Source organism: Temnothorax americanus, unplaced genomic scaffold (assembly GCF_048541705.1).
Source record: "Temnothorax americanus isolate GAGA-0224 unplaced genomic scaffold, ASM4854170v1 Scaffold81, whole genome shotgun sequence".
Taxonomy (NCBI): domain Eukaryota; kingdom Metazoa; phylum Arthropoda; class Insecta; order Hymenoptera; family Formicidae; genus Temnothorax; species Temnothorax americanus.
In genome coordinates, this window is record NW_027509804.1 from 63951 (window position 1) to 208129 (window position 144179).

Here is a 144179-nt window from a genome sequence, read left to right on the forward strand (position 1 = left end):
TTTATGAGGAAGTTTAATTCAATAAGTACATTTGATTATACTGAGCACAAAATAATAAAATTATAAATAATATGTTCTTAAACATATATATATATATATATATATATATATATATATATATATATCTGGAGATTTCGTATCCCTACATTGTGTTACCACCGCTGCCGGTGACAACATGTCAGTTGTCACTTTCTGCCAAGCGTAGAGAACCTTCTTTTCCGGCAGCGGTGGTAACACAATGTAGGGATACGAAATCTCCAGATAAGCACGAAGCAATTCAATTCAGTATATCGCCGGCACGATTACGGTGTTACTGCTGTTTCGCATACGCGCGTATGCGCGCGTTGTCGCACCTTATTACCTCGGGACAGCGTGCGGCTCGTGCAAACGTTATTAACGCGCGGCCGCAATCGCGCGGCAGAAACGCCTCGTGTGAACAGGCTCCTTGATCTCAGTATCAGCTCCCTGCCGTCAATATAAAAATAAAAAATAATATAATAGGTTATTAACTTGTATGTATAAACACTCACGTAAACGTAGTAAACAGTAAATAGCCCAGCAAACGAAAAAAGATTGAAAAGAATTAAAACGGGATTGCCAGGAATTTAATTAAGGACTTTCCGAATTCCATTGTGTCTAAAAAAGGGACTGAAATAGTTTCAATATCATGAAATTCCTTATTTTGGAAAAAAAAAATTGTTTTTTTTTTAATCCCATCCAATTCCGACACAAAAATATTATACCATTGAATGCCAGGTTAGGGATTAAAAAGTTTCGTCATGAATTCCATTGAATACCATTGATTCCGTTAACGAAATGAATACCTCTGAATGCCAGGTTAGGGATTGAAAAGTTTCGTGATGAATTCCATTGAATACCATTGATTTTGTTAACGAAATGAATACCATTGAATGCCAAACTAGGAATTAAAAATTTATCGAATTCCATTAAATTCCGTCTATTCTGACAATAAAATTAATACCATTGAATGCCAGGATAGGGATTGAAAAGTGTCCGTGTTGAACTCCATTGAATTCTATTATTCCGACAATAAAATAAATACCATTGAATCCCAAATTTGGAAATCAATATGTATATATCGAATTCCATTGAATTCCGGCGATATTTACAACAGAACAAATTCCAATTTATTCCAAATTAAGATTGAAAAACGAGTACAATACGTTAAATTCCTAGTTTTATCTCATCGTTATTTGAGAGTCTATAATATATATTGAATATGTCATTCTCTATCACTTACAAAATTGAAAGTCATTTTTATGAATTAATTGTAATTTTAAAAGTTCCGTATTAGTTTAATTTTTGGTAACTTTGGTATAAACAGACTAATGTAAAACATTAAATTTTTTAAATATTCAACAGTCGGTATTGTTACATTAAAATAAAACGTTTTATTTACAAAAATTATATTAGACAATTTTTATTGCAAATATATATACAATTAAGTTGACAATAAAATAAATTATATTATTTTTCGTTTTTCAGCGTACAGTGTGAGCTCAATGAGGAGAATTGTATTCTAATCTACCCTCCAAAAAAGAATTCTTTTTGCATCTAAAAAAGATTTCAGAATTAGTCAATTAGTCTTTTATATATATATATATATATATATAATTCTTTTTCGAATCTCTGTGCTATCTGGGCTGAGTAACAAGCACACTGAGAGAAAAAAATTTTTAAACGAAGTAAATACATTTACTTAAAATTATTGTTTTTGATTGAAGTAAATATTTATTTTATTTAAATAAAAATATCTAATTCCAAGTAAATATGTGTATTGTATTAAATAAATTATTTATGTCATTACATTTTCTACATTTAGGTAAAGATTTCATGAAATACAGAATATTATTTATTAAACAAAGTAAACTGTTATTTCAAGATGAGAAATCTAACTTTCTTCACTTTAAAAATTACATCTTAGAAAATGTTTTCTAGAATTAAAATGACAATTTTTTTAGTTGAAATTTATATGCTCTTTGACACTTAATATCTTGTTATAAGTAAACATTTATTCTTTAACAAGAAAATAATTTTTTTCTATGTAGTAACATTTAAAAAAAAAGTGTAATATTTAAAATCTATACGCCAAGAAAATAAATATTTAAATCCAATGAAATAATTTCTTAAGAGCCATGTAATAAATCATTTTTTTGAATAAAGTATGACTTTTGTGGGTTATAACGTTTCCTTTTCTTAATGACAAAATTTTACTTTCTTGAAGAAAATTACTTCTTAGATGGCTTCTATCAAGGAAATATTCTTTTAAACCAATGTGGCGGTACGCGCCACTAGTGATACACGCCCGCGCGGAAAATGGGTAGTTCGCATCAACGCCGCTTGGCGTCGCATCGCCCGCACATTCTCTCAAGTTCAAAATTCCGCACCGACCGGTATATAGGGAGACTCCCTACGGGACCGAATAAGATATTTTTGGATATTTTCAGGCGCTAGTCGCCTAGGGCAAGAGTTCCCAAGCTCTAAGCCCACACGGCGCCAGTCGTCTGATTACAAAAATAAACGTTTATCTAAAAGCATTGATCCTTTCCTATTTTCATAAAATTGTGTGTGTGTGGTCATTACGGAAGGAATTTAAAGCAATTTCTTAAACCATCTAATGCCATGCAATTCCATAACCTTTACGGATTTCATAGGATTGGATGGAATTGAAAAAATTTTTTTTGGATTCCATGGGATTGGACCATCTTATTTCGAATCCCATCTAATTTCATCTAATTCCGCCAAAAAAGGGATTCAAAGGTATTAAAAAATTTTAATATTTTTTAATCCTTTTTTGTTTGCTGGGAGGTTATTATAACCTGTATGTATAAACACTCACGTAAAAACGTAGTAATAAACAGTAAATAAAATAAGTATAATAGTAATTAATCGTCGCGTCGCGTAAAGAGTCACGGTCGGTCTCGCTCCGCGCGTACTTCGTACTTACCGTGTCTCTCGAGTCTCGAGTGCTCTCGAGAGTCTCGAGATAGGTTAACTGATGAATAGGAACTGATGGAGGATTCAAACTGCGTCCGATGTTCGACGTACGACGATCCGACATCCAATAGAAAATTTTTGTCTCTAATAATAAATTCTGTTATTGGATGTCGGATCGTCGTACGTCGAACATCGGACGTGATCGGACGCAATGTGAATCCTCCATGACTGACAGCGCGCTAAACGAACGCACTGTCTACACTGCACTGCACTGCGATACTAACGCCGCTAACCGCCAGTGTCGAAAAAGTGAAAGTAACGTTTCTGATTATGACGTCATCATATAAGATATCGGCGTTAGGGGGAGGAGGAGGAAGTATCTTAATAAAAAATTTTCACCTTTGGACTTTGCGTCGCAATATCTCCGCTCGTAGGGCACGTAGCGTAATATTATAAGAGAAACTCTCCCTTAATTGGACCCCAAGCTATCGATCAAGCCTACTTAGAACTTGATCCGTTCACTCGTTATCGAGATCTCAATATCTCGGGTACTCGCAACCCGTCGCGTCGCGTAAAAGAGTCACGGTCGGTCTTGCTCCGCGTGTACTTGGCGCGAGACACTACCGTGTCTCTTGATATACGTAAGCATTCTACCAACCTTATTGATGAAATAATTATTTAACATAAAATTAGTATCTCCAGTCGATTGAGAAGATTTAACCACATAATTATTCGAGTAATAATCTTTAGACAATTCCTACAATATAAAATTTTTAGATAATAAAATTTAAGTTGGTGCCTTTTAGCTATAGAATAAGGTAAATTGATTCTGTTGGCAGACGAATAGGCTATTTGTTTTCCTTCTCTATGCTTCTATTCTAATACATGATAATGGCTCAAGAGGATCTATATATTTCAGGAATCTGGATAATGGATATTTAGATGCATCTCAGGTGTTTCGCGGCGCGCGGCCGTCGCGCGGATCGCGCCTAATATTATAGCGCTAACATTGCGCGTTATAAAACAATATTGAGATTAAATCAATAATTCCTATTCTCTTCTCTCGAATGAAATAAGGTTGACTTAATAATCTTGAGACAAGAATAACATATATAAATTTAAGCTTATATATGTTATTCTTATCTCAAGATTATTAAGTCAATCTTATTTCATTCGAAAGAAGAAAATAGGAATTATTGATTTAATCTCAATATTGTTTTATTTTTATACTACTTCAGATTGTGATGAGATTAAACATGTCAAGAATACTTTTTGTCTCGTTATTAGAAATCTTTTCTGAGGGTGTATAGTCGCGTAGCGCGACCAAGTTTTCAATATTCATCAAATTCGCCGGTTTGGTAGTTTAAGAGTATACGCTGCTGTGTGTGACGTGTGTAAAGTTAGCCCCACACTTTTCAAATTCTGTATTTTTGTAAATTGTGCTGTATTGTGCTGCGGTTCAAAAGATATAGTCTGAAAATTGTACACTGAAAGAAAGTCTTGTAATACTTAACAAATGTGCATTTTGTTGTGTGTTTCAGCGCAATATTTGGTAAGTAGTAACAAACATGGTAATTGTGATCACAACCGGTTGATAATTATAAAACAGTTAGCAAAATCTATTTTTAAACAGTTGAAACAATTAAATGGTGTAAGTAATGCTAGAATATTTTGGTAATAATTAAACAAACAAATAATTTGATAATTATACCATACCATAGCATTTGGTAACTATAACTAAAAGCAATATTTGGTAAGATTTATTATACAATGTGGTAAATATTATACTAAACAATGGTTTTATGCAATTTTTTTTGTGAAATGTTCCACATAAATTGATAATAATCATCAAGCCTTGCTATGATTATTTGTTGATACTTATCAAATTATTTGATTATATTTACCTAACATTAAGTTGAGACTATATTTCACTAAAGCATTTAGTAACTGTGATCCAAGCTAGATGGTTATCGAATTTTTTTAAGTGTAATTCCTAAAAACTGCTTTCTTTAGATGATTGTGCTGCGAAAACTAGCGATTTGAGGACATTTTGTCATTAGTAAAAGTTATTGCACTCGCCTAGCATAATTTTAAAAAATTTAAAACTCTGCAGTTTTTTCTCACCCTCATCCCTTCTGGCCAATTTTTTTCAACCTCTGCAATTTTCGCTTCCTCACATCCCCAGCTGTTTTTCTGTTGTACTTGTTTAGCACAACTTAGCACTGCTTGCAAAAGTTCGAGAAATGCGTTGTAAAAATAGTTATTTGTTATTTTGTATTTGAAATTTAACATTTTTTAGTTACTACATAAAAGGAGACATCGATTTTCTTTTATTTTAATGGCACAACATAGTACCTGCCTATAAAAAAAAAAATTAGGTTTGTTTCGGCAAAAATGCGAGACTAGTATAATTTTGTTTTTATTTTATTTTGTCTTAATTCTTATTGAAGTTATCGATATTTGTGTTAAACGTTTGCGGCACAAATTAACACAAACATAGCATGAATTCAGAAAGAAACACAATACGGTACAACAAGTAGTTAGAATAATTAATGATATAAGACTTAATTATAATAAGGGAAATGTTACAGTTATGATGCTTTTGGATATTGAAAAAGCGTTCGACAAAGTGTGGTGGGATGGTCTAATATATAAAAGATAAAAAATAAATATCCTATTTATATTATCAAACTAATATACTCGTATTTAAGAAACAGAAAGCTGCAAGTAAGAATAAGTAATACTCTCTCCACAGAAAGAGATGTTAGAGCAGGTGTACCACAAGGGTCGGTACTTGGTCCACCTATGTTTACGATATATTTAAATGATATAGATAGATTTGAGAAAACCAATTTAGCGATGTTTGCGGATGATACGGCCTCGTACGCACACTCCTTTAGCGCTATAGTTGCGGCCAAACAGATACAGATACACATAGACATGTTACAGAAATATTATGATAAATGGAAAATAACACTAAACGCAGCGAAAACAGAAGTAATAGTCTTTACGAGAAAAATCAAGGATTCACGTATAATACAACCAATAAAGTATACAACCAGGCAATAAATTATAAAAGTATTGTAAAATACTTAGGAGTAAATTTAGATCATAAGTTGACATATAAAAGACATATTGATATAGTTTTAAGAAAAACATACTTTGTAATGCGACAACTTTATCCATTGTTAGTAAGAGGCTCTGCAGTTAGCAAGCATAACAAGGCGTTAATATATAAGATGATATTAAGACCGATAGTCACATATGCGGCGGCAGCATGGTGCGGAACATCTAAAACGAATTTGTTACCTATTACAAAGATTCCAAAATAAGTGCCTAAGAATGATTCTAAATAAAGGTAGATATTGTAAATTAGTAGATCTACATAAAAGATTATATTTATAGTATTGCGGAAAGATTCTACAATAAAAAATTAGAACATAATAAACTAACCAAAGATATAACTCAGATTAGAGCTGATAACATGCCAAAACACTTTAAATATGAAGTGCCTTACCAAAAATTAGACATATATAAAAAAGCAATATAGATTAAGTAAGTAACTTAAGATCTTGAATCAAAAGTGTTGCAAATTTTGTATTGCACTTAATGTTCATCTGATAAGTAAGTTTTTTAATGTGTTTTTCATACAAAATATATTACAAAAGATAGGTATATAATGCAATGAGAATAAAGTATAAAGTACCGGAGATGGACATAAGATAAACTTGTACTTAATTGGAAAAGTAGGTTAAGCTAAATAGGCAGGAACTAATATAGATATATAGCTATATATATATATAGATATATATATATATATATAGATATATATATATATATATATATATTATATATATTATATATATTATTATATATATCTATATATCTCTTACATATATATATATATATATATATATATATATGAGTTAATAAATTATCCTCGAAAAAAAAACTGTTGCGACCCCGGACATCTTAGGTTCAAATCCCGTCGATGCGTTCTCAAAAATTGTAAAACTGCGTAATTTTAATTAATAAAATAGAATATATGCGGAACCGCATCACGAATACAAATTAAACTATAAAAATATTAGAAAAAATAAAAACCATTTAAAAATTAAAAAGAAAACATTGTTTTTTTTATTTTTTTTTATACAAGAATAGAATAAGATTTCTTTCAGATTCGTCTATTCTTGAATCAAGAATATTATAGGATTGTCACAAATATCTACATCTTTCTGAGAAAGTTAAGAGGGATAGTATCAAGATTATTTTATTCTAGACTTAAGAAATTTTCTAGTTAAGACTAAAATATTATTGTTTCAATACTAAATATAATTGGCCCTATTTCAATGCTATTTTATGATAGATTCAAGAGTAATAGCATTGTATGTAGAAATCTTTTCTGAGGGTATACCTCTCTTCCGTTTTGCATCGCAAGTTATAGTATAAATTAAAACTTTACGAACGCTCCCAAGGATACGTTGCGACACACTTGAAGCACTTAAGCACTTAGGTGTCTCGCGATCGTCGTTTGACCGTTACTTACAACAAAGTAGGCGAAACTCGAAGCTCGCATTGTTACCCGCAGAGGCATGGCACGAGTTCCGAGCATCGCTAGATGAAAGACGACGCTGTTAGGCTATTCCGGACAGAAGTCCGACTCGTTGAAACATAATTTCTTTTTTATTAGATACAGCGTGTCGTTCCCGAGGTGGATGAAAGCGTGGAAATAAAGCCAAAATTCTTTTGATATCGGGGGAAGCATCGCGGGGCCGGGAGATAGATGCGGGACAAAAGGGGTACATTTCCTCGGTGAAATGCCGTCTCACCCTTGGACTAAACTGGCGAGCAGTATTAGCCGGCGGCATCTTGATATCATCCGGCGAACTTGCCAACTCCTTTATACAGACATTTATTTCCTGGCGTATCTGTTACAGCCAAGTGGCGGTCTCGCAGATTGCGCTACTTCGCTCTGTGCCGACCCATTCTATCCTCCCTCCCCCCTCCCTCTCTCCTTTGCCCATTTTCGAAGGACTTGGAGACATCGAGGACAACATAATCATAAGTCATTCGTTATGGTCGCGAAATAGCAATTACCCCGCTCGTACGAAGACAATACGTGCCATGCTCGGAATTGGGTGTGCGAGCTTATATTTGAATCGTACTTTGCGAGAGTGTCGTTAACTGCATAATATATACGTCTCTCGACTTTTAACGGAGAATGGAATTGTTAAATAATAACTTTTATTACGACACTTTTGCGACATTGAGGACGTCTGCATTAGTACTTGATGAAACGCGACGTCGCATACATTGGTGGGCTATTTGTAACCGCAGTCATATCTCGACCCAGATATCCGATTCGTGTCTCGCGCTCGAAACGTTTTCAGCGATAGACGGGAGAGAGCTAACCGTATATCGTCCTAAAGTGGCCTCTAGCTCCTCTGGCGACCTCTCCGGCTTTATGCCAGCGAGAACAGCCAACTATACGCCACGCAAGAAAACACAAACTTTATACGTTACGGTAAAACTGCTGCATCGAAGGGGGGAACAAAAGACCCGCGCGGAGAGACATTACGGAAGAGGAAAATACGTGGCGCGGCTAGCTGCTGCAAGGGGCTCGTAAAGAGGGAACGTGGAGCGCCGGTATAACGTCGGGGACAACGTTTATACCGCCTTTCTCGCCCACTTTTTTCCCTCAAATTGTTTCGCCGCGGCTTAATCTCTGTGTTACCGCGCCAGCCAAGCATTTTCGCGAAAATAAGATACGCAGGATCGTAAAGCTTCGCGCGTATGTAAACGTACGCGGAGGGAGCGCGACCGCTCCTTGATAAAGAGGAAAAGCGCTCAGGTAGGTATTAAGTATTAAGCCGACGACCCCAGTTTTTCGTCTCGGACCTGTATTTTTTTTCGTTCCATTCTAATCGGCGAGCGCGGGGACAAACGCGGCGGAAGTTGAGTTGCCTGTCAGCGTGTCGCCGCGATTCCCGGCCACCTGTCCCCGATGAACTTCCCTTCGGCACATCCTGTACACGTGTAGAATGGTATCCTGTTGCCCTGCTGCGGGTAACAGAGTATTTGTTAATGTGTGTGTGTATGTGTGTGTGTGTGTGTGCCCGTGCGCGCGCGATCAGCGTGCGGCCTCCGTGTAAACATGTCAACTTGTCGCGCCGCAGTGACTCCACACCGCGGACAGGGACAGTCCGGGGCCGCTCGGTCACTGTTGCATGTCACGACACTGTTGCTATTTAGCCTTCCATCACTCCTGTCTTTTATGCCACTCACGTGACACGTGCATTACCGACTCTTGTGGAAGCCGCTTTCCGCGCCACTGACAGGCATGTTTTATACCGTATATACGCCCGTCGTGACCTGGGCAAATTGGATTTTTCTATCGCGGCCGAAGCGAACGATTTTAAGCGAAACGATTCAAGCGTCGCGTCACTGGTGGCAGTGGTGGCTGCAAAACGTTTAATAACGTTATATCTGTGAATGCTTGTCTTTCGCTAATCGTTATTTCGCTTCGAAATAAGTAACTGATACAGTCCATATTATTAGACACACCTTAATTTTAGTAGAATTCAGGTTGGAAGAAAAAAAAACTAATAATTTTATATTTACATGACTGAAAAAACACTTTTGATAGTAATAATCATGCGTATTTATTTATTTTTGTCAAATATTTAGGTAGTCAAACAATATAGGGGAGACCGAGGCCATCTGTCTACGGGGGCTATGTGTCCACAGTACTGCTATCTCAAGTTTTAAGAGACAGATGTCTTTATCATTGTAACAAGTAGTTAAAAAATGTCCTACGTAAGATATTTAAATGTTGTTTGTTTTTTTGCGACGCCTCTCGCAGACGCTATACACGTTAAAAGAAAAGCGAAAACAATTATTCACATTTTTCGAGCGACGGTCGAAAAATTTGCTGCGCGACAGTAGTTTAACTCAAATTAAAGTAAGCAATTCATAATATTATCAATTAATATATAGTTATCAGGTGTGAGAAGCGTTAAATCTTAATTTCGCATAATCTAAAATTGGCAACATGTTAAAGACTGAAAACGTGGTCGGGGCTATCTGTCCTAGTTTTGATGGGGCATGCAATGTGTCTACACTTCAATGTGACGAATTGTTCTTTTATAAATAGATAATGGTGCGTAACTACAAAAGAAAGACTTTCCTTAAGACGGATAAGGCAGACATATCTAATAAAATTATATTTAGAGCGATTAAAAGAATAAAAATTAAGCGAGAATATTTTCGTAAAAACAGCGTTAGACTTTGGAATAAATGTTCGGGCTTTCACTCACTACTGTAAAAAAGTGACCTACGAGCAACTACTTGACCCCGCGATTCAAAAATCGTCACCAAATTTTTATTTAAAAAATACACGTCAAGTTAAATATATGAGTTTGTCTTAAATTATTGAGTATTTTCTATTTCAAACGCTGCCGAGGATAAAGTAAAGGCCCCAAATAAAAAAAATGATTAAAGAATTGAGGGAAACTCATCACATATTGATTTTGCAACGGACTCAAAATCAGTTTGATGCCACCGTATCGTCTATAAAGAAAAGTCAGCTCTACGCAGGAAACTTGTGAAAAAATCTACACAAAGTGTGTGTGTGTGTGTGTGTGTGTGTGTGTGTGTGTGTGTGTGTGTGTGTGCCTACTACTTCTCTGACTCCAACGACTAGGCAGTTTTTTCAATATTATATATTAATAATAAATAATATTATAAATAAGTATAGAAATTAATATAAATAATGTTTTTTATTATGTGGACAGATAGCCCCGCATATATAGGGCTAGCTGTCTACGCTTGACTTATTCACTTAAAAAATTCGCCTCTTTAAAATGTTAAAAAATCAACGATTCTAATTATGTTTTTTTTTTATAACAAGGTTGAAAGGTTATAATAAAATTTTAGCTAAATATTTTTATTAGTTTTTTTTAGTAAACTTGAAAAAATCGTAAAGTGAACACATAGTTCCGGGTCTCCCCTATATACGTATATTTAGTCTCAAGCTGCTTTCGACGGTTATTAAAGTTTTGATTTGCCTTGGCATATTATCAATGAGTGTCTCCTGCATCTGTGATGATGATTCCAGACATAAATAATTTTACCAATCAGCTGAGTTTTTGTGGTAATCACGTCTTTTGCCACTTCTCTCTTCACCCGTTCCCACACATTTCCAAGTGAAATACGTCAAACAAATTACTATCTTCTACAGCATAATAGTTTTTTAACATAATTCGATGAATTACAACAATAATAGATAACGGTCAGAAAGCTGGTGATGGAAAGTCAATGAATTATAAAAAATTAAGATGCGTCTAATAATATGACCTAGGACTGAATATTATAAACAATAAAAAATCTTACTCCTCTTATAATGTGCATTCTGTTAAAGTAAATTCATCGATTATCAATCTAGAACTTGTCTATTCTTTCACGAGTGCCATGATTGAATTTTTACGAGCGTGTTTCATTAATATTCCGTCTTGAGACGACCCATGATTCACATAATCTACCTTTTGTGTTAGCTCAAAGAAAAGTTTTCGAGGACACTTACAGCATAAATAATGATATCTCTCCCGGTCCGTATTCCAACCGCCGCTCCCCAACCAAAAAATAAGCAACGCCTCCCTATCACCGAAAGTGACTGACAAGCACTCCGTCAGCATCATATTTCCTAAACATAACGAGATTAGGTCGCATTGTGACGGCACTCGAAGCTAATTTACATTCTAATCCGTACACCATTTCCGCCCTATCGTCGAGTCTCACCGTCCGTATTCATCACCGGCACCGGTGGCATTTTCATTCCCGTATAACAAAACGTATGCATCTCTGGGATATTTTTCAATAGTGATGTCCGAGGAAACGATTTTCAGGAGTATTTACATAAACTGATATTATCTCACTCGAATGTGACAGACTATGTGGAAGATACAATTTAAATGATAAAGAGTACGAGATTCGGGACGAGATCGGCTACTCGAACGATTGCCAAGAAATGTAAATGTATGCTGAAAATTTATGTGCGCCATTGTGCATGACGCTTGTGCAACCCGGTAATGCGGCTCTTTCGCCAGAATGTCTGCACGTTGACACGGACATCGCGCGAAAGAAGAGAGAGAGAGAGAGAGAGAGAGAGAGAGAGAGAGAGAGAGAGAGAGAGAGAGAGAGAGAGAGAGAGAGAGAGAGAGAGGGAGGGAGAGAGGGAGGGATTGATTGATTGATTGATTGAGCTTTATTAGCCTTCTCGGCTATTTTTTTACATAAAATATCGTTAAATTATTCCTCTACATGAGGTACAATATATTCTCTTAACCTACGTTTGAAAGGTGCAATTCTTTCGCATTGCTTAATTTTTATCGGCAGGGCGTTATACATGTTCAAACCTTCATAAAATATACTTTTCTGTGCGCTTCTCGTCCTGCGATATTAAATTCTAATATTCTCAGTCTGCCTCGTTTGCCGTCCACTCACATCTCCTACTATTTCTATCCTATTACTTAAATGTTTTGGCATTATGCCTCTTACTATCTTAAAAATAAAAATACATACATTGTACATTAGCCTCTGTCTTACATTCATAAACTTAAGGGTTTGCAGCATCAATTCTACCTTTGTATATCGCGAACATTGCAGTATGACTCTCATGGCACGGTTTTGTGCCACTTGCAGTCGATTCAGTTGCGTCTCACCCATGCCTATTAACATCGTTGCGCAATATTCAAAGTGAGGCGCTATGATAGACTTATACACAGTACATCTAGTGTACGCCGATATATCATTTCCTATTCTATTCAGAAAACTCACTTTTTTCCCTATTTTCTTTAACATATAATCACAGTGATTCTCCCAACGGAGTTTACTATCGATCATTACACCCAGATGTTTCGCTATCTCGAGGGAGAGGGAGAGAGAGAGAGAGAGAGAGAGAGAGAGAGAGAGAGAGAGAGAGAGAGAGAGAGAGAGAGAGAGAGAATGGGCTATCAAATGAAAGACCGCGTCAGATGGAATTAGATACGGTTCGGCGGATTAACCGTTTGGCTCGACGCGCCGTTAGAGGATAACAATTTAGAGTAAGCAGAAGTGGATTGACGGTGGCAGCGTTTGCGAAATGTTCGCGCCAGCCGTCATCCCGTATCATATAATCTTGGTAATTATCTCGCTAAAGTTACTCGCGTCATTCAAATGATAAATTCAACTCGCCTCCACGTGTCTGACGATGCGTCTACTTCTTGTAATTGATGAATCACAATAAATGTATAACGTTCCTATGAATAAAGATCATACCAATATTTATCTAAGCTTACACTTATTATATTATTATTATTATTTGCCAAATATTTTTTAAAAGACGTTATGCTGTATTACATATATTTTATATGTACGATTATTTATTTACAGCGAAAATGAGCAAAGTAAATGTGATTCACGGTAATCGTTCTATTTTATGAATCTCTACATCATTTCTTCCCTCTCCTTTTACTTCTATGACTTTTGATGGGTCGTGTAGTTAATAACTTTGTATTTGAGCGCACTACCACATGGCTACGGCCATAGTGGAATCACGCAGTTGGCCCTCATCGTACGCGAATATACGAGGCAGGCAGGGGACATACGAATATCAATGTAAAGCGAGGCGAATCCGGGGCTAGGAGCAATCTCGGCAGTGGATCGACCAGCGGATGACAGGTATCGACCTGGATCAACATCATTTTCCTGTGAAGTGCCACCAGCTCTATCCTGTTCCCCTTCTTCTATCGTTTCTGTCTCGTTCACTCTCGCGCATCTCTACCTAGTCTATAACCCGTGGGCCGTGTGCGTGTAAGCTTACACGACAGGAGAAAGAGAGAGAGAGAGAGAGAGAGAGAGAGAGAGAGAGAGAGAAGAAGAAGAAGAGGCTGATGAGAGGGACGAAAGGCAGGGGAAGGGAGGGAGAGAATTATTAGCTGGCTACTCTACTCCACTACCTACCGTGTTTCTTGATTACTATCGGCGCAGCTGCGCCCACAATTTGTGTTTCCCGTCAACCGTGCGTAAGAGAGCCGTCCGTCAACGTCGTGCCCATAACGATGCCATAGTCTGATGCTGAGACGCCACTGATAACCCGATACAGACACGTATAAGGCGCTCCTCTCCCAATGTATTCTTTTGTCTACCGATACCTATATCGCGCGAGACGCAGATTGCCAGGGTTTTAATAGTCCGTTCGTGTAAACACTATAAACGGAGGTGGAGACGTCTACGACGATCAGCGAACAGGCGTTAACAGCCGTACACATTGTACATGTACATTATATAATTCTCTCAATTGAACGCAATTAACGCAAGCATTGCGTATCGAATGGCAATTATCGAGCAGATTCGTAGACGTTTCACGCGCGTAGGTAGCAATGTAACGACAATTCAAGTTACATGATTTCTTTCCCCTATCGCTCGTAAACCCATGCAAATTATAGACAAGGCGATAGTTATGCAACAGCCGGTATATAATATACAACGGTGAGCTATTCGAAGCGAGGCATAATGCTGTTTTAGCCGCTGCTGCTGCAGAATGCGGAGTACCGGAGTCGATGACATAGTCACATCTGTCTTGCGTCTCGCGCAGCCTTTAGGCGTGGCAAATTGTACACTGACATGTAATAGCGCGATTAAGTTGAATTAGGGTTTTTTTTCCTTTTCAATCGGCAGGCGTTATTTACGAGCCGATTGAGCATAAATGCAAGCTAACTGTTATGACACGGCGATAATTCGTTTTGAAATACTTACACGTGGCATATGCAATGCATGCGACAAATAAATAAATAATACGTTGAATGGAAGATCACGAATGCCATTTGCGATGATTACCGAAGCAAAAATGCAGAAACGTTATATATTTTAAACTGACAATGAATTTAAAGATTTACTAGCGACTTTAAAGCCGTCTTATTAACGTGGCGTATCTTTCCTTCGTTGCCCATTTTTTAACAGTTTATGTTTTTTCGGAACTCTCTCTCCGGATTTTAACATCGTACTTTTCGCGGTCTCTCTCCCCCTACTTTTTCCTCTCCAGTTTAATCATAATTTTTGAGGCTATCTGGGCGGGACTGCGAACGTGGTAGAAATGGACCGGGGCATTTCGTTTTGCGGCGGGAGAAAAAGAAGGGAGAGATGGTTTGAAATTTACCGCCGGCGGACAGAGGAGTGGCTGGCATGGCGAGCTGTCAGCTGTTTTCCGAATTCTGTCAATTCTTGTCAGTTGCATCGACCAGTTTAGCATAAAAATGCTGTTACGGTAGATGGTCGGCTTTCGAAGGCCCCGGCCGACACGGTACAAACGTATCGTATATCAAAGCAGGCGGCCATGGACGGGGGAAAATAAGAAAGTTTTTGTTCTCTTTATGGAGTCCACGGTCGCCGTGGGCGGTGTCTGATATACGATCGTTGTTCAGCATTTTGTTGACGAAAAACGCTACTGTATCGGCATGCATTTTATCTCGCGAACGCGACGCGTCTTTGATAATATTTTTAACGCGGTACATATATTATGTACAAGTGATGGAATCCCGGTTCCTTTATAAAAAAAAAAAAAAATCTCGAGAGGAACCTGTATCGCATCCATTACGAAATTCGCAACGCCTCGAGCATGTCCGAACGATTGTAATAACATGCTGCAGGTGAGCGTTAGATTTAATCGAACGCATACATGAATTCCTCTCTATTTCAGTTCTCTCAAACGCTACATAACGCAAAACATGGCCCGCACTCCCGTATAATTCCCAGATTGAATTTCAAGTATGTACTTGATATATACCTGATATATGTATATTGTATATATATATGTAAATAAAATTATCGCTGATTTATCGATCAGATGTCTCATCGGTCAGGTGTTAAACAAGCTGCCATATAAAATTCGAAGCGGAATTCATTAAGCCCGTCCCCGAAACCAATATCCACGTACAACCGGGAGTGGCGCAAATTTCAGGGTACGCCGGTTTGGGCCTATTCCCCGGATGCCTATTTAACTACTGTAGTTAACGTAATATGACATCCGCCGCGGCAAGCGATTACGGTGGAACACGCGATGCAAATTTACGGTATTATCGTAATAAACAGGTTATAAAGGTTGATAGCTTCCTCGTGTATTGAAATTACACCACTGCCGTGCGCGGCTTTTACACGTTCGTGTCTCAGCACGGCGAGTGTACGTGCGCGTGCATTTCATGCATTTCGTGTACGTACGTGTACGTTCTCTCCGCGTGTACGCACACGCGCACGCACGCACGCACGCGCGCGCACACAGACGTACGTCTGTGGACGTATACAAACCGGGTACGTTATTAAGAATGTTAACGTATGCTCGTGACGGGCTGTCAGGAACCCCCTTATCCGGCTGTGCTCGCCTCGGCTGGCAGATATAAATATGCAATAGCGCTTGTCATGCGCAGCGCCTAATAATTGAATGTATAATAAAGAAGGCGTCGCTCGGTGTCATGCTGACAGACAGACTACAGAGAGACTACGAGCGAGAGGAGCGCGCAGACAAACGTCGACTGTCAATTTCATTTGCTTCTTCTACCGGAGCCGCCTGTCTGCTTATCTCCGGACGTCTTTCGCGATTGCTCCCGATCGCTGAAGGACTCGTGAAATCGACGCTTCCTGTTATTTACGAAGCGCGCATTAATTAGAAAATTTTATTTTGATATCCCAACTTTGTGTAATCATACATAAAAGCGACATCGCGATGTTCATTATTTCTTTCACTCTCTCTATTTTTTTTCGTGAGCATTAGCATATTTTATATCCGTCGATATGCTAATGTGATAAATATTAATCGAAACAGGAATAAGATTTAATATTTTACGCTCCAAGTTGCGTTCTCTCAGCAGATACAGTGCGTTTCAAATTCTTTTCTCTCCCCAGTCTCGCCCGAGTCTTAATCCCCGGCGTTGCCAATCTGAGGGAGCCGTAATGCGGCGATGATAAAAATATCGTTCATACGCCATCGTGTAGAACGGTAGCCTATCGCATGCCAAAAGAAGAGGGCTGTAAACGGCCGATTCGATATCCATTTGAGACTGAGAGTGCCCTCCACTTCCGTGACAGCTAGGCAAACACCGAACTGACATTTAGAATAGCTTTTATTTATTCTAGCTTGTTTATTTAGGCTGCCGGGATCGCGTTACCTGAGAGGCTTTGAGTGGCAGCGGGGGGAAGGCTACCGTGTCAGCACCGGACCCATTGTCACGCATCAACCCATCGCGGCCAGAACGCAAGCGCGTGACGCGGGCGTAACTGTGCACCTTCGTATAAATAAATAAATGAATAAATAAATAAATAAATAAATAAATAAATAAATAAATAAATAAATAATATATGCGTAAGTATTTAAGTGCGCAAGGATTACTGGCTCCATATTAAAAATAATTTTTTTGATGTAATTTTCCGTTGCTACGCTGCCTCGAGGAGGAACCGTGGCCTCGGCTCCGTTAAAAAGCGAACACGTGTAGCAGTGTATTTTACAATGCGTTGTTAAGGCCATTAATTTTCTAGCGTGCCTCGCTTTTCCGCGGGAGGCGTAAGGAGAATGTTTCTAGATCACCCGGTGTACTGATGGAATACGGACTGGAGGCGTAATGTATTATACCGGGCCGGGCATCAGGTATATTACAGAGACCCGCAGTTATGCGCGACGGGATATGATTGATGACAAGTCGTTGCCTGTTATGAATATAATATCGATCAATCACGCTATTTACTGGACGAATGCATAGGCCCACTCTATCATCCTCCCCATATAGCTGCCTACCTACCTACCTACCTACCTATCTATATCTCTTCCGACGCGACCTGCTTCCATCTAAGCTCGGAGCCATTTTTCATTACTCACGGTAACGAGTGGTACGAATTGTGTACGATTTCTTTTTTTTACTCCTCGCCGGCTTATTGATTTTGTAATGATACGCGGATCTATCTTTATCCGCGCGCCGTCCCGAGTCCCGATGTTGCTCGCTATCAAGATTGTCCTAAATTATGAATAACAGATACGTTCCGTGATGCGCGACGACGCGACGCGGCGAAAACGCTTCTTTTCTCCTCGCTCTCTTTCGACTTGACCGATCCTATACGTAACCGGGTGTTATCGCATTATTAATTCCAGCATATTCGTGGCGCTCGTTTAACGAGCTCTTGTATCAAAACGGAAGTTGATTAAAAGTGATTTATGATTGCGGAACTTACGTTTTTATGGAAGGTAACAGAAAGGTTGAACGGAAACCGTCGGGTTTTTATAGCAAAAAAACGATTACCATTCACGCAAGTCTTACATTTCAGCGCGCATTAATTATAGCTTCAAGTGCAGAAATTAACAAAGTGGCATATTAAGCGACATGATGTATGACAAGCGGCGTGCTGGAAACCATTTTTCACTTCTCACGCGAACGGATGGCTTTTATTGGGGAGGAGGAGGAGGGGGGGGAGGGTTCTTTCGTGGACAAGAAAAACGATCACTGCCATGATATTACCGTGAGCAAATGTTGCTTCTTACAACACGCGATCGTCAATTTTACTTCCGCTGGAAACGTACGTTATTTCGTATATCTCTCACGTCCAACTCCTCACGGTTACGTACGGTCTCTGGCACTCGCTTAATAAGGGAATCCTGGAGTTATGGCAATTACCGACATTTACAGGTTCCAATTTCCTTCGAATTGGTTTTGCAGAATTGAATAGTTATTTGTGCAACAAGTGCCGTAAGGCGAGTGCGGTCACCGCACCAGGGAATTTTCATCTTTACGCACGACTTGCACACCCTATTTTATGTTGCAAGTGCGTGGAAAGTGGTTTATCACGCACGCGTAGCGTGCGCAATAGAGCACTTTCCATGCACGTGTTACATAAAACTCATTTACATGTTTGAAGTACGTACAGAAATAATGTGCGGGATGGTATTAAGATTGAAAACAAGAAGTATAAAATTATATTTGTGACACTACTTGGTGTTGTACCTTTTGTATCTAGAGCTATCCAGTTCATGGAAACGTTCGCTTTAATATACATAATCTATGTGACAATACAGACAAAAATGGATAGCTCTAGGTACAAAAGGTGCAACACCAAGTAGTATCAAATGCAATTTTTTTCAATTTGTTTAAGTTCTTAGTTTTAAATTTGTCATCCCGCATATTATTTCTATACGTACTTTAAGCATGTAAGCGGGTATTCAATTCTGTAAAGTCAATTCAAAGGAAATTAGAACCTGTAAATGTCAGTATATGCCGTTACTCCAGGATCCCTTTAATGAAACATCGAAAAACACAGAAAAGTTGGGGATGAGAGAAAGAGACGTTCAAATTAACAATAAGGTCTCGTTACTTTTCGCGCGGGCGCGCGTGACATCGCGCGCTCGGCGAGTATATTTTCATAAGTCGCGAGGTATCACGTCGTAAGACTCGTAAGCGAGTCGTCGACGAGATGTAGAAAGCGAAATTTATATTTCCCCCCTCGGGCACGGATAGCCCTGGAGCGCGTCGCGTCGTCAAGGCGGGGAAAGTCGGAAGATAGGCGATGTTCAATAACAGGCGAAGCCTCGTTAAACTCTTGATAATAGGGTGATTATTTCTTGTTTCACGAGTCTTTCTAGCGATTCCCTCGGTCTCGCTTCGAGTGCCTCTCAGCCGTTCTTTGTAGAGCGCGACGCGTACGGGTGTACGAGTACGGGTACGGGAAAAGGAGGCAACGCTCTCGCAGAAGGAGGCGTGGCTCGGTGCCGTGCTAACGACTTTCGCAAAATCGTTCCCTCCTGTACTCAGCGCCATCTTGAAGATCCGACGTGACGTTAAACGAACTATGCCGGAGTAAGGAAGTTCGGAACGAGGCGGTAACGACGAGGCACGCGGTAGAAGTCATTTATCACTGGCCGTGCTTAAAGCTACGTACCTGTCGACAACAATTGAATTTCAGAATTTCCCGATCTCGCAGCCATGTAAACAAAAGCGTTCCCTCCATTACGGTTCACGATTGCGCCCCGCTGCGCGCTGGTCCTCTCGAAAACTGTTGACCGTCGCTTACGTGGCTCATTATGTGGAGAAAAAAAAAGAGAAAAGTTATACAGTTTTTAAGACACTTTGTGAGGCTGACGTTAAGCGTAAAGACTTTTTGCGTTTCGATTAGTTTCGCTGCGTCAGTTACACGAATGACACATAATGTCTTCCCATTAGTTGTCAAGGATATTTTGATGGAATGCAGGGACAAAGTGAGAAAAAGAGGAAAGAAGAAAAGATAAATTGTGTCTCCTCCACCAATAAATCACGATTTCAATTTCACGGTAACTGTAGTTCAAATTAGCATTGGCGAGGATAATCTGTAAAATATTTATCTTTTTTTCCTGCCCCTTCCCCTCCCGTGCGTCACCGTGGCACGGATTTACCGAGGACGCGCCAAAAGGTACCTAATGCTCGGATGTTATCTGACGATCGTTTGATCTGACGACCGTGCGTTGTCTCGTTCCACGGAGGCCGACGCGGGTATCCCGGCCGACTATCGGAAGCTTATATACATTCTTTTTTCGGCCAACAAAAGGTCGTTAAAAATCCGTTAGATGCGGCTGTCAGATAGGCGCGGCACTAGTGCGGTTACGAGAAGAGCTCTCAAGTTGAGCTCTTTGTGCGTGATTTGAATGCAATCCGAGGGATGGTGGATAGGGTACCGGCGGGTAGGCAGGCAGGCGCAGCGTCGCGGGAGTGTAGGGACGAGGTGCGGATTGAAGGGAGAGTGAGAGAGAGAGAGAGAGAGAGAGAGAGAGAGAGAGAGAGAGAGAGAGAGAGAGAGAGAGAGAGAGAGAGAGAGAGCCAACGTGGCAGGGGTTTGGCGGCGCTAATCTCCGATCAGTGTCGAGAGCGTAACGCGATCCGACGCGACGTGACGTGATCCAGACTCGATAGCCAGGCGAATACGAGCCCCGGCTGCACACACAGCACGGCCCTGCCTCGCCGCGCGCGCACGGGTGTCGAGAAGGGCGAAAGCCGCCGAGGCTTTACAAAGCGAATAGTGCGCCAAGTTCGACATGGATGGGTTCACGTGACGTATCTTGCCAAATTGGACTACTTATCGCCCGGTATCGTGTTATACATGCTGGTAAGATTAATATACGTCTCGATGGGGTTGGCGAGAGGCAGGCGAATTTCGACCGTCGACGTGTTCGTCGATGATATTGACTCCCCAACCCAACATGTCCACGTTATTAACAATGACTTTTCTCTCTCTCTCTCTCTCTCTCTCTCTCTCTCTCTCTCTCTGCTCTTCCTTCATATGCGCGCGCGCGTTTCTGTTGTTTTCTATAGACCTTAATCTAGGACTTGTAAGAATTTACTTGTAAATAATTAAAAAGAAAAAAAATTGCCAGACTATTATAATAACGAAATGTTACATATGGTAATATACAGTTGCGTGCGATATTTTTTAATTCTCGGATCGGAGAAGCGTATATACGCATCGGTCGGATTAAAAGTAGCTAATCACGCTCGTCGGGCCGTATTTTGGAAATGCGCATGTTGTGCAGCGCGAGCGTGAAGAGTCGCGCCACCCTTGCGTGCAGCCAAGCGCTTGTAATACAAACTCCGATGTAGTATGTAGTACCCACACGATGCTGTCACAAGTGCTCACACGTCATTGTGACATTGTGAGCGCCCACGGGAGTGTGAGGAACCAGTTGTCGAGAGCAACAGCTGCTCGACCCGTAACCCACATACATCACCACACGTCATTGTTCGCAGCGTGCATTATTCGAAACAGGTATGGGGACGCACCTTGGCGTTACGTCACTAAGGGGACACTAGAGTTAATGGATGTACATACGTCACCGTGGGGCTAAGGAATGACCGATGGGGGTTGCGCAATCGCATGTGAAACTGGGAGTTTATTGTGACGATTTTTATGTACATATTATTATCGAGGCGACGAACAAATGTCGTCGGAGCAATTTGTTGAACATTAAAAAAAAGAGATCATATGATTGACGTTTTCCGAAGCGTCTAAATTCTCGAAATTGCGATATTTACTTCCGGTTTCTATTTGCCGCATGTTCACGTTGGTGCAAGATGTGTGTAAGAATGACGTAATAAATACATCACGATATACATCTATCGCATTCTATTTATTACGATGATTTATATCCTCTGCAAACGCTACGCGAGCCAAATTTCACGTTCGTTTCTCTCTCGCCGAGGCTTTTCGGTAGCGACCGGCGAGAAACGTCAGGTAGATTTGTAGGTGGAAACAAGGCCGTCTGTCACGTGGCGCGGCTTTGACGGGCTGTCGCCGAGGCGAGAGATAAAATGCGTTTCCATTTCCTCGCGCGCGCGCGCGCGAAGCAGCGGTGTGTGCCCCTCGTGCAATTTCAATATGAAACTGTGAATAATGCATGCCGGGGGATTCCGAGCCGCCGACATCGTCACGCAGCTCACATCCTCTCGCGATGTAAAACTGAGATAGATGGAACGCGGTAAGTTTGAATAATGAGCGCCCGTAACGATGATACGACGGCTACTCCCGCGAGCGTCACCTCCCCGGTAGCGGCACCCGGAGAGTCCCGCAGTCCTCCGCGCCTGGAAAATCCAACGCGGAGTCGTACAAGTCAGTCTAGTCGACTCATTAGCCAGTCCACTGAAGGCCATTTATCATTCAGAACCCAGCCGGAGTATAGTTCTGCCGCGATACATTGTACCTACCACTTGATTCCTCCGCATGCGAAATTTATGTCCCCCATAGTATTCCTTTTCTCGAGAACGCTCGGAACATCTTTTCGCTCGAGGCTCGAGGTGCATTTCGCGAAATGCATTTTTCTACCGGTTTTACATATCGAGTTGCGTACTCGCATCTCGGATCGACAAGTGTTTTGCTTTGTCTACTTTTGCCGCTTGTGAAACAAGATTGTTATTACGTTACTTACGAAGTTTAACGATAGATACAAGAATTAATATTAGAGGAAGTTTGGGTATTTTGAGACAAGGTGAACCATCACGATATCTAGATTATTAAGTTACAATTTAGTGGAATTACTAGCTGCTGGCTAACTTAACTAACGTACAAAGCGGTAGCGTAGCACAACGTGTCATAAAGGTAATCATTGAAATTAAAGATTTGGTATGTATCGCTTAACTGCGATACTAAGATTAGTATATAAACTTTTATTGGTAATTATGCAGTATAGGGGAAACACCTCCGATGACCTTGACCTTGACATATGTTGTCAAGGTCACCCTCCTGAGTGACCTTCAGGAGGTTTTAGCCGTCGCTCGTTTTTTATTAAAAAGTTATAAACAAAAAAAGTTTCGAAAATATAGCATTTATTTTAAGTACTGAGAGGCATAAACGACTAATATTACGTTTTTCTTTAAAGCAGAGAATAATTTATTTCGCGAGAAAGTCGCTGCTTTACCAAAACACAACATTTAAAGCAGTAAATTGTTGATAAATTGAAATTTTTTTGTTAAAGCAGAGAATACATTATTTTGCGAAAAAATCGCTGCTTTACCAAAACACAACATTTAAAGCAGTAAATCGTACCTATGTAGGTTAGTGACGCGCTTTAAAAGTATTTAAGTGTTTAAAGCGCGTCAACTAACCTATATATGCACCTATATATGCTATACTTTCCAAACTTTTTTTGTTAATAACTTTTTAACGAATAGCGAGCGACGGCTAAAACTTTCTGAAGGTCACTTCGTGGTCATGACCTTGACAACATATATCAAGGTCATTGAAATCGGTGAGGTCGCCAAACTTTTTTTTGTTAATAACTTTTTAATAAAAAACGAGCGACGGCTAAAACCTTCTGAACGTCACTCAGGATGGTGACCTTGACAACATATGTCAAGGTCAAGGTCATCGGAAGTGCTTCCCCTATACTGCATAATTACCCTTTTATTTTGCAGTCAATCTTCACATATTCTTACGTCACTTTTTGTTACATGTAAAACATGTAAGATAGAACTTTAGTGTAATCTATTTAGTAAGTGTCATATATGGTATACATTTCTATTGTGTACGAAAGGTAAAAATAGCGATATTAAATAATTTTGAGATAGTTTGTAGGGGAGACCTGGGCTAGAAGTCACACGGGTAAGTTGTCACAAAGGTTATATCTCACTTAATAGATTGAGTTGAATATTCTTCTTTATAGTGTAGGTTGCTCCTATCGTGTTAGTCGGGTGTATGAAATAGCACGTTTCAAAAACATCGCATGTAATATTTACGAGCACTTTTTAAAAATTGGAGGAGGTCGTGAGTAAATTTTTCTTGCTTCTATTTTTATTGTTTCGTTGGTTTTTGGAATTACTAGTCGTTATTTCTTTTTAGTCATAAGATCTATTATAATTTTAGATAATTTTTCCTGTATTTTTATAGTTAACCGTCATTGCAACATAGTTTATAAATATAATCTTCTTTGTTCAAAATGACCATTCAAGGTAAGTCTCAAATGAGATGGAATTCAAAGTTTATGAGAATTATTATTCTTTTATTTACTCAAAGTTTATGAGAATTATTATTCTTTCATTTACTCTAAGTTTATGAGAATTATAATATATTACGAAGTTTATGAAAATTATTAATTTTTCGTTTAATTCATGCTGCAATATATTATTAAGTTATATTTATCAAAAACTGGGGCACTAACTTTAATAAAATATTAAAACAGGAACTATTTGTCGTATGTTTCCTCTACATGAAAGATACATGACAATATCAATCCAGAGTCATGTGACAACCAATCCTGCGTATAGGGTAAGTTGTCACATTTGCGCGATTTTGCTTAGAATTAAATAACTTTTTTGTGTATAAATATATTTACAAGTCTAATATTTTTTTTCTTACAGCTAAAGGATGTAGCTACATTACAAAGTAGTCTACGATATTATAAAATATTGTTAACCTTTTTTTAAATCAGTATTTGAAAAGTGTGACAATTAGCCCCGGTCTCCCCTACTTTTTTTCTTTCAGGAGTAATAATATTATCATGGGTATACATTGTAAGTATATATCATTATGAGTAAAAATTTTAAAAATGTTATATATTTATATGACATTGTTACAAAGAGTACAAAAATTATAATTTGTAATAAATTAGAATATAATAAATATACACATATATATATATATAATATAATAATTATTACAAACTATTTTTTTTTTCATTATTAATATGTCTTAAAATACGAGAAAAATTATTTTTTTTCGGTCTAAATTACTCTATTAACCACCAATTATATTATTAAATCTACCTTAGAAAAATTTGTTATACCTAACATTTAACTCACTACAAATAAACGAATTTTGTTAAGAACATGTTGTAACAAACAATTTGGCATTACAACTCAACGAAAACAAAGTTCAGTTATCTTTAATAGTTTTTAAGTTATCTTAAAAAAGGCTTAGGGTACTCCAAATTACCCAAACTTCGTCTACTTACACAAAAAAAATACCAACGTCCGTATATAGATGCGTACAGATTATTTCGAGTAATTCTACAGATTGGATGAGTCATCCAATTACTGTTTTATTCGTTTAACACAGCACATCGATATTACAAGACTTGGGTAACCTCACATCGCGTCTCGGCTTACTCGACAGAGGATCTTCCCACGAATCTTCGCAAAACAAGAGGCCGGATTAACATTATCTCACCTCCGATCCATCTTGATCTTTACGACTATTTCTTCGCCGCGAACATAAGAAACAACAATCATCACTATAAATATACGACCGACGTTCATATGTCAGAAATCCGATTAGAAATCTCACGTAAAGTGTGAACCAATCCGTTTCAGCGGATTCAAGATCGTGGATAAAACGGAGAAATTTCATTAGCGGAGTGTTTGAACGTTTCAAACCTTCATCCCCGGGGTCTGAAAAGTGAATATTCGCAGAATTGTTTCGCGGCTAACGTTGGCCGGACCGGCCAGTCGAACGGCACGGCAGATATTAGGAGGACACTCAACGCGGCGGGAGGAAACAAGCACAATGGGTTCGCGCCTTCCTAATCCCGTGGAATCTCTCGGCCATATGTAAGGATTACGTTAGTCCGACTCAACATGGTCGCGTTGTCGCGCTAAAGCCGCGGACCTACCATTAGCCACTGGCGTTCGCTGGGGTAGCCAGGTCCGCAAGCTTAGAGACGCTATCAGCGATGGCTTAGTTGGCCTTCTTTCTATCTCATCCCGTGATCCGACTAGGTGGTACTTGGTCCTGGTTACAACACGTTCGCCACGATGCTCGGTAGGTGTAACGAGCCGATAGTTATCTTCATCGTGGAGCTGAAGGCGATAGCGCGGCTCCGAATGGGGGATAGGTAGGTGGGAATACTGGCAATAGGTAGAAGGAATAGTACCTGCCAAGGTAAGGACGGTACTTGGCTAGAGGTTTACGGCTGATGCCGGACGCTGCAGGCTCTCGACAGGGTTCATTACGATCACCCATCCTATAATTTGCCGTAACATTCACGCGAGTGAAACAGTCGTGTTACAATTTAATTTCTTAATGCCTTGAGAGATTCAGATGTTAATTGGAGGCGAACTAATATTTTAGAACTATGCGAGGATCGGATTGTTGCTCCGAAACAGCCGTTGAACAGCAATCATTTTTGTTCGCGAACGGATAAAGATCACCTTCGATTTATGTGTCATTAAAAACGCAGATTGTTGGTCTCGAAGCGTACGGCTAAATTAGCCGTGATTATAAAAAGCGCGTTTCGTCCGCGCAAATGACGGGCGGTACGGCTGGAAAATACGGCGCCGCCGAGTGAAAATCCGATTTGCGTTCGGATGATCGACAGCAAAAAGTCATCTTGAAAGCACAACCTGTCACTGGCGCTCCACCGCCTGGTTTCCCCCGTTTCCTATTCACGCTTACCGCGGCGTCCGAAACGTTGAAAGACAGACAGGCCTGGCAGGAGCGCGGTGCGCCGAGTGGATCCGCGTTGTCAGAAAGCGAAGCGCCGTGCACACGTTAATTTGATTTTCCTCGGCGCATTTTGGTAACGGGCGTCCCTCGCACACGTTCCCTCGCTACCTCGAGGTCGCGATGTCGAGCGCGTTACGTGTCTGCGGAAGACGGGACCGGGCAATTTATCAATCCGGGAGCGCGCGAGAACGACTCCTGGCCGGGCGGGTAATTTAACAAGATTGATGCGAAGCCGACATGCCACAGTTTCGCAGCTCGCCGTGAAGGGGGTCGAAGTCAGCGCGCCGTTGGTCGGTGTTAGTCGGGGCCGTGTCGGGGTGACGTCGGTGCCGTCGGGAGCGGGCGGTGGTAAGGGTGGCAAGCCAGACGTGTGAGCGACTGGTTATTAGGAGGCCTCATCACGCAGCCCAGCGCAGAATCACGCGGGCATTAAAACAACGCCACACCGCGACTGATGGCGGTTGCTAACACCGTTGCGGCTGCCAGTTTCGTCAGCGCGTAACGTGCTTCTTGACAAATGTCGGTATATCGTTATGAACTTCGCGAGCGAAGGGCAAATGAAGTCGGACGTTTCTCTTTTTTTTTCTTTTTCGCTTTCGACGAATGGTTTATATAGACGAACCTGCCGCTCTATATTTATCTGCGTTGATTAACTCCACGATAATCCATCACTTTACATTTTGAAATGTGAAGGCTGTCGGCGTTTGCACAAAAATGCACGTGAAATGCACGACACTAATACGCACGAATATTCGAAGAACATTCCAAGTATGGCACAAGAATACCAAGTTCCCTGGCGAAAATTTTTAGTGAGAGAATGTATTTTTGTTTATAAAAAGTTTTATCAATGGTTACACTATTTATGAAGACTTTTATTGATGTTTACACTGTTTAGAAGCAAGTTACAAACACTTGGTTAACTCTTTGCTGACAAAACATTTTATAAATACTTAGAAAACTATAATGGAAACGTTTGAGACTATGTTATTAAACGCCACTTAAACATTTCATCCCTGGCAAAAATAATTAGTGAGAAATTGTGTTTATATTTGTTTATGAAGAGTTTTATCAACGGTTACACATTATTTATTTATGAAGAGTTTTATTGATGTTTACACTGTTTCGAAGCACGTTGCAAACCCTCTGCTAACAAACATTTTATAAATACTTAGAAAACTATAATAGAAACGTTTGAGACTATGTTATTAAACGCCATTTAAACACTTCATAAAAAACGCTTCGTTTCTAAATCATAGATGGAATTCAGTTTCTCTTATTTAAAATACGACGAACGATGGTATAAGAACGATAGATAAATCACGGAACTGCAGAAGGTGTATTAGTTGTATCGTGGAGTCCACTTTCATAGTAAGGTGTGGTACACTTTTGGATTGATATAACGTTAACGTAACCTTATTTTATCTTTATTTTTGAAGACTGATAATAATTATATAAATAAACATAAAATGTATCTCTGGCGAAAATAATAAATATGTTTATTGAAAGTTTACAAGAAGTTTGAATGTGTTTTAAGCAGCAGTTCACAGCGCTGCTTAAAACACCTCGTGAACATTTGCAACACTCGGAAAACACCACACAACACTTTTTAAACGCCTATTAAACATAGCCGTAAACATCTCATAAACAATTTAATAAATGTTTTAAAGGTCAAATGAAACATCTACTCAACACTTAAGCAAACTTCTTATAAAATTTTAATAAACATATTATTTTCGCCCAGGGTTACCCACATTATATAATTATAACTATCAATATTTATTACCTACATTTTGTTTATCTATATTTATATTTTAATGTTAATAATAACACAAATTTACTTTTTCTCTCTTTCTCATTTTATAATATACTTATAACATATTTATCGCATATGCATATATGCTAGGATACTTATTAAGAGGTTTCTCGTTACGCGATACACAGTTTTCTTTAAGATTATCAAAACTGTCTACGTGCTATTTTTAAAAGCTTCGATACTATCATTTACTGTTGTATTAAAACTTCCATATGGAATTACACGACCGGCCACACACACACACACACACACACACATAAGTCTACGCACGTATATGGCGTACATCAATATATTATGGCAAGAGTTCGTAAATATCGAGGGAGCGAACACAAACGGCGTGAAAATGAAGGAGGGTGGGCTCGCTCGTTAATCATTTCCTTTATGTTTCAGGGCGAGACTTACGAAGATATGCCGAACAAAAACCTCTTGCATGTAAAACATGCCCAAAAGCTTTTATGGGCGCGTATCAAAAACGTTAACGAACTTGCCGCGGTATCCCTAACAATGTGATGATGATATAATCTTTTGAGAAATATTGACATAGAGACGCTTTCTCTATACAATTTCGGATTTCTGTCGCGCTTCATCACCATGTCAGTTATTCATATCGCAATTACGGGAAATCCCTTTCGACCGCGAGACCGCGATGCTCGACCGCAATATGTTCGATCTGACTTATCGCGAGCAATAATAAAGTTCCCAAATACACTGACGGTGTACTTAGGCGATGAAGACCGAGCGTGACCGTTCTCTATCCCACTAATTTACGCAGCCTCGCCGCAGAATTTTCGTGCTCGGGTAATGGCGGGTAACCACGATCCTTCGTCTAGGCGACGTTCGCGCAATTATTCACCCACGCACGGGGGATGATCCGGCGAACCGTCAAGGGCAGTAGCCGGTGCGCAAAAGGGAAGCAATATTAATTGGCTCGTTTATTGCGACGTGGGTGGCCGCGGGCGCTGGTTTCTACGTCAACTTTCAGTCGGGGAGTTAGGTGGCTCGCGTTGTAAGGGTTGCCGGGGTAATCTGGCGCACGACGTGCCGCAGTAAATCACCGCTGCTGGCCTTCCGCTCCGCGCCACTCAACTACCCTTTTTACCTTTGCCTCTTGCTTCCTCCGTTCTTCCTCGCGAGAGCAACCCTGTTTTTCTTCTCGGTCGCTATTCCAATTGCGACCGCGTTGCGTTCATCGTTTTCGAAGGTAAATTCGCCGATTAGAGCTTATATCGTAATTCTATTTTGAACAACTCCCAACTTTCTTGGTCTCACTCAACAAGTACGATCACTGCTATATTTCGCGGCTTGACAGTCGTTGAATTTCTCGTGAGAATCTCAGAGCCAGTTCTGACTGTTTCTTTACGACGTATACGTATGTACGCACGGAGAATCGGTTCTCTTCTCGCGTTCGTGTCCGAAAGGCTTTATTCTCGACGTTATTCGTGCGAGAGAGTCGCGCTCTTTCTCTTCTCCGTGCTCGCGGGGCACCCCTCGCGCGCATTCGTTTTACACGAATGGTAACGCAGCTACATCTTAAACGCATTCGGGAAATTGGCCGCGATATCGACGCCAATTTATCGTCGTGGAACGCGGAACGCCTGGCGGGAGTTACGCGGCTGGCTTGGCGAGCGAGCGGATCGCCTGCGATTCCTGCGAACCCGCTTGTCGTCGCTACAGTAATGCTTCGGTACTAGCGGGCGCGAACATTTGAATAATTCGGCCGTTTACAGGCGGACTTACAGCGATGCCCGCGCGCATACACCAAGATTATGGCCGCTACTTACTGCGCCGTGACCGATCTTCGGGAAACGCGGGGGGACGAAGGAGAGCGGAGGAAAAAGAAGTGGACGAAAGGAGAAGAAGAGAGGAGAAGGAATAAGAAGGAGAGAGAGGAGATCTCTCTCGTGTCCATTTTCGTGTACCATAAAAGTGGACGTGCTTTTTTCGACGCGCCGAGTCTCGCGGGGTTGCTTTATAGCGATCGTTTGCGCGCGGCAAATGGCATAGAAACGAGATCGAACGCTACCGCTTGGCGAACCGTCAGGATTGAAATATGATCGTGGGGGGTGGGGGAGAAAAGGGGTGCGGCGAATGGTGTTATGGGTCCATTTTATATAAGTGATACGTAAACGTAATTTTATTCGGGAGATTGGAGAGGGATCGATCACCCCGGGAGAGTTTATTATTCCGCGCTCATGTGTTTTCGCGCGGAAACACTCGATATACCCCCCGAAATTCCTCGCGCGCGATGTCGTTTGCATCAGAGCGAAGATATTTAACCGCGGACGTGGCTGCGCGAGATCATTACATCGTTTCCAGCCAACGATACGTATGGGCGCACGTGTGCGCCGGCTATGTTTGTGCAATATGTAAAATTATGAAAATTTATATCCTCGTTTCGCGGAGGAAACAAGAAGTTATGAATCGAAGCGCATAAGAAGATCCGCGGTAGGAATAAAATTAGGCCGCGGGCACCAAGATGGATGGCATGCTCACTCCATAGGTATTTATCTTATGCAAATCGCGCATTGGCGTAGCACGCGAATCGCCCGCCCGCGCTCGGACGGCGGCTCGCCACGGGCGGGAGTTTTTTGCCGCCGACTGTATCTGACACAGTTTTGTCACAATGAATTTACATTCAGATGGTGCTATCTAATCCGCGGTAAGTTAAAAAATTTACGGCTTTCGGTAAATCACTGCGGCCGTGGCGCGGCCCCTTGCTTACGCTCCCGCGGGCGGTACGGTCCTGTTATGCGCCTGAATTGTTTATGGTCCTGCCATAAAACAATGATATGAGAGATTATAACTCAGCGAACGGTGAAGTTCCTTGTGCATGAGACATACTCTCCGCATTTTCATCCGCACGTGGAGTTATGGTACGTCCATTTGTCAGAGATGGTTAGCGCCTGCGCGCTTCCCCGCGGAGCACACGTTGATCCGGAGAAACGATCAATTTTTAATATTGATAATTTCGTGCTTTCTCACAATACTACGTGATACTACAGAAAAATCTATCTTTGATATGACGCAGTTTAATATTTAATATTTTAGCTTGCGTATATATATATATATATATATATATATATATATCTTACCTTTGTTGAATATTTAAGGGATCCCTGATATAAAATACTGAATGTATTGCTATCGCGTATCATTTTTTGACTGTCGCCGCAGCAATTTTACGGAAACATCACGCGTATACTATTTATGAATGTGTTAGAAAAAAAAGGGATGCGCGCGAGAAGTAATATTATAAATAAAGCATCAATCATTTCGCAGATATCAATGTAAGGTTCATACATCCATAAATGATAGGTGTCCGCATGAAGGATATTCAATTTCCTGTGTCGTATGCAACGTTATATCGATCAACTATACATCCAACAAAGCCCTCGAAAACGTACCCTCCTATATTTTGTGAACTTCGACATTTTTTTTATGTGAAATATTTTATGTCGCAACAGCGTGTTTTACACAACATGATGAAAACGTTTGACGAACTCGTCTCAATAACGAATTTATATTTTTGCAAATATACGAATGTTCGATACGACTGTACATTTGCAAACACACCGATGTTTAAATAATTAAAATTCTTCAACGTATATATATACACGGCTCTCGCGTTGTCCGCTATATTTTTTCCCCCGATATTCTTTACGCCGGCGTTGTTACGCCACTGAGTCGTAATTTACCCGGAGCGTTTATGGCATTGTTGTGAAGCAGTGCCTGGCGTCGTCTTATAAAACCAATTTCGCGGGTATTATGCAAGCTGTCAGTCCCGTAGGTGAGTTATGGCAAACGTAGCCTGCAGCACAAACATGTATTATCGTCTACCAACGATCCTTATATTTACATCAACAACATTCGCGTTGTAATTTGAAATTACTGCTTCTTGTCTCCGGCATAACATATGTTATCAATCCATTTTCCATGCGCACATATTGCCACAAGGATCTCGACTTATTGCACGTATACTTACTTAGTTTCATAATAAAAGCGTAACGCTCTGACATCTTCATTAAAAGAATGAATATTAATGAAACTTTTTATTTTAGTTGTGAAATTTTGATCGTAGCATTAACAATCGTCACTTCATCATTTACCGCGATACAGATTTTACGGGGTGTAATCTTTGCACGCGAAACGATGTTCGCGATTAAAAAACGCGAATGTGAAATTTTCTTATCCGAGAATTAAGTCCATTATCCCTGTTCATGGATGGATTCATAAGCGTGTATAAGAGTAGGATAGATAGGTGGAGGTTATTCTAATCGTTTTCTCAGATCGATTGAACAATAAACCAGCACGCGGCACACTACTCACAACGGCGGCCGGACGACCAGTATCTGAACGTGTTTAACTCCATTGGAATATACGACGCTATATCCGGAATTTCGTTCCAGACCGTTAAGACACTAGATTCCACTTTATCGGCACTGTAATGGTTATATAGCCGTTAAAGTTACCCTTCATACAACTTTTCCAATCTTATCTTCACGTATGGGTTCCCCACTTCTCACCCCCCCCCCCAACTCCACCCCGTTCCACCCTTCTCCCTCCCGTTCTTCGGTCCTCTCCATCCGCGAGGAAAAGCGGAAAGGATTTAGTTAAATTGGACTGCATGCGAGGAGTCGTCGGTGAGATTTGTACGAACATCAGGGAGCGCTGACCGTTGTAAAAGTGTTCCTGCGGGGACGCGCGGGCGCGGGCGTGGGTATCAGGGGGCAGGGATCGAACGCCGTGTAAGGGGGAGACGGAAGAAACGTCTTTCACCTTTCTTTCTATTTGGGGTTGCCATTGAGCGCGCCCGGTGACCAGGTTGTCAATACGTGCTCCGCATCCAAGTACGGCGGCTTCTCCTACCTATATCCACCTTCAACGGCAGAACTCGAGATTGTATGGTATTTCTTGTTGGATTGTTGGAATCTGCCTAAGTCGATTCGTTCCCCGGGCAGCTCCTTTCAAACTGGTAACTTCGGCCTCTTACCGTTTACCGATATTCGCACATTTATTGATATATTCAGGACTAAATCGATTGCGGAATAATGCGGCTGGCGCGTCGTACAGTTAAAGTGGCCTTTACGTTTTAATTCAATGCGTGATTGGTTTTCAAATTTACGACGCATATTATACCGTTATCGTGATATTTTTTTTTAATATAAAAAGCTGACTGATAAGAGTATTACATTAAAAATAAATAAAAATGACATAATTGCACTATGTAATAATAAAGATTGTTTACGACCGTCCTGTGCTTCACTTTAATATTCATTCACTTAGCTCTTATTTCAGTCGTACGTACAGCAATTATATCGTAAAATTGCAACTCACGTTCTACAATGGTTTATTATTTATATTTTGCGTGTTGCACGCGAGCCGTGCGCAATCTCTCTCGCTGAGGCGTAAACTGAAAGAAATCAACCGAGCATAAATTAAAATCCTCTCCCATCGATCCACTTCAAACGCACGTTATCGGACGCAGACGCGAACGCGTGGCGATCTGATTCCACTCAAATAACAGACTTTTAATCGCAGCAATATCTGTCCATGCGTTATTTTGTACGCCATCCACGTGCAAAAGCGAAATTCTATTTTAAATATCGTTGCACACGTGTGCCGACGCGCGCGCGTACAGTGAATTCGTTAAACTCTGAACGTTATTATTACTATCCTGTGCCAAGGCGAAGACAATTCCGACGGAGTCGATTATGGCCAGTTAATGTAGCTAACAGCCAATTTCATAATCATCCGTTAGTTCTCCGTTAGTGGATCACGAAGCGTGGTCGTGATAAGAATCAATTTTATAAGCAATTCGAATATATATCTATGAGAAATATACTAACACCATTAAGTATAAAAAATACTCGTTAAAATGTAAATGTCCTTTAAATTAAAAGATCTTAAATGGATTTTGGACGCGCAAATGTATTTTGTTTAATAAATTCCCTTTTTAGATGCGATTTATGCGTATACGAAATTATGCTTGGCGTAAAATAAAAATCGATCGCATGCATGTAATGTCAATAAGTCGTTAGCTTGATCGACGAGACTAATCATCTATTTTGCGGCTAATGACTTGTTTATGAAAGCTTCTTACGACGCGAATCAATCTTATCCTTCATGGACACCGCTAAACTAGGTGGATAAGAGCGCGCGGCGGAATGCGAAGGCAACCGCATATCAGCTCCGTCCGTCGGCGAGTAGGTACGGAGAAGGGGGGGGGGCAACATGTCGCGACTAATGGGGTGAAAATCACTTAACCCCTCGTCAGTGCGCCCCGAACAGCGCGTTATTCAATTCGCGCTTAAGCCAACGATAATAACATCAGCCGCTAGCAGGCGGCGCGCGAAGTCGAGGGCTGACGTAGCGTTGAAGATTTACGGGCACCGGCCGGGGCATGCATCCTGTATGAATGGCGGGGCAGCTTGTAATAATTCAACTCCGCGGCCACACCTCGGCCACTTCCCGTCTGCAGTCTGGCAGGGCACGACCACCGAGCGGACTGCTGTGCTCCGCTGCGGAGGGATTTCCGGTAGCTGCGCGGTCGACATCTCTCCTCCTCTTCCTCCACCCTTCTCGCAGCCTCCCCATCATTTTCCGTCTCTCTCGTTCTCGCGGTGAAACGACACCCGCGCGCATACGTACACACATGCACATCCTCTCTCCTTCTCTCTTTCTCTCACCCCGTTCCTACTTCCCTCCCTTCTGCCTCTCCTTCTCTTCGCTACATCCACGCCCTCCCCCTCCCCCGACAGCCACCCTTAGCCGAGAGAGAGCCCGAGCTGAGAGAGCGAAGAGCTCTGATATATCGGCCGCACACATTGCACTGGATGGAACGCAATATGTCCGCCGAGAAAGGCAATAACCATTAGGTCCCGAGAAAACTGCCCCATTTCAAACGACACGAACGGTCGAATATCAGGAAATTTATATCTGGTAGCCTCTCCCGCTCTCCCTTCCCCCGTCCCCCGACCCCGTCCCCGTCCGCCCACCTTCGTTCACTTCGGCGAACCCCGGAGTGCGAGTCGTAGAGATCGGGCTGGCGTTGGAGACTTCTAGACATACCGCGTGCAGAGTGGAAGAGTGGTTATAAACGTGTGCGGGCAACTCGCCGCGGAGGGTCGGGCAAAGTTTGGCGAGGACGCGAGGAGGGTGGTGCGAGGATCGCTCGCTCGTGCTTTATACGATTGGATATGAAGTGGCGGTCACGTGCTCGTGGCCGACGACGTTACCTACACGAGCCGCGATCGACTATTCCTGGGGTTCTCCAGACATCGGTCGGTCCATTTGACCGCCGGAGTATTTTGGGACCGAGATTATGGCAACCGGGCGACAAAGGTTATGCCTGAAAATTGAGTTCGTGAGCTGCTGAAGATTAAATTTATTTAATTTGCGTCAATTTACGTACAAGAAATCACGAAATTTATATTTAACGTGAAATAAGAAAGGGAAAATATTGCTCAAAAGTAGTTTAATATTTACCATCCGACGACGCTATCGCGGAAAGCTTTACGCGCGCGGATTCGTAACGTCTTAAGTTACAGCTCTCAGCTCCACGAGGAGAGGAGATTCTATTACTTCTATATAGCCGATACACCCGTGATGCAATCTGCGTTTCCGAGGTTCGAATATTTATGTTGTCGATAAAAGATAAACACATTATCCGCACGTTATAAACGACGGATTTACGGGCCGGGCTGAAGCGTAGGCGTCGCGCCGTCGACCGCTGGAGAAATATTACACATTGCTCTTTCCGCGCGACGACGGCCGAGAGCTGTCGCGTAACAAATGTCTGCGCCCGACACTCATAAACTAGACTCATACTAAAAGCCTTCGTCGTCCTTGCCCCGGCTCCGCGTATTTTCATTGCGCGCGTAAAGAGGATGTTAGATCCACTTTATGCCCTGGACTCCGGCCTCATGCATTTCGGCACGAGTGCACGTGCGCTTTTCGAAATCTTATAAAAAAATATATCATAGATATATTACATAAATATTATTTTATAAATAAATCGGCACAGCTTATACGGTTTATTGTCAACATACAATTAAACATCGATGAATGCGTTACTTGAAAATGCGTTACATTTTCGGGTAGTCCCAGAGTCTCATACCTGATCGTTATATGTACTCCGACACGTAACGTGACAGCTTTCAAGCGCGGCGGCAGCTAAAGGATACACGCTGGACAAATGGCATTGTCCATGTAACAGATTTAGAGCGCAAGGCCGGGATATAGACGCGCGATATCTCGAACGTGGATACTTGTGGACGTCATGTTAAGAGGCGAGAATCGACGTGTCCGCGGTATGTCGTAACCGTCACGCCACGAAGAGTGGATGGGAGGGAGGGAGGCGAGCCTGGCGCAGCGCTAGTCTGCGGACAGAAATTGCTTTTCCCCTATAAGGCGCCATTATCACGCACCATCTTGCTCGAATGGCTTCGTAAAATGCCAAACCGGGGAACTCTCCGGGTATTGCTGTGTCCAGCGCTGCGGTCAGCTCTGACCGTGGCAAAAACTCCACACCGCCATCCTTGGTCTTGACCGCTTCCGTCCCGTCACCCTCGCCGCAACGGCGCGATTGTGCGGCGAAATTGTGGTTGCTCTTCCTCCTCCGTGTCCGTGTCCGTGTTCTCTTTATACCCCGCCACATCGTCCTTCGCGAGTCGGGCGCGAGAGAGCACTTTTCTTCGAAGGTGTCAGAGTATATGGTGAATGTGCGGAGAAAGGAGAGCGTCAGTTGGCGCGCAGAGAAAAAAGGCAGGAATTCAGAGAAAGAAAAAAAAGAGAGAGAGAGAGAGAAAAAGAGAAAGAACGGATCAGTGTAATATCGGTGGACAATGCTGTGTACGCCAAACATAACGATGCTACTTTTGCCAAATGATGCTGTTCGTTTAGCCCCCTCGAGACTTAGTAGGCATTTTTCGGACGAAATGGTAATAACATCCTCTTTTGCTCTTTGCGGCACAAAGAATTCCCAACAGTCTCATATTATGCTGATCATCGCTTAAGAATGGATATTATTTTTGATTTATTGTACATTAACCAGAAACCGCATTATCTGCTCGTGATACATCATTAGGGGGACAATTGCCGTTCGTTTGCTTTTCCTCGGCTATTCTAAGAGACTAATGAAGAGTTGACGGAAACGAAACGGGGCGTTATTTTGCGGCAATACCGAGATTCTATGCAGCCTCACACAAATGTCAGACAGTCCATGCGCGCAGCATCGTCATGACTGTACAATACGAATTCATCCGTGCACCTCCCGCCGCGCTATCGTGAATTCCGGCGTGCCACCGTCTTTGTGGGAGACGCAGTCAATATCTATCGCCTTTCACTCCGCGCCACAAGCTGTCTAACTAAAATTAATTACTTGTCCCGCCGGCGTTGCACGAAACATCCTCGAACCACGCTATTTATAACCCCGCGGCGAGCGCTGATTCCAACTTCAGCTTGCATTGTTGCGGCATACGCATCTTTCAGATAAATCGCAGATCGTTTCTCATTCGAAAACAATTATGCCTTCGGTATATGTACATGCAATATCGTGTGTTGCAGCTTAAAAAAAAATTTGTCATTGATATGCTTCGTTGCTTTCGGAGGAAATAAAAAGCTATAGATAATTATATTGCATGTGATCGTTGAATTGTATTATATCATAAATTGTAGATGATCGTGATAATGTTTATTCTGTATTTGAAAATTATTGTTATTGGTTCGTGACAGTACTGTCCGACCGACCATATATATGTGTGTAAACGATACGACACCGGGGAGTGAGAAACTCTTCAAAATCTCATAAGCTTGTAACTGTAAATTTTACAATCGCCACCCCTAGCTCTCTCTAACTTCCACCCTTCAAATTCCCCACCATAGTTAGCCTATGTTTGAAAAGTGCCAATATATATTTCGTTCTACGATGTAGAGAGGACTAGAGCAGGAAGCAATATATATATCGTTCATGACCGTACGCGAAATCGAAAAACTTTCAATCCTCGAAGGAGCTATCGTTAGAAACTCGATCAATAGGCGCTATATAGGAGATATCGCACAAGATATCGCGTGACAATATAATTGTACCCCTGAGCATTATACATATACAGTGACGATAGTTTCGCGGTTATCTAGCGTTTTATTTCATATTATTTATGAAAATTATAAAAATGTTTGAAAACTAATATTTACGGCATAATATAAGTTTAAACAGTTTTACATCTGTGGTTCTTCTCTCCGATGCCATGCAGTCAAGAAGAGAAAAAGGGGAGAAGAACTCTTTGGAGGGGAAGGGGTAGATACCCCTCAGAGTAACTTTCTCGTCCCGCATTTAAGAATAACATTTCAGAATAACTACTTCGGCGTTCGAATTGAAATGAATATCATTTGCATACCGCCAAAAAAAACAACAGCGGGTCCATGTCAGTGGTGCACGAAAAAAAAGAAGAAATCAGCCGCATGTTACGCAGCAGTATAAACCGGATCGATGGTCGCCGCGGTAAGTACGAGCGTCGAGAGATGGAAGCGCTCAGCGTGAATATTGAGACGTTCATTAGCGGTGGGTACGATCGCAGCGTGAGTCGCTGAGCGCACGGCGGTGTTACGTGTGGTCACGAGGAGCAAAGGGGATGGGGACCACCATTGATGGGTGATGAAGGGTCGTCCCCTGCGGCGGCCTTTGCAGCGCTACCCGTGACGTGTGGCACGGCAGTGGATGATGCACATACCACTGCCACGACCACATGTGATGTGCCCCTACCTCTTTCGATATTCCGATGCCTCGTAAAACGCGGGCCTCGGCGTGGTGCGTTCAATATTTTTTTTACCCGCGTTCGCCTCTATCATTTCTTGTCTTCTGTCGCGCGCGTTTATTTGCTTTTCCGATCAAAGTCGCGTTTAACGTCTCACGTAAATAGACTCGCTCACTCTAAAATTGGTCAACTTATTTTTGACGCTTATCTTTTGAATCAACCTAATCTAACTTAACCCTAACCTGATCTAACCTAATCTATCAACTAATATTTTTTACGCTTATCGACCCGAGAGGATCGTAAACGAAAAGTGAAGTTAAACAAAAAGAAAAAAATGTTTTAGTTTCACTTGAATATTACACGCGAATATATACTTATACTATTATACTATTATACTTAATCTATAATATACATATACGAACTTCTAATTAAAATACTGAGCTGAAAACTCTTAATTATACACAACATCAATATACAAAACGGCTGATACAAATGTTAGAAAAGAGATTGGAATCATGCAGTGGCTTGTATCGATGAATGTTTACTAGTCTCTATCTTGTTCTCTCATCGCTTCAAATTTATTCGCTGAAAAACTCGCGAGTATTCGTTTCGATTCCGCGTCGTCGCGTCTGCATTCAACTTTCACCACGATCTTCATGTTCTTAAACGCCTGCCTGCTGCCCTGTCTTCTCTCCTCTCATTCTCCGTCTCTTTTCGTACTCCCATATCCACCGTTTTCCAGCGAACACTCGCCCGCTCCACATATCGCCTTCGAGGCATCATTAGCCGGCATTGTGCTCGCAACACGCATACCCACTCGAGGTAAGAGTTACCGCGACACCCGCTGCGCCAGCGAGATCTGCGATAGAGTTAATGATGCTGGGACCGCGGCGATTTAACAATAAGCCGCATTATTTACAGTCGGTTCTCGGCTCCATTACCACCGGTTGTCCGCCTCACCTGGTCGTGGCACTCTCCTCGTCCCACTCGTTGCACTCTCGGCTTCCGTTGCCGCGTCTCTCTCTCTCTCTCTCTTTCTCTCTCCTGCTTCTCGTTCTCGCCGCCGCTGGCCGCTGGCCGCTCGTACGTCTCGGGCCACGGCGGCTTACATTACTTCACCGCAAATGCCCAAGGAGCGATATTAAACGTTTATAATCAGTCGGCACCTACGCGCCACGAAATGTATTTATGCAAGTGGGTATTATATATTCATTTGTGTCCACGGAATGATGTACGCGAACGTTGGCACGGTACGAAAGGTAATTGGCAATGTATCCTTTTGTAGAGCGGCGGTGAATATAAGCTCGCCACCCAGGTGGCGGTTGAATTATTTTTGTGGAAAGTTGCCGGTGCACCCCTGATACTCTGAAACTTTACGTACCGTAAAAAGTAACGTCATAATAATGAAACACGAAATTATCCGTTGGCGCGACATTGTTACCTTCTACCGGAATTAATGACGGGACTTTTAATGGAGCGTTTTCCAATCGGACTCGTTGACTCCGGAGGGGTGTGTTTCATTAAGGAACTAGTAATTATCGGCTGGAGTGGCGATGCAATTGGCGACCTTTGAAGGAATGGAGAAAGGAAAGGGGCAGGCCTAACATTTTTAAGAGGGGGGCGTGAACATCGTTAGCGTAGCCTTTTCGAGTTTTTTTTTTCGAAAGGCTATTAAGCGGAAAACTCGTCGCTCCTAATCTCCACCGCTATTCTGAAATTACATTTATAATTCGGGAAGCATTTTTTTTTCGAGACGATGCGTGTAAACCTATAAAATTTTCCTTCGTAAATAAATGAAGCTATTAAAAAGATATCGCTCGTCGTGGAATATGACCGTGGATCGAGTAATTAACGATAAAAAGTATCTGATCGAGTAACTATATTAAAAACTTTCGGGAGTATCTCAACAATTTTTCGTTGCTTTATCTTTCTTATTCTGTACAACAACCTGTGTGTGGCATGAGAATCACGTTGATGGTCGGTATTACACGAGGCGGCAGGGGCGAACCGATAGAGAAAGGTTTGGCCAGAGTCCGCAAGAGCAATAGCATGATAATAACTTCTGGGGTTTCAAGTTCCGTGAGGTTTAATTTTGGCTAAAGCTTAATAGCCGCAGCGGGAGGTTGCTCGTTCTCGTTACACCTGCTACAAACCGGTGGCCAAAAGCGTGGGTATGCGCGACAACACGCTAGGGAAATATCCGCAGGAGTTTCAATCAGAACAGCAATCCTAAGGATTTCCTGATCCCCGTTGCTTTGTATTCGTAATCAGATTGAGAGCATCAACTTAGCGTCTCAACGAGGTACACACGCTACTCGAAATCTTTCGGGCTTTAAGGTAGCCATCCGCGATATCCACCTCGCGAAAACTTCCAAGATCCATTACATCCGGCGGAGAAAATGTATTTCCAACACTTTAGATTCTCTTTTGTCGTGTCGTAATTATTATTTCTTTCTCGTGTGTTTCGATCATTAAACCGATAGACGTTTAACCGCGACAGGAACGCGAGATTCTGCGATTCGGAATACCGAATCTCGGAGAAGAGACCCGGCGGAACATAAAATTTCCGACGGCGCGACGCGGCGATGCAAAAAAGACGCGATCATCGACTCGCGCGTAACTCCTGTAATTTTTTCCCCGTTCGGAATCAACGGGGCCTGGAAGACGGGGTAGAATAGTGAAGAGCGCTTGCAGCTGTCCCTGATAAAAAGCGCGTATGGAATTGCCCGGCGTCGCCGCGCCGCCCGGTCCTACACCGGGCCCTAAACCTCGTCCCTCGGCATTGGTATTTAAGATGGATTCATCCAGTAGTGGCGTTACAGAAGTATGCCATAAATTCCGATTAATTGCCAGACGGTTCTCGTAAACACGTCAGCGGGAATCAAAAACACTGACTCCTCCCCTAACTTTTAATGCTCATACGGCGGCGTGTTCGTAAAGGACGCTATACGCTCCGGACGATGGCGTTCGCCGTATAAAAATAAATTTGTTCACCGTTGAAATTCCACATTGTACGTGCCATTTCGAGTATACATGGCATTTACATTTTAACGTCGTCGACTTAATGCGTCCTATCGCGATCAGAGAAAATGTATAGGCACCATTATGGAGTTATCAACGTGCTCAATCTCGCTTCAGAGGACATTCGAGAGAACGACTCGGCGTGTTTAATAAGCTCTATATATTTTAACATCAATTTAAATTTCCGACCGAAGAAACTTTTTACAGCCGGCTACTTTAGATGCTAATTGTAGTGTCACTATAAGCATGTCAATCTCTCCGCAGTTCCAATTATCTAGAAATTAATAGATATAGAAACCGGTTGCGTGCCTAACATTTTCGCGTTACAGGATATTCCGAAATGTTTTCTCAAATGATAAATTATCCGCAAGATATCGTCGAAATTAATTGAAGTGAATATAACGTCAAGTAACAAATTGTTTATCTTCAAGTTAATATTACGTGCATAGTAGGCGTCATTAATGCCTTCCACCTGAAGCATAGTACATGTAACGTGCACTATAGAAATCCCAAGAACAGCTAGAAAGGCATCAATGACGCCTTCTGTACTTAGATTAATTTTGTCATTACATAGTTAAAATGACGGAGGAAAAAAGTGTAATAATACAACTCGGCTTATTGTGCCGCCCCGCCGATATGTTTTTCGTTAATTACGCATTAATCACCCGGAGATACGTGGCCGAAATTGTCAAATCTATTTGCAACGCGGCGACGGCATCGGGATGACAACGGATATATTAAAATACGGCCATTTGCCTCTCGCATCGTATTCTATTTAATAAATACGTCGCATCTGTCCCCCCTAATCCCCCCTTCTCCCTTAATGAATTTCTGATTTATCATCCATTAAGGTGTCAGGACGCGCTCCGGTTTCGTTGCTCCGCTCGGACCGGCGGAAATTTATGTGGATAGGTGTGATTAATGCGATGTTCGCGGAAACACACGGACATCTGTGTTAATGGTGACTGATGGCCGCGCTAATGGTGTCAGCCAGCGACAGCCGTCCTCGTCTCGGCGTTTCGCTTCCGTCGCTCCGTTCTAGACTTCTGACCAGGCTCCTTCGCGAATACGAATATTCAAGTCTCCGCATATGGTCTCCCTGATAGCCTCTCATTAACGGCGATCGTCAGCGCGCGGAAGAAGAAAAAAATGTGACGCGCGATGACGTGACATCGGAAGTGTGTTATTATAACGGCATGAATTATGACACCTGTGTGACAGTATAAAGTTGACAAATATAAATTTTGTATATTAAGTAGGCGTGTACCCTAACACTGAAATACACTTTTACCGAGGCGTTATTAAGTCCCGAGCGATATAAAGAGAAACCTGTTCCACCGAGCCCTCCTTGTAATTAAGACTCGAACGTTTCCCCGCCACACGCCGCTAATTGCCATCGCCGAATGGCTTTTCGTCCGTGGCCGGACAATAAATCCGCCGCCGAAACGACGTCGAGTCCGCGACCGAACTGATTTTTCTTCTCACCTCCTCCTCCCCCTCCACCCTCCCGGAAACTGCGCGATTACGAGCGGGCTAAGCGAGAACTACCCCGGGATCCGGGATGCCCTTCGAATGGGGGAAAGGGAAGAAAAGCTGCCGAGCGCGTTGGGTAGGCAGGTAGGCAGGCAGGCAGGCAGATATTGAGCTCTATATTTCCATAAGCTGATATTTACGCGGCAATATACGCGGTCGTGCTCGCTACTTTATGGGCCTCGTAAATATAGCGGGCCGCCGGGAATTGGCTGGCAAGGCGGCCGCGTTCTCTTTCGCTCTCCTCCTGCACCTCTTCGGCTCCTCTCTTCCTTTTGCTCTCTCTCTCTCTCTCTCTCTCTCTCTCTCTCTCTCTCTCTCTGTCTCTGTCTCTTTCTCTTTCTCTCTACGCGCTCCCCCATGCTCATGCCTGCCTGCCTCCATCCGGCCCAAAGACATAAATCGCCGCCAATTGTAAATAATACGCGACGTATGCTGATCTTCGTTCCTACGTTCCGACTAGACTATGCGTATGTATGTACACGCATATACGTGCGTGCGTAACCAAGGCGGCGGCAGGTCAGGGAATTGGAGAATTTAGTTACTTTTATCAATCCTTCCCACGTACGCGCTTGTAATTTATAACAATATTCATGAATGTTCGATGAAGTTCTTGTATACGGCGTACGGACCGAGATTTGTACAATTTTCTTCCGTCGCCGCGTTATATACCAACCGGCGCATTTCACACAAGTGGTTTCCAACGTTGGCGGAAGAGCATAACGGAGCCAACCAGAGCGAGGAGATTTTCGGTTTCGGGATGAGGGGGGGAGAGAGATCCGGACTCCAACATCCGCGGGACGGCAGCGTACGTCTCGTCGCCGGAAAGGTACGGCGCGGTAGTGTCGGCCACACGTGTCGCGTCGTTGGGTGAAAATGCGCGCGCGGAGATGGCCTCGCCTCGCCTCGCCGAAACGTGAAGCTCCCGACGTGCGGCGCGGTGACGCCAGCCGTGAAATTCTTCCAACTCTTACCCCCGCGCCGACGCGCGACTGAGTTATGGCTGCGAGCTTGCCCGTGGAGTTGAAAGCACTTGGATTTCACATACTTTAACTGTGGATACGCACGCCCCGCGCTCCCCATACGTATACGGATCCGTATGGCGCGAGTGCACGCCGGAACGAGACGGCGGCGTGCACCTTCCGAATGTGATGGATGACAGCGCGTTGCGTGCCGCGCCTGCCGTATTCGTATGACGTATTAATACGTCCGCGGAATAGAACCGACGCTCCTGATTCCTTTTTTTTTTTCAACGCGGCACAGAAGCAGCGAGAGGAGATAGAGACACGAAGTCTCGAGGAGTGTAGGGGAGACCGGGACTATATGGCTCTAGGGGTATGTTGTTCTTTTAGATTCTAAAAAACCATTTCGCGATTTTTCATTCACTGTTCCCCTCAAGATAAATACTAAAAAATAGCACACGGACAACAAATCCCTGGAGCCATATAGCCTTTTTCCATATAACGCTGTGCATTATTTAAAAAAAGAAAAATGTGCTTGAAACATATCAGGTGACAAAATTGACAATCCGATTAACGGATTTCGGTGATTCGATATTTCTTTACGTACCTAAACAGGCGTATATAAAATATTTCGCGATAATATCTCCGACTTTTATATCTCTTCGAGTCAGCCATGTAACCTCGGAACATGGCAGATACCGCGTTACTGAATTTCTACCTTGATCGAGAGCAAGTCAAATCTTCCTACAAGATCTTACTTGTATCCCTGACTTTGGTTGGCAGCCGGTGATTATCGGCGAGGCGGTCGAAGAAGGGAAAGACGGCAAGGGGGAGGGGCTGATAGATGGGGGCGCGTCCCGTCTCGATATTTCTCCGCCACACGCTACCACTTTATCATCCCCCGGCATCGATCGTCCATCATCCGCAATCACTTCCTTGCGCATTCACTCTCGGCGAGCAGCACGGATCAATTCAAATTTCGTTCCGCAGTCCACGTCCGCGCATTCGCGCATTTACACATAAAAAATGGATCCCTCTCCCTCTCTTTGTATACGTAGACGAACGGCGAGTTGTTATAGCTATTTGGAAATATACGGGAAGAACTGGACGTCTGAATCTATGCCGATCTATTGTACTAATCACGTCAGAATAAAATGCAATTACGACTTTTTATACCAAACTTTTTGTGTAACTATACACTATTGGAAAATTTGTGTTAAATATAACATAAATCACATGTTCCAAACGGTCCACTCAAATTTTCGTGTTAATCAGTGTTAATTTAACATAATATGGATGTGTTAAATGGTAACACTAATACTATGTTAAAATATTTCAACAGAAAGGAAATGTAATTCGGATCGTAATTTGAGGTTAATTATATGTGCAATTAACATAACTTTTATGTTAAAGTTTAGATTGTAAGATAAAATCAACACTCTTTCTGTAAATTTTTATTCCCACTTCTGTTATAGAATAAAATCAACATTCTTTTTTTGTAAATTTTAACACATTTAATAAATACGTTTAAATATTGTGTTACTTTAACATATTTTTTAAATTATTTTATTAATTTTACATTTTAAATTTGTTAAGTTCAATTAACGTAGCAGGCATATGTTGAATTAAATCTACAAATGTATGTGTTGATATTATTTTACACAAAAATTTTAACAAGGACCTTTTTTAACAAAACTACAAAAATTTTCCAACAGTGTACCAGATATTGGGATCTAAACTGCAGCTCTACAGATATTGCACAATGTGCTAACGTAATTAAGTTTCTGATATGTCATTATTATAGACGCAATTACTGAATCTAACACGTATTACGTAATTGTTTTATCTAGCTTTGAAACGACAGTGATTTGGACGGCGACCGAATTATATATTTAATTAGCGCTTAACGAACCAATCGACGATTGTCAATTTGCGCCGCTGACGCGAACAATATTGGACACGAAGCCCTGGAGTTCGTTAATTGTTGGAAATAAAAGAAATTTATACATTGCTATATAGTAAAGCGAGCGTAAGGATTTTCACGGACGGAAAACAACGACCGCGTGGCGTTAATGAAGCCGCTCATTATCACCGGATTTCGTACCCGGGATCTTCTTCTTAATGACGAAACGATTAATGCACTCCTGGCACGCCAGAATCTCATTCAACGGTTCCGTAAAGGGGCGACGTTAATTTTCATTGCAATGAATCGACGATGGTTCTCACTTCAATTTACTTCCTTGATTTATGAAATTTGAGAAATTCTCGCCGGTGCGGTGCCTGCGCGCAGTTTCCCCGGCGTGTCGGTAATAAATTATATCTTAATAATACATCTCTTTGGATTTTAACGCGCGGTAATTTAATCTGATTTAACTCGCGGATTATACATATTTATATCCGCGCGGAGGTTATATATACTTTTGCCTTGACAACGCATGAAAGAGATAGGCGAGATTTATCTTATTTGCAGCGTTGACATACGTTACATAATTCTCCGTCTCCCGGATAAAAGAGTGCTTGAAAGTTTACGCCGGGGAGATCGCGCCGTCGTGAATGACATTTTTAAAAAAAAGGTAAAGAAAGGCGCCAAGTACACGCATAGTAGTGTATATGTTGTTACCTCGAAAAAAAAAAACAGTGGTAGTATTATACCTTAAAAAAATCTAAGTAACAAGTGGTAGACGAAATCTTTGTATCTTGAAAAATCTCGAAAAAACCTAAACAGTGGTATCTTCACCTAAAAAAAAAACAAAGTAGTAGTATTATACCTCGAAAAAACCTAAGTAACAAGTGGTGGACGTAAGCTTTGTATCTCCAAAAATCTCATCACAAAATTACGTTACCTTATCAAAAAATGAGTCGCGCTTCAAGTGATCTATTATTACAATTACAAAAAAGAAATGATATCTCTTTTTAAATTACAGCGCCAATTACAGAGAACATACACTGAGAAAAAAAATTTGTCAATCCCAAGAAATATTTAGTCCGATACGTTCAACTAAACATTTTAGTTAGTTAACTAAACATTAGTTGAATTAATTAATTCTTGATTAAAGAAACGAAATAAATTGTTGAAACAACTAATATTTAGTTAACTAACTAAAATGTTTAGTTGAACGTATCAAACTAAATATTTCTTGGGATTAACAATTTTTTTTCTCAGTATATTTTTCGAGATACAAAGATTACGTCTGCCACTTGTTACTTAGGTTTTTTCGAGGTATAATATTACTACTGCTTTTCTTCGATTAGAATAAAAAATTGAATCATGAAGAATTACACAGAGGTAACAGTACAAAATACAAATATTTTATTAAAATATTTAAACCCAACAAGGGAATACAAGGTATTTAAATACAAAGTTTATATATGTATTTTAAAAGATTTAATCGCATCGCAAAGAATTACAGAGGTAACAGTACAAAAAATAAAAATATTTTATTAAAATACATAAATTTTTCTTGTCAAAAAACTTGGCGCTGCTAGAGAGAGAGAGAGAGAGAGAGAGAGAGAGAGAGAGAGAGAGAGAGAGAGACCTTTTACAAATGTAAATATTACTTATTCTATACTTATTCTATACTTTTAATTCTAATCGCTTTAAAAATCTAAACTTATCCTAACTTATCCTATACTTAATAATAAGCCGCATTATTCACCGTCACACACACACACACACACACACACACACACACACACACACACACACACACACACACACACACACACACACACACACACACACACACACACACACACACACACACACACACACACACACACACACACACACACACACACACACACACACACACACACACACACACACACACACACACACACACACACACACACACACATCGCCCACACACACATCGCCCACACACACATCGCCCACACCCACTCGCTCGCACACACACACCAAGCTGACCTAATTTTAAGGTCTAGCAGCGCCAAGTTTTTTGACAAGAAAAATTTATGTATTTTAATAAAATATTTTTATTTTTTGTACTGTTACCTCTGTAATTCTTTGCGATGCGATTAAATCTTTTAAAATACATATATAAACTTTGTATTTAAATACCTTGTATTCCCTTGTTGGGTTTAAATATTTTAATAAAATATTTGTATTTTGTACTGTTACCTCTGTGTAATTCTTCATGATTCAATTTTTTATTCTAATCGAAGAAAAGCAGTAGTAATATTATACCTCGAAAAAACCTAAGTAACAAGTGGCAGACGTAATCTTTGTATCTCGAAAAATATACTGAGAAAAAAAATTGTTAATCCCAAGAAATATTTAGTTTGATACGTTCAACTAAACATTTTAGTTAGTTAACTAAATATTAGTTGTTTCAACAATTTATTTCGTTTCTTTAATCAAGAATTAATTAATTCAACTAATGTTTAGTTAACTAACTAAAATGTTTAGTTGAACGTATCGGACTAAATATTTCTTGGGATTGACAAATTTTTTTTCTCAGTGTATGTTCTCTGTAATTGGCGCTGTAATTTAAAAAGAGATATCATTTCTTTTTTGTAATTGTAATAATAGATCACTTGAAGCGCGACTCATTTTTTGATAAGGTAACGTAATTTTGTGATGAGATTTTTGGAGATACAAAGCTTACGTCCACCACTTGTTACTTAGGTTTTTTCGAGGTATAATACTACTACTTTGTTTTTTTTTTAGGTGAAGATACCACTGTTTAGGTTTTTTCGAGATTTTTCAAGATACAAAGATTTCGTCTACCACTTGTTACTTAGATTTTTTTAAGGTATAATACTACCACTGTTTTTTTTTTTCGAGGTAACAACATATACACTACTATGCGTGTACTTGGCGCCTTTCTTTACCTTTTTTTTAAAAAAGGTAATTTTGTACAGATATCACGCCTTTTTGTAGTATTACGCATTGTATAAACAGTATGTACAAGGTGTTATTTCGAGGTATAATACTACCACTTTGTTTTTTTCGAGGTAACAACATAATACATATATGTACTACTATGCGTGTACTTGGCGCATTTTTTTACCTTTTTTTTGAAAAAGGTAATTTTGTACGGATATCACGCCTTTTTGTAGTGTTACGCATCTTAATCTTAACAAAAAAAATTACACCTTATAAAGAAATGTGTCTGAAGTTGTAAATATATATATATACACATTGCCGGACATTGCTTTTATGTATAATATGCATGTATATTACGTTGCTTGTATAAATTATTTCTTACCAACTTTTTCCAAAAATTATTTTTACGTCAGACATAATTTTAATTCATCCAATTTTTATTATGTCTAAACATAATTTTTGTCCAATTTTTATTATGTCTAGACATAATTTTAATTCAGCGATTTTTATTATGTCATGACATAATTTTAATTCTGCCGCTAAGGAAATTTTAAGTCGATTTTTATGAATCAAGCTTGAATTCAATGTTTAGGTGTCCCAGGTTGCCGATGACGAGGTCCACATAGCGCGCTCTATAGTTTTCGGTGTCCAGGTGTATTAATACCTTGAATTTGATGGCCACGTGTTCCAAGTTGCCGATGACGAGGTCCACATAGTGCGCTTCGTAGTTTTCGGTGTCTACATGTATTAATACCTCGAATTCGATATCTACGTGTCCTACATTGGGTGCGTTCAGCCGATACTTTGCTAGCCTAGCAATCGTGAGCAGTCGCTCGTTTTCGCTCGTTTCCTCTTTTTTGACTTACTGGATTAAAAAGAGAAGAAACGAGCACAAACGAGCAACTGCTCACGATTGCTAGGCTAGCGGAGTATCGGCTGAACGCACCCATTCAGATTTAAAGTTATTAATACACCTAGACACCAAAAACTATGAAGCGCATTATGTGGACCTCGTCATCAGCAACCTGGGACACCTAGACATCAATTTCAAGGTATTAATACACGTAGACACCAAAAACTACGGAGCGCACTATGTGGACCTCGTCATCGGCAACCTGGGACACCTAGACATCGAATTCAACGTACAATTACACCTGGACACCAAAAACTATGAAGCGCACTATCTGGATCTCGTCATCGGCAACCTGGGACACGTGAACATCAAATTCGAGGTATTATTACACCTAGACACCGAAAAATACGGAGCGCGATATCTGGACCTCGTCATCGGCAACCTGGGACACGTGGACACCGAAAACTACGGAGCGCACTATGTGGACCTTGTCATCGGCAACCTGGGATACCTAGACATCGAATTCAACGTACGATTACACCTGGACACCGAAAACTATGAAGCGCATTATCTGGATCCCGTCATCGGCAACCTGGGACTCGTGGACATCGAATTCAAGATATTAATACACGTAGACACCAAAAACTACGGAGCGCACTATGTGGACCTCGTCATCGGCAACCTGGGACACGTAGACATCGAATTCAACGTATTATTACACCTGGACACCGAAATCTATGAAGCGCATTATCTGGATCCCGTCATCGGCAACCTGAGACACGTGGACATCGAATTCAAGATATTAATACACGTAGACACCAAAAACTATGGAGCGCACTGTGTGGACCTCGTCATCGGCAACCTGGGACACGTAGACATCGCATTCAACGTATTATTACACCTGGACACCGAAAACTACGAAGCGCACTGTGTGGACCTCGTCATCGGCAACCTGGGACACGTGGACATCGAATTCAAGGTATTAATACACGTAGACACCGAAAACTACGGAGCGCACTATGTGGACCTCGTCATCGGCAACCTGGGACACGTAGACATCGCATTCAACATATTATTACACCTGGACACCGAAAACTACGAAGCGCACTGTGTGGACCTCGTCATCGGCAACCTGGGACACGTGGACATCGAATTCAACGTATTATTACACCTGGACACCGAAAACTATGAAGCGCACTGTGTGGACCTCGTCATCGGCAACCTGGGACACGTGGACATCGAATTCAAGGTATTAATACACGTAGACACCGAAAACTACGGAGCGCACTATGTGGACCTCGTCATCGGCAACCTGGGACACCTAGACATCGAATTCAACGTACGATTACACCTGGACACCGAAAACTACGAAGCGCACTGTGTGGACCTCGTCATCGGCAACCTGAGACACGTGGACATCGAATTCAAGATATTAATACACGTAGACACCAAAAACTACGGAGCGCACTGTGTGGACCTCGTCATCGGCAACCTGGGACACGTAGACATCGCATTCAACGTATTATTACACCTGGACACCGAAAACTATGAAGCGCATTATCTGGATCCCGTCATCGGCAACCTGGGACTCGTGGACATCGAATTCAAGATATTAATACACGTAGACACCAAAAACTACGGAGCGCACTATGTGGACCTCGTCATCGGCAACCTGGGACACGTAGACATCGAATTCAACGTATTATTACACCTGGACACCGAAATCTATGAAGCGCATTATCTGGATCCCGTCATCGGCAACCTGAGACACGTGGACATCGAATTCAAGATATTAATACACGTAGACACCAAAAACTATGGAGCGCACTGTGTGGACCTCGTCATCGGCAACCTGGGACACGTAGACATCGCATTCAACGTATTATTACACCTGGACACCGAAAACTACGAAGCGCACTGTGTGGACCTCGTCATCGGCAACCTGGGACACGTGGACATCGAATTCAAGGTATTAATACACGTAGACACCGAAAACTACGGAGCGCACTATGTGGACCTCGTCATCGGCAACCTGGGACACGTAGACATCGCATTCAACATATTATTACACCTGGACACCGAAAACTACGAAGCGCACTGTGTGGACCTCGTCATCGGCAACCTGGGACACGTGGACATCGAATTCAACGTATTATTACACCTGGACACCGAAAACTATGAAGCGCACTGTGTGGACCTCGTCATCGGCAACCTGGGACACGTGGACATCGAATTCAAGGTATTAATACACGTAGACACCGAAAACTACGGAGCGCACTATGTGGACCTCGTCATCGGCAACCTGGGACACCTAGACATCGAATTCAACGTACGATTACACCTGGACACCGAAAACTACGAAGCGCACTGTGTGGACCTCGTCATCGGCAACCTGAGACACGTGGACATCGAATTCAAGATATTAATACACGTAGACACCAAAAACTACGGAGCGCACTGTGTGGACCTCGTCATCGGCAACCTGGGACACGTAGACATCGCATTCAACGTATTATTACACCTGGACACCGAAAACTACGAAGCGCACTGTGTGGACCTCGTCATCGGCAACCTGGGACACGTGGACATCGCATTCAACGTATTATTACACCTGGACACCGAAAACTACGAAGCGCACTATGTAGACCTTGTCATCGGCAACCTGGGACACCTAGACATCGAATTCAACGTACGATTACACCTGGACCCCGAAAACTATGAAGCGCACTATCTGGATCTCGTCATCGGCAACCTGGGACACGTAAACATCGAATTCGAAGTATTATTACACCTAGACACCGAAAACTACGGAGCGCGATATCTGGACCTCGTCATCAGCAACCTGGGACACCTAAACATAGAATTCAAGGTATAAATACACGTAGACACCTAAAACTACGGAACTCACTATCTAAATTTCATCATCGGCAACCTGGAACACCTAGACATCGCATTCAACGTATTATTACACCTGGACACCGAAAACTACGAAGCGCACTATGTAGACCTTGTCATCGGCAACCTGGGACACCTATACATCGAATTCAACGTACGATTACACCTGGACCCCGAAAACTATGAAGCGCACTATCTGGATCTCGTCATCGGCAACCTGGGACACGTAAACATCGAATTCGAAGTATTATTACACCTAGACACCGAAAACTACGGAGCGCGATATCTGGACCTCGTCATCAGCAACCTGGGACACCTAAACATAGAATTCAAGGTATAAATACACGTAGACACCTAAAACTACGGAACTCACTATCTAAATTTCATCATCGGCAACCTGGAACACCTAGACATCGCATTCAACGTATTATTACACCTGGACACCGAAAACTACGAAGCGCACTATGTAGACCTTGTCATCGGCAACCTGGGACACCTAGACATCGAATTCAACGTACGATTACACCTGGACACCAAAAACTATGAAGCGCACTATCTGGATCTCGTCATCGGCAACCTGGGACACGTGAACATCGAATTCGAAGTATTATTACACCTAGACACCGAAAACTACGGAGCGCGATATCTGGAACTCGTCATCAGCAACCTGGGACACCTAAACATCGAATTCAAGGTATAAATACACGTAGACACCGAAAACTACGGAACTCACTATCTAGACATCATCATCGGCAACCTGGAACACCTAGACATCGCATTCAACGTATTATTACACCTGGACACCAAAAACTACGAAGCGCACTATGTGGACCTCGTCATTGGCAACCTGGGACACCTAGACATCGAATTCAACGTACGATTACACCTGGACACCAAAAACTATGAAGCGCACTATCTGGACCTCGTCATCGGCAACCTGGGATACCTAGACATCGCATTCAAGCTTAATTCATAAGAATCGACTTAAAAATTCCCTAGCGGCATTTTCTGCCAAGCGTAGAGAATCTTCTTTTCCGTTAACTCAATATATATTATTTATATATATACCTAATTTACCTAAATAGAAATCTTCCTTCTGACCGATAAGTCTATCGACCTAATTTCGAAATACGCGCGCGATATCGAAACTAGCGATACCTGCGCCGCCAGCGTCGAAAAAGTGAAAGTAACGTTTCTGATTATGACGTCATCATATCAGACGTCGGCGTTAGTAGAGAAGAAGTATCTTAAAAATAAATTTTCACATTTGGACTTTGCGTCGCAATATCTCCGCTCGTAGGGCACGTAGCGGAATATTATGAGAGAAACCCCCCCCTAATTGGACCCCAAGCTATCGATCAAGCCTACTTAGAACTTGATCCGTTCACTCGTTATCGAGATCTCAACATCTCGGGTACTCGCAACCCGTCGCGTCGCGTAAAAGAGTCACGGTCGGTCTCGCTCCGCGTGTACTTGGCGCGAGACACTACCGTGTCTCTTGATAGGTGGAATTATAGTGTAATAAACCGGTACAATGATTATCGTAAAATAGATCCCGCGAGGATTACCGCGTCTGACATTTCCAGCGAAGTCACTAAATATTCTTTTCGCAACGACGGTTAATCCGCGTAATGGACACGCTCGCCGACACATTTCATTAATTTTATATGAACAATCAATCATATTATTAATCGCGCGAACAGCTGATTTTTAGAATTACCTTTCCAGATACGTCCAGATAATCTCGTAGCGAAATAGTCGATTGTTCGAAAAGTTATGATAATTAAGAGATATGTAATGTAATTAATCATTTTCAAGGTACTCATCTATCGCGCGCGTCAAGAATTAGTACAACGCTAGCTAAACGTTGGCATTATCCTCTAATATGTTCCATCACCTACCACAGTACCTGACACTTCCGGAATGATGGTCGAATAAAACTCGAGATTTTTCACTACACGTTACCGCGGTTTTCCACGGAAAGATGCTCTTCTTCGGCAAACCCGGCGTCATTTATCTCGCAGTTTCTTGTCTTCTTTCCACTCCATTTACCGTTACGTTCGGAACATTAATTTCCCCTTATAGCTACGAAGAGCTGTGTTTATCATTAGTTTCCCGCCGGTTAGCTCTGGAAAATATATAAGACCTTCCTACGCCGGAAGGTTATGCCTACATCGCATGTATAAATTCTCGGTGCGGTACATAATAATTTCCACGGTGAAGACCAAACGATCGAAAAAAAGCACACAGCTGTTGGCCGTAACTTCCACGAATAAGTATCTTCAAACGTTGCAATAACTGTCAGAAGGGGAGCCGGCGGAAAGCCTGATATAGGGTGTACGCCTGCTTGGATTTGTTCTGAAAATCTCTCGTTCTTACAAACAGCGGCATAAACGGGCGCCGATTACGTTTAGCCCCCGAGGATTTTATTACGCGCTTCCTGGAAGCCTTCTCCGAAATTTTCTGCGGCAATAAATTTTTATTATACCGAGTAGAGTTCTTGCGCGGATATATATTATTATTGTCGTCCAGAGCTTTGATGTTTAGGATGTGAAAAATTAGCGCGTGAAATATTTTGATCGCCATCAGGCTTCTCGAAAGTCGAATCATCTAAATTTGACTATGATTACGAAGCGATTGATGATATAAGATTTTATTCCGTTAAATGAGAAACCGGGAGGACGTTAATAATGATATCGTGATAAACTTAATTAGTTACCCGTAATGTTGTTTTTTTTCTATAAGTTCTTTTATGGAGATCTGATATGTAGCGTTACATTTCACGGAGCGTCTTATCTTATCTAAAGTAGCAAGATCATTCCGTTCATGAATAGTGTGTATAATCTTCACTTACCCTCTTTTACCTGTGCCTGCACCGAGACTCGAGCATATTAACGGTACTAAATAAATTCCGTGGTATAATCTACGAGCAATCAAAGTTAATAACCCAAAGAATTTATGACGAAGTGCGTCGTTAGTTCAATTTTCCTTGTTGTACGTAACGATGCGTGACTAGACGATGGTTAGGTAGAATTTACTGTTAAATAGACGTTGAAATATTCGTACAATACATTATTAGCCGCTCCAATCATATCTTACGTCATAATTGGCATCAAGGAAAATAATTGACATATCATTCTCAGTCATGTATTTAAAATTACGATATTAGTAATCGATTTTTATAATTATCAAATGCCTGCACTTGGACATGGAAACGCTAAAAAATGACTCAATGTTGTATCATTAGAAATCTATCTCTTCTCAATGTCTGACAAATTTTGATTTTGTTGTTCACGGTGAACTGAATTACGCTATTTTATCGCCGTTGGAAGCTTGGATACATAACTCGGGATTCGTTATAATCCAAATCCGAATATTATTGTTAAGCTTTAAGTAACTTACAATCCGACATTTCTAGCCGTGTCGTTGCCTCGCCGCGACAATTCGATTCGGAAGTATGTAAACTATCGGGATGCATACAAATGGGGGCGATTATAGGACACCAGAGCGGGCTCAGAAGCCCGCGCAATCTCGGTTCCGTTACAATTCTCAGTTTCCTCGCGCCACTAATCATTTATCCTCGGCGTCCCCAGGCTATTTTCTGGGAAATCCTTTGAGAATGTATCACATCAAATAATTCTTATGGATATCTCGTAATGTTTTGCTTTATCCTCCACCTGTATCTCAGCACACTCGAATGTTCGGTCGCTTCATCTTGTTATTATCGGAGTATCGCGCTAAAGTAGCGCGGCCGTTTTCGCGATAAATCTCGCGAAAAGTGACTCGTCGGATAAGCACTCTCTAAAAGTCGAAGAATGAAATATCACTCAAAACGAGTGAAATGCAAGTGTAATAAAAAGTGAAAATTGAGCCTGTGCACTTCGAATGATTTGCCACTTTAAGAAAGAGTAAAATTGCGCTCTATAAGCTTGGAGTGAAATCGCATTCCATTTGAGTGAAAGGACACTCTTTTCGAGTGCAGTAGATCAGTGTCCATAGAAGTGAATTAAGATGTCACTCTACAATTGTGAGTGGACATTCTGTTAGAGTCATTGATCAGTCGACCTTTAGTGATGAATCGTGATTCACTGTATAGCTTTGGAGTAAGATCGTATCACGCCGCGCGCCGATAGAATAGCCGCTCTAAAAATTTGAAATTCACGCCTCAATTCACTCCTACCTTATAAGTATCCACATTTACTCAAATTAGAGTGACAATCCTCTCTTTTGGAGTGACTATCGCAATCATATACCTAATATATTAGCAAAACCACTCTATACGATTTAGAGAGTACCTTCGCGTTTTACGGAAAGTATATGTGTGATATCCGCATCGGGGGCGATAATCGGCCACTCGGCGATGTTTTTCGTGGCGATTGAACGACGCGTCGTTACAAGACGCGTGGCGTTTAGTAGCTTCTCGGAATAAACGCCGAAGAGAGAGAGAGAGAGAGAGAGAGAGAGAGAGAGAGAGAGAGAGAGAGAGAGAGAGAGAGAGAGAGAGAGCGGTGTCACGGGGGGCACTTTCGACGGCGCGGAGGGTATTTTCGTGGCGTTTCTAACGACGTGTCGCGAGATCTACGAGGCTGTTTGTCGGTGAGCGCAAAAATAGACCTCACTCCGCACTCACTTCATCACTCAGCCCGCGGCATCGGCGGCGGCTCTCCCCTTTCGTCGTGTTCACACACACACACACGACGACGACGACGACCGCTGCGACGAGGCTGAGAATGCTGGCACGCAGCGCGACGTCGTACGTGCCATTAGCCTGGGCGTCGCGACGCTCGCCTGCCAGATTAACCTTAGGCCTATAAGAAGGGTTACATCCGTGCTCACGATTTCACGAAGCTATGCGTTTTTCAGGATTTCATAACACCGGCATCGAACGTTTTATCGCTGGAATGCTCGCGAACCGACACGTTTTCACGGATGAGCGACACACAGTACCTACACTCGAGTCGCATACTTGGAACGCAAAACGGAGTTTGAAGTGCGATAAACTAAGATAACCGAGGTGGCGGATACGGAAGCTTTGCGTTCGTACCGTTGCCGATCGTAATCATGGAGATGTACGACCTAATTATATTACTGACGTCGATTATATATATATATACATATATAAAATCATGAAGATTCTCCAGGATGTTATACCTACAATTAATACCGGCTATACGATGATACGAAGACTTGCGCTATCGAATAATATAAGACTAACTCGCGTCAGTGTTCGAGTTCAGAACGGTTAAGGAAAGATTCGAGTCGCCACGTACTTAACACGCATTTAGCTTGTTTGATCTTCTCGGTTCACTCGGAGGCGGAATGACAAACGATGGTGAGACGCGCGATACGTTTGATGATTAAACGGTGACTGTACTCTTGCCGTGTGCCGAGTCATTCTAAGTAAACGTTATAAAGGAGTAACGCACGAGATTTTACATTGGCTTGACTTATACGACAGTAGCGGCTGTTTATCACGACGCGACGCCGGACTGACGGGCCGCGCCGCTCAGGACGATAAAACGAATGAGCTATGCGAGGCAACACACTGAGAAATGGTGCTCGCCTCTTGGAGGACCTTTCGTTGCGACACTGATTTTAAATTAGAATTTATTGGGTGTCCGTAAGCATTCCGACGTTTGCCGCCACGTTAGCACGTGGAATGCGTTTACTCTTAACCCACATTCCCCGCCTCTGTGAAAATGTATGCTTTTAGCGATAATGTTTTTTTAGTACAATTAACCCCAGCTAGCTGGCCACACTTATTTTTTTAGTCCTTAAATCGCCACACTCCGGTCCGTGAGATTGCTCGAATTTGTCGCATTATTGTCATTTTCATTCTAATTAATATTTTTAAGCTTGTACTCTGTAGAAATTGGAGATACAGACTCTGAATAAGATGTTTAAGTGAAGAAAATGATTTAAATTTAAAAATTGAACTTATTATATAAGAAAACTAGAAAATTATGTTATTATGTAAAAACTGGAAAAACGTTCAGCGGTCCACTAGACCGGAGTACGGCGAATTAGGGTTAACATCGTCGATGACTATCGCAGTAGGATTAATTTTGAATTATTTTCCACGGTATTATACAACAAAATAATCGGTTTAAACCGATCGATTATTTCAACGGTAAGAGGTCCGCGACGTGGATTGAATTGACCATGGTTCCGCCTATTTAATTATCAACGTTCGTCGTCGCAGACGTGATATTTTTACACTTGAAGATTCACTCGGCGGGACACGACGAGGACGAGGGAGAGTGAGAGAGAGAAAGTGGGAGAGCGAGAAAAGCGTACGTCAAGTGCATAACTGGCAGTGCTCCGAGTACTGAAAATTTCAATCTCGCGGCACATTAGAAGCACGCAAATAATTCAGATCGCTCGCCTACGTCTTTTAAGTCGCGCATCAATCTATCCGCCACGGGCAAGGCGTGTTGCGATGAAAAGACGAATGCTAACGCGGATAGCCGCACTGGCGGCGGTCCAACTATACGGTCAGTTACGTTTATTCCGGCTCGTACTCGGGGCTCAGAATGCACCATGAATGTATTCCGGCCGCCATCTGTAAGCGCTTTGAGATTTTCGCCCCGCGCGGACTTTGTAATTAATACAGCTATCGGCCGCGCAAAGTAGATAAAAGACCTCGAGCCTTTTTTTGCAAAAAAAATAGAGATAATATTCAAAATTCGTAAATTCGAATTTTTCGCGTCGAGGGATACCTAGGTTTTTGTGTTGAAGTCTCGAGATCGGATGTTCGGCATTATGCGCGCCGAAATATAGTATCGGAACTGCGATAAATTTTTCCCGCGCGGTGGGAGCGCGCGCCCAACGGCGCGGCGTATCTCCTTTCAGAAAATTGCACGACAGCTCGTAAAGATAAGTACTTAATTCGGCGTTTTGCCGGAAATTGTTTTTCCTGCCGCGAACAAGTCCGCCACCTGGATTTATGAATCACGGCTCTATGTCGATGTAAAATTTCAGAACCGGGGATACCCAGATGTTAACGTCTCGCGTATCTGAATTTCAGTGCTTTATTGGATTTTATGTAACACGTGCGTGGAAAGTGGCCCATTGCGCACGCTACGCGTGCGTGATAGACCACTTTCACGCACTTGCAACATAAAATAGGGTGTGCAAGCCGTGCGTAATGATGAAAATTCAAGGGTGCGGAGTTGACGCACGAGCCGAAGACGAGTGCGGTCACCGCACCCGGGAATGCACCCTTACAGCACTTGTTGCACAAATAACTATTTCTTCGATATTGTGTTGAAATCCTTCCACACGCAGGATATGGAATATATTTATTCATTTTTTGAGGCGTATTATATCTATTGCTACTTGAGTAAAAAGTAGTACCAGTATTTATCTAGAAAATAAGAAGAAACGGTATTTCAAATGTATTGTGACACATTACGATAAGAAATAAATAAATAAATTTTATTTTTTCTATTAATTTATAGATATTTTTTATAAATATATTTATTTATTTAATATAAAAATTTATTAAAAAGTTATTTATAATATATTAATGATATATATATGATATATATATATATATATATGTATATATATTATATATATATGTATCGTATCTAAGTAGATAGGCTATGCCGGTTCTGGATCAAGGCGTGGTGCTCGCGCGGGGTGCGGGGCAAGGGGATCTCGGTGTGGAGAGGGGATGACTTCATCGGCGTGGAGGGGATGACGGCGTGTTTGCATCATTAATTAAATTAGGTTATAAAAAATTAAATTAATTGAGTTAGGTTATGATTAATTATAACCTAATTTAATTAATTTAATTATTTATAACCTATAAATTAATATAATTTTTTATAATCTAATTTAATTAATGATGCAAACCCGCCGTCACATCCCGTCCACGCCGATGACGTCATCCCCTCTCCACACCGAGATCCCCGCGACGCCGAGATCCCCTCGCCCCGCAACCCGCGCGAGCACCAAGCCTTGGTCCAGAATCGGCATAGCCTATCTACACACTTATCTCTATGATATTTAATATTTAATTTAAAATACAGTTCTTATATAAAAGTGTAATATTTATATAAATTGTTTTTTAATCAATAATAATTATTTTATTATTTAAATATATATAATATATATATATATATATATATATATATATATATATATATATATATATTAATCATAATATATTAAATAAAAATATTTAAATATTTTTATTTATATTTATATATTATTTTATTTATAATGTTTTAAAATATAGGTACATACATTACTGTTTCACGTCCATGATGCAAGACTGTGCCGGTTCAGTCATGTTCAGTGTTCGCACGCAGGCCGCGCAGTGAGCAGCGTAGATGTTTGGCTGCATTCCGATATTCACTGCCAGTACTGAAAAGCTATAGTTTGTGTCACGTGTATTATAGATTTTCAGTACTGGTAGTGCATTGCAGTGAATATCGGAACACAGCCTTCGTTCGAGGGAGAACTCGACGGCCGGGTGGCTGAGACGACGACGACGACGACGATGATGACGACGACAGTGGATAACGCGGAGAGCTGCCGATCCACACCCGAGACTGATTTATTAGCACGTATTCTAATTGTGAAGTTGTTTTGTGTTTTGTGTTTAATGTTCATTATAATTATGTCATATGAGATGGTTATTGAACTGACGATAATAATTGCAAAGCTGCTTTTTCTGCTAAACGCAGCCATTGCATAAGCGTTTAGCAAAAAAGCAGCTCTGCAATTATTATCGTCAGTTCAATCACCATCTCATGTGACATGATTATAATGAACACGAAACACAAAACACAAAACAACTTCACAATTAGAATTCGGTATAGTTAAACGGCCTGACTGGCAAGTTTCACAATTAGAATACGTGCTAATAAATCAGTCTTGGGCGTGGATCGGCGACTCTCTGTTATCCACCGTCGGCGTCGTCGTCGTCTCCGCCACCCGGCCTGTACGTTAAAAAAGTATACAATTAATTTAGCTACAAAAATAAGTTAGCTATGACATCTAGAATATGTTGTTATATTATCTCGCTGCTGCAGTTATAATCGGCAGCTATATTTCTCACAAGATCGTTCTAGCTGTAGTATCGAAACTTATATTTATTTAATGCAGTGATAAACATTTAGTAGTGGGACCTAATTTTTTCAGAAGATATTACTAGAATGTTGCTGCTATAAATTCTAGATGTGGCAAACAATAATCTAACAGATACAAAAAATAGCGATACATTTTTGTTGTGCCACCGAGAATTCTATCTATACACTTGCAAAACATTATATATATATATATATATATATATATATTAATGCATTAATTATATTTCTTTATATTAACGTATTATATTTTCGTATTGTACGTTGTACGTAGCTCACCTCAATTATTATACTCATTGTCAGAGAAAACAAATTAATTCTGCCAATGAATTATAATGTAATTTAAATATCCGTAATTATTTATATAGTTTTACAGTCATGAGAACGAAAAAAGATTTGAGAATTATCTAGACAAACTAATACAAGTTTGAAGATGACAGGTTTTAATCTCAATTTCACAGAGTTCCCTATTTGGGAAACTAGCAAATTTGCCTTTGAAGTGCCACATATTTCCGTGAATCTGTGAGAAGCTGAGAAATTCTAGATACCGTGCGTCTGACGCATGCACGAACGTTCTAAGTGCTCAGGCGATGAAAAAATGATCTTGGACGCTGGTGCAGATCGACCCTAAGGCGGCAAAACGAAGAACCCGGGTTCTCTCTTTCTTTTTTTTCTCTCTCTCTCTCTCTCTCTCTCTCTCTCTCTCTCTCTCTCTCTCTCTCTCTCTCTCTCTCTCTCTCTCTCTCTCTCTCTCTCTCTCTCTCTCTCTCTCTCTCTCTCTCTCTCTCTCTGTAAGTACAGTAACGTGCCTTTGCTCATTGCTCCTGTTTTAAGTGCATATTGTCGCTGTCGTGGGTGCCTTCGGGCCACTTTGTTGCAGGTATAAGCGGAGCTTTTGCCGCTTGTCACGCGGCGTACTCATTTATAACGGTACCATCATTCTGTACTCGACAATTGGGTGACAAGTATTCTTGCTAATCTTAACCTAATTTCCGAGAATCATTCCGTGGAAGTTATCGACCTCTGTTGCGCATGTGCCTGCCGTCTGAGCTGCTCTTTTCTGCACCTACTACTCTTCGGATGTGCACTGCTGTCTTAGTGGGCTCCATTATTGGTTGGCTGTCCTGCATGCCGGCGCTGCCAATGGAGTGAGCTTCATTACTGGTTGGCTATCCTGCATGCCTGCGCCGCCGATATAGTTTCGGGATTTCCATTGGGACATGTGGCTCTCCTGACTGTGAAGCGGGGCCCGACAGCGATAGATGCGTGCATGAGTTGATGGTATAAGCGAGTCTTTTGGCTGGTCACATGCATTATACCTACTCTTGTCACATATTTTGAGTTTTTCGCGTCAACCGTCTGCGAAAACGTTCTTGCTGTGTATGCGCTTACTCCTGCTCTTCTACACTCAATTGCATGTGGTCGGATGTGTGCATGTGACTATCTAACTTATATTGTTGCACTCGCACTGAAACTGTGAATTGCGTTTAGTCTATATTTACTCATTGACTGTCGACTGCTTTTCTTAGCTGTAATCCATGCAGCGCACGTGCTCTAAATGCATCAAATGCACCAAAACAATCGTCGGCAATTCAGTATCTTGTCCTGAGTGCGGCAGAGTTTTTCATCCCGGCTGTGTTAAGGCGTATGTTATTACTAAGGCTGCGAGTTCCTGTTGCAAATCGCGATTGACGATGCCTTTAACACCAAGAGATGGTCAGAGTTCACAGCTCTCTGAATTTTTTCGTTCCACTTCGCCTAGTGTCAGTAATGTCAGCGATGTCTTGCTCTCCGGCACTCAGGATCTAACTCAGTCTCAGTCTAAGACTAATGATCTTTTGTTGAGATTGATTGAACAACTGAAAGTATCCGATGCTAGAATGTCTGCGTTTATTGAGAGTCAACAGCGTACTAACGATGAAATTAACGATAAGCTTAATCAATTAAACCGTATTGCAGATCAGGTCGAGCGTAACTGTCAGCGTATTACTGAATTAGAGCAGGGGAGTGCGGCCCTTGCGCGCGAGGTTAGTGAGCTGAAGACAACTCTCTCGGCCCCCTTGGTTCGTGACGAGGATAGTAATAGTAACAAATTAATTCTTTCTGGCGTCCCAGCGGCATTGTCGGTTTCGTCTGATGAATTTGTTGAAAATGTGTTTCGAGCTCTTGACATTCCTAATCTGTCATGTCATGTTCTTAATGTCAGAACTGTTGTTCGCGGGCCTCTCCTGGCGGTTGCGGGCAGCAAACCTTTGACCCCTTCTGACACAACTTCGCTTATTGTCACATTAGCCTCGGTGGCTGTTCGTGATATTGTCATTGCAAAAAAGCGATCCAAACGTATTCTCACACAGGAAGAGGTATGCGGCAACAGTTCTGATCGTAAAATATACGTCAATGAGCTTTTATCTAAAGTTGCTTATGATCTCTTGCAGCAGACTAAGCGAACTGCCAAGCAAAGATCGTACAAGTATGTTTGGGTGAGCAGTGGTCGCATTTGTGTCAGGCGAGCTGATGGCGACACAATTGTTCACATCGACAATGCCACTGATCTTGCAAAGCTTATTTGACCCGTCTGGCCTAACTCAGTGATCTCTATTAATCCTTGTCGACACTCACGCCAGTTTAATGTGGCTCAATTTAATGCTAACTCTCTTCGCGGGCATATCGATTTTATACGCTTATATTTCCGCACTAACTTCTATCATATTATCTCTATTTCTGAAACGTGGCTAAATACGAATGTTTCTGATCAGCTGGTCGCCTTAGATAACTATTTCTTGATTCGTCACGACAGAGTGGGGCGGATTGGCGGAGGGGTGGCATGTTATGTGCATCACTCGCTCAAAGTAAAAATTATCGCTACCTCCTGTAATGCCAGCGTGGGTGCACCTGAGTATCTCATTCTTGAAGTACGTTGCCCTGAGGGCGAATCTGTTTTATTTGCGTCCATTTATAGGCGACCTAAGGGCCTACTCCTACACGATTTTGTTGAATCACTGACATGCTATTCGCACCTTTATAAGAATATTATTATAGGCGGAGATCTGAACTGTAATTTGTTGTCAACTTGTTATGAATCGAGATACTTGCGTGAACTTATGTCTGGCTTATCACTGCATATAGTTGACTCTGAACCTACTTATCATACTGCGACCTCAGATTCATGGCTAGACGTTTTGGTTGTGGATGACATTGACAAGTTGTTATCATTTACTAAATCTCAGAGTCCTTTTATTGCTGGCCATGATCTGATTGAGCTGTCGATGCTTTTCAATTGTGATCCGACACCTGTGCGTTCTATTACTCGACGCAACTTCAGGAGTATTGATAGTTCTGAGTTTGAACAGTATCTTCAATCCATAGCTGATGGTGTGCGGACTGCGATAGGAGGTGTGTCTGATACTGATGTTGATGGATTCTGCGGGATTCTATCTGGTGGATTGCTTGAGGCACTTGACAAATTCGCTCCCAATCGTGCGATTGTGATTAAGAAGCCCCCGGTGAGGTGGCTCACAAATGAAATTATTTCTCGTATTCGTACTCGTAATCGGTTATTCAAACAAGCTAGACGTACTAATAGTTCACTTGGCTACGCCACCTATAAACTTTTTCGTAATCAGCTAAATATTGATATTAAACGAGCCAAAAGTGAATTTCAATTCAATACTCTTAAGAATATTACTGATCCCGCCAAGCTTTGGAAAGAACTGGCTTCACTTGGTCTTGCTAAATCAACTTTGGTTTCTCCATTGCATTTTTTCACTCCCAATCAACTGAATGAATTTTATGTATCAGTGTCTTCCGCTCAGTTACCTTCTACACGTGTTGACGTTGTTACTGCCATTAGCCATGCTGTGCGTCCTTCTCAACATCCTGAATTCTGTTTTTCTACTGTAACACCTGATCAAGTTTTTAAGCTTATTTCCACGCGACCTCTCCATTCTTATGCGACTGGGGTAGATGGAATACCACTGTATATATTGCGGATAGCGTGGCCTACAATCTCTTCGTGTCTAACTACTTTATTCAATCGCTCACTCGAAGCTTCAGTGTATCCGTCTCAATGGAAACGTGCTCTTATTCGCCCTCTTTCCAAGATTCGCATCCCTCTGTCTCCATCCGACACAAGACCCATAGCAAATCTGCCTGAACTGTCTAAACTGCTTGAGAGAATTGTAGCCTCACAAATATCTGATTATTTAACTAAATATGACCTTATTAATCCAAGACAGTCCGCTTATCGCCCGTGTCATAACACTCAATCTGCACTTCTTCGCGTATGTGATGACATTAGGAAGTCGATCGAAAAGGGATTAGTAACGATTATGGTTCTATTCGACTTTAGTAAAGCGTTTGATACAGTCCCGCATCCTCAACTTTTGATTAAACTTAAGGAGTTAGGTTTTTCTGATTCTGTTCTTTTATGGATTTATTCATATCTTACTGGTCGATCCCAAGCAGTGGTTGATGATGTGGGTAATTTTTCGTCTTGGTTGTCTGTGCTTTGTGGAGTGCCTCAGGGTTCAGTACTTGGCCCTCCTTTATTTACCCTCTATATCAATGACATTGGCAGAGTCATAATCTACTCTGAACATATGATATTTGCTGATGACATCCAGATTTATCGCTCATGTCATCTTAAAGATCTACTCCACAATCTTATGTTGATCTCTAGTGATGCCAACGCGATTTTTGATTTTGCAAGGGTGAATGGCTTGAATCTTAATCCCGCCAAATCCAAAGTAATTATTTTCGGCAGCAGGACTAATGTTAGTAATTTTGATCTTGACCTTCTTCCACCGGTAATTGTTAATAATACGCCCTTACCTTATGTAAGTGAAGTTAAGAATTTGGGAGTCTTCTTTGAGTCGAATCTATCGTGGAGAAAACATATTTCACATGTTTCGCAGAGGGTCCATGGAGCGTTATATAAGCTGAAATTTAATATGAATTCTCTTTCCACTGAGCTAAGAATCAAGCTTGTTACAACTCTGGTACTACCTCACATAGACTATTGCTGCCTGGTGTATCATGGTTTGAGTGGTGAATTAAACAGTAAATTGCAGAAGCTAGCTAATTGCTGTGTTAGATTTATCTTTAATTTGCGGCGGGATGAACATATTACCCCGTTTAGATGTCGTCTTGGCTGGCTTTCGGTTGAGAACAGAAGGCTTTATTTCATGGGTTGCCAAATGTATCGGCTTGTCTTCATGAATTCACCGGTATATCTACGTGAACTTTTCACACCTCCTGATCCACTGCTGCGAAGGTCTGAACGTCGGCTCACTTCTTCGCATGCCTTTCATATTCCCGCTCATAGGACGGCTTCTTATAGGAATTCCTTCCATCTTTCGTCGATTTACTTTTGGCAATCTTTGCCGGATCATGTTACATCGGCGTCGTCATTACCGTCTTTCAAGAGTCTCCTTCGAGCTCATTTATTCTCAGCCGAATTTGAGAGCTAAGTTTTGTTTGTTAGTTGTACTGAATTTTTATCTTGTGTTTGTCTTTATTCTAGTTCGATAGATTTAAGTTGCGTTTTACACCTCATAGATTTAATAATATACTTATAGATTAAGTTGCGTTTTATACCTTGTATACTACTATAGTTTGCGTCTGTGATGTTGACTGTGACTCACATTATGCCTTAGTTACAGTTTCTCTAAATTCAAGTTGCGTCACATTCAATGTGCTTTTCGCTATGTCTTAACACTTATATACTTTGTAATATTAGGATGCTATGTGTACTGTTGCCCTTTAGCATATGCTTGGGCATATAAATATATCAAATCAAATCAAATCTCTCTCTCTCTCTCTCTCTCTCTCTCTCTCTCTCTCTCTCTCTCTCTCTCTCTCTCTCTCTCTCTCTCTCTCTCTCTCTCTACCTCGGCGCACTGACGCGGATACGCGTGTAGAAATAAAGTGCCGATGTAAATGACGTTTGGCATTGCGCCGCGACATTAATAGCCGCCGGATGTCGGGTATTTTATTGCTGGTAACCTTTCTGTGCGCGCAAAAGTAACCCGGCGGTTCCTCCGCGGCTGACAACCGTTACCGTATGAGGATCTTGCGTTCCCTTGCACGGGAACGTCGGCCGGCGCATACCTAATGAGCGCATCGATAGCGCGGTTTCTTAATGCACTTCGATTGGGGCTATTAATTACTACGCACGGGCGCACGTGGGATAAACACCCCGACGACGACGTCGGGTAGCGCTTATTTGCATCACTTATGAGTTTCCGTGTCCCCGTGTGTGTGTTTAATCGCTCATTTCACAACGATACTTTATGGCTACGTTCTATCTGCTTACCCAATTAATATTTACCACGGGATAGGTAATCATTTATGTGATACGATGTGACAAAGTATGAATTATATACATTTATGAACATAGCATAAAATATAGTATGATTTTTTATTTATATTAGCGATACGAATTAGCAATTTAATACTGACTCTATCGTTTGATGTTCCTCAAATAGTTTGAGCAGGTATTTCTCTTTACATTCAAGGTGTTTTTATAGTCATGTGGATTTTTTATAATTTTTTTTTAAGAGAAATATATCTATGTATATAATAGTCAGAGTCTTCTAAGAAGAGTTGAGGGATACGAATTAAATTATTACGTGCCGTACAACTTTCTGCTCGAGAGAAATTTAATTCCATTCGCGGAATAACAGAATAATGATGATTTCACATAATTTCATTGCCGTAGCAAAAGGACGTGGCAATATATCAAAGTCACAACGTGGTAATGATTATGGTGTCCAGGTAATTAACGGCGATATTTCGTTCTATCAAAATAATCATAATTTACGCCCGTTCCTGCGTGTACAGATCTGTGATACTCGCAGTATCGTTACCGCGTGCACAGAAGCGTAAGACAGTAATTAGGTATATTATTAAATCAACTTAAGGCAGCTGTTAAACACACGGAAGCCATTGCGAGTGAGTTTAAATTAGCTTTCCAGCATAAAATATTTATTTTGCGTGCGCATGAATTTCTTAGAATAATCTCTTCATCAGGAAAAAAAATATACGCAGCAATAATGTATACTGATATTATCAGAGCGCTGTCTTGCTTTCTCAATTGTTTTTAATAACCATAATAAAGTTATATCTATGCAGAAATTAAATAAGGCAAACATAAACGTCTAGTTAATTTTATTTTTTTTGTAATCCTTTTTACATGGAATTTTTGTCAGATACTTCATTTCTTTTTTGCCGTTTCAAAATTTAAACCCTCGGTTTTATTGTAACGCGGAGGTGCTTTGATTGCGGCTCGAATTCCAGTTACACGAGTCGAGTATTTTTGATACCGTGCGCGACATGTATTATAATTTTAATTAAATTTCGTTTCGTGGTGTATTATTTCACCGGTCAAATGCGAATAGTGGACTTCGAAGTATTCTCTATAAAAGAAAGATGAAAATAATGTTTTTTTCATTCACGTTTGATCTTAAGTGCTTTTAATTTTATGACACGAGTAAGAAATAACGCGAATGTATTTTTACTTCCGTTATATACATATTATATATTTCATATAATTTGACACATGTGTGTGAGTGTGTGTGTGTGTGTGACGAGAATATAAAATTAGAAAGATAGATTTCTTTGCTTAATATATTAGATATTCCTGCATTATATACGAGAAAGTCTGAGCGTATTATTATGTGAAAATTATATGTCCTATAAAATATTTGACATTATCATATCAAAAAGCCATTGAATGTAACAGGTAGAACAAGAGATTACATATATTCCTATTTCTGTCCATGACAGAGAGTTTGCAAAACGCATATCGTCTATCGAAAAACCTCGCACGAGCCCTATTTTTACCGTGTCACGTGCCGCCATAAATAACATATCGCGCGCGCCACGTGTTTGGTAAATATTTGTTTGTTTGTGCGGATATGTGTTTATCGAAATTGACAAATTAATTGACCCTTCGTTAATCGCACAAAAATCTGTTTCTGATTGATCAAGTATACACGAGCAATTGACATCAGTATGCATCAAAAGATATTTATCGTTTGTTATTAAAATCGGCCACTTGAAATCGCATCCACTTGAAAAATTATCTTTCTTTTTATTTATTTCAATTATCAACAATTGTGTTTCAAATGGTTATGGTTCGCGATTTATTATTGTGCCTAATCATTTAGTAATTTAACGGACTATTTTTCAATTTTAATATATATATTTTCTAAATTCCAATCTAATCTGATTATTAAAAACAATAATTTCGTAAAATTGTATTTCTGAAACGAAGTCTTTGAGACTATGTGTCCATATTATCTCAAAAATCAACTTCCAAAATATTGGACAGTATATACTTGCTAAAAATATCCTATATAGCAAAATTAATCAAAAACGTGAAAGCTTAATTGTTAGCAATATTTTACATTAATTTATGATTTGCGAGTCGGTCTCGATTTGCTCAATAAACCATGTCCATTTCTTTTGAATGATTTCTGTCGCTACTTTATGATACATTATTCGCCGCTGTCCATAGAGACAGAATCAGGTTTGGAGTTGGTGCGGTAATTAAGCGAAGGGGTAACCCACGGGGGAATATATCGGAAATCGCCGCTGTATCCTGTTGATCTACGAAGTCATTGGGTGTAATCCGTGCTTGTTGAATGATTTTACATCTCTATTTACACCGCGCTGACAAAGCCCCGTGCAGCGCGTGTAGATAAAGCAAGAATGATATCAACATGAAAAACTCGTCGACGCGCGGTCGCCCCAGCCCCGGTCGTGTCGCGACGCGCAATAAATTAATGGCCGGCCATCATTGCGTTACTCATACAAGCGTGCAGCCTCATATGGACACGCCGTGACGCATCATTAATCTTCTCATTATAAATGCGAGCCGCGCTGCTTCGCCGCGGTCTGACAGTGTGCGCGAAAATAAATTGCCGGTGCATCGCGCGCGTCTGTACTTTCATTTGATATTTAAAATGACCACACGGCGGTGCGCGCTCGTGCGCCTCCGCGCGCGGTGCCCCGGAGACAAATTGCCCATTTGCATAATGCCGTTATTTATTAATGATCGTGATACAGGTACTTTGGATGCTACATAAATAGCCACCTGCGGCGGCGACCAATCCACAACCTTCTAATTCGATATCCAATCGCCGGTCCGTCGCGGATAATTCGTTCCGCGAGTCACCTCAGTCACCCCCTGAGGTAGTTAACGGGTCTTAAAACGTAATGTAATCGATCGATGAGTAATCACCGCCGGATACAAAGGAAAATCGACAAGGTACATCGAAATCGGGACCGTTTATCGTCCCAACGCGAACTTTTTCGAAAACCCTCGTTTGTAAAAAAAAAAAGAAGTAAGTAACGGAAGTTGAATCGCGAAAACGCTACGATTACGCCAACCCTATACGAAAGTCCCGCTAACGAAATCGGTATCAAACGGAACACAGCTGTCCGAGGTGAGACAGAATGTGAAATATGGGAGAAAGCGGGCGCGGGGTAAATTGCTCATACGAGCGTGCCAAGCGTGGAATTCGTGAGACTTGCTGGCGTAACCAAGATATACGAGCACTTTTCCCCGAAAAAGTGTTAAGGAATTATGCTTCGTAGAGTAAATGAGATGTGTCTGCGCCGGGACATAGATCACCGGAACGCCATCCATTCTCACCACCGTGGAAATAAATACGATCTTCTCTCTGCGAAAGAGGCTGTGGAGGATCGTGCAGCCGCCGTCGCTGCCGCTGCCGCCGCCGCCGTTGCTGCCGTCGCCGAAGAGTGGAAAGAAGGAGGACCACGGCTTGGTAGTCGGAGAGAGAGCGAGAACGACGACGGCGAGGACGGTAAGCCGGAGGGGGACAGCGAAATCGTCTCCTGGCGGCCCGCATCCCGCAGCACATCTTTCTACTCGACACCCGGGGGGATCCAACGTAGCCATTTCTCTGCCCTGTTATACGCCGCCTATATACGTATCTACTACCCCCGGTAGGTACCTACAGCCAGCAAATAAATTGATCCATTACTCAACCGAGCAGTCATCTTCCCTCCTTTGCCTCGGTTCGTTCACTTCACTCCTCGGCTCGCGCTGCGCCGCGCCGTCCCGTCCCTCGCCCACCGCGCGCCGCGAGTGCCTTTTTCCTCGGGACTTTTCCGGGAATTCTGCCAGAGATTCGGTAAAGCCCCTTTCACGCCCTGTTGCGGAGACGATGATACGTCGCGATTTACTTGCTTGCGGCTACCGCCGCGCGGAAGTGCCGGCCTCCGAGTACGTTTGAGACAAAGGAATCGATAGGCCTTTCCACCGGAATCGCCCGATTCCGATCATTTGTTATCCCGCGTGACGCGGTAGAACTCGTTTATTTTATTGCCGTATTCACTCTCTCGAATGAAGAGACTCCCGAACATCGATATAAATGTTTCCTTCATATGTGTGCCGCGCATCTTGCGTTATTCATACGTTGTCACGTTGTCAAATGTCTGTTGCTCCTACATCCGTGCACTGAGAGAAGTCGAATTCTTTTTCATTTCTCTCTCGAATTCCTCTTGCTCCGCTATACTTTCTGCGAAGAGCAAATAATTCCTTTATCCGCTCGGGGGCAAAGGATAGCGTATATAGTCGTGGAATATTAAAATGTATGAGCAGTTTTCTGCGCGCACTTTCTGCCTTTTCCTTTTAACTTGTCAAGTATGTTGTCTTACAGTACCTTCGAGCGCGTTATCTAATATCAGATTTCTTTCCGTATATCCTTCTCCTCACCTTCATTCCATTACATTATATAGAGAGAGTATTAGAAGTTGTGTGCGTGCATTTTCTACGTTATATATTGAATTTAAGGGCTCATTTTCTCTCAGTGAAAATTTCTGGTCTCTATTTTTATCGCCCTCTATTTTCAAATCTCTCTAGCCTTTTATCGATAAAAATTTTAAAATGCAAGAGTGTACAAACATCTATTTTCTCTTTTTTATTTTATCGCTAAATTTCTTTCTGAGACTTGCTAAAGATAATTTTCCTTTAATAATATCTTTTAAATAATTCTTTATTATATACTTTTTTTTCTAATTGTATCATTAACGTTTATCGTTAAAAATATTCGTGGATCTCCGTCATTTCCGCTTTCGATACTCGAGATAGGCATCAAGTATATTTGCTTCTAATTCCAGGCGATGGTTTTCCTCCTCCGCAAGTTCTCTCAATGATAAATAGGTGGCAAATGTTCCAAGCCGGAGAAAGAGGGAGGGGGGGAGAGGGTCACACACAAGTCATCAGCTAAAGTAATAATAACGCTCTGGAACCTGGCGGGCCATTAGCTTCTCGTTCCCTTGGGGACCCTCTTGGATTCCACGTCCGATACGCTCGTTTGATATCGGTTGTCTTCCCGCATACGTACGCGAGACATGCTTGCAACACGGTCACGCACAATGGACGTGGACGAAACGCGCGAGATAGTATGGGGAGAGGGAGGGAAAGAGAAGGGAAGGGAGGGGATGTCTCTCAAGGTGGACACTTTTAACGCGTGAATACGCGTCAAGGGTTCAGAAAGGGGAAGGATGGCTGATGCTTTGTAACGTCACACGAGGTATAAAAGGGAATGGATGGCGTCATTAGTCGGCGCGAGTTTCTGTTCCTCCTTTCTTCGCGGCATTTGTCAACAGTTATCACAACGTCTTTCTCAACGTAATTTCTCACACGCGCGCCTTTCAGACGTACGCACCTTCGCGTATAGAGTACATATATCTTCGGGGCTCGAAAGTTTTTCTTAATTCTATACGTATGATATGTGATATCGAATACGCAATAAATAAATTTCTGTTGCGCGTGTTACGTTTATAAGTATACCTATTATATTTACGTTCGAGTGACATTTATTAGAATTGTATTGAATCCCGGAAAGTTAAACAATTAACGCTGCAGTGTGTGCATTCAATTCAGGTTTTATATGTATACTGACATATTTGTATGCATATTTATGACATTTAGCCCTAGCAAAATTATATTTAATATATATGTACATATAGCGTGTGTAATAAAAATAAAATAACTTATTAGAGTATTTATTTTATAAAACCTGTTCATTGTCTCCCTATATAAATCCCAATATAAATACCGTTCTATCGCCAATACATAAAAAAAAAACAATGAAGAATTTCTCTCTCTCTCTCTCTCTCTCTCTCTCTCTCTTTCCTTTTCCCTTTGTGTGCATTTTAATAAGATTAAAATCGTCCGCGGATCCGAAACGATCGAAACAATGATAAAGTGGGGCGCCAGAATTTAGTTACGCGCGAAAGAACTAGAAATCCTGCTGCGGCGTGCAGTCACCGGTATGCCATCTCCGACCCCTTTGGCTCTCTCAGACGGCCAGTGCATAAATCACGCGGATTTACGATCCCAGTTAAAAAGGGTAACGCAATATTTATAGTCATCTCGTGAAGTTACATATAACAAATTGAACTTTTATATAAACGCGCTCGCGCGCTTCCAAGGACCCCTCCAGCCCGGCCGGGCCGGGCGCAGATTTTAATTATCGATATCGATTTATTGCCAATACATATTAATGCCCGCGCCGTGCTACCTCCGCGTACCGGTGTTTATTCATATTGATGGAACTAGATTGAAACATAAACCGGATATGCAAACAACTGCAAGTTAAATCGTTCGGTACTGTCGCAATAAAAAGAGAGAGAAGGAGAGAGAGAAAGAGAGAGAGAGAGAGAGAGAGAGAGAGAGAGAGAGAGAGAGAGAGAGGAAGAAAAGAGAGCGGTGTACACGCGGCCGGACATATTCGCTCGGTCCCCAACGCGTCGCGTCGTCCCTAATTTATCATTAAACGGATGCTCGCGTTTTACGGCTGCGTGGACACGCGGCACACAGAGAATATTTTATAGCAACGCGGATAAGCTCGTTCATTGTCCTCGTCGTTGCGCGTTCACGACTCCTTCGGTTTGCGGCCGACATTATGCCGGATATGTTAATGCCGGATCTCCTTAACAGCACATGTAGATTCCGAGAATGTTCGGAGGATATTACAAAATTATAAGATATTATAGAGATCTTCTCAGAGTATATTAAATATATTCTTAAGGCTCATGGTTTTTTTCATCCAAATAAAAAGATATTTGGATGAAAAAAAATTTTTTATCACTTTAATACACTTATAAAATACTCCAAAAACTATCCTTTTCTTTTAACAGTTCCGTAAAATTAATGTAATACGAAGCCTTAGTCATGCAGGTTTATGCGCAGACGCATGACTAGTTTTCGTATTACAAGGAGGTTTGTTAACTGTCAAAAGAAAAGGATAGTTTTCGGAGTATTTTATGAGTGTGTTAAAACGATAAGAAATGTTTTTTCATCCAAATATCTTTTTCACCTCTGACATCACAATCTAACATGGCGGCGAGATTCCAGGAACCTTAATACATTCTATAGAATGTACATACAGATTATTCGAATGATGTCGAATGTCCGTTAGGGCTGTTATGTCATTCCTCACTGCTGCAGGTTATAGATTTCGGGATGTCCTGTTTTAGGAATTACCTCGATCGAGGAGACTCTCGAAAATATAAAAATATCCGACAGGATATATTCGTATCCCCTTTTAATGAAGTCGAGCAAAGTCGATTTTGCACGCGTCTTAAAACGCAAGCCTCAGAGCCTTTTCGAATGGAATTGTGACTTCACGTGAAGTTTCGCGTATGCGCTCACTCTCCTATTTAAACTCTTCTCAAACTATATCGGTATCGTCTCCACTCTTAATAAAGATTTCCTTCGCCGAAACGTCACACGGAGAAGCTACATCTGGCATGAATTTCGTCGGGCATCGCGGTGGGTATCGCCTGCGCGCACTCTGGATCGAAAAAATATTTTTGCAGGCAGATGCGCGCACGTCCGTCGCTGTAACGGGGCCAACGAGTTTGAACGCCAGTCACGAAAAAAAGAGAGAGAGAGAGATTGAAAAAAAAGAGCGACAGAGAGAAGGAGAGAGAGAAATAGAGGGCGAGACGGAAAGACGGAGAGCCCGAAAAAGTCGGGGAGAGATGGGACAGGCGAATGAGTGGGTTGAGTGAGTGAATGACAGACAGACAGCAACCAGACAGGAGACTGACAGCGCGGCGGCGGGCTGACAGCTTGCCACTCTGCCGTGCGTTCGTAACATCAAGTATTACCGGCTACCGTGCGTGTTGATCCTCATACCATTCATCGGCAAAAAGCCGGCGAGCTTCCGATTTTGCCCTGTCTTTTGTCACGCTGTCGTTTGACGGGTTCCGCGCGATGTCATTTTCAACGCGATGGCCATTACGTTCTGTTCCAATTAAAAGAATAACCTGTCAGCCGGACCGAAGTTTCTCTACCTTTCAGAGGGGGGCACATCGCAACTTGTTAACGCGCGTCCGTGAATTTATAACCGTGGAGAGAGGGAGAGAGAGAGAGAGAGAGAGAGAGAGAGAGAGAGACATGGAGAGAGTACGTTAGGCTAGATATCGCGTAAAGCTTGAGCGGCACATGCCGGGGCGATAATAGGCGGGTATTTACGCGTCAGCGGTAAGCGAACTAGAAAATATTTTGACGAGCAGTGTCGAGTCACGATCTCCCGCTTGGAAATTACCGTATTTTCATCGCTCGCCGTCTTTGTTACGGATAGTAGCGACTCTCGTTCCGAGAAAATGCGAATTATTGTCAAAAGCAAACGCGCGGCCGGGGTATGCTTATGACTACAAATTAAGTGTAATTCCGACGGTCGTAACGACGTAACAACAGCTCGCCAACGTAATTATTCGGCGCAATCGTCAGGTCTCCGCCGCGGCGCAACGCGCAACGTACCGTGTTTGTGAAATTGCGGTTAAATTATAGCCGTGGCGCCGTTTGACGAATATCACTCACGTGCACCGTGCTAAATACACAGCTCTGTACACTGGTTACGACTTATCGACGAGAAGAGAGGGACTCGAGGCGTAGCCGGCGGTGCAGGCGTTTAAAGACGCGGAATACACGGGTGCACGCAGCATAAATTATATTGCGAAAATGATACATTGTAATATCGTAATAGAGAGGCAGATGCCGCTTGCCGAGCGTGACGCCACGCATGTCGCGGACAAATGTGTGTTTTTAGCGAGTCTACGGTAAAAACGCAGAAGAAAATTTATATAGCTTCTCGCGACTCGCGCGACCCGTCATACGTCGCGTGACGGCGCGTTGTATAGCTTTTGTTTCCTCGCAAATAGTATATCGCGCCCCGATCGTATCTCGTTTATCGCACGTAACTTTATAATGAGAAAATATAGTCAATTAGCTTATCAGCTTCGGGACTTATCTTCGAATTCGCACGTATCAAGAGAGAAAGACCTTACGGCGAAGCCGCGCTCTCGCGAAAACGAAAACGCGATTAAATTGCCGGATGTAAAACGGTTGCCTCTCCCTTCAACGCCACTTAGCTTTTTGCGTTTATTACATAAACGAAAAAGAGGCAACTGAATTAATGGGAATATAGATTAAAATCGTGTGCCTTATTTTACGCGGGGTTTCGTAATCGTTTCGTGAAATCGTTGCGAGTACTCTTACGTAATTGCAGAGTACACGGTGAATACTCTCCGAACGAAAGAAGCGGAGAGAGAGAAACGACTTACGTACTTTCTTAACCCATCGCGAGGAAACTGCTAAGCGCGAGGCCAAGCGCCGCGAAAGGCGGCCGAGCGGAATCGCTGACGAGCCTTCTCTAATCTCGGAGTTATTAACGGGTCGGCAACGTATACGCAACGTACGTGTCATTATTTTGCAATACGACTCGGTGGAAAAATTAAACAATATCAGACGCGAGAGAAATCGGCGAGAGAAGTCGCGAAAGAAGCGCGGGAAAAAAAAATGAAACGAAAGAGGAAAGGAAAAACGCACGGTCAGAATCGGCTAACCGCGAGAGGCGAAGTCCACGTACCCCTACTATCGGCCTTCCCCCTCGGTGCCCCTTACGACGGTTACCCTTCTCTCTGCCCCGTCCCTCACCTACGGGCAGGTGAGCAGTGAGTCCGTGTGGCGCGCGGGTTACCATTATGTCTACAGCCTTGAATTAAAATGCCATATAATGACACAGCTAGGCGGCCCGTATAATTTATGTCCATAAAAATAAAATCATAATTACAGAGGCGCGGACTGCGAAAAGACGGTAATAATATGGCTGCCCCGCTGCGCACGTTGCGTGTTCCGCGGATATATATCGTGCCGGTTGTTGTTCCTTGTCGCTCGTTGTCGTGCGGCGGCGTTGATGCGCCGCAGAAAACGCGCGGCGGCCCGGCCCAATGTCAATCGTCGGGAGCGCGGAACATCGGGAGTCGCATTTTTGCGAGGTACGAATCGGTTTCCTCGTTAGGAAAGTAAATGAGCGTGCCGAGGCAAGAAAAAATATGATATAATGCAGCGGCGGGATCGCCGGGGGAGACACGATACACGATGCGTCAATCAATCTTCGATCCTGCGCAAAGATACTGACAGCAATGAAAAGTTGTCTTAACATATTGGAATAAATGTGATCGTTTGCTTTCCTCGTTAGCGATTAGCGCTCTCGTAACAACCGGGGAGCTTTAATTATCGTAAATTATTCCGGGCTCGCAATAAGTATAACAAACGCCGAAGATATTAAATGATCGCGTCCTTAAAATAAACATTTGTCATTATCGACGTAACAATATTGAGATAAAGTGACGGGCGCGCCGTCGCCGACGGGACAAATTACGCAAATGCGGGGAATACGGGGTATAATTTCAATTGCGCTAATCCTATTCATCATACGCGGCGGGGAGGGGGGGAAAGGGGGGCGCCGCCGGGGAGGTCTCGGGGCCTCCCGGAATTAAAACTGATAAATGGGGAGAGAAAAATTAATGGCGCCGAAAACACCACTTCGCCGGCATTAATCTTGCGCGGCAAAGTGGCAACGAGGGGTTTTCCAGGGGGCGCGTGCAGAAAGAAATCGTTTCAGCTCCGTTTCTCACCGTCCGTACGTAGCGCAAATCGTCATGAGACTCTGAAACGCGAACGGAAAGGCGATGTGAGATCGCGTTGATGAATGCCCCCATTACACGAACACCGCTAGTTACTCCTCGGAGATAAACCGCCTTCATTACTCACTTTCTGGCGTGACCTTATTCCCCCCTCCCCCCGCACCTTCCTTCCTCCGCCGCGCGCGCACCGCGCGCACCTACCTACCCGTACCTCTCGGTCCCGCGGCCTCCACCCCGGGTACCTATTAAACTAATGCGAATTAATAACGGCAGCTTTTTCTACTCAACGGCCGCCTTCTTGCAACAATAACGGCGTTTTAGTACATAATAAATTTGGACCTCAGGAAACGTATATAATTGCCACGCGAGAGCGTGCGTATCTCGAGACCGGGTTTAACAGATTGGCTCATTTATCTTCCAACGAAGATTCGCGCGCACTTATATATATATGTACCGCCGCGCAACGGAGCCTTGATGGGTTTTCCGCTACGAAATATCCATTTTGAATAATAAGCATTTGCTGATGATTTGTTCCGTCAATCTTCGTTTTACCGGCAAACATTCTCTTGACGGATTGCAAAATAATACACCAGACCAGAAGTTTCTGTCTGTTTCGAATTACCGAGGGAAAATCTCAGCTTTGCAAAGGAAAATATTTTTTATAAGAAAAAAACTTTATTTTCTTCATCAAATCATGTACTTACGCAGTTCCGCAGTTTTCCCCGAATACTTTTGGCGGATATAACACATATTTGTCAATACCGCGCGGATAAATGCCATACGCAATCACATATAATGAGTCACGTTACGCCCTTAATGAAACCAGCATACGCTTAATTGGAAATTAAATTAACGAGCATTACGCGCGAATCAAACGGAATGAAGTAAATTCGCTTAAAAGCGAAATCATAATATATGTCCCGTTCAGTGCCGACGTGGATTACGATATATCAGAGTTGCCATCTTTCAACTTGAATATAACTTACTGCAACTTGCGCAAGGTACGTAAATAATGTGTTGTGCTCTTACTTATTACCGCGCATAAAGTAGCTTAGCAAGAATATTTATGTACAATATTGATTTTGATACTAGAACCACCGAAGATTAACCTATATCTATTCCTACCGAAGGGGTTAAAATAAAAAGAAGGAGAAAAAGAGAAAACAAATTTATAAAATTTATTATCTGCATATTTCAATAAAAATCAAAAAAATTCAGAAATTGTGATGTTTTAAAAATAAATAATAATTATTTAAAAAAATGTCAAACAAGTCATTTTGACCCCGTTGCTAGTTCAGTGTTAAGATTGGAGTTGTGTTTCGGCCTATCATTATTTAAACATAAAAAAATTTGGGATTTGTGGTCCCATTAAAATATTCAGAATTTTATATACATGGACGATTATACTAAATATGGAATATCATTTTCTGCAATTTTGGAGAGAGTGCCGTAAGACCCCTCGCCCAATGCTTCCCGTCGTCTACGTCACTGGACAAATCCGATATTCCAGTCACGCCCGCGAAAAACAAAACACGAGAGAGAGAATACGTTTCCCGCATATGCGTCTCGCCGTGTACTCGTTGGATTCATTTTGGCCGGGGACATTCCGCTGTCAGCGCGGCGTTATCGCGCATCGCCGGGCAGTAAAACGTTTCGGCCGTACGCCGATAAACCATGAATCCGCAATTTACAGGAAACGTGAGTGATTCGTTGGTGCGCCCGCACGTACCGCACGAGCTAGAAACGTATAAAACACGGGTGGACGTATAATAACGTGCTGGACGCCCGCGTTTACCCGCGTGTTTGTCGCATCGGCGCAAAAACGCGCCGCGACAATTAAAGGAAATTGCGAACCAAATACCTGTTCGTCGCAATTGACATCGCGAGCGCGTCCGTCTCGCGTCTGGATGACGCGGCCGGGCCCCGATGATTTTAAAGTGGCACAAGTTAATTTCACGGAGCCGAGGCCTCACGTCGGAATATATCGTGACAGTGCCTCGTATAAATGCATCGGCTCGTAACGTTAATATTTTTCTTTCTCCCTCTCCCCCCCCCCGTTGCCTCCCCCATCGCTTCTTTCGACACGGTCATTAAACACGACTGGGATGGAATAAAATTGCCGTCGTTTCGCTGATGACAGGCGATACGTCATTGTAACCGTTTCACAATGGGACATTACTCCTCGGGTACGGGACAATAGTTAAACTCTCCGCGTAAGTGTGCGCGTTATTATTCGCGCGTGCACATGTGTCCGAGGCTCGGCAATGACGCCGGTAGCGAGCCGCGAGAGGACTGGATCATTTTATTGTACACAGAGAGAGTATATTTCCTTCTGATCTGATTCAAAGTAGGTATCGAAAACAGCTGAATGATCCAGGCAGTCTAGACAGTCGGTCTAGACAAGTCGCCTTATTCAACATTTAATAACAAGTCATGCTAATTTTAATCACTATAGGTAGAAACGTGGGAGTGGTATGAACAAAAAAAACCCGCGAATTAGTTCATGATAGATCTTGCAGGTGCATAATTTTACGCGTGTAAGTGGCGAGGAGAATAAGCTATAATAACAAGTCGAAATGTCTCGATATACGCACCATTGGACCTGTATCGAATCGGATCCCATTTCTGCGAACGTGCAAGTGCAAACCGTCGTTTAAATACGGTCTCGCTTGCGTCATTCGTCGCGCCGCGGCGGCCGTTATAAAATGGCTATATGACGGGGCGTGAATATTCATTGAGTGTCATAACGCTCAGTGAACATCCGTCGCGCGTAATGGATAGTCAGTAATGACGCCTCGTTATGACAACGCGTTCGTGGTTGGTGTAGGTATTAGAATGCATGCCTCTGGCTGAATCCAGAGGCGGCCGCAGGAACTGACATTTCCGACTCCGGGAGCCGGCGTAAGGTAATAATTAATCGCTCGCGTTTCTAACTTTTGATTATATCCCATGATTCCGCTGACACTGCTCGAACTAATTACTTAACGAGCCCGCTTGATGTACAAGATATATCTAGGAACAGCCGCTGCAAGATGACAGTCGTATAAATCCTGACGCTTCTCGTTTCCTTAATTTAAAGCGTCACGTCGCGCAGAGTTCTCGAAGTCTCCGGGTAGAATATCGACATTCATTCCCCATCTCTCTCTCTCTCTCTCTCTCTCTCTCTCTCTCTCTCTCTCTCTCTCTCTCTCCCTCTCTCCCTCTCTCTCTCTCTCTCTCTCTCTCTCTCTCTCTCTCTCTCTCTCTTTCTCTCTTTCTCTTTCCACCGGGACAGAAATACACCTCGGGTTATATTAAATGCGCCTCATTATAAGTCACGATACGTGATCGATATATAATTTAAGTTGCCTACATTATGTGTTCAAAATGTTCAATTTATGTCATCTGACATCTCTCCTTAAGATAATTTGTAGCCACTTAGTAACGTTCCCTTCACAGATGACAGATACCTGAGTGACTTTCAATCCTATTTCAGTCTAAAAAATTCTAACCTCTGCTTTGCTTAAATAAATACAAGAGGCTTCATCGCAAAAAACAGAATTGGATAAGTATTGAAAGTTCGATTGCTCGATCTTTTATAAAACAGAAAACTGCAAGACGGAATTTTTCCAAGACATTTATTTCCCTCGAGAAAGAAAAAAAATCAACGAGAGACGCACGTATCGCGACGGCCAAGGAAATCCGTGCTACGCCAATGTGCGACACGCCACGACCAAAAACCATAAAGGACTTATCGCCCGATCCAAGCGTAATCACTTTCCCGGCGGGGTTGGAAGTCGCGTACGCCGCGCGGAGAGAGTTTTGAGGAGGGAGGGTTGACCGGCGAAGTAAATCAAACTAGAATTACCGCCTGCTTAGCATACGGACCTAAAGTCTCCCAGGAACAAGCGGCGACGAGGGTTGGAAGAAGAGAGAGACAGAGGGGGAGGAGGGCGAGCCGACGACGGCCGTGGAAGGCAACCAGAAATAATATCGCCATGAATACAAGAGTGAGCGCCATTACACGTAATTGTGATCTATAGGTGTCATATATTATAGCGTCGACGACGTATAAAGGGCGTTCAGGTTCGCACGCGTAAATCCCTGTCCTCCCTGGGTCCCCCTTCGCTCTTCTTCCTGCCGCCTCTCACGTCACCATTTTCCATTGCTGTCCCTATTGCGGTGTCTGCTCGTCCCTCAACCGTTGAGTCGTTTCTCGAGTCCCGCTGCTCGAATCATCCCCCCGGTGAAATATTTATGAGCATAATCAGCCCATATACAATAAAGTAACCTCCTACCCTTTTCGTGGGGGGTTCACCTCACCCCCGTATACGACGCTACGTAAGTCTACTTCGTCTACGTCGCGAGCGTGATATCATCTTCGAACGCGGGGGTCTGCGAATAAATCGGTCGACACGCACGTCATTCCGCAAATCTTCCTCCAATATCAATCTACGTTTCCCGTATAACGCGTTACGTCTCCCGCGACTAAATTCCCGAAATAAACGTCAGCGGGAACAATCGCGTGGATCGCGTAGTATCTCTCGACGTTCGCGTCGTAAGAGTATATTTGTTTCGTTAACGCGTCTTAGGGAGCGTCGGGAAAACGAAATCAATCATTTCCCTGACGTGCCGCTTCGCGTCTTCGACCGTGCCCCTGGGCGATATTTTGACAGGTTGAAAATAGCGCGACGACGACGTCGAAAACTGAACGATGTATACTGCGACGGGCGCTCTTCTGGTTCCCGTTCCGTTCCGTTCCGTTCTCCCCTTTCGCAAAGCTGAGGACGATATTACGCATCGCGGTGATGTATCGTCCCCGCTGTTCGAGGCGCGTCACGGTACGTTACGCTCGGACCGCTCGCCGCGAATAAAATCATTGTTGGTAAGTGATTAATGACTGTGTTATAAGAGACCGACCGAGCGCAGTTCCTCGCCATAAACTTCGCGACACTTTCGCGCTGTTCACGTGACCGATAACATTTCCGAAGACGGGGGTGGCGTTTGTTCCTGCTTCGTCGCACCCGGATACGTTGGAGCGTGGACGTGAATAAAAGCTATTCCGGGAAAGAAAAGATTGATGCGCGAGGAAATTTTCTGATAATTAAAACCCTTGCTTACGTCATTTTTTATCCTTGTATTTGAAACGGATGATTGACAATTGAATTCTTTCTTTCTCTCTCTGTTTCTTTCTTTTTCAATACCGAATAATTCATTTCATTAAAATCTAATTATTAGGTAGCCAAGGTCCTGACCTAATGGCTTGATGTTCTTTAAATTTGATTGTACAGCCTTGGCCAAAATTATTAGACACCCGATATCGTAATCATTACTGTACTAAATTTAATACCAAATACCAAGAAAGATTTCTATATGGTTTAAAAGTTATTTACTAGAATGTTTATTATTATAAACAAGTTATGTATTTATTTTTTATTTCTTTTAAAAATAAATGTTACTTTAAAAGAACTTTATTTTAATAGGGTGCCTAATAATTTTGGCCAAGGCTGTATATCATCATATCGGTCCCGTTTCACTTATTGATTAAAATCAAACCTTTCCCGAGTTACTTTCGCTTAAAGGCTTAAATAAAAAGACGCGCCGTGAAGATATATGTATACAGAAATTTTTTGACGGATGGTTTTCGAGATTTGGAGAACTGTCGTCGGAATGGCTGCGTGCAAAAAACCGGTCCCCGATTTTACATAACGTTTCCAGCTGTTTGAAACGTATGTCGGTCAATAAATCAAATTATTCGTTCACTTTAGTTTCGCTTTCGACAAAAACGAAAAATTATCGATGTACCCCGAGATGGTTCGCGAGCGGCAAACACACCGGGAGTTATGGATGATTCCGGTCGCGCGCGGAGGGAGAGGGGGGGGGAGAGAAACGGCATTAATGATTGAATCGTAGAAGGCTCGCTGATCGTATCTCAGCAACGGCGACTCCAATCTACACAATTTATCAACGGGGTACCGGAGCTCTCACCCCGTGCTTCTTTCAGATTGATGTTACTATAACAACACGTCAGTTATTCATTGTGCGCCCGGCAGTGCATTAATCAAGCCCTCGCTCTGACATCAAATACAAATGATATTTTATAGCGTCGTAAATCTTCGCCGACTGTCACCGTTCGTGGGCGTTTGCTACGAACGCGTCTCTTGGGAGCCGCCCACCCCGGCCCCCCTCTCCCCCGGCCGGTCCCCCACTTGCCTCCTGACTACGGTCCTTCTTGCCCTCCGCGCCATGCCCTCTTTCCGACGTCCCGGGGTTTAGCTGTCTGACTCCTGCCTTATCCTGGCAGCTCTATTTAGCCTACTGATTCGTCTTTTCGACCCGCCCGAAGGAACGGGAAGACGCGCGCTCCCGGTTTCGCATTATTAATCTGTTTTTCAGTTTGATAAGCGTTATCGCGTGTTCTTCTCGGGAGACAAAGGAGGAAAGACAAAGGCTCCGGCAATCTTTGTAAACCGCGTGTACTTTTACAAGCTGCGTAGATTGAAGGAATTTCATGGCACATCGATTAGTACAAACTAATAATAAGTTCTTGAATTAGGATTAATCAATTTCAGTTAAAGTCCTCTTTCCTCATTTATTTCTCTTCTTCATAATCAGGATTACAATGCAGAAAGAAATGAACAAGTAACGTGTTACCTATAGGACAATTAGATTTCCCAATAAAATTGGATTCCATCGTTACAAATCGAAGTTTTTTTAAAAGAAGTAAATAAAATTAACTTTATATATATTACGATTCAAAAGTTTGAAAACACTGTAATCCTTCTAATAAAAAAAAAAAAAAAAAAAAAAAAAAAAAAAAAAAAAACTGCTAATATGTCTAAAGAAAAACGTCATATATGAGAAACTTTATGTGTGTTTATTGTGTGTTTTAACAATTGAACACAGTATTATTTGATTCTAATCATTTTCCAAGGAAAAATTTGTATTTAAAGAATTTTATTGGCACCACTGTTGTTTTTCTTAAGAAGAAGGTAGTGCTTCCAAACTTTTGAACCGTAGTGTACATATATAATTTTTGTTATCCTACTCCATCTATAAAAAAACGTATATGGATTTTATTTTTATTGTTGTTATTTGTATTCTCTTTAAATTAGATTATATCTCGTTTCTACTTTTTCTCAAAGGTTTATAAAACTTTCACTTGCAATAAACGTATGGATGTATGACTATCCGCAATGTGTTAAACTTGAGTCCCTGATGGGTTTGCCAAGCCGAAATAACTGCGGATCAATAATTTCTGCGGGATTCTGTATTAAATTTTTTTTATTGAAAAAAGATCAGCCCTTATATAGAGCAAGCTTATTGGGCTAAGGATTAAAGATATACAATGAGTTGTAGGAAAATAATGCACGGATTCTGTATTAAAGTTTCTTGAATGTAAGTCTGCTGCCATCTGTATTACTGTACGAGAAACCTGTGCTTGGTTGCCGATAAATTAAATTCTGGGACAATAGAATTTTATCTTAATTGTTTATAAGAGTAAATTTATTATTTATTTTTAATAGAAAAGAAAGAGAGAAATATATATTAATGATAAAACATGGATTACTTACATATCACATTATATCATGTAACGTATCATATATCATACTTAAAAGTTCAAATAAACACGTTCAACATTAATCTACACAGTCTATTATACTCTATTTAATTGAAATGTTCTTTGTAATTATCGTCATTTTTTTTAATTATTTAATGTTGCATACTATTTATATCTAAAATTTATAATTCGCGTTTCAAATGGCACGGTAACATAGTATATGACTGTAAAAAAAATGGTAGAAAAAATAACGATAACAACGCGTCCGTGATTACTTTGATAACTCACCGTGAAGCAATAGGTCGGCAAAAGAGAACGGGCGAATGATAAGCCGGGGCATTAATTGCCCGTGCACATTCGACCGTGTGTACACGGTGTAATAACGCGATCTTTGTCAATTGACTGCGCATTTCGGAGTCGCTGAGCGAAATTAACCGCGAGCAAGTCAACCAGTCGGAGAGACGGGGAGCACCTGGCTCCAACATCAAATGGATACGCGACCGGAGTGAGGAGTGCGAAGGGGGGGAGGGGAAGGTTGGACCCGCTTGCTTTCGGTGGGGGAGACGTTGCCCCCCAGGCCACGTCCATCACGTCAGCCGGGGTAATAAGTTTGAAATCCACATCAAGCGATTAATAATGCTCCGGCGAATCGCAAAAAGGTGCTGCATTGCCTCGGTGAGAGAGAAGTTATTAAGCTCTGGCCCGAGGGCCCACGAGGTTGGCGGCCATGTTTGCTGTCAGTAACAACTCTCCCTGCTTTGCAGCATTTTGCCGGCGGTACGGCGGGCGCCTTTCGCAAATAATAATTCTGCAGTTTGCCCCCTGCTCCTTTCCATTCTCCCTTCCACTCCCCCCTCTCTCTCTCTCTCTCTCCCTCCCTCTTTCCCTCCTTTGGTTCCCCTCGTGCCAACTCTTGCACGGTTCGCTAGAGATCGGCCACCGTTGGAGGCCTGGTCAATTAATTTATCGATGAAACGTTATATCGAGAATTTATTTTCAACCGCGTTTGCCGCGACCGCCGTCGGCTCTCGGCGAGTCGGCGAGTCGCGCGGATTACGGGTGTGCCCGGTTTAACGATTATGTCTCGGGTACTTAGTGTCCGGTAAGTTGCCGGTTTATTGCCAGAAGTTGCGGCGACCCATCCACTTCCTGGGGGGGGGGGACCATCGCGCAGCGCGGACCATTCCATAAGAATACGCCGTAAGAATACGACAGATAAAAGCGCGAAATATTCTTATAAATTAAACGGCGCGGCGTAACCGCCCATAACACGTGACAAACTAATCGGGTCATTTCGCGAGACAATTCGAATAATGCGGCGTATAAATTATTATTTTAATTAGCTACCGACAGAAACGTCTCAATAATTCCGATGGCAAATGCGCGCCGGTGCGTATCATCGTTTTCGTTTCGTATACGATTTCAGCGAGCCGTTCAGCGAAATAAATCACAGAACTGACGCTAACGAACGCGCGCGCGCTAGGAGGGATCACGTGGTTCCATTCACGTAAAGCGTTTGCCGATAATGACGAAGATATGGTCGGAAGATTTATTAGCGGCCGACGGGTATGCGCGCGGGCGGACGCGGGCGCGGACGCGCGTGTATATAGAAACGAGTGGAAAGCTCGTTAGTCAGGTTTGAGTTAGGTAGTCGATATGGACGTCAGGCGCAATTCGTTTCGTTGCCTAATTATAAAGCCCGAAGCCCTCGGGGGGGCTTCGGCGCCGTTTCAACTCGCGAAAAAGGAGCCGAGCCGAGCTCCGCGAGGGTCCCCCGCGCGGATTTTATAAATTACCCAGGTGGGCACACGGCGACGTAGCGCGGCGTAAAAAATTAAATTTGCCCAATAGTTTCCCGTTGCGGCCGAACGTTATTGTTATTAATGCCCGGTATTAATTAAACGGCTCTGCCAGGCGGAGAGAATCGATATATCTCTCGTTGCGGGATTGTAATTCTCATTCATTAGGATATTTTTCGCGTAATAATGATTCGTACATGTCTTTTACACGCCGAACTACAATAAATATGTTACTCCGTTCATTTCTACGCATTCTTTCAGTTTCTGCGTATAGTGACATTTAATTACCACTTGTCTGAAAGTAGTAAAATTTTAGCGAGAAATATATGTATATAGATACGGCCTTTATAGCGTTCTTTTTTTTCCCTTGACACATATTTATTTATGCAACCATATACTGCTAGGCATTCTTAATGACTGCCATATATTATTCAAGCTGACTAACTGTTGATGACAACATGACGCGTAAAAAATATCATTTGTTAGGTAGTAGTTGTCGCTGCCACCATTATTATTATAAGTGTTCCCGCCTTAATTAGCCGTACTCCAGGATGTGAAAAAATTTTACAACGAGAATAGCGAAAAGTTCTACATGGTCGCCTTACGTTAATCCCCCGCGCGTTACGACGCGTATTATTAATTCGCATCGCGTTCGTATGATAATGGGAATCTGCGCGATAAGTCGGTAACACGCGACCTGCAATAAACAAAGTTCTTGCGAGGCGGCGATAAAAGGAGGCGGTTGTAAACGTGTGATGGTTGTTCGATCTCGGCATCGACGTTCGCGTATAAAAGGCGTGTGTATCGGCTTCGCGCCGATCAGCCGCGCCGATTATCGCGCGGCGATTTCGCGGATATCGGGTACGCGTACGCGGCAAACGATTCCGCGACTTAAAAACCTCGCCGGTGATTTTCTTCCCCTTCGCGGCTCGATCGGCGAATGATTTACGAGCGTATAATTTATCCCGCACGTTATACCGCGTCGATCGCATGGCGCATACGCGGGACTATGAAATTCTCTGCGCACGGTAAACATATGGTAATCAGGCGATTTGACTCATCAAGGCTTGGCCGCGTAAATGGCACGGATGTCCTCCGTAATTTATGTGATGCGCACGGCGCGTAAGTGCGACCGGTGCGGCGGTGAACAAGCGAGAGCTCACCTCGACGGACGCACTATCATTAAATTCAATGCGAGCACGAGTTGCGTATCTCTGAGTTGCCTGTCTCTGCGTGAACGTGTGTACTGGATGCTCCAGACTAATAATCGCTTCTCCGATTACAGATTACAGGCAATCAAAAAGTGGAGACATTCTTAAACTTTTAGGACAAACTTGCGGATAAAAAATAAAAGTTCGTCTTTTTGTTGAAGCCACTTTAATTTTCGACAGAACGTAATTTAAGATTGGGAATCAACTGCGAAAGGAATATGCTGAGAGTCAATGTTTTCCCTGCAAGGAAGATAATTCGAGTATACTTGAAAAAACCTCGCTTTGCGATATAATGATACGTTATTTTCCGCCGCCGTGAATTAGATTGATCTATTACACGATTTAATAATCTCGTGTTCGATATCTCATTATCATTAATTGATGTAGTTACTGACAATTAATGCTTCTGCAAATCAGCACGAAACACGGATGAAAACGGTTATAATTTTATAAGGGGGCTTAAAGACATTTGTTAGCCGGGAGAATATTCTTCGTGAGATTTTTCCACAGATAATTCCTGAGGGATGACGAGGGTGTATTATCTGCGGTTCGCAACGTATCAGGCCTATTAAAATGGGGGAACCCCGCAGCGAGAGAGGGCAACCATCGCGTCAGCAATGAATATATTATGAATGTAAACTTGTCATTAGTCATGTTAATAAAGCAATTATTTTTATTGATAGCCGGTAATATCATAAATTAACCTCATGTGCGAGATAATTGGAGCCTTATAAATATGTAAGGACCCAGGAAACTGGTAGCATTAATATTTAACGTTATGCTAATAAGTATAATATTAAACGACGTCGAATGTCTTTCTGAACGATAATTTATCGCTATTCGTTTAATATCGTCATATTAAATTCTTGGTAATGTTATGTAGGCGCAATATGTTTTAATTGGATTGCGGATTCAAGTATTAAAATCATTAAATAGAAAAAACAAGGCCAATAAACGAGCATTAAAAGATGTTTAAAAACATATAATTAATAGGTATATATACAAAGTACTTAATCAACAATAAACTGAAACACACAAATAAAAATGAGCGATCTAATCAACATAGCGACGACACAATACAGAACAAAAAATTTATAGTCATTCCGTTTATAAAAAACATATCGAACAAAGCGGCTCATTTACTCAACAGCGAGGAGCATATGATAGGATACAGAGTTCTCAATAATCTTGGTAGATTCGTTAAAGCACAGAAAGATAAAAATCCTGGAACTTCGAATAATAATGTAATATATAAAATTTCGTGTAAAGATTGCAGTGCTTCGTACGTAGAACAAACAAAGCGACAATTAAAAACCAGATTAAATGAACATAAGAGCAACATCAGGGCGGACCCGTCGAGACATTCTGTGATTTCCGAACATACCACAAAATTCAATCACACTTTCGATTGGGATAGTACATCGATACTCGATTCCGAACCTAATTTTCATAAGAGACTCATTTCTCTGAGATGCTACATATTAAAGAACAAAAAAACGGGATCAACTCGAATACGGACACAGAATTTCTTGACGACTCATATTTTAGTATACTTGACGAGTTAGCCAATCACAAGTTTTAAAGAATGTTCGGTTACATTGTTGTTTGTTTATAACTCTGCTCGTCTCGACAATCCGCACAGTCATCTGACATCCGCGAAACGAGAAAGAGCACTACATAGCACATTTTACGTCTTGACGAATACATGTAAGTTTCAACGGTTTTATACTTGCGACAATCACCTCAGTTATATACACGATCTTTACAGATAAAACCTTTTTATATTCTGACCACACATTCTGATAACAATTATGGACGGACCCGATTTATTCTCGCCTCCGAACGAAGAATCAATTACGTAATTTTCGCTGACTACATTTTATCTTTGACTTTGACTTCGTAGATGTATCGACATAGACTCACAGTATGTATTCGTTAGATTATCGAATGGTGATGTGGCTCGATAGGCTTAAGTATTTTATAATGTTATTGTAACACGACGAATTTTACATGTTAATTAATTACCACGGCTGAAGAAGACTCAGTGAAGTCGAAACGTTCCGTTCATTGTATATATACCTATTAATTATATGTTTTTAAACATCTTTTAATGCTCGTTTATTGGCCTTGTTTTTTCTATTTAATTTTTAATTTATACGAGCGTAGTTACTTTTTATTTATTTATTAAAATCATGTTAGCGAAATTAAGCCTAACGTATATTATTATACAAGTTCTATTAGATATTACGTTTAATATTATAATTCAGTAATATAGCTTTATATAGTTTAGTAATAAATAATACTCAACGTGTAATATGCGTTATATTTTAAATATTAAAGTTTTATATTTTTGAAATTAACGAATAATATTGGAGGAAACTCTCACTTTGCATTTATTAGCAAGTAAAAGCTTCGTATAAAAATGTTATACAGATAAATTTATAGCATGATATAATAATACATTTTTACTATGGGTTTATTTGTCGATAAATGCTCATTTCAAAGAAATTGCGAATAAATTATATTTAGTGTAGGTACATCTACCATCTGTTGGCAAAATGGAATACTTGAGTAGGTATCTGTTGATCATTCGGAAATATCTTTACATAAATATCGTGAAAATATGTAGAAAATAAATTTTAAGATTATTACCAATTTTTTCTTAAAGCACATGACCTATTTGTTGTGTGAAATATGTAGCAAATACCGAACTAAGATGGCTATACATATTCGTCTTTTACCAACGCTTGAACTCTTTATGCGAGTATTCGGTGTATTCAGTACGTATATGATATTGTACCAACGGTAGATACGAAACCAGTTTAACTCCGAAAAAGCGAAATTTTAAACGAATAATCGGCTATCGGTCCGATAGTAAACTTATTATATATCACTAGAAGATATTTTTAATTTAATAAAATTCTGCATGACACAATATGTAATCTCATAAATAAATTTATTTATGCATTAAAAATAAATTGTTAAAATATAAATGAAAAATTGCATTTTATATTGCAATACGTGGCAGTTGAAGCCACGAATATCACAATGTTATACCTATGATGATCGAAAACGATTATCGATCTTGTTTTGTTCCATCCTGTACAATGTACATGCGGTTTTTCATGAGAAATGCAAACAATATGTCTATACATATATTTTTAATTTGTAAAATTGAAAAAAATAATTGAAAAAAGAATAAACATTGTGTTGATCTTTTTATTTTGAAAAAAGTGATATTGTTTGCTTTCCAAGCAGTGTCGTAGACGGATCATCTTTTTCTGATAGATGTATATCAGTTTGTTACGTCAACGGACTTCTAAACGAGATATTGTACGCTATCGGCGAAATATTATGAGTATTTTATCGCACTATACTTCCGGTAAATTGTCTTAAAGTGGTTTCATTGCCACTAAAAGGGCATATATGCAGTAAGTAAATATTTAACTCCATTTCTGTGTAAAATTGGAAACATTTATCCGCAAGTGTAACACGAGAGTGTAATACGAGAGTGTGTACGAATAATTCCGAGATAGTATTATTTGGCACGTTGATGATCAGTCGTATCTCTCAGAATATCATGATGTAATAGTATATTGTGCACCAAGGGGCGAAAGACGAGTGTGAAGTTTGCCACCCGAGCCTTCGGCTCGGGCGGCAAATCACACGAGTCTGAAAAAACTTTCGACCCGAGATGCACACGATATTTTTCACAACACCTCTTTACGGAAATGTTCGACTTTTGAATGCCTGTAGAGTGTATGAGTTTGATGTTCCATTCATATAGTTTATACGCGCGTGCGTAGTTAAATAAAAAGAGAAAAAGTGAGTGATGTGGGGTCCAGAGACGAAGCCCTGGTGGGGCCCAGGAGTAAAGCCCTCGGTGGGGTCCAGGGACAAAGCCCCTGGTGAGGTCCAGGGGGGAAGCCCCTGGGGGGATGGGGGGCGAAGCCCCCCACATAAAAAAAATAAAAATAAAATATAATAAAAAAATAAATATATAAATAATTTTAATTTTAAAATGACAATAAAAGTTCCAAAAAATGTAAAAAATATAATTTTTAGAATATAAATATATCATTAGACTCGTGAAAATGTCAATAAATTAATAGACGGCGATACGAGTCAAGCGCGATACGTGGTGCGCAAATAGAGAATTAATAGTTACAGAAGTAACGAATTAAAATGTATACACGTATATGTACATATGCCAAGCGTAGAAAACCTTCTTTTCCGGCAGCGATGTGGTAATACGATGTAAGGATACGAAATCTCTCTCCAGATAAACATGAAGCAATTGACTCATATATATACCTAATTTACCTAAAGAGAAATCTTCCTCTTGACCAATAAGTCTATCGACCTAATTTACCTACTAGATCGATCAAAATACGCGCGCGATATCGAAACTGGCGATACCTGCGCCGCCAGCGTCGAAAAAGTGAAAGTGACATTTCTCTGTTATATATATGTTATATTGAGATGAAAGCGGTCAACGTAGAAGAAAGTATCTTAAAAATAAATTTTCACATTTGGACTTTGCGTCGCAATATCTCCTCTCGTAGGGCACGTAGCGAAATATTATAAGAGAAACCTCTCCCTAATTCGACCCCAAGCTATCGATCAAGCCTACTTAGAACTTGATCCGTTCACTCGTTATCGAGATCTCAACATCTCGAGTACTCGCAACCCGTCGCGTCGCGTAAAAGAGTCACGGTCGGTCTCGATCCGCGTGTACTTGGCGCAAGACACTACCGTGTCTCTTGATATTCCAACTTAATAAACTGCGTGCCGATTATTTGTCGGACTTGAAACACAGCTATCGTTGGAACATTAATACCCTTTCCTCCCCGGAAGATTAAATCTACACAATTTAATTATTTAAAAAACTGTAAAGAAATTATTGCAAAAAATATTAATGTTCCAACGATAGCTGTGTTTCAAGTCCGACAAATAATCGGCGCGCAGTTTATTAAGTTGAAATATATGTATATACATATATACATTTTAATTCGTTACTTCTGTAACTATTAATTCTCTATTTGCGCATCACGTACCGCGCTTGACTCGTATCGCCGTTTATTAAAATTTTTAGAATATAATTAAAGAATATAATTTTTACAAAGAATAAGCATTAATTAGTGAATTTAATATTTACACTTCAATTTTGGAATTGAAAGATTGGATTATTTCCTCTATTTTGTATTTTAGATGTTGATTCAGATGTATTTTCAGTCATGATACAGCCAGCAAGCGACACAAGTCGACACAAACGTCGTTTTATCATTCTTTTTTGGCAATGAGTAACAAAGGCAAAACGACACTTGTGTCGACTTGTTACTTGCTGGAAAGCTTTTTATATATGTTTTAAGATTTGCCCGTTACTTTACTTTCGTCCCGCTAAACAGGGACGAAAGTGATCACTTTCCGCCCTAGGGAGGAAAGTGACCACTTTCGTCCTTGGCGGGAGGAAAGTAACAACTTTCCTCCTTGGCGTGAAATTGGCCACTTTCGTCCCTCTCTACAGGCATGGAAAGTCGAACTTTCCGTGGAGGTGTGTGAAAATAATTTTGTTGCATCATCAAAGTAATTATGTAGGACACTCAAATTGATTGCTAAAATATTAAAATTTTTTACAGCTTTATCATCAATAATCATCATACTTCAGCGACCTATTATAATTATTTTGATGGTGCAACAAAATTATTTTCAGATTTGTACTTATCTAGCTAAATTTTAGATTACTTCAGCAAAACCGTTCTTTCCGTGTAAAGATATACGTTATGAAAAGTACGCGGGGATCTATAGGATAAGATACATAGAAAAACTACTTAAATTTATTAATTATATGCATACGTAACGATATTAAAAGAACATAAAACATAACTCATGTACGAAGTGCTTGTATATCGATTTATTTGCAGATATCCCAATACATACTTAAAAAGCGCAATTTACAAGAGAAGCGTATGCACGAGAGCGCGATTCTCGAATAGAAATACAGCAGAGATTTTGGCTAGTTGTTTTAACGATCGATGAATGATATACAGCCACGGATCGCGGAAATAGCGCATCGTTATTTCTCATCAACAAGAAAAATTAAAAGTATGAAAGAGAGCGCTACCGTTAACGATCAGCATGGATAAAACCGCGCGCCATTCTCAATTATTATCAATTGCATATCCGCGACGAGAGGTACCTTCTCACCGGATTGTCGAATAAACGTTGCTATTTCATTTATTTCATCCGCCCGTTAGAGAAAGTTATACGGTCCATTCTAGTAATTACTACGGATACGCCATTATGTAAGGGCGAAAGAAGGGGATCGGACAGGATGGAGGGGGGGGCGGGTGTACAGCGCGCATTTCAATTTGTCGCACAATTTTCTAGAGATGGATGGGTATAGGGTGATCCGCTCCCGTTCCACACGAGCGAGATTACAGCCGCGCGTAAGATTTAATCGCGTGTTCGCTGTTAATGCCCCACGCTTACGCTTTATCGAATTTCGACAGGGTCGAGCTTTGCGGGGAAAGAAGATCTCTCGCGCAACGAGTATTGAATATTGAATTACGCGTGCGGGTTTAATCGTGTCACATTACAATAGATCTCGCGCAATATGTAAAATGAGAAATTGGTTGTGAATATAATGCTGGCTCAAATCAAGGAATCCATATACTAACAGGATTAAAAATTGCACCGAAAGAAATATGGTTAATTAAAGCCTAAATGTTAATGACACGGGCCTTTCCGCGATGTGCATCTGGCTCAGAGACCTCGTCGTTGATTAAACATTATTTAAAAACATTGAACGTTTTTACTATGTGTTGCTATTTCTAAATAATTCCACGCAATTAAGTTTTGATTAAATTCGATAATTAAAATCGCCCGTTGTAAAAACAGTCGCGGGGCATTTAATTGTTGTAAATAAAACAAATAAATGAATAAAATTGTTCGAATACATTGTATAGTTGAGCGTTTGTACCCCTTTAATTTCTGATTAATATATCACGACTGCGGCACACAGCTACTTTCTATAAGACCGGCTTGAGGAAACGGCAAATGCAATAGACAATAGAGATTTTCGCAGCTTATTTTCAGAGAAATATTTTGTGGCCGACATCCCCGCGCGGAAACTGCGGTGCGCTGCATTTTCCCCTATTCGAGACTGAAAGCTCTGTCAAATGTCCTCAACGATTCAAACAGACAGGAGCTACGAAGTAACAAATCAGAAATACGAGGATATAGAGAAGACTTTCCATGTCACTCGCTGTATATTCGGTACGAGTAGCCGTACGCGCGTGTGCTCTGCGGTCTATAAAGTATAATATATATTGTTCTGAGATCCCACCGACGCGATATAGTAAAAGTAAAATGTAACGAAACCCTTTTTTAGGAATTTTTTTCAACTTACACAGAAAAAAGAAGAAGTGTCAAATCAACACTGATATACTTATATATATATACGCAAGAATACCTATATAATCTCTTTATAAAAATTTCAACTTTATTTTTCTTAATTGAACTATATAAAATTTCGTTTAATTATATAAATGACTTTATTCAAGCAAGTTTCCTTTTCAAGATTATACTATACTCTTGCGTATTACAAAAAATAAGTGTGTTCCGACGTGCGTTTAATGTGTGTGGAAATAAAGCATAACACACTTTGTCACGTGTACTGAGCGACTTCTGTGTTGATACTATAACACACTTATTCGTTCTGTAACGCACCTAAGCGTGTAGTTTCAACACATAGTTAGAAGGTGTACACACTTTCTCGAAGCAATATCAGCAACACGTTAATTCAAACACACATAAAGCGTGTTGAATCAATACGCGAAATACTATTTTACACATATTCTACGATGCAACACACGTTGATAATAATACACGAGCAAAAATAACACGAAAAAAAGCAACACAGTTTAAGCGTGTTAAGGAAGTTGATGGTATCAGATCATTCGATAGATGGCATCCGATGAGATCCGTTTCTCAAATTTAAAATATGACGAACGATGGTATAAGAATAATGACAGAACTGCACATTGCACAACTTGTATATAAGTTGTTTCATGGCGTCCACTTTTATAATAAAGCGTGGCACACTTTTGAATTTTAATGTGACGTTAATGTAACTTTATTTTAATTAATGATATCTTTATTTTTTAAGATTGCACAAACACAAGTGTGTTACTTTTACACATTTCAAGTGCATTATTCATTGTAGACTTCTTACACGTTTTATCGTGTGTAAATTAAAAACACACCTGAAGTGAATTTAATTTACACACGAATAAAGTGTGTAAAAAGTGTCTACAATGAATAACGCACTTAAAATGTGTAAAAATGACACATTTGTTTTTGCAGTGATATATACAAGTGTATCAGTGTTAATTTGACATTTCTTCTTTTTCTGTGTATAAATATTAGCAAAATTGGATTACACAATATATGTGACTATATTAGAAATAAATTAGACTAAATGTATAAACTAAATGCCTTTTTATCTTATTAAAAGGATGCAATTTTAGAGGTAACATTCGGTTAGTTCTATTTATTCAGCTGTACAATCTTTAACAGAATTTCCAGCAAAAATGTCATTGTACTTCCCTAATGCTTTTAACGATTACTTTATTTGATTTGTTACGTAACATTTTTCTTATCCCTTGCGTTCGCATAATTTTCCCATCAAAAATGTTCTGGCTAAAGTACGTATATCCAATTATAACTTTGTTGATATTATTAACTGTCTGGCTTTATTCTTCTTTTATCTTGGCATCGCAAATCTCTCGCATATAAGCTCACGCGTTAGCGGGGGATAGATCGCCCGGTATCTGTCTTCATCTGGCACCAGAATACGTCCGAGATAATTCTTAATGTTACGGAATTAACTACCTTCTTTTCTTTCCGTCTAAATTGTCCTAAAACGTCGCGCAATGGGCGTTACATTGAAATCACCTTTACACCTTCCTTTCTCTCTCGTCGTTTCATTTTTATGCCAGCTTGTTCTGATCCGTGCGGCGCGGTACGACAGTATCAGCGGTTGCGTGAGAAATTGAACGGACGCATTCTCGCTCGATTTCCCATTATTACTTTTACATGCACGACGGACGTGAGGTAAGACGGGCCGGTAAAAAGAGCCTGTCGAAAGCCGAAAGCATTTTCCCCCGACGTCTTACGCCTCGAAAAGTTTCCCATCTGTATTTGTCCCGCTATAAATCGCCGACGGTTGCCGCAGCTGTATCTCGATCACGTTTTGCCTTTGAGTAATGTCTTATCGACGTATTCCGGTCGCATGAGAAAGAGAGAAAGAGGAGGGAAACGGAGCAGGAATCAATTGTGATCATAAACCTGGACATGCAAGTAGACGTTCTGCACGATTCGCTAAAATAAAGCTTTCATGATGTATCTAATAAAAGTCGCATGCACGGAAGCAATTGCGCGCATCATGGAGAGGTATTGTTCACTCCGCGTCTCTATACAATTTGATCCGTGTTTTATTCGTTTAAGATGAAAAACGCCAATATATTCATAAGGTGAGGATTAGGCAGCTATATATTTAGAGCGATAAGAGTACGGGCTAATTGACGATTTCCGTAAGAAGTAGTAAGAACATCTCGTTATTTATTAGTTTTGAAGTTTTTATAACGTTAAGTCAAGTTTCGAAAGAATCGTGATAATCATGTAGGACAAATGTGGAGTACACATGTGTTTGTCGAAATATAGAAATAAGACGTTAAGTTACAAGAGATTTGAATAACATCAAATTGGTAGCATATACTTCTTTGTAACATTATTGATTTATGTTTTTTATTAAAAAATTGTCTTGCTAAGTTGCAAATTGCATTTGGATTGTAAAATAATACAAAGTGTATAAAATTATATTATTATATTCTACACATTATTTTGGATATATCCTTTAAGTAAAAATGATTTTTTATATAATATAGTAAAATTTCTTTTCAAATTTTTTCCGTAGTTTGAAAAATATCTTAAAAATTTATCATAAAAAACATGATGAAATAAAATTAATCTCTTTAAAATTTGATTAAATAATTAAACCGCTAGTATTAGTATCAACGCTTAACACTTCACGCTAACTAATGTCAAAGTGATGCATTTTCTCTCTGGTCCTTTTCTCTCTGTTTGTTGGATTAGTAGTGATTGAAACCATTGTAGAAACAGTATGACTTAATAAAGCCGAGCATTCATGAGTAAATATATAGAGTTATCCGTCGTAAATCTAAATGAACCGTTACCTCGCGCGATGTTGCCCAAACTTGCGAAAATCGAAATACCTCGAACTCTCGGTGCGCGCATCTTATCCCGAAAGTCGCTGACGCGGTCCCTCATTCGCGATAGAGTTGAGCTGTCGGGCGTCTTCTCTACGCGCCGGGGAACGAAGGTGTATTCCCATTCGAGCTGCTTGGGACGAGTCCATGCTCCGGCTTGCCTCTATCTGTTGAGATTTCCTGAGCTACGTGATCGGGATGCGGATGGCGCGCTGTTCGTGAGAAACGCCGAGACATATTCTGACGCGAGTTCGCGCGCGTACTCTTGCGATCTGGGACGGGCATCTCGCAAAATTGTATGAAGCGAGAAGATCGTTTCGATACTGGTATAACCGATCGAAGTGATTCCCTTTACGCCATTCGCAGGAAATAGCGTTATTTTCAGGAGAAAGACAGCACTTTTTTTTAGTAAATCAGAAGGAATCGTGGTAATCATGTAGGACAAATGTCGAGCACACGTGTGTTTGTCAAATATAGAACATAGAAAAAAAAGAAGACAATAAGTAAACAGAGATTTGAATAACATCAAATTGTTTACACACTTTTATCATTATTGATTTATACGCTCTTCATAAAAAAATTGTTAAATTGTAAATTGTATTTGGATGTAAAATGATACAAAATGTACAAGATAATATTCTCTTGCAACATAAATGTTATTTAAATATAAAGCAAATATTCGAAATAATATTTTACATAATTTTGGATATTTCCTTTAAATTTAAGTAAAAATAACTTTTTTACGGTAAAGTTTCTTTACAAATTTTCTTCGTAGTTTGTAGAAAACGGTTCTCTTAACTTTGCAACTGTTGAGGTAGTTATATATAATTTAATTATAGCTGCAACGGATTCTCTCTCTCTAGTTTGTCGTTAGGTCAGAAGTGGCCTGTAATTAATTCGGGCATCCTCGCAACCAAAAGCTGCAAGACGCGTTTGTGAGCAACTTGCGGACCTGCTACCGCTAGTTTTTCACGAGCTCGAAAAAGTATTACATTTTTTTTCACTTTATTACATTTTACGGTATTGATATTGCACATTTGTTTTTGCATTCTACAATGCGCAATAATATAAATTAATATCCTCGGAAATTCAAATAAGGAATTTACGAATAATGCAATAAAATAGACTACATTAAAATATAATATTTGAGTTTATGAAATTGAAATAAATTTTAATGACGTTTCGACGATATAAAAGAAGCTGAACAAAAATTTATGTATTTCTATGCAAATGCGAAATTTTATCCTATATATATCTTTTCTACTATCGGCTACCTTTTATTAATTCCGTTATCTGTGATACTTTTCGCGTTATCATGATCATTCTTCGCAACGAGGACCAAACGGTTGCAGCCGCAAACGAGAGGCCGAAGAAAAAAACCAATATTGTGCCGATGGCAGTAAATTTGCTAAATATTTATCGCGACTGTGCGCACAATGCGCGCATGACTACTCACGTATTTCGATCAAAAATTCATGAAGTACGGCACAGTATATTTGCTTTTACAATTCGAATGTTGAAACAGTGAACGTATTTAGCGTAATTTTTTATTCAAAGAGAAGTTCAAGTAGCAATTTCCGTAAATGAATCTTTCTTAAAAGGATAAATTCAAGAAGGAAATTCATTTTTAACATAGAGACCGTATCCCTATAGATATTGCGTTGAAAATTAACGGCAACGATTATTTTCTCTCTCTCTCTCTCTCTCTCTCTCTCTCTCTCTCTCTCTCTCTCTCTCCCGGACGGTTGTAACGAAGGGTTGTTCCGATAAACTAACAAAAGGGCGGGCTAGCGCGGTGGATTCTCGGATGAAGTAAAGGCGTAGAGCGACACGAGTAGGGCAGGGTTATGGATACGGGGTTACGGCATTACTATCCTGATAATGGAGTGGCGGTCAATGTGTGTGGGGCGATAGATCGCGCCGTGGAGACGGCGCGCCGTAACGCGCGGGAGCCGAGCAAGCTCCCGAGGGAACCGCTCACCCTCTCCCACCCCTCTTTCGCCTGCCAGTTTCAGACCACGTATAGCGAACGTCGTCGTTTCACCTCCCTGTCTTTCTCACGGTTGTATTCGATCCCCTTTCTGCATTTCCGCCCTCTCTCTCTCTCTCTCTCTCTCTCTCTCTCTTTTCCTTTCCCTCCCCCTTACACTCTCTTTCTCGCCCGTCGATTTCTATCGGCCGGGGTAGACGTTTCCGCGTCGAATGCGCGTTCTTGACGTAACGTAGGGTCGCTACCGCTCTCGCAAAAGCTGTCGCTGGGAAACTGCAGCGCGCCTGGACGAAAGTGTTTTCCAAAGTCGATGATACTCGTCACGTTTTTCCGTAGATAGATATATAAACGCGCGCCTGTCGGGGAAACTCAGGATCGTCGGATCGCGGGCACCTATGGAAAAGTTCCACAAATATCATCGCCCTACGATTTATTGGTCGAGAACACTACGCGTCTTTATTATTTATTTCGCTGATAAGGTTTGTATCGCCTGAGATACATCGCAAACGTGTGTACAGGATGTTCCAGATCAGATCAATAAAAAAACTTTTTTGTTTCAAATTTAATCTCTACTTTTATTATATAAAAGGGAAAAGTTTGTATTGTTGTTCGGAGTAATCTTAGAAACTATTTGACCGATTTTAAAAGTATTGTATATGAAGTAGGGGTAGAATTTCCAGGGGAGTGCTATAGGCTGTATAGTTTTTTGTTACCGATATTCTGGAAACTGGTTTTTCTAATTTCTTCAATTTTTCGGGAAATAATTGACGGAATCTCAAAGAATTATATATGAAACAGGGATAGAATTTTCCGGGGAGTGATATGAAGTGTATAATTTTTCGCTACCAATCTTTTTGGAAGCCGGTATGAGAAATTTTTCCAATTTTTCGGGAACTAATTGACCGAATCGCAAAGAATTGTATATGAAGTAGGGGTAGAATTTTACGAGAAGCGCCATGATGTGTACAGTTTTTGTTACCGATCTTTTTGGAAACCGGTTTTTTTAATTTTTCCAATTTTTCGGGAAATAATTGATTAAATTTCAAAGAATTATACATGAAGTAGGGGTAGAATTTCCCGGGGAGTGCTATAAAATGTACTATTTTTTGTTACCGATCTTTTTGGAAACCGGTTCCAAATGACCGAATTTCAAAGAATTGTACATAAAGTAGGGGTTGAATTTCCCGGGGAGTGCTATAAAGTATATAATTTTTCGTTACTGATTTCTTTGGAAACTGGTATCAGAAGTTTGACGAATTTTTCGGGAGATAATTGATCGAATTTTAAAGAATTGTATATAAAAACAGGGATAGAATTTCTCGGGAAGTGCTATAAACTGTATAGTTTTTTGTTACCGATCTTTTTGGGAACCGGTATCTTTTTGGAAATCGGTTACGAAATTTTCCAGAAAAGGGGAGAGAGAGAGGGAGGGGGAGAAGGAAAGAGAGAGAGAGAAAGGGAGAAAAGGAGAGGAAGAGAGAAAGGGAGAAAGGGAGAAAGGGAGAGAAAGAGAGGGAGAGGAAGAGAGAGAGAGAGAGAGAGAGAGAGGGAGAGAGAGAGAGAGAGAGAGAGAGGGAGAGAGAGAGAGAGAGAAAGAGAGGGGGAGAGAGAGGGACTATTTGCGTGTCTTATTACATATGTTCTCCGGGGCGAAGCCGGGTAACCAGCTAGTTTCCTATAAGACCCTAAAGTTTCTGCTTTTTTGTTGTTGTTTTAAAATAAGTCGTTTTATTTCGACCCAACTGGCCAATTGATACAAGGATTGCACGACGTTTCGACCGAATTCCTTGTATCAATTGGCCAGTTAAGTCGAAATAAAACGATTTATTTTGAATTATTTGCTGGCGACGGAAATTGTTTTGTTTGTTGTTGTTTTAAGCTCATTTTCTTTTGAACGCCTCATCAGAATTAAATAAAATTGATGTAAATTTTAGTTTGTTATTTAATTACCTATCAGATTTATTTTGTTCCTTTTTTCAAATGACTAAAGGATAATTTTAGTTATTTTTAAAAATTATAAAAAAAAACGTGATTTTACGAAGTTTATTAGCTATAACTTTTTAATGAGGCGTTTCCGGACCTATGTTTATAAAAACTTTTTTTTTTCAAATTCAATTTCCTATACACTCAATAAAAAAAATGGTCTTGCAACTACAACAAAAATTTTCTAGGTGCGAAAGTTTAACTAAGGTAGATAAATGATTAGCAAATACTGTGATATCACATATTTTTTACAATTAGTGACAGAGACTGAATTTATCTGAACTATTAGTAAAATTTAGAAAGAAAGTTTTTCTGTGACGTCTATCCATGTTATATCCATAAACCAAACATACTTGTTATAAAGTTTGACCATGGTAAACAGAAAAGATTAACGGTGAGAGACAAATAAATATATGATCCTCATGCCTAACATGATTGTATAACGCGCCCAATTTGTCTAGTTTTTTTTTTAATTTTTCGCGGTCAACTGTTACGCATGCAAGTCTGTGCTGGATCAGTGTTCAGTGGGCAGCGAAATGCGCTTGCACGTTTTCGTAAAACAATTGTTGCTAAAAAAGTGTTGATTATAAAGTACTCTGTAAAGTTTTTGTTATACATTTCGTGTTCATTATAATCACGCCAGATAGTAATGACATGATTAATCATTATGACACTATTATTTAAAAGAAAAAGTACGTAGGCCAGTGGCTAGATTATTTATTTCTTTCTGTACACGAATGATGAAAGGCCAAATAATTACTATGAACGGAATCCCGAATCAGAGAGGTAGGTACAGCTTATAGCCGTAGTAATTTGATCTTTTCTATCATTCGTGAACAGAAAGAGATAACTATATTGGCCAACATGCCTCTCTTTTTCTAAATTGAATACACTCCTTAATATTAGAGTACATAGGTACGCTAAAAAGCTATATAATTAGTTTAGCTGCATACAAAAATAAGTTACAGTAATGAGGTTTTATTGACTATAAATGGCAATCTTCGCATTAATAAGTCACGACGCCGCAACGTTTCGATTCTAATTCGAGTCCTTTTCAAGTATATAATGTTCTAACAAAGACTTTCGCTAGTCACGACAGTGTGCCTGCACGTCAGATCTAAAGACTATAAAGAAACAGAACGCGGAATTTGTATAAGCTACAAATAACTATATGAATTCATAGATTAAAAAGAAAAGAAAAATTAATAACTTACAAGTTTTGTGCGTTATGCGGTGATAAAACGTGGTCAATTATTAAAATGTAAAATCGATTGTATCAAGGAAGCACGTCTGCAGTCTGCACGCCTCAGTTACAAGCAACACAATGAGCAATATCTAATAAACAATAATAGTTTATGACAAATTGAGGTTGGTTAGGTAGCCCCTATTATTTTGTAATATATTGCTGTCAGGTTCTCTGTGTCTTTTTGAAGGTTGATCGTATGATTGTGTTTTTTAATTAAAAACATCTCAGCGATTTCTCTCTTTTTAATGTGTTTTTCTTTATGTAAAATGTTTGTACCAGACTAATTGAAATCATGATTTAATTCAAGCCGATGTTTACTTATCACGGAGTGATTGCTGGCATGCTTCCTTACGTCGGATTTATGTTCCTTAATTTGAGTTTCGAGATGTCTTTTCGTTTGTCCTATATACGTCGCGTCGCAGTCTAAACAGTCAATTTTATAAATTAATTCCGTCTGTTTCATGTCATCCAGTCTGTCTTTTCCCCTTCTAATAACATTATTGAGCTTCTTAGGTACAGTATACACGACATCAAAGCCGCGGTTGATTAAAATATTGCGGATATTTTCGCTGTAATTTTTTATGTAGGCAAGGGATGGTTAAAAAATTTCTCATATTATCGTCATATGTTATTATTTGCATCAGGTGTGACATCGCGATATTTTATCTCTTTCAATCGTTGACTGATGCACTTATTGATAACTTGTGTCGGGTAACAATTGTTTTCTAGAATTTCTTTTACAATTTTAATGTTAGTCATATGGAACCTTTTGTCAGACAGTAAGCCCAAGCAGCAAAATAGGGCGAAATTACGTTTATTCGACCTTCTGATAGGTTCAAAAGTCTGTTCGACCAAGCCCAACTTACGTCGAATCGACGTCGAAAGAAGGTAAATGGGGAATAAAGTTGAAGTAATTTTACGGTTGAAATTAGGTAATGCAAGGCATTTCGCCTTATAAGTCATAGTCTGATTCGGTGAAATGGACCTATCAGAAGGTCGAATATCGGTAATATTTTGGTAATTTTGACCAATTTGTGCCCTCTCTTCGACCTAACTTTTGTCTTTGAGACATCTAGTAGATGGCAGCGCTGCACATCACAAAAAAATATATATTCCATATTAGTTCTACCAAGACGGGTCTATGCTACAGTCATAGCATATGGTTCAAACCAGCCATGGAAACTCGGAGTAAAATATTAATAGAGTCCACCACTACGTCGGTTTTGAAACTGAATATCGTGTGACATGTAACAGAAATATAAGTGCGAAAGAAAATTTTTGTACAGAATTTTATTTACTTCGTTAAAAGCAACGCGATGTCGAAAATAAATAATTTAAGCAATTATTAATTAATCGTTAATTATTTAGCAATAATATTTTTTGCATTTAGCACAATAAAAATATTTTAATCTTGCACCTAACGTGAAAAGTATCGCAAAATAGATTTTTTTTCAATTCTTAGTTACTCTGAGAGATATAATATAATTTATTTTATAATGCCTATAATTTTAGAAAGCGTTTTGATGTATCATGGCAGACATACTGGTTCTCATAATAATGGCTGATTTAACGTTTTCGTCTGAATTTCGACCTGTAAGTCGAATTTCTCTACTGTGAAAACCAAATACTAAATTTTGAGGGCAGATTTCCTTAATTAGGGCATTTTTACTTCAAAGTCGTTGACTTTAAAATCGTCTTGTCGATCAATAAGGCATTTTGACTAATAAGTTTGATTTCCCTATTTATAAGTTAAATTGACTTCAAAGATCGACTTCGAGATACGGCGTGCTTCGAGATCTGTGGATCGATATATCGAGAAATGCCGGTCGGCTGTGCCGCGAACGTAAACATTGATCATGAGTTCACCGTGTGACGCGGTCGAGTGCGAACGTGTTTTGTTCTGTAACGACTCTTTCTCGCAAATTCGCTGTTGCTCGCGCGAATCGTCTCGATTATTCTATTTATTACAGTATAGAGAGTTTCTTCTGTACTTCGTAACTTCTTGAAAAATCTCATCCCCCCGGGTGACGAGCGCCGAATTAATTCCCGTGTGTTTGCGTTTCCTAGCATAACGATCGCAAGCCTTGTACAATGAGAAAAATACAGTAGGAAGATATTAGTGTGTGTCGGGCGTTAACCTCGATTTATTCATTTATCGATGAGGAACAATTTTATTTTCTTCGATAATGCGTCTTACAAAAGGTCTTACAAAATGGATAATTATTTATCAGCAAACAGGAATCGATACGTGCAATAATTATAGATAGGTTATGGTAACTTTCAATAATTTAAGGTCCAAGACCAATAACTAACTCTCAAGGCAATTTTGCTGGGCATTTCGACCTAAACTCGGACCAATTTCCCTTATAGGTCATTTTCCGTGGTAATCTCAACTTTGTAGTTAACTCGTAGTACGGCCGCGAGGTTTATTTCGCGCCTAAAATATTCTCTATCAGTCAAGTCAAACACACAAGACTTATATATGGTAAAAATTAGGTAATCCTGACCAATTAAGTCATATCGCCTACGAAATTGAAATTAGTTAATACAACCAGGTCACATTTCCTTCAAACGGGGGTCTAATTTTGACTTATAAGTTGAATCGACTTTGAAGGCATACCTTTGATCAAAATTTAGTCATTTACAACCTATTGTATAACTTTAAAGTCATTAAACTTTGAAGGCATTTTGTAGGTTTGAACTACGTAATTTTCAACCTGTACTTAAGACTTCAAACGCTATTTGATTTTTAAGACATTTTTTATGTCGAAAGTTGGTAATTCTTCACTTAATTAGGGCAATCTGATTTTGGTTTGGTTAAGATGCCCTGCTTTGCTGCTTGGGAGACCGCACGATCCACGAAACCAGTAATCAAATTTCTTTTGTAGTTTAGAGAATGATTCGAGAAATAATTAATGTACCGTTCAGAAAAGGTTGGTTTTCGATACCAATTTGTAATTAATGTGTTACCATTTCTGAGAATAGTTGTGTCTAAGAAATTCAGCTCATTATTTTCAATTTTATAAGTAAATTTCAGTCGTGGGTATTTCGTCAATGTTCGTTCTTGGAATAATCGCAAATATATCGTCAACATATCTGAAGAATGTGGACATTTTAAATTTTAGAGTGCTGCAGAATGTTTCTAAGTCATCCATGACTATATCAGTAAGTATGGGGGAGAGTGGAGAACCCATAGGGCTGCCGAAGATCTGCTTATAAATCTGTCCGTCAAACATGAAACTGGTGGAACTCAAAATTAATTCTATGGCGCGTAGGAACTGCGGTAGGCTAAATGTGGTCAACTGTGAGATGTAATTCCATCTTTTTTCGATACTTTTTAATACTAATTCTATAGAAATGTTAGTAAAAAGTGCTGTGATGTCAAGCGAAATCAATAATTCGTCAGGTAGAATTGTCAGGTTTTGAATTTTTTAAACAAATGACCAGCTATCTCTTATGAAAGAGTTAGGTTTAGGGACAGACTTGTGTAAAATGTCGTGAAAAAAAGTAGCTACGTTATGTAAAAGGTTTCAAAGTGTTGATACAATAATGCGTAGTGGATAACCCTTTTTATGTATTTTCGGCAACCCTCGGAAGATTCCCATTCGTGCAATGCAAACGTCTATAAATGCGATCATTAATAATTTCAAGGTCAAGCCACGATTTGATTAAATTATTAAGTTTAGTTGTTATATGCTGTTTAGTTGTTATACTTGATAGGGTCTTTTTTCAATTTTTGTAAGTGGTTGGATCATTAAGTAACTCTTTCATCTAATTTATGTATGTATTTTTATTCATTACTACCGTAACTTGTCCTTTATCAGCGTTGGCAACGAAAATATCTTTATCGTTGTGCAAAAACTTTCTTCATTTGTCAAATTCACTAGAAATATATCTACTCATATAATCCATGTGTTTATTTTTAGTTAAGAAGTTATATACTAAATTAGAGATGGAACTACGGGTCTCATTCGCGATGTCAAGAGACAACTTACTTTTAAGTTTGTAACGATGCGCCCCAGAAAATACGCATCGTTCCGGCTGAACGACAAGCCGATGCTGCCCGGCCGACCATCCGCCGGGCGAGGAACGGGCACGACGGTGTGCCCACCTTCTTTTTTTTTTAAACATTGTATTGTTAGAATCGTCCTATAACGAACTCGCGATCCGGGGCACCGGCTCACAAGCCGAGCGAAGCCGACGTCGCCCGCACACCGCCGAGCGCGATTGCGGCGTCGAGCGTCTCCGGACCACGTCGTAAAAACCCGACGCTCGCGTGCGCCGGCATCATCCCCCACTACCAGCGTCGCCGATCCGCGGGGTATATAAACCCGCGGATTGTTAATAATTATTAAATTCCGCCGTGATCCAGCACTAGCTCATACCTATCATCTCCGCTGAATCTTGAGCCTAGCTATCAGCCGGGGTAAAGAAATCCCGCTTCTCTGTCTCCGTCGAGTGCGTCTCGGCGACCAACCGATTCCCGACACATCACCACAGCTATCAAGCCGGGGTAGAGGATTCGTTCTCTGTCTCCGCCGAGTGCGTCTCGGCGAATTCCTCATTGTCGATCGAGCCCTTTGAACAAGCTCACCGCCGGGGTAGAGAATCCGCTCTCTGTCTCCACCGAGTGTTTCTCGGTAGCCGGCTCGAGAGAGATCCGAATTTATTCCTTCGTTCCAGCCTACAGCCGGGGTAGAGACTCCGTCCTCTACCTCCGTCGAGTGCGTCTCGGCAGATTCCGCACTCCGTCCATCCGAACGGGATCTCGCGCGATCTTAACTCCGCGTCCGCGCTTCGCACCATTGTTACGCGCTCCGATCCGCAGCATCGGGAAAACCGGCTCCAATCAGTTGTCACGCGATTCGACCTGCGAACCGCGAAAAACCGTCTCCACCCCGTACGCATCGCGCTAATCGATTGCGATGGCCCTCGCGGGTGTTGACGCAATATATGTGATTTCTGCCCAGTGCTCCAAATGTCAACATGAAGAAATTCAAGCAAGCGCGGGTAAACGGCGGGAGTAACTATGACTCTCTTAAGGACCATCGGATTATTGTGTAATAAACCTAATTCCACTTTATAATAAGCCTTCGTTTTGCCATTCTTAAACCCGCTTGTTCCTCCGCGCCTTCTCCGAACCCAGACCCGCCGCGAGCTGAATCTGCGCTTCGAAGACAGATTGTTTTATGGCGCCCGAACACGGACCTGACCATAAGAAACAGATCCAGGAACACGGCAAAATGAAGGAATATTATTACCGGCTTAGTAAGAGCGATCTAGTGAACGAGTTACAAATGCTCGGGCTAAACACCGAGAGCAGCAGTGACGATCTCCGATAGCGATTGAATAAATTCATGAAAATCCTGAAATGTTTGAAGCAACCGCAGCACCTGCCCCCTGCCATCCGAACCTAACTATACCGTCAGAGATTCCAGCATCATCGATGACGATAATCCCGCCAACCCCCCGAGTAACACATCTACGCATATTATGAACCAAATGGGAAAATGGGGATTACATTTCGAAGGGAAGGACCCGTGGTCGTTTTTGGAACGTATAGACGAACTGCGGGCCGCCTACGAGTTTTCCGACGCGCACTGGCTACGCGAACTGCCCGAATTACTTCGGGGGGACGCACTACTGTGGTGCCGAAACAATCGCGACAATTGGAATAGCTGGGCGGAATTCATAGCCGACTTCAAAGATACGTTTCTGCCGCGACGATATCGGTTGCAGTTAATAAACGAGATTCGCGACCAAATGCAAAAGAAGAGGGAGCCGTACATAAAATACGCAACGCAGATGCCCGCACTCATGCGGAAGGCAGGGGGCTACTCGACCGAAGAACAGGTCGAGCAGCGTTATGAGAACCTGCACCCTGATTATCAGAACCGTATTTGGCGAAGCGATGTACGCAGTCCCCGGGATTTGCAACAACAAGCGGGCGACTTCGAACGATTGCAACAAAACCGAAAAAAACGGACCACCGCGAAAACCGCCGACGTTTATAATCGAGGCGAGTGTTGCTGGCGTTGCAAGCAACGGGGGCACACGCGCTTCGACTGTCGACGCCCCGCCCAGAAATTTTGCTCACGATGCGGCAAGGACGGCGTCCTGACAAAGGATTGCCACCCGCTGGCGGGAAACGAAACCGGGACCGCGGAAACTCCGGCCGGGTGGCCGATCCTTCCCGTAAAATTCACGCCCCGGCCGCACCTAAAAACTAGTATCTGCGACCGCCCGCTAGAAGCTCTCCTAGATACCGGATCGGAAATCTCGTTCGTCAACGAGCACACCGCCCAACTCGCGCAGACCCTCGGCTTCCCCGTAACCCCGGAAGAAGAAGTACAGCTAGCCAATGGGCAACACATAACGCTGCCCGACCGCGTCCGGTTACCGATCCGCACGGCCGGCTAAGATTTCTGGGCGAAGCTATTAGGCCAGGCTATACCGGCGTCAAAGACGCCGAACTCCCGCGATCGGACACCCGCCACCACAACGACCGAAGGCATAGTGCCCCGGACCCCGACCGAAGAAGAAAGGCTCCGGGAATTCCTCGCAAAGGAACTCCCGTGCTTCGACCGAGTGACCGGACCGGCCAACAAAACCCCCCACCACATTCGCGTGAAAGAAAACGTCCGCCAGAAAGCATCGACCGGACCGGCTACCAGCTCGTCAACACCACCGCGAGAACCAGCTCCGACGCCACCGCCGCCGCAGCCAGCACCGGTCAACACTCCACCGCTGAGGGCCGTAGGACCCGAGCTACCTCCGCCAATTCCGGTGGAGGTAGAACCCGGGCACGTTATAGTGGTCCCTCATTTCCACGCGCATGTCTCCCGGCAACATAAGATGCGGTCAAGAGGAAAACGGTGGCACATCCGATTTAATCGGACGGGCACCGTACGGAGCATACGAGAAATCAAAAAGCAAACGAGAAGCGCCGAATTCACGCCTTTTATAGAGGAGGGGTGATGTAACGATGCGCCCCGGAAAATACGCATCGTTCCGGCTGAACGACAAACAGATATTACTAGAATGTTACTGCTATAAATTCTGTATGTGGATATATTCTAGCAGATACAAAAAATAGCGGTAAATTTTTGTTGTGATATCAAAAATCTACCTACATTAGCAAAATATTTTTTTTGAGTGAAGACCCTGAAGTTTTATTCAGCTGTCCTGAAACACCTTATATATACACACACATGCACACATAGATAATACACACACACATACACGTTTACAATATATCTCATCAGTCGATACAAACCTTGTCACGAAGTAAATAATAATTAATAATAACAATATATATACCTATACATATATTGTGTGTGCGTGGTGTGTTAGAAACGCGATATGACGTGTCATGTCCAAACTGCACTCATGCATGATATTTGTTTGATCCGCGATAACAAATCCGCAGAACGTATGGATGCGCGCGTTATACCATCACAATTCGACTATTGTATCAGCCTACCGCAACTATTCGGCGCCACGACGTCAAATATTGACAGATAATATTATGGACGTTCGTGATTTCCGCTCTGATTAGAAATTCATGCGATTTGATACCGATTTAATTATATGCGAAAAAAATAATATACCCGTGATCAACGTGTGCTTCTTTATTCTTTTTCATTCTTTTATAACTAAATCACCGGATATAATTCGTATCAATGTAAGTGTAATCCATTCTTACGTGCGTAAGAGTGCACGCGGGAACCGAATTGACTAAATTGGACGAGCACATTCGCTTGTTAGCGAATAAAACGCCTGTTGGAGACGAGGGGACCTTTATGCGAAATAAATATGCATTCGTCACGTTGCGCAGTACCAGGGGCAGGGGCACAACCGCGAGATTGAATGGTATAGGCTTGGGAAGCTGTCAAGTGTTGGCCCAGTCAAGCTCTGGCCACCCATGAAACATCAATCCTGGTCCTGAAATAACATTATCTCAAAGTTCGTTGATTAAACTCGGCGGTTCGCAAGATTTGTCCAGACGACAGAGTGGCACGGCGTTATTTGATTATACGTGGAAAATCTGTAAGTCAATGATATCAATCAATTTTATTGACTGTCGTATAAAAAACTTGTCTTTTCTTTTTGAAAATAGATGACGTTTCGAATTTCAATTATAAAACAATATTTTGCAATTTTACAATTGTAATAAGCTACGGGCAACTGTAGTAAAAAAAAAGTAAAAATTGACATTTTCATAATTTACGTATAAGTTAGATACTGACGTTGCTTTATAAAAAAAATATGTATTTTTTTTTTTCCAGAACTGTATCCAATATGAGATTGGGCTTGTACATCATCAGTCTATTACTACTGGTAATAGTGACGGCGGAGGCGTTCACAATACCGTTAAACAGACTACGGAAGCAAAAGAAGAAAAACAATACGCAGATTCACCTGCGCAAACTAGCTCTAATGCACCGACTGCCGTCATCTTAAACACTATGCTACGATAATCTCCCTCGCACGTGACGTAAATATTTCAACGTGTAAAGCAATTAACGTTAACAAGAAACTTTATATTATGCGTATTACGCAGTAGTATCATCGTACGCTACGTAATTTTATAATGTTATATAACAAGTTAATGAGTTTTGAGTAAACTCGTTTGAAATAAACTCCACGATTTTTTTTATTCCACTACTATACCCTACTTTTGAATACGTGTTATTAAAAGCAAGAGATGTTGCATTAAATGTTGCAATATAATGAGATAATATCGCAGTAAAAGTGTCGAAATGATATCCGTTATAATGCAGAATTTGTAATAAGCGGTCGATATAAATCGTGTTGTAATGAGTAGCGCGTTTCCCTCAACGGTATAATATAATCATGTACATGTAAGGTACGTGTGTGTCAGTTCAAGCAAATAGTCGGGCATGATATCACGAATCGTTAATCAATGACTATATTGAAGTAACCGATAAATTTTCTTTTTAATAAAAAAAGGATACGATAATTTATGGATATTGTCTCAACGGTTGTGAAGTCAGAGATCGAGATGTGTCTAGCAGTAAGTTCTGTATCTGCTCGTAAATCCGTACGCTTAGGATCTGTCATAAAAATATGCTCGAAGATAAAGCGACTCACTTTCGAAACTGGGTAAATGCTTTGTCATACGGAGTCAAAGCAACGCCTTGTGCGACATGAATATTTACTACTGGAGGTGATTTTTGTAAGCTCTGAAGGACTAGCGTGCCTGCGCGCGCGCGCACGAGAGAGAGAGAGAGAGAGAGAGAGAGACCTTTCAATGATAACTCAGTGCCTTTCAAAAGCAGACCGTAGCATATCTCGTACAGATTTCCGTGGTCCATTTCTGTGCTTGCTTCGATTTTGCATTTTATTTCATACATTAGCATTAGCTACTTTAACGTACCGCTGTTATTATAAATAAAACATTTCTCATCTCTTTACCTAAAAACAAAACGATTAGCTGAAGAGAATTGTTTTTATGATCGCGAGAGGTCAATATGGATTTATCAATCTGAACAAAAATTATTTTAATCGATAAACGTTTAATTTTTGTAAAATTTAATTTAATTTTTGCACAATTTTTCTGCGGAATGTGTTAATAGCTTAAGATTGTTCGATCAAGATTTCGAATATTAATGTAACTGGACCATTAACTTAACGCTGCGCTCTTGTCTAATGTAATATGTCAGCCTTAATAGTAAATGTTCCTCCGGCCAAAGAAATAGGCCACTGGTTTAGTATGAATCATCTTGTAACGTCAATGACGTCGCGTTTTACCATGGCGATAGAGGCAGGCCGTTCCACTTTGAAGTGAACTGCGAAACGACATTGGTTACGATCGAAATAAATGGTCTCTACGATAGAAGACGGAGGAGGAACGTTAACGTGATGGAGGTAGAATTCGTCGTAGTTTTATTCTGATGTTGGGCTCACGTTCAATCGTGCAGGTGGAAAGGGGGGTTGGTTGCAGGAACGAGGGTGGTTATGGGAGTAGCGGTAAGGCGCTGCAGATTCTCAGAGAGAGAGAGAGAGAGAGAGAGAGAGAGAGAGAGAGAGAGAGAAAGAGAGAGACGACGTTCGATCTGCCGATCGCTAAGAGAATCAAATAAAGGGCGAGGTTCCCTTGCGAAATTACGCGCTGAGATACCGTGTGTACACGAACGCAGCGTATAAATAAATTTTGCGCACCAAAAATTTAATCCTTGATCTCTTATTTCACCGGGATTTTTTTTTTTTAATTTTTGTTTATTTATATAGTAAAAATTCGAGAATAAATCTGAATTACGCAATAAATAAAATATAATAAGGTAATATGAAATTGATAATAAATGGGGGTGCGGAAATTTATGAGAGGCAAACGCATCGTAAATCTGCTTATTGCTGTTCGCCTGACGTTATTTGCTTTCCACAAAAACATATACAATGACAGAGAGAACCAGGACAAAAATTAGAAGTTTAAACGGAGGGTTCCCGCATCCCACACGCGCACGTTTCGGTAATTCCAGTTTCTTTGAATTTCTACCTCCGCGCGCGAGACATTCTCTCATACACTCGGGAAAGCGTCGTGAAATGCGGAGAGCGAAATGTGTTTTTCTCTCGTGCACATACACACTCTCGCTTGATAAGTATGAAAAGAACATCGCTGACTGCAGTTACGAGTGAGATAAGATTCGGTACTTCCCGTCAACGAAATAAAGCGCGTGCATAATGAGAAAGCGTATATATATGTATATGCTGGTAAGTGTATATATAATGACATTCGGAAATGATACTGTCACACTTCTCTAATTTGCAAGCGTGAGAAGACATCAGTTGATCACATTCGTGAATATATTCACGAGAAAACCCAAGTTAAAAAAAAGGTATATTATTTACATGTTTTGACTTATTTTATATATGAAAGAAAGAAAGAGAATATATGTTATAATTTTCTCTTTTTTCAATAATATAAATTCTTGTTATATATAATTTTTTTGTTTATTATATACATTAATTTTGAGTCAACGTAAAATATTTTTGTGCTTTTAATATGTTTTTTACTAGAATGTCTTGAAAGCAGTTTCAAATATATTACGCCGTCAATGTTGCTGTGCTAATGTGCTACCTAACTCAATATTTAAATTTATGTATATATGTATATGTATATGTATATGTTTTGCTTTCAGAAATATATAAAGCGCAATATGAAATTTTACTTGTTTATTTTCACCCTGCTCTTGGCAGTGATGGCGATCCTTGGGTATGTACCTCCGGTCAGGAGACGGCCTCCAGGTGGCTGGATACCTTTCCCGACTTTCCCTGGTCAGGGACCTTATAACCCGAAGATTAGATTTCCTCATTAGGAAATCCTCACAGATAATGTAACTAAATAACTTTTATTGACATCTACTTGTATTGACGTGTACCTACTCGAAAATGATGCCTACTGATACCAACCGTTCGTTTGTTTCTGTAAGATGATTACTGGCCATGCAACTAACCAGCAAGTCTGATATAAAACGATGTATGTATATTTTGTAATAAAAAGACAAATAAAAATTTAAGTATTATTTAAACATTGTCATTTTGTACCCTGTTTTCCTCGCTGTTTTCTATTATATAAATTATGTAGCGATCGAAAGCAAAGAAATTTATTGAAATTTAATGAGCTTGTATTATTGTATATTTAATTATTATTACAATGTTTTTTAATGTGCATTGTAAGGATAAACGTAAATGCGTTTGTTACTTTAATTTTTCTTCCTCCAAATGAGAAATACAACTGCGCGAGATACTTTAAAGCGTTCTCTTTACCGCGGCGCTATCACGATAAATTTCCCGAATGTAATTTCGTTACGTTCGACTTTTCCGCGCGGGATTCGAATCGGTCGCGCATCGGTTTTTGCAAGCAATTCTATAAACGAGTGACTCCTCGTTGTCTGTGGATCTGATAACGCTAATTACGCTAATACATTATACGAGCGGAAGCCTCGAAATAACGAGTGCGCCGCCGCGACCGCCCGGCTCCATGTGCACCCGGTTGCATTTACCTCTGGCAATGCCTATCGCGTAGGTAGACGAGGGTGTCCTAATTACCTACCGCCCGGCGAGACGCCTTCTTGCCCGCATGTAAACACCTTCATTACCACTGAACTGCTCCATAAAATATTTACCCAGGATAGTTGTTCGGTATAGGTAATAACACCACAATCCAACGGAACTCTATAAAACGTCGCTCCTTATGGCCGCCAACTTAGTGAAAGATAATTATCGATCGTTATGCCCGACTAGCTGATTACGTTATCGTTATGATGCCATAATACGATCACGGCGAAAACACCGAACGCGATCTTTACGCATAATAGCGACTTGACGTAATATGCTCTTATCATTTATCCAGTGAGCCGTTGTAAGAGTATTTTTGTAACAAACGAAACGCGAATGTTTGCAACGTAACTCCCATTTTGCAATAATCGAGTTTGTAACGTATCATAAATCTGTTTGCAGATTTATGGTCGCAGAGGTACAGAGAGAATATTATCGAATCGGTAAAATGGAAAGATAAATTATTTTACATATTTTGTAAATATTGGTTCGTTACGCCACACTTATTCAACAAATAATAAATTATTTTGCATGTAATCAGTAACACGATCAAATGATTCCAGTTGACAAAGATATAATAATTCTATATACGCATTGAAAAATTTTTCAATTTCCTGTTTTTCATTGCGTCATACTCCCTTTATAACCGTAACACGTGTATAGCTATCAGTGTCTCTGTAGTTACACACATATATATCGCTCAATAAAGTTGCTCTCGTTTATAGTTCGTTCAATCCTAATATATTTAAGTATTCGCTTCTTCTCAGCGTTGCGCTTAGGGGAGCGAGATACAGTAGAAACGTGTCGGATTTTAGACCGGGGACTAAGGTTTAGGAGATATTTCTCGGTTTCCTCGCGAAATACTACCCAGCTTTCTCGTATCAACGAGTAAACGACCTCAAACTCCAGCCGCCCTTATATTTCATGCCCGAGTAAAAGTTCCTGTTCTGTACCCAGCCGCGTCGATATCCTCCGGTCGCGGCGCGGAGCTCTCCCCTTCGCAACTGAAAAATGTATTCTTACAAGATAGATATTCCCATAATTTTACGCGAGTTGTACGTGCTTCTGAAATCAGGTAATCTTCCCGCAGTTCCAAGTTACTTTCATATCACGCCGCGCGTCTGGCGATAAGTATTTATCTATGGCTCATGAACGAGAGCCGTATGCTTAATTTTTCCAGCCTGGTAGATGCGAGTTCATGTAAAGTGTATCAATTTTACTGATACGTAATATGATAGCGTATGAAAATACGATGTTTAATATTAGCTGATATATATCTGCCCCTAGATTTGCATATTTCAGTAAATATTGTAAAAATATTTATTTTAAAATTTTGTTATCACATACACACATGAATACGCTTCTTTTGTTGCGGTTTTTTTTACAGCTTCCTTCGTGTGAATCTCGCAAAATAACTTTATTTTCTCCCCTTGATTATTTGTACCGTCGCATAAACTGTTCTTTGCTTCAATGGCATAATAATTTTTATTTTTGCCCTGCTGGCTCAATTACAATTCTTTTTGTAATTTCATTCTCTTTCTACTGTAGCCTGTTGTGAAACAGAGATTATGCCACTTTTGACATATAAATAGGGATATATGTTTTCCTTCAAAAAAATCGCTCGGCATTTTAATTATTAAAAGTTTACTGAAAAAAAATTTATTCCGTTTATCATCCATACGATTTCAACTTCAGTCAAATGTGTCATTTTTTGACGTTTATGCGTGTATGAAATAACACACTTGGATTTACAATGTGGTTTCGTGATACTGTATAGTATTAATGTTTGTATGTAAAAGCGCTTTTATGAAAATATTGTAATTACGGTACGCGTCAGTATATATAATAGTCTATAGGTTATGTGCAAGATGTAGTAAAAAAAAAGTGGGATTCACAGATTTCTTTCGGGAAGTCCCTAAATATATCCTACAAGAAGCGCATACGTCTGGGCTGGTACGTGACACGGGTAAAACCGTGTCATATCATCAACAGAGAGTGCGACGTCACCGCGTGTCACTGCTGTGATGACGGTCGTGATAATGGGAAGCCCGAGGGGGTTTCTCCGCAACTTGGATCTTGCACTGTTTTTCGCGGCTTACACATCAAACGATAACGATATATAAACGATGCGTAAGACGTAGACAGCACAATTCGAGTTCCGTTGCAGTCAGACTGAGGTGCAGTAAAATAATCTTTATACTCGCGATTTAATATTCAACTTTTGTAATTCCGTGTTGTCAATTATAATATTTGATGGCATTAATTCTATAATTGTGCTCGTATATATAATAATAATTACGTAATGAGAATTACATATGTTGGCTTGATAATATCGCGGAACAATTATTACATTCTGAAACGTTTTTATTATATTAATTTAATATTTAATTTAATTTTTGTTTTAATCTCCAATGCTGCGGTATCCTAAATAATTACATAAAAAAAAAACAAGATATTTTTATTTCACAAGTTTGCAAAAATTGTCGAAAAATTCATAATATCGAATTATATTTTTCCCTTCCTGTAACAATGTTTCGTTTCTTCATCAGAACAATATATTCAACATGAGGTTCGCAATATACATCGTAATGCTGTTAGTTGCAATCTGCGCGCTGTTTGTCGATACCCATGCACTCCCGAAACACAGACCTCGCTTACCAAGCGGCCCTGGCTATGGCCCATTTAATCCTCGACAATCTTGGCCAATACCGTTGCCAAATGTAAGTATACTAATCAATATCTACGTCATTTTCGGATACGCGGAATATTTGATTTTTCGTACGTAATGAAAATCGTAAGTTTTATATATATTTAGGTATTTCTGTTTACGATAATAAAGGACACAACTGACTTTTACTATTTTCATCCAATCAGAGATACATTTACTTATTATAAACGAATTTATGTATACATTACGTAATTATTAAATTTATCGTTAAAGATAGATCGTTAAAATATTTTTATCATTTTTCAGCTTGGCCGTTAATAACCTGGATGGTATCGAAGTTTTAACTACTAAAGATTATGATTCTAAAAACAGACTTTGTCCTGTGCTATTTCAGATATTTTATTCATTCCCAGTAAAAATTGGAAACTAATATGTGTTGTAAAATTTTTTCATACACATTTATATATCTGTACATTATATAAATAAAATGTATTTATTATTGTATATTTCTACTAATTCAATTTACCATTTTTTCCCTTCAAATGCACGATATACCTGCAATCTGTTTTTTAATTCTTATAATACTGTTGGGATTCCCCCGCGTAAGCGATCACGTAAAACAATCAGAGGCAAAAACACCTCCTGGAGCAAACTCAATCTGGAAAACATTTTCTGCATGCCGTGAAAAGCGATATTTCAATTAAATCTCTAATCAAATGGTAACGTGGCAGTCTGCATCTTGGGTTCATAAATCGTGTTAATGGAAAATGACTTTTCTTATTAGCAAGTTATTTGCACTGGCATAGAGTGCCGCAAAAGAAATATTGCTTCTAAGCTCCAGTCCGGTAGGGGTTTGCGAGTATAGCGGCGAGATCGATATACGTGCTTGCCACAATATTTTAAATAGACATTTTATTCCGCGAATTAATAACGTAATGCGCGCAATTTGATTATTTACTTCTATATTTTTTTTAATTTTTTAATTTAAACAATTAAACTTTATTTCAGTATATCCCGCACTTGCGTGTCTCAGTTCAAGTTTACAACAGTTATTTAATTATAAAACAAACAGAGCTGGTCCAAGAAAGAGCAATCCCGAGGTATCCAGCCATCTGTGGTAAGTGTTGCATGCGACAGCATAATGTAAATGGTGAGTTTGGTAAGATCCTTCCTTGTAATGAACACAGTGACGTTAGACGCGGTTGTATAGAGTACTCTCTTTCCCTCTCTCTCACTCTCTCTCTCTCTCTCTCTCTCTCTCTCTCTCTTTCTCTCTCTCTCTCTCCCCCTCCGCTCTCTCTCTTCTGCATTTTACGGAGTTCCTACGTTAATGCGATAAGAGAGCAGTCTCAGTCGAGCCAGGCCATAACTTAAATTGCTCGCTTCTTCGTCGTAGCTAATGCGAAGCGATACTTAAAGCGGAACAATCGCGGCGCACCAGTCAGCTTTATTCCGCAACCATTTTGATCCGAGCATTCGTTATCTGCCTTGCTGAACGCACCAAGTACTAATGGGACGAGCATTAGAATAATAATTTATATTCGTGTAATAAAATAGACAAGCTGAATAGATATCGTGGGTGCATCTGTTTAACAAATAATATTTAACGGAAATGGTAAAGACTCTGAGATGTTATCATAATTCGCAATGATGATAACGAGCTCATAAAAACCTAAGATGCGGTTAACAGTAACGAATGAAATCAATTCAGAAAATCAATTTAAAATTCTTATTATTCACATTCTACTCTTTTTTCGCTTTTTAATCCAGTAATGACAATTCATTTGGACACCCAGTAATAACGATCTCTCTAATTTGAGATTTTCTATTTAATTGTCTTCTAAAGAAAGAAAATTTGATATAGGTATATAAGCGAAAAAAATATTAAAGCGGGAGTGATGGAACTGCATATAAATAATATTTGAGTTAAGTAAGTAAAAAATACGAACTCGGAAGCAACTCAGAAATTCTTTTATATACCTAATTGAAAAAATTATATTATCAGCTTTGTAAAGTTGAGAAAATTTTTAAACGCAATCTTCGCTCTCCGATGTATCCAAGTTTGATTCGCGATGACTCGAAATATTCTGAGAGAGTAATTAGGATGCTTCAAGTGGGAGTAAGGCTAAGTGGGGCAATTAGCGAAATACTTTGAATTTCGACATGATATTCCGGATGTTGGCGTCGAGATGCTCTTGGGCGAGCAATGATAAGTCGACTGTCGTTATATTATACCATTTCGCTCTCTTGAGCCCGAACTTCACAAACTGCGAGAGAAAGCCTTTTCTGTATCCTCTTATACAAAGTTAAAAGCACCCTGCGTAGGCGGTTTACTCAAAAAGAGATAGAACGAATATCTGTTATTTTTGTTTTGTATTTTAGAATAAATTAGAAATCTATCGGTTGCTAATGCCTAGGTATACGTGGAGAAATAAAATCTCCGCGAAACTCCCGGGTATCGCTAGTCACTAAGGGTTGCATGCCAAGAGAGAGGGCGGCGCCTAGTCCGGTGTACTCGAAATGAGGAGCATCCTCGAGTATCGTTATACTGTTTTTGCTCCCTTGAATCCACGAGATGCAATTAGAGGTCTCGCTCAAGAAGGGTAACGTAAGAGAGAGGTGGGCTTGACTTTCTCCCATCGTTGCACTGTGTTTTTCCAATTTTCTACACAGAGAACTCGCCTCCTCCCGTATCGCTTTGCATTATTCATGCCGGCCTACTTGTATACGTGCGGCAGTTTCGGAGTAAATTCTTCTGCTTTCTGACGGTTATCATATATAGTTTAGAGCATTAATACCGCGATCCGTCATGCGGATCGATTTCGCCTATAATAGCTTATTTGCGACTAACGGTGAGCGACACTTCGGTTTTTTTCTTTCGATATAGATTCCTCATTCGCGGACATAAGCTTTGGCATCGGCCGCCGTAATAGCGTCCGCCAATGAATACGACGGCAGAATTAAATGGAGTTGTTTGAAGAACAATCGAGCTTATACAACGCAAAAATATTCGACGAAGACGAGAATAAAATTCACTAAAAATAAATGAAAAATAAATTTCAGCAAAATATCATTAAAAAATATCTATCCGGAGTAATCATTCATGGCTGGAAAAATACGAAATGCCTGATTTCATCCAGTTTTTTCTTTTTTATAAATGAAGCTCAGTAAAACGCTGCGCGCCAAAGTGTTGCCCATCAGAATGAAATATTAACTTGACAAAAAAAAATTGCCTATTATTCAACGTAAAAGTTTTCTCTATAAAGCGTAATCGTGTAAGTCTCATAATTAAATTCGTTTTTCGTTTCCGCGATCGTGGAATCGTTTCAAGCATACGCGTCGCGCGCCGCGTATAATGATTTTCGAGAAAGCCAATGCAAACGCATATCATAATTTCGCATTACTTCTCCACCGTATTCACGTAAAGTAGAAAATGCACTTTCAAGGTTTGTAATTTAATTTAACTTTGAAAAAATATATATATATACCGCGCATATATTACCGCTCTCGCGATGAATTTAACGAATGTATCAATTGAACAAACGTATTAATTGAACAAAAGTAAGTCACGCACACACGCATACACATCACACACACCGGATTTCGAGTGGATATTAATTATCAGTCGACGAGAATATCTAATATCGTCCATAATGTGCAAACTGCAACGGACAGTGCGGATTGAACGACGGATAGTAAAGCGAACGCGAGGGTGTACGTGACTCGGTTTCTCATGGAATAAATGAGCGCCCCGCGTTGTACGAACTAAACTAACGCACCGATCTCTCTCACAATCGTTGGAATATGTTCGCGTATCCATCGCGCCGCGCCGTATCCACCGATATTACAACCCAATTTCCTGAATTCCTATTATGACGTGCCCAGTTTTGCCGGTTATATTCAGCCGGGCGGAGCGCGCACCGGAGAAACGCGGAATTCACGACGCGAAATCCCGTTAACTCGCTGATAACGATCCGTTATCAACTCGAACGAGCTTCGACGCGCGACTAAAAATACATCCGTCCGGCCTTGAATCGGGAAGCTTATGCTTCCTAATGCACTCGGGGAACTTCTATTCGAGTTACTTCATTTTCACGTACTCTCTCACCCCCTCTCATCTCCCTACCCCTCTCGCACCCCATCCTTCCGCTCGCCTGCTCTTTCTTTCTCTCTTTGCAGAGTTCGTTTTAATAACTCTTCCATGTTATCACGTTCCAGCGATTGTCGACGGTATATTCACAGAAATGATAATCAGCTGAATCTGCTGTTTATTTCAATCTTCTGATTGTACGATGTACGATTCTGCGCCCAAGTATTTATTTCGTACTGCTTTATGAACTCTCATGCTGCAGACAGTGAGATTATGATATTAACTGCCGGACGATTCGCAAACACTTGCCGTCAAGCTTCTCGGCAATGTTTTAATCCTCCATATGACGTTCCACCGACGTGGATTACGTTTTTATTAAAGACTAATGAACGCACTTTTGTCCACGTTACTTTAATAAGTTCCCGGAAAAGGATTCATCGCGGCTGGAATTAGAAGAGTGGATGAGAAGTAGGGGGAGAAAGAAAGGGGAAGAAAATCGCATAATAAATCTGCGATATCCTTGATGGTTGCAGACGAAAAGCTAAGAACGGACTTCCGCTTTCTAAATGCAGATTCCGCGAAAGTTTTATAATATCACATATAAATTACGACATTGTTGACAAAGTAATATAACTTTCATTTGTGCGACTAAACAAAATTATCAGCGTAAAAGAGGCAGGGATGACTTTTCTTCGTCAAATAAAAATATATCCATGGCATGCATGAACTGTGCCTGTTAAGGCACTGATAACGTAGCAATTAAACGCTTTCGAGATTTTATTTTCGGCATCACGTAAACAATCAATCGGAGCACAAAAAAAACGATTAAACTCACCCCTTTTTTCACTTTTTGCCCAACAATGAAACTCCAGCGCGCGTACTAACGCATTATATTCATACAGTATTTTTTGACATAGAAGAAGAGAGAAAAAAGAAAGAGAGAGGATTAGAGAGAACATGAGAAGGAAAGAACGAGTAAACCTATAACGGACGACGGCCGGAACCCGTTAAGCCGTTAAATGAAATTCTTTTACCGGATTTCCAGTCTTTGATCGCCCTTTTGTTTATCATTCGCTGAATGACAGTTTGGATTTGGGAGGATCGATTACTCCGCGTTCGACGTTTCTATATCTGAAATACGTGCGTCAACTGCCATCTTTGTCGTTCATCTATTATAACCGCGAGGCCGTGAATTTCTATTTCTTCCGTTCTCCCACACGTACCGATCGATCGAGGCCTATTTCTGCTCGTTCGAGTGACGAGTTTCCGCCATCCAATCGACAATATGGCCGGCCGGTGCTGTGTATGCAAAGATCGTTACGGCCGGTACCGCGCTGATGATTCATATGTAGAGTAAATCGTAAAACGAAGCCACTCGATAGTTTAACCGCGAAAGAACGCGGACGAGAGCGCGTTCGTTGCAAAAGCGACGCTGGCATCGGGGGAATGCATTTAAAACTCTGATGGATTAGAAGTTTTCGAAGAGAAAAATCGCGCAGGTTGATTAAATTATTAAATATCACTTGTTAAATTTTATCATTGAAGACACGCGACCGCGTCCATGGAATACAAATTCCGATTCGGTTCGTGCAAATATTATTAATAAATCTCGCGAAATTATATTATGGAACAGAAAACAGAAATTAGTATGGACTTATGCCAATTGGCCATACCGGCGGTTCGACGCAGGAATTATACATACATATATCCTACCATTTACCGGTATTTCATGTACCGGGCATGTATCATGTACCAGATGAAAATAACATAATTAGGACGTTTCCCCCCCCCCCTCGATCCCGCACTGATATTTCGCACGTAGTAACCGAAATATTCAAGGCCATAAATCGCTCTCGTAACTCCGCGCCCCACCGCGTTCAATTTTACACTACTCATATTTTCCTACGTTTGTGCGACACTTTATCTTTTACATTTTATCTGCAGATAAATTACAATGGGCGCGCGCGTCCACCGCCGTTTATTAACTGCCATTCTCCGCGCTGCACGCAGTTTGTAATTCGGCCGAATAAATCTTAATACGCGTCTCCATCGCCTCCCTTATACCTTCTGCAACTGATAATAGTTCTATTTCTCGAATTGCCATGCGTCATTCACAGATTTACTTACCGAGATTAATGACCGTACGTGTGTCGAGAGTATACGCAAGTATCGGGGTAAACGTCGCCCGTGTATACGAGAAATCTACATATAATTGTACCGACATTGCTCACAGTATCGCTGTATTCCCGTTTTGCTCAGTGGCGCGGATCAATATTAACAATGATATCGGATTTGGAAGCTAGCGCTACTGGGCTTTCTACACGGCAAACAAAATGAAATAAACAAAACTGCGGCTTGGGATCGCGCCGATCCGCGCCGCCGCCGCCGCCGCCACCGCCGCCGCCGTCGACGTCGCCGCTGGCGCTGGCGCTGCCGCGCAACGGTTGCGGTATTACTCGGATGTGTCATGTAATTTTATGTGTTTGCGAACGGCAATTTGCGTAAATATTTTCGGGGCTCGCGAGCGTCGCGCTGTATATTTTTCATTAGTCGATCGTTCGAAGGGTGATCGTCGCGAAAGCGAAATTGCACACGCGATCGGTTTAATTCTCCAGAGCGCGTTGTTCTCCTCCTCATTTCCTTTTCTTATTTTTCGTCGGATGAGTTAAGTATCGATTGGCAGACGCAAAGGGCAATAAACATCCCTATATACATGCGTGTGCATGTGTGTGTGTACTTCAATTATTATTGGACAGTAAAAAGCGGGACACACAGTACTCGTCTTTCTGAAGTGGTGCCGCGAAAGTAGAACGCGCGCTCGCAAAATAAAAAGCGGAAGAAGTTTTACATCGCTGGCGGGCATTACCGGTGATTTGCTCGAGTATTTCACGCCTACAATAAAGGGGGTGAAATAGCAAAGGACCGGACAACGCGCGGGTGCGGCGGGCGAGCCGGTAGGTTGAAAAGGGGGCAGACACAGTGCATTTGACTTCCCTATCAGCGTCAAGTGCTCATATAAGCGCTTAAATGACTTCTCGTTTGCGAAACACCCACTGACAGTCATTCAGCCATATTTCTAAAACGAATTTCCTACGTAGAGCCGGCGATCTGTTTTAAAACACCATGTCACACGGCGCTGCGCAAAATTCAGTTGCGCTTTCGTCCCATTTCAGCGGAATCGAGTCTCGAGTGCTGCGCTCAGACGTTATTTGGCGGAATTAACTCGTTTCTACCCACCGCAGACAGTATACATACACTACGCTTTGAGTCACCGATGGAGGAAAAAGCGTGGGTCTGCAGCGTAGATATGCATACCACAAACTTCTTCTTTACGATTAATATAAATTTGCCCGGAATGTTGGCGAGAAATTTTGCATTATGGGACTCAATTGTGAGTCGCGCGTCGCTCACCCACCCAGCGTTCAATTGATTATAAGAGGTTGCCGGATGAAATCTGCTTTACGCGCTATTAAATGACATCTATTCGTATTATGCCACGTCATTTAAGTTAGGTGCTTGAATAGATAGATAATCGATGGAAAGACATTCCGAAGAATTGCGTCGATCGCTGTTCTTCAGAGTGATAACTCTCAGACGTAGGAATTTCGTAACGCGAGAACTTTTGACAGGAATTGTATTTAAAAAAAATAGAAGCTTGAACGAAAATGAAATAAATATGGTTATTATGTGCGTCTGTCATTGCGTATGGTTATTTTCGCGGACAGCTTGTTTATCGCAATTGAATCTAAATGTCATATATTATATATTTGCGATATTAAATTTTCCACCTCATTATTAATTATTTGCTTGATTTGCATGCGATACAACCGGTGTTTTACTTATCGCTCTTAAATCCATCTTAATCGTTCTACAAACTAGACATTTAAAACTTATTGTGATTGTGTGAAACCCAACCGTTAGAAGAGACTTCGACTCCGACTCGTAAAAAAATAATCAAGAGAAGGTAAGGATAATGTGTGAAGACATACAGTGTCGTCATGTTCGCGTCCGTCCATGCATTATTTCTCCGGTGGCAGAAGGAAAAGGAGTGTGCACAGCATCGCGCGTAATTCAACGTTGCCTCGGCAATCTCGCGCGCGGTAGAGGGATAGTGCACGCATGTCAAGACGAATCAGCCGTACGTGCGCGCAACCATGTCGTAGTCGCGCATATCACACGCACGTACGGGTGAATGGGATAGTTCTATATCCGGGAGGGTGTGCGCGGGGCGAGGGGTGCGGGTGGCGTGTCGTAGGTCGGGTCATGGTACCACAAAGGCACGTCTGCGGGGAAGGAGGTTGCCGGGGCTTCGACGTTTCGCTGCTGCGGAAACGTCGAAGCGGGGGTTGAGAACGGAGAGCGTAGGAGGCGGCGATAGTCTCGCCATACACAGGCGGGTGCTCCGTTGAAAGCTCCGTCGTCCTCGCATTCCTCGGTAACCTTGTTACGTCAGCCACTTAACTTAACCATTAGATCGCGTATATACTGAAAGAGAGAGAGAGAGAGAGAGTGAAAGAGAGAGAGATGCGTCGCTCCCTGGAATCACTGCTGCCATTTCGGCGTTAACGTATGCGCGTATGCCCTCATCACGTTCTTAAGAAGCTCGCCCAAATCCAAGTGCATTCGACGGCGCAAACTAGCTAAGAAGTTGCCGAGGAAGTTACAGAATCATTTCTAGTCATCAGTTTGAGTTATATGTAAATATTGCATTAAGTATTTCTAATTAAACAAAAATCGCACGAGTTAAAAGCAGATCATGCTCTCTATAATGTCACTATATACGCAGAAATCTTGTCCTAATAAAGAACTTTGCTTGAAAAGTGAAGTATCTTTACGATACTATACGAATGAGAATCTAGGAAGCATATACGTATTAAGAACTGAAGTTACGGACTCGGTAAATTATGCCTTCTGAGCACGACACGAATTTCAAATTCTTATTAACATATTATTTGGAAAATCGCAAATTTCGGAAATTTAGGCGACGTTCGAACCAAACGTGAGAGCGCAAATTTATTCATAATAATCTTCGACTGCCGGCCATAGCGAGGCGGGTTCGGTTTAGTGTGCTCGGTTCGCTCGCGGCATAGAGCCGACGGCGAATGTAAGTCACGATCCCGTTTGCGTTCACCGCAGACACGCCCGGAAGTACGATCCGCAAAAATACAACCGTTCGTTTTGCGCGAGACGCGCGGCGCCCCGCGCGCCGTTATCCCCTCGGAAAAGCGGAAAGGTGTATTAAGATTCCTCTCCTTTGCGCTCGCTTGCGGCGTTTGGCGAAATAATTCGATTCCGTATAGGATGCATCAGCATAATTATGAGCCACTTCATAGTCGAGTAACATTCTCGGCGGCAATTAGCCGTTGTTGACAAACGCAATTTGCGAGATGTAACTTTATGGGATAGGCAGACAAGAGAAGCGAGCGCCTCTCTCGCAAAGTCACTGATGTTCCCGAACACATCGACGAACCCGTGCACTGTAGCTTCCAGAGTGGTCGTTTTCCGTTTCCCCGCGTCGCTACGTAGCCCGCTTGTTCGCCAACACGCGGGCTGCGTGCCGACAAAGTGTTTCGAAGGGGAAATGAGAACGACGTTACGACCCCTTTGTCTCGATACCAAACTACTTCTCACGCTGATTATGAAAGTTGTGGAAATAATCATGGGTGACGTAGCGTGATATTAAATGCGGTTAGAATATATAGGAAAAGACAATAGCTAATATGAATGCGATGTCATCTGTCAATCGTAATTCTTAAGTATCGACTAATCATTTACGTTTCGATTTAATCTTAAAAAGCCATACTAGTGGTATTGGTATTAAATCTTTAAATTAATATTTAATCCTAGAAAACCTAGTGTGGTATTAATATTAAAACACCCGCCGTTTCTATATAATGAAAGGTAGGGGTCAGAAATGTAAGGTAAAAAAAATTTTGTTCTTCCTCTATGATTTCCCATGCTGCGCAGCTCTATCTGCTGTTTAGTAGATGTGTGGGATTCCAGTGAAATCAGTCTTGGATGTGCTACATCCTTATACGCATCCTTTATCTTTAACAAATGACTATTTTTTTATATAATACAATACAGCGTTAAGAAAACTGTATTTCGAAGTAGATAGAGTTTTTAGAGTTCAGAAAATTCTATTCGCGCGCGCGAGCTTCTTCCGAAATTAACTTTTTCTTAAAAGTCAATCGTAATTATGATGACACAGACGTTTCCGACATTTTGACGTTTAAATTTAGAAAAAATATGTTTAAAATATAAATAATAAAGAAAAATATTTTTCGAAAAGTTATCAATAATTAAAAGTAGCTGGGTGTAATAAAGACTCACAGAAAGTGTGGCTTTCTAGGATTAACGTCAAGTTTATAAGATATAACAATAAATTGGATAATTTCAAACATATTAAAAACTTCTGTTAAAAAATCAATTATTATATATATGTATTATTAATATCTTTTAGAAACTCTTCTTGGTCTCAATTTAATGTTGTGGATAAAATAGTTTAAAACAAGCAAAATTCTCTCTTCTTTAAATAAGCTGCAAATTGAAATATAGTTATTAGCAATATGAAAGTTTCCCGTTTCCTTCTTTGCTCGTTACTTGGCAATAACCCTTCTGGCGGTATGCCACTAACTACCTCGATAAAGATTTCACATCTTTATAGATTAAGTCCGGTTGGCTCTCGCGCGCGCATGATTTACATGTATTTCCCTTAATCCGAGGTATATGCCGCGCTTATTAAATACCACGCGCGTTTCGAAAGTTTCGAACGGCTTGTCTTGAAAATTATAGGTCAGAATTACTGTTTAGAACTCTACCCTGCATCCACTTTACACGCCTCGCCTCGGTGGCAAACTGCATATATAGAGCATACCGTGGTATACTGCACTCGGATGCACGTCCGAAAACGGAGTGGACTCCTCGGACCGCACACACGAGCTAACTGAAATACCGCGCTGGCAGACAATATTCGGTCGGCAGGGGTTTACACGTACGTGAGGACAGACGCGCGCGACAGGAGCATGGAAGGCGGCAGCGGGAGGTAAGCGACGAAAGAGCGAAAGAGAGAGAGAGAGAGAGAGAGAGAGAGAGAGAGAGAGAGAGGTGTGGTGAAAAAGCAACGGAGGACCACTGTCGTCACACAGAAGTTGGGGGCTACAATGGCAGTGCGTCTTCTGGCGCCCTGGAGTCTCCTGACACGCCTTCCAGCACGAGTGCCGCAAGAACTCGCGTATCTGGTGCACAGCGTTCTTCCATACGCCGCCGCGATATTGCAATCCGCACCTCCGTCGGAACATTATTCACCTCGCGTGAGATTTCCCTCGCCCAGGCCAGGTCTAAACGCGCGGAAGCAACGATTACGAGAGACCGTTTACGCCTGTTTATCTTGCCGCAACATCGAGCGGGACGCCAAATCGCCGCAAAATATAATCTACGATTAATGCATTCGTTATCATATTGAAACGAGGGAAACACGTTTTATATTGGGATAGATCAAATTTTAAATAGCTCGCCGTCGATGATATTGTAATCGTTTGTAACATTGAAATATAATACATATTTCGCCGTTTGCGCGCATTACACCGCGAAATATTTACGAATGTTTTGCTCAATCGTGAATCAACGTTTAATATCCGTAATCCTTGATTTTAATGGTTACGCTATGAGTTGCTGCTTCAAAATGCATAAATATATAAATTATGAGTGAGAAGTATAATGCGCAATGACTTCATTCGGATGTTGAAATAAAAATATATAGGAATCGTGTTTTATTACGTTACACGCCTCGAGCTAAACGCGTAATGTGTGACTGGCCGGAAGCTATTAAAGTCAAAATAATGTCAATATCGGCAGAGATATCGTAAAAGATGAAAAAGGAAAAATCAAACGCGGATATATTTTCTCCCAAATGTTTGCACAACTTATATATATCCGTTACTGTGCGAACATCAATCAAATCTCACTATCAGAGGCGCGATTCATTATATCGCGATTATGTTTTGTGGAATAAGCAATTAAGGACCGATCCAAAAATATATCTTCCGTCCATCATATGTCAATGAAAATCGCATTTCCTTTGCGAGGTTTATTAATCACACTTTCTAGCAAAATCCATTAAACTATTCCCGATATAGCTAATCGATATTTCACATGATCAATTATCTTTATCGTTTATTCCACGTAAAGGCGAGTGGATTGACTGAATATGTATGAACTTCCAAATTGCGCTTACGTAACAGCCAAACTAATATCTGCAGTCAATAGATGAAAGCTACATGCGCAATATCATGTATTTCACATCACATTTATCTTTAATATATCTGTGTTCGCGATATATTAGAAAATATGTGCAATAAATCGTTGATTACGGCAAAAAATATTTATCATGTTTGCCTTTCAGCTTTGCCATTTTTCGATATTTTGAGCATATCAATAAAAATAAAACGCATCTTAAACGTATCTGGTATATTTTTAAATTCTTATCAATTTTACGTTCTACAGTAATGATCACAATAATGACGCCATTATTCCGCGATAGAAAGTCATCATGAAAGAAACTTCAGGCATGCTGCACAGCTATTACATCTAATCTTATAAGAGAAACGGAATGCAGATTAAAAGGATTATTGCAATAAACACGTAGTTAATGAACGCTATAGAAAAGTTGTAATTACACTAAAAAGTTATTTTGCATCCTAGAGTTTTAAGTTTTATATAAATAAAGGGTCAATTCTAATTGCAAATTGTATAATCCTCAATTTTTAGCGTGTTTGTTTTGAAAGAGAAATTAATTTTACTTAGACTTTAAAGCGATCCCTCCCTCTAGATCGCCGTTATATCTAGTCGTTTAAACTTAAAACTTATGTTATAACTTTTATATCATGTCAATTCGCAAGGGAGCTTTCCTCCTCCCTAAACAGATTAAAAAGAAATATCGAGTTTTTTTTCTAAAGTAATGTTAAGATTTTTAACACAAATATGGTAATTACTCTTCATTTTGTTGAATAATGTTAACTCGGCACAACAGTACCGCGGATAGAGAGATAATTACTCATGTAATTTTAACTCAATTTCCAACCAGCCTCGACTCATCTACTAAACTCAATTTATGTTTTCCATTCTCTTTCTATGCAAAATTATATCGCGTATAGTTACGTATACTTGCGTCTGTTTCCAAATTTAGCGTGCGTATGCACCGCGCGAGGCGGGCATTGCAGTTTTAATAAATTCTTTTATAAGTTCGCGCGGAACTTTATTTATCGCCGAGCCTTCTCGAACCCCCTTCCCCCCTCCCCAGAATCCTCCGAACGCATATTACGATCGCGACTAACCATAAATCGGGCGCAAGCCAACCAACTCTCTCGGCGTCGACGGAAGTGATATTATTCTTGCGTTCATATCTGCCGTCCTCAGGGCTCATGCCAAAAGACATACCCCAAGTACCCCGGAGATGAGGCGTGCCACAGGTTGTGAGCGACCTCGAAAGCGCAGCGGCTGCGACGCGTAAGGGTATATAGAGGGATAATTAATCGTCACTTATTGATAAGAGATAAGTGAGTGGGATTAAGACGGGGGATGGGGCCGGTGGTGGATGAAGGGCAAAGGGGTGGCTCAAGAGTTGGCGGAAGCCCCGACAGTAGCGGAGGCGTCTGCGCGTGGCGGGAAAACGAGAGGGGATGACGCGACTGGAGGTAGAGAAACACGCTCTCGGGTACCAACCCCTCAGTCGGGATGCCGGTCGCGCACCCTCTCGTCCATCCGGTACCGCGATGATCAGTGAGCATCAACGTGACCGACGTGTCCCGGGAACCGCGCGAGGCCGACTCCGGCTGTTGACTGGCGCCGTGCTGCTGTCCACAATCGCGGGAAGTGCATGGACCGACAACCCCGCCGTCGCATCCGGTGAGTGGAAAACCATGCAGGAATCGTATACACGCGTTTTACAAACCGCGCGGGTCTCCGCGGTATGCGCGTGGGAAGGGCACACTTATCGGTTCCCCGTATCTCGTTCGCGAGATACGAGAGATGATCATCGACAAAACACCCCCCTTTGATCCTACGATTATCGTCCGCAGAGAGTACATCTGAATTTCTCCGCGACGGAGTTTCATTTTTCCGCGAGTGCTAAATTCACCGCCGCCACGATGCTAATTGAATCCTTCGTATGAACTGCGACCACCACCCGCCCCGCCCCTCGGAGCGGTAGAAATTTTGTTACCCGCAAGCGCGCGCTCTCCGTTTCGCGTGTGCGGGGAAGTTTAACGAGTTTCGCTGCCGTCATCACCGCCGCCGCCTCCGCGCGACGCGACGCGTTGCGACGGTCGGACGCGGAGATTGTTCTCTCTTGTTTCCCCACACGTAGAGTAACGCGACTACTAGGCTACTGGTGCTGGTATTCCACGTAGCGCGGATTTGTGGTGCGTGCCTCTTACTCGGCGAAATGTAGCTCTCGTGCGCGAGAGAGTTTGTCGGTTCTCGCGGGGGGGGGGGGAGTAATTCGAAACGTCGATGTCTATGCAATAGCTTCTGAAGTTCGGCGCGGCGAATGAAATCGTCGAGGATAAGTGGGAAGTATAAGCGAGATGCGTACTATAGTTCACTCGTACGTCTCGCTCATTATTCCGAGTATCAGGAATGCCTTCGTATTTACTCCGACGCAAATCCATTTCAACTTTGTTCTCCGAATGCGATGTTCTTTTAAATATCAGTTAATAATTTTGTAAATCGATTTTAAGTATCAAATATATAATAAATATTGAGCTCAAAAACTGATAATGATCCTCATAATTAAATGTTTTTAAGATTTTTTTGCTGATCGGAAGATGAACATGTAACGGGAACTTTTTCTTCAATCTTTCTTCATCAACAAAGAAATTCTGTCCAGAATACGTGATTGTGCGGAACAAGTGCGTAACGAGATAACGAGCTTCGACCGAATTCTCGCGGGCGTTGTTTTGCGATATCACAGAGAGCCTCGAGTAACATGGTGGCCTTAGATAAGATTTACTTTGTAATAAATTACGTTGAAATATGATGAGATACTAAAAAAAAGTTAAGATGCAACTTTATTCTATAATTAATCGTTTTATGCGCTGAGAGAGAGATGCTGTGCTGTTACTGCAAGACGCCGTTGCCACAGTTACAAGAAAATATTTCTATTCGTCGCATAAAACACGAAAATATTATTAGAAAAATATGCATTGACGCTATTATTTGCAAATATAATTAATATAAACGTCCATATAATTACGAATATCGGAAGATCATATTTTACGTTAATGACTCACAATTTCGTTCCGCCTTTTTTTTTTAATTCTTTCTTTAATTTTCCGGTAGATTTTAATAATATACATATGTTTTTTCATTATTCTTTGAAATATATTACGTGAATTTTATGTGTATTATACAAATGTGTTATATTACACACAATGAGAGATTGTTCCATTTGTTAATCCTGCTTTTAGTTGGGCAAGTTTGTTTGCTCTTGTGAGTAATAAACAATTAGTTATACTGTGATACTATATCAAATGAAATTAGGATTTCATATTTCCGGCTATATTATTCGCGCTTTAATGATTTCGACGAAATTATGCGATATGTTTGTCATAATTAGGTTGCATTCTGCATATAGAGAAACATATAAAGCCCTTGAGCTGATTACTATTTACCATATTGATGCAAGATTACCCTATATAGACCAGTTTAATGCTTACAAAATTACGTTTTATTAACAGCGAATTTGATAAATTTTTACGAAAATGTGAAATATTTAAAAATTTTCATCACCTTCGTTTACACATATTAGGTTTTTCATTTGAACAAATTAAAAACACATTTTTTCATGCATATATGCCCTCACGCGTTTGTATAAATATTTGTCGTAGTTTAGAATTTTACAATGCATAAATCTCATAATTATATACATCATTTTAGGAACGAATAAGCAAGAACGATTTTACGCAGTGGATAAATTTTCTTGGATGTTTCGCAAATTGTTCGTTACAATCATTCAATTTTTAATACAACTTTTTTACCTTTTTTTTTTCAATTCGCGTCGACACCGATGTCATAATTCTCGACGTAAAATAAACGTTCTGCGTTTTGGGAAAATTGGTTATACACTTGTAACTATGCCGAATGCGATTCGAGCACCAACGATTTTAAGCGATTACGCGAGACACCACGGATATAATTTGGTCTCGCAGATGTGGGATGAATATGAAATTCCTGAGGTAGCACTCTCGTCTGACTAATTTCTCTCATACATTCTACGCATCGTCGCAATGTCGTATAAAATACCGAATGCGCACAAACCGCCGCATATAGTTGCCAACCGACTGCGCTTTACATGAGAAAATCTCAAAAGTTGCATGTATCTTTATCAAAGAATTAATGCTAATTAAAAATCAAATGTACACTCCAATGATGTAAACATCATTTTATCAAATTGGTATTTTTTTTAGATTGCCTAAACTGGAGTTTGCCAAAATTCACGTTATGCAATGCACGAAAGGTTAAAAAAAAATTAGAAAGTTATAACTATACTATTGATCTATAGGTTCTCTTGTTTCATGCTAACAATAGGTTGCATAGTAACACTTCATATGAATCAAATCGAATTATTGTTGTTTGGCATGAAGTATAGTTTTGCTGAATCATCACTGTATAAAAAACCACGTTGAGTGTTTTTTTTTCGTACCCAACGTAAAATTTCATCGTGTAACACTTGTCCTTCTGCGCGCGTCGGAATTAATTTCAGTCATTTTATAATTAAGCCAAGCTATTGATTTACACAATTAGTAGATTTGGTCGCGCGTGGTTTAATTGTAAACATCAATGTGCACTGTATGCTATCGTAATATCCCGGTAATGTCTTTTTAGGTATGTGTGCAGAACCAAAAATACATCACATTCGAAATCTCGATACCACACAAGACTGTTGCATAATAACTCTAGTTAATTAATTATGCATATATTAACGTTGCAAAATTTATCCAGCAATATCAATCTGACTAAGATAATATTAGAACCGTCATAACGTCACTTCCTTTTTATCTGTCCTAAAAATATTGAAACTGTCTGTCCATATTATGAAAATGGGTCACTGAATTTGATCGCTGAATACCATCAGTCTCGCGGGGACATTTAAGAAGTTTCAGTTTTACAGAGAGACGCCGCTATATACTTTTTAATAGGATTTACAAACTGGGTTAAAATCAACTTCGCGCTTTCCTCATTTTCGCAAAGGTGTCCTCGCAAACCAACAATGCGAGTATGATTGTATCTTCAACAAGCGTCTCCACGAATGTAAAAGCTTTCGGTAATTAAGTGCTGTGCTCTACTTATCAGCTTTGAAAAGACTTTCGCCGATTATACGTCATTACGGTTGCCTTTTTGCGTATACAGTGTGTCGATATCAGAGTCATCAATTATGCGAGTAAACTTTCGTTTATACACAAAAAGTTAAAAGTTATAATACTATTTGTATTGTATACACTTGTGCAATATATTATAATATAAAGTACGGCTTCGTAATGCAGATTTTCGACTGCTGTGTCTTATTAAGGTCGACCAACCATTTTACATGGAAAATATCAAGGTGCATGCGACCGTAGACCGGGACCTCCGTTGTTTTACTGCCTTCTCTGTGAATGTAATAAAAAATTTTCAGCACGGGATATCCAAGTAAAAGGATGTTTGAAGCAGCACCAGTTATGATGGTACTCGGCCAGTCGTAAAAGAAGGGTCTCACGAGTGGTAGCGGCGAATGTAAATGGAAATAAGCTCGAGGGAGGGCACTGAATCTTGTGGTGAAACGATAATCTAACCGAGCAGCAGATTCTCAAGACGGGGCTCTTTCTCTCTCCCCTCTCCCCCCTCTCTCTCTCTCTCTCTCTCTCTCTCTCTCTCTCTCTCTCTTTCTTACGCTTGTAATATTTTGTCTGCCGGAAAGTATGATTTATTTATTTGTATCGTATTTCTCTGGTTTCATCGAACGACGCGCGTTTTGTCCTCGGTGTATTTCATTCGTGTTACAATAGCAATCGCGAGAGAATAAACTATCACTGCCGACGAAAGTTAACGTTTAATTTTCCGTCTGATCGATGACATCTCATTTAACCGAAAAATAAATTTCATAAAAAAGGAGAGGGCGATTTTTCGCTGGAGAAAAAGGACTGGAAATTGAATAGATAAATTCATTTAGAGAATATAAGAAAGAAAATCGCGGCTGGCGTGCATTTTTAAAATAAAATAGCAGATGTAGAAATCTCTGCGCGCTGCGGGGATAGCTTTCGCGCGCGTTAGTAGATTTAAGTATCTTCAAGTGTAAATCTTAGGGTATGGAAGAAAAGACAGGAGAAGTAAATGCGCGGCTTCTGTCGATTTATCTTCAGTAAGAAGGGAATGCTCTCAAAGTAAATGCCGGCTGTAAATCAGCTGGCATTTTCTTTGGCCACGTGCAACAAAAGCACATGCGTGTGATGTATGCACGGACTGTATATAACTTGCGTCAGTGGCGTAGAAACGGAGGGGGGGGGGCCAGTCGAGTAACGAGGGTATGCACTCAACGCGAAACATCCACTAAATTTCTTAAAGCCACAGTGTGACGTAATTTTCTAGCGAGCTGTCAGCTTCTTTCGATTCAAATAAATCGAACTTATTTACGTAGCGCCCCAGGTAATGCTTATTTGCGCAAATATCGGGGGCCGCTGAAGTGGAAGCTTCGTGAAATTGATTTGCCGTCTGATCGATGCGCAAGATATTCTAATTTAGTTCTGAATTTCGCAAACAAGACAGCTCTATTACAAGATAAGCTTAACGCAGCAACGTTTTGCGATAATAAAAGTAATTACTCGAATCCGATAATAAAACCCGCAGCTATCTGGATTATTCCTGTCATTTGTTACCATGAAAACGGTAAATAATTATTACTTTTAATTTATTATTTTGTATAAAAAGAAACAAATGTATATTTATTTTGATATGATTGCGATGCATTGGATTTTCAAGATAAATGCGACTTTCTATGTGAATCTAATTATATCGTTCCTTTAATGTTATTTAATTTATACCGGTATCTAAAAACGTGGCGCTATTTCCATGCTGTATATACTAAAAGGAACGGAGCAATCAAAGCGTACGTCATAAATATTGCATATCGAGCCGCACAAAAGTAGAAATATTGTAATAATTCCATCAAGTATATATTACATTATTTACGGTTTTTGCAGGTGGCAAAGCTCACCTACTAAGGCGTAAGACTTGAGTCAGGTCTGCGCGCGGGACGTGGTGGATTTAGAGTTAATTTAACTTTTACTTATTTAACTTTTATAGAGGGATAATGTATTTATGGATCCCTACGGTATACCCAGACTTTTCTGCAAAAAGGATCGTTCAACCGTGAAAGTTGCACAACATACTTCTGAAATTGCAACCGCCGAAACAACTTTGCTTATTCCTTTTCGGATAATAAGATCCTTAATTGAAGATGCGCAAGTGGGATTAATTACGTATTCAGTAATCAGTATTAACGAGACAGAAGAAAGGATTGTCGCAATCATTGTTGAAACCACCGGTTTATCTTTGAAGAAACCTTCTTTGTTCTAAACTTCGCAAACTTCGGTATCCAAGATTTACCAATCTTGCTCACGACAGAATTCACTCGTGCGCTACGTTACTTCGCTACTTATCTTTATGTCCATTTATATCATCTCGCACTTTCATCTGTGCTACAGGCAAAGTTTCTAAATGCAAATTTAAGTAACAATAATATCTTGTTTCTATCAATATAAAGTATAAAAATAAATAAAAAGATCGATATATCACGAAAAATACATATATTTGTATTTTAGAGATAAAAAATTGTATCTCTAGTTTTTGTTAAAACAAAGTTAATTTACTTTTTCTAATACACCTTAAATTGCATAATGGTAAAAGATTTTATGTCTATTATTACTATTTCCTATGTTTTGAAAAAGTCGTGTTGGAAATTTTCATAGAAATAATAAACTTTAAACCCTGTTTTCTCTACATTTCTAGTAATGGAGATACAATTCTTTACTTGTAAGGTACAGATATATGATAAATGCCTTCGATCTTATACTCATGGCGTAGTAAACTCATAAAAAATGATATTCAAATTTGGCAAATTTATAAATCCTCGTTCTGTGCGAAGAAAATCAAAGAAATATAATAGATTAATGAAACTGCGATTGACAAAGTGGGACGACGAGACAAAACTCGCGAAATTGTTGACAGTCGAACCAAACTGATGCGCCGGCGGCCTATTCTGCATGCATGCTTTTGTGCACCGTTATGCGGCGAATGGGTTTTGCGCCATGCGAAGAGAGTAACTGCCAGTAAATAATTTCGTTGTCATCAGTTTAATATTATCGTACCTCACGCAGCGGTTACAAAGTACCACGCGCGGATGCTTTGCTTGTGAAATATTAAAGTTTAAAGTTTAACCTTATATACTGTGGTCGCAAATTACGCGGCATACCAACTCGTTGTAAGGTTTTTCGAAATATCGATATAATCCACACGCACAGTCCCAAATGCAATTAATCACATTTGCTAATTAATTTAACGAAAGAACAGTTTAATCATAATACGGTATTAATAAGTCGCGTGTACACGGTTACAGATTTCTCTAGATAAATTCCTGCGCAAAACGTAATTACATTACGACATCAATGTATTTTTATTCACGTGACGCTAGTTCGTACTGTGTGTGTGTGTGTGTGTGTGTGTGTGTGTGTGTGTGTGTGTGTGTGTGTGTGTGTGTGTGTGTGTGTGTGTGTGTGTGTGTGTGTGTGTGTGTGTGTGTGTGTGTGTGTGTGTGTGTGTGTGTGTGTGTGTGTGTGTCCTCATATAATATAACATACTTTCTAAGAAAGAGTAAGAATGTCAAAAATACAATGGATTGATAATAAACTTTTTCATAATTAGAGGCTTTCCAACGCAAGGAAAAATAATTATGTAACTTTTTGTGAGACTCCGAGACTGTTATTTTGTTGACCCGTGTCTCACGTGAGTTTTGTCGGACATGTATCTCGTTGATCTTTCATCGTGTGAAAAGAACAGACGTAATTTTGGAAATACGTCGGAGAGAGAAATGAACGATGGGAGATATAGCAGGAAGATTAATTGCGTGCGAAACTCTATGATAAAATATCCTATATCACTCTCTAAATATTTCATTCGTGACGCTGAATATCAACAGTCATTTGGACGTTATTATTTTAATGCCGAAATATCATCCTGAAATTCGGCGTAAATTGAAATTCGCTTAATATCACGTGATTCGAATGAATACCAATTTACCGGAAAAATTTTTAAATAAAGCATAAAACGTCCTTCCCAACAATATTAAAAATGCGGATAAATACTACGCGAACTGCAGTGCATTTTTAAATAAAAAAAAAATATGTTATTTCCTTGGATCGATAATACGTGGCAAGTGAAATTTTCGAACTTGGCAAAATACAACGGCGCACGTTTGAGCATCAGCAGTGCGCATACAAGTGGATTGCCTGCAGACTAAAATCGGCGCGATTTCATACGCGATCAAGTTCTCCAGTGGGAATGCTCTTTTTCCACCAATTTCTTTCGTATATTGAATCGCTATTCTCTGCGATTTCATATATTGTGAATCGTTAACAAGAAGAGTTCACAGATTTCTCCTTAAAAGAGATATATCAATTGAAAATCTTTGTGTGTTTCGAATCTTATCGAATTTCTGCTTTTAGGGATTTTTGTATTTAAAGATTAAACGATTTTTTATTATAACCGTAAACTCTCAGAAATAAAAAAATGTCACGTGAAGTAGTTAAATTCAAAGTGTATCACGGAAACAGTTAGAATAAAAAAAATCTATTTCCACTAAAGAAACAAATAATAGCATATTTAAATTCTAGGTATTTAAATAATTTAATTTGTTGCTAAATATATTACCTCAGTCAGGATTCGAACCTGAATATTTTTCGCAATAAATTAAATTATTTAAATAGAAAGGATATTTATCTATGTTTTATATATATAAGCATCAAAAATTTACATCAGTTTAAAAGGACCAAAACCCATGGTCGTCGTCTTGACGATTAATTGACCAAAAACCAACTGTCCTATTGTCATAATAATTATTTAAAAAATGATAGTAAGCAGGATCGGTTAAAAAGTCTTTACTGTTAATTATTCACTGGCAAAGTAAATGCTACTAATCGGAAACAAATATTGTTTAAAAATTAATAACACGATAAAAGCATCATTTAGCATTAATATTAATATTCGATCGGTACTCCAGTAACTGTAATATTTATTCTTGATTAATGCATTGGTGTATTTGAATAATCAATTTGTTGTTCTCGTCGAGTCTCATGCAGTCGTATCCCGCCTAGATATAAGTTCGCAAAAAAATGTAAATAATTAAAGAAAAACATGAATAAAAACGTCGTATTACGGTGCACCGACTCGATCGATTTATTGACGCGGTATGAACAAGCAACTGGGACATTGTAACCAGTGCAACGTTCTCTGGTGGATCAGTTTCATCGAACTATCAAATGTTTCGAAAACGTCGTCGCGGTGCCTATAGCCCTCTCTAACTGGACTATTGCCGATTTTCCGTGCCCCGCGGTGGATAAACACTGCAGTCTGTAACTACTGCACGTTTTCTAACAAGCCCTAAAGGCATAATGGCAATGGCATGTAACTCTGTTACACATTTCCTATCCTCTAACATGTTTGCTACAAATGAGATAAGTCTCGTAACACTTTCGAATCAAAGGTATCTGCGATTTCGCGCACGTATCGTGTAATTCCCAAGTGCCGAACATTCTAATTAACACGAGCAATTAAGATCGATCAGTTTTATTAAAGAAATACATTACACGCAGATACGCAGATAAACTTGGCAAACAGTTTACGAACAATTTTTGAGCTCGGCTCTAATAGTTTTAACACGTACGGTATAGAGCGCTGAGAGAGATATATATATTCGCTTGTTGAAAGTAATTGCCAATCTGTAGAATTGCAACCTGCGTCCATTTTCATTCATCCTATGCCAGACGGTTTGTAACGGATGTACAATTTCGTACAGCCCGATGTATAAACAACGTTATTGGTCTTCGTTGTGTACGCAAATGGCAAACTCAAACACGACCTTTACATCTCATACATAACCGTTCTTCGTTCCACGTTTGAAATTCGAAGTAGCCGCCCGCCGCCGCTCGATGAAGTCCGTGGAGTGATTGGTTCGTGTTTATGTTAATTAGCCATGTCGTGCTATATACAGGGCAATACTCATTCTCTAAAGCAATAAGCCATACTGTTAATATTGAAAAGCGAATTACGTGAAGCTACCCACTTATAATGCATGTATCTCGCCATTGTTTGCGACAAGTAAAAATTTTCAGATTTTTAAAAAGTATCTTATACATATATTTCAATATGTTAATATTAGGACATGTGTAATACCTATACATTTAATTTTATATTTTGAATGACAGATTTATAAACTAAATAAAAATCGTAATAAACTAGACATTTTTTATCCTGATAAAACGTGATAATATCGGGCACTGCACGTTTAAACGCGTATCA

The 144179-nt window shown here is 40.8% G+C and overlaps 2 protein-coding genes and 2 long non-coding RNA genes across 8 annotated transcripts in view; 3 read left to right on the forward strand and 1 right to left on the reverse strand.

The window, feature by feature from the left end:
• Nucleotides 1–16998: 16998 nt before the first annotated feature.
• On the reverse strand, nucleotides 16999–19997 carry LOC143907462 (uncharacterized). The gene is made up of 3 exons (XR_013259858.1): nucleotides 19906–19997; nucleotides 17154–17270; nucleotides 16999–17073 (listed from the first exon to the last, which is right to left on the reverse strand). It is a non-coding gene; the product is annotated as an uncharacterized LOC143907462 (long non-coding RNA).
• An 855-nt stretch (nucleotides 19998–20852) lies between these two features.
• On the forward strand, nucleotides 20853–74698 carry LOC143907464 (uncharacterized). Its single transcript, XR_013259860.1, has 3 exons — nucleotides 20853–21102; nucleotides 72395–72669; nucleotides 73846–74698. It is a non-coding gene; the product is annotated as an uncharacterized LOC143907464 (long non-coding RNA).
• Nucleotides 74699–82444: 7746 nt separating this feature from the next.
• Nucleotides 82445–117284, forward strand: LOC143907461 (uncharacterized). 5 transcript variants are annotated; one of them, XR_013259855.1, is made up of 4 exons: nucleotides 82445–82577; nucleotides 113570–113781; nucleotides 114021–116591; nucleotides 116895–117284. XR_013259855.1 is itself a non-coding variant. In XM_077424280.1 (4 exons), exon 1 carries the CDS (start codon nucleotides 111226–111228, stop codon nucleotides 112150–112152), a length of 927 nt encoding a protein of 308 aa, XP_077280406.1. In that variant the 5' UTR covers nucleotides 109734–111225; the 3' UTR covers nucleotides 112153–113781; nucleotides 114021–116591; nucleotides 116895–117089; nucleotides 117186–117284. The 5 variants fall into 5 exon arrangements, 2 of the variants coding, with proteins under 2 accessions (XP_077280406.1, XP_077280405.1); XR_013259856.1 differs by having other exon boundaries at nucleotides 82563–82577; nucleotides 113447–113781; XR_013259857.1 differs by lacking the exon at nucleotides 82445–82577 and adding an exon at nucleotides 108883–108897.
• Nucleotides 117285–134296: 17012 nt separating this feature from the next.
• The window catches only part of LOC143907458 (neurotrimin), a 166876-nt gene continuing 156993 nt past the window's right edge, over nucleotides 134297–144179 (forward strand). The window contains exon 1 of the mRNA XM_077424277.1: nucleotides 134297–134477. Coding sequence (XP_077280403.1) covers nucleotides 134345–134477 — 133 coding nt within the window. The 5' untranslated portion in view covers nucleotides 134297–134344. The remainder of the gene's footprint in view (nucleotides 134478–144179) is intronic.

Excerpts from the sequence above, each read along its gene's own strand:
- LOC143907461 (XM_077424279.1), top strand. The coding sequence starts at position 111,226 with ATGAACCAAATGGGAAAATGGGGATTACATTTCGAAGGGAAGGACCCG.